Here is a 144,179-nt window from a genome sequence, read left to right on the forward strand (position 1 = left end):
CAATATCTGCCAGTCTTTGTTGTTGGGCTCTACCGTGTTACCTAGGTCTCTGATGTATTTTTGGCTGGCAACTAAGTCTTTTCTAGGGTCAGGGAATTCAGACACTATGGTCCTTAATTCCATTCGGGAAAATGGGCTATACATGGCAATGTTCCTAACAGGAGTGACTCCTGAAGTGTCTGTTTTCCCATTTGGAACTACTATTACCTTAACAGGATTAACTCTAACAACCTCATTCTGTGTAGATTCTACAGGCTGTGGTGAAATAGTTTCAGCATAGTGTATGGTGCCGTACTTACCCGTTGATACGACCTCACCTATCCCTCCGCTAGGGGCCTTTGTTACTAATCTCGGGGGTGGAGCTGTGCCTACTGTGGTCTCTGCTATGGTGGCTGCTAGAGAGAGCGCTGAAATTGTTGCCGATTCGTCCTCTTGATCACACTCCTGAGGAAAGTTCAAAACAGGGTACAACTTGCACGGGTTAATACTTGCATTGGTTAATTGGTTAACATTATCTTTAACATTTACACAGTTGCTAAGTGTTTGTGTGTTACACCTTAGTGCGTCATTCTCCGCAACTAATTTCTCTCCCGATATGTATGGTGGCGGTGGGGCCGTGGCTATCAGTTTCCTGATCGAGCCAGATCCCGCCGCCTGAGCCAATCCTCTCTGTATGTCACCCTCCTGTTGCCACAACTGCAAATAATCATAATGCTTGATTCGTCTCTTTGCTGATTTAATAAGACATATCCTTCTCCTTAAATTCGTTAACACTTCTGTGCTGAAGCTACCTACTCTTGGGAATTTCTCCCCGTCATGTACTGTCATTCTCTCCCATTCATCACATAAAGCTTCTGTGTGACTTCCGTACTTTTCACACATTACGTACCTTGCCGACCCAACTGGACGGTTTATGGAATCAACCCGAACCGAGGTTGATCGCCCCCTTCCTGAACAACTGGCCCCCATAATTTGCAGGTGTTACGGACCCTTACAAAAAAACAAGATATTCACAATAGGTTGACGGTAAGGTTTACCGAGCACCTTACTCACTCTGCCCACGCCGACCAATACGACCTGATCACACCGATATGGTGCTGGCGTACTCGACCCAGGGCACCTATTTAACCTTTGTTTACTGGAACATGCGAGGGATATCCGCAGAACACTTACTCTTTCCAGTAAAGGTGAGGTTGTTGGACAATTCCTGAGTGACCAGCGAACTTCCCTTTGTAAAAATAAAAAATTACACAAATCACGTCAGAATGTACAAAAAGCGTTTATGACCTTCGTACACAAATAGTACCGGTCAGGTTTACTAATGCACACAATTACGTGCGGTACAATCGTTCAGCACATAAGCAACTAATCTTATGTACGGAGCGACCAGTGGAATCGAAAATTGCGGCTGCGAATTCCTTCAGCAAGAGCTTGTATGGCCTATATGGGTGTTGCACCAACCCTTTTAGGTGTTGTGCCTGTGGACTGTATAGCGGACTTCCTTGTCTGCTGTACCTGAACCTGCTGGTCTGCTATGACCTCCTGGTCTGTTACAGTATGACCTCCTGGTCTGCTATACTCTAATGCTCAAATTTTATGTTTAACCAAGGATGCCTCCCTAGCCACCGTGCATGTCACTTACACGTATGTACCTCACGAGAACTCGATGATTTCTTTTGGTTCAACCTCAAAATTGTATGTAAAAACACTCACTCACCACATGTACACTTTTGTTTCTATTTCTATTTCTGCGCAGAAATTTCTCTTTAGACCAGATGTGTTACAAATTAGGAGAAGGATCTATTAATTTAAATTTTGAATGTTAAAATAAATTTTCGCTATTTATCGCCTGATGCGCTATTTATCGCCTGTTGCGCTACTTATCGCCTGTTGCGCTACTTATCGCCTGTTGCGCTACTTAAAAATCAACACTATCGTGTGACTTGAGTTACGTGGGCGTACCCAGACGCTCCGTTGCGTAATTTACGCTGCGTGCGTCGGCCTTTGCGTACGCGAGTCTCTCCCTTTGTTAGAGACACGTGTACACCAGTCTTTGTCTACCGTAACACAACTAACACGTTTTATCAATGTAGATGATCCTCGATCATCTACCAAGCACCACACCAATCTCTCCTTATACCTTTAGGTAGAGTTGCGTGTATTTCTATACCTTAACTGTATTACCTTTACTTTTACACTTTAACTATGAAATAGCGACAAATCTCTCTTAGTACGTTTATCAATTATACAATGGCAAACAGGAGAGTGATATATGAAAATACACGAATGAAAAGAAATGCAGATATGCGTGCGTGTGTACGCAAGACAGAAATAAACAGTTTTAAAAGGACACTATCGTTTTGTTCTTACCTCCGGTCCCGGATTCCTTCAGCACCCTTTACTAAGCGAAGCAGACGCTTATCCAAACAGCACTACGAGGAATATGATCTCCCGCCCTTTGCTGCTGGATAATGTCTGCTGAAATTACCTAGTGCAGATATGTGAAGGACGGGCGAGCCGCCAATTGATAAAGCTGAATATTTATCGTATATAAAACCCTTTATGAGGTCTAAGAACACTGTACGCTATTTACGTATGAAGTACCGTAAGGGTACGCTCGTTGCGTAACAATCGCTTAGCCGTAGTCGAGACGCTCAAGCGTCACGTTCGCTCACGGCCAAGAGATCACAGGCAGGCACGCTATTGGCTGCTGACTAACGTAATGATTCGCTATAGCGTAGCGGACGCTCGGGACCACGAGGAGATCACCAGCGGCGCTGACGCTCACAATGTTAAACCTTTAAATCTAAACCATAAACAATGTAATATGCTGTAAAACCTTAGTGTAGAGATAGGGTGTAGATGCAACACAGTGTAACCTTATTAACCCAAAAGCTGTTTGAGCGTCACCGACGCTCTGAGAGTACTTAACACTATAAGAAATACACAGATACCTGGGCTTAGGGTCCAACGCCTAATATATATATATTATGAATGATATACTTGCAAAAGAATTAATACAAATACAAATCATACACTACAATATAACATAGACTACCTAACCAGATAACTACACAGGAAATATAATACAATTACTATTTAAAGGAAAATAAGAGAGAAAGAGGAGAAGAGAGAGAGAGAGAGAGAGATTGGCCCACAATAACAAGAAGATCAATATAGTTGCGGAGAAACACTTACGCACAAGGGGAAACGATCGCATGCGCCTCTGGACATCCAGCTCCCGATTTTCAGCAATGATAACCGTTGAAGAGTGAGAGCTGGATGTGATCGGCCTGTCTATTTATGCCCCACACACAATGCAATTCAATGGTCCCTACAATCTCATTGTTCATTGGACACAGGAATTCCTCCTCGCATTATAACAAAAGGTCATAGGTTGATTCATACAGGTGGGCCGTGACTATTTCCAACAGCTCAGGTGGGAGGGAAACTGGGTTTCCCACCGCATGGATAAGTAAGTGCAAATACAGTAAATGTTCATAAACTTCTTATGTCCATAACTATTCGCACGAGCGATTAATCCGCTTCAAACCAACACCGGAATATTGCTAATTAAATACTCTTCCGATGGGTACTAAACACCACTGTATTACTCCTGTCTGACCCTTCGTATCAAACAAAGAGGGATTTCTCTGTTCACGAACATTCTATATTAACCAAACTTCCAGAATCTATCAAAGGGACCATGATCTACAAAATACATTATATAGTGAAAATATGTAACGATTGAGTCGCACGCTACGATCACATAGACTCTACTGTAAATACGCATACCGTGCGCCTGCGGGTGCCCGCGACTGTGAGTATGCGCACGTACGGGAGAGCGTACGCATGCGCAGCACGGACCTGTGTGAGGTGCAAATATGGTAGTGTGCATAGAGATATTTTTCTGACTTTGACAATACCTAACTGCATAGCAAATTTACTTGGCGCAGTCGCACTGCGGACATTACGCATGCGCATTAGCGACTAATCGCTCCGTTGCGAGAAAAAAATAACGAGCTAACAACTCGGAATGACCCCCAAAACCCGAAAAATGTCCGGTGCTCATCTCTAATATTTATAGTCCACTACAGAACTCTGTGCATTAGTGCAATATATTCAATCCACAACTCACATCTAAACCAATCGCATGTATAAACACTGCAGGACCTTTATATACCGCTGATCTGATCCTTAATTAATAATCAATATTTAACTGCTATGAACAAATAATTAGAAATTAAAAAAGTATATAGAAAAACTTTTCTTAAAAAATAAATATATCATATATAAATTCACATATACATGATGAGATCACCGCCAGACATATAATATTTAATTTATATTTCATTAATTTCATTTATTTTCTATATTATTTAATTCCACCGTATCATTCAATCCTTGCGGTTGGGCATGCCCCCTTAGTGACAGTAAAAGGGGACGTGACTCACGATTGCGGCTCTGTAACGAGGTAATGCCCCCTTTCACATAGACCACGCCCCTTTCCGGGGGGCATTGTGCTTTGAAGAAGTTGGGAGGTATGCACCTGTAATCCATGTGCTTTACAAGGGAAATCCACGGATGCAAGTGTACGCAGTCTGTCACAGCATAGCGTTGCCATGAAAGGTGTGCCCTTTGGTACTCATCAAGCAACGATGTATATGGACACATCTGTATATATGTTTCCTCAGATAGGAAAATATTGGTGCATCTGGCTGTGTGTATGGGCGGTCCATCACATGGGCTGACATCAAATTCAAATGCCTGCTCAGCTGGATAACAGGACACACCGAGCAGCCGATCGATAAGTGTATATGCTTAACTGAATTGGCCTCACTGTTGGCACAATGGCAGGTCCATCAACATCTCACTCTGGTGTGTAACCAGCCTTAGAGACCCACTAGGTCGGACATATGGAAGTAATTACAAACATTAACATGTGGTGAGGTCAATGGCTGGGGTTGCACTGGTTAGTATTAAGCCAGATTTACACCCATAAATATGTTTACAATAATACAACTATGACTATAAAAATTATTAGAATAATACAAAGATGATATTATAATTTAAAAATATATTTTTTGTATTATTGTAATCATTATTTATAGTCAAAACTCTCCTTCAAACCACACATTCAGCACCTCTCACAAACCTGCCATTTTCATCTAAAAAATATTTCCAGGATCAGACCCTTTCTGACCCAGGATGCTACTAAGACTCTTATCCACTCACTGGTCATCTCCAGACTGGACTACTGTAATCTCCTCCTAACTGGCATTCCTGACAAATACCTCTCTCCACTGCAATCTATCCTCAATGCTGCTGCCCAGTTCATCTTCCTCACCAGATGCACTGCGTCCACCTCTCCTCTCTTACTAGACCTTCACTGGCTCCCCTTCCCTTTCAGAATCCATTTCAAGCTTCTCACACTCGCTTACAAAGCCCTCACCCACTCCTCTCCCATCTACATCTCTGACCTTATCTCCCTTTACACTCCCACCCGTCCTCTTCGCTCTGCTAATGCACGCCGACTCTCCTGCCTACGGATTACTTCCTCCCACTCCTACCTCCAAGATTTTTCACGTGCTGCACCACTTCTTTGGAATTCCCTACCTCTCCTCCTCAGACTCTCCACCTCTACAAAACTTCAAACGGGCTCTCAAGACCCACTTCTTCACCAAACCCAGCCAAATCTCATCCTAACCCTCTGTTCTACGCTCTCTATGTACCCCAACTGTGTCACTCCTGTCTGTCTACCCCTTCCCTTTAGAATGTAAGCTCTCACGAGCAGGGCCCTCTTCCCTCATGTGCTTATCCTTTCTTACTTTAATAATCTTAAACTGCACCAATTCCATCAGTCTTCTGCCACCTGATACTTATTCCAGTGTCATCTGCTGATGTAACTATGTTTATTTACCCTGTACTTGTCCTATACTGTCATCAACTGTAGGTTGCTGTTTTCCTGATTGATTATTTGTTTATGTACTCTGTAATTGGGCGCTGCAGAATCCTTGTGGCGCCATATAAATAAAGGATAATAATAATAATAAAAACTGGAGTATACCACAGTATGACAGGTGAGACTCTGACTCCCCTGCCTACCTTGACCGCACGTCACTGATTACAAGACATTCTTCTTACACATTCAAATCAAAGGAGAATTCTGAACAAATGGATGCTTAAAGATTAACATAAAGTATAACTTGTAAACTCCATGTTTGGCTTTTTGTGAAAACTCTTTGTACTACAAGAAAAGAGCATTAATTTGTGAACTGCTTGTTCAGTTTTCTGTACAGCACCACCCAACCCATGGGACATAAATCATTCACCTGGCTTTTTAATCATTTTGGGCGGTATTCAATTCTTTTCACCCCCTCCACACTCATTCTGTTTCTGCTGACGGGTGTGGTATAATAATTTCAGCTCGCTACCCCTAGGGTAGCGAGGGCACCAAACCCTTTACGCAGCTAAACCTGATTACTACGGGTGTGATATGCGCGACAATCTGGATCACTTTAGAAAGGAGTTTGGGCATGATATATCATTTGAATACCGCCCAGTGAATCATTTCCTGGCTGTATGCTGCTCAGCTCCTCATTGCTCCAGCTAGAATTACTGCACAGGGAATACATAGGATATCCTGGCTTTTGGGGTGTTGGCTGTCAATATACCGACAGTGGCATCTCAGAGTTTAAAATCCCGACACCTCTGTAAAAGCTAACCTAACCCGGATCCCTAACCCGCCCTATCCCTAACCCTCCTTTCTTGCAACCTGACCTTAAACCCTCCACCGCCACCACAACCACAGCCAAGCCCTAACCATCCCCGATGGTACATTGCACTAACCCCCCTTCCTGCAGTCTAGCCCCAACCCCCCCTCACCGCAGTCTGACCCTAACCTCCCCTCCCAGCAGCCTAACCCTCCCCAGACAGCCTAAACATACCCTCCTCCCCTGCGACTTACCACTGTGGGGTCCTAGCGGCGGCTAATTCGGGAAACCAGCATTCGGGTTCCCCACGCCAGCATTGCGATCGATGTTGGGATGCCGAGCAGTGTTGGTATTCCAGCGTCAGCTTTCCAACTGTCGGGATGCTGAACGCCGGTATCTTGACCGCATCCCGTGCACAGCCATGCCCCCAGGAACACTGTGACTGCTGGGATCAATGGCTGTGCTAAGGGGTGTGTGGGCAAACATCTGGTGCACTCTGTGCGTACACGTATGCTCAGCAGTGTATGCATACTTACCGACTTTAGAAGTTTCCTGTCCTGGAGATGGCTGGAGAGGGGAAGCCAGTGGGCAGTGACAGATCTAAAATTATACTTTTACAATAGATTTGCATCACTAGGTCCTGCCCCCTCCTGACAGACTGTGAATCCCTAAATGTATCCCCCTATTCTGTCAACCTAAATATTGTAGATCTTCAATACAACACCCATTATTGGATGTCAGGTGACCTACAGTAAGTGAACAGTTATTTCACTAAATACAATCACATACCCTCCAACTGTACCTTTTTAGCAGGTACAGTACCTTTTCTTATGGTATGTACCGATTTTTGGGTCTCCAAACTTCCATTGAAAGTATAGGAAAAGGGGCATGGCCACGCCTCTTTTCTGATTTGTACCGACTTTTATGTGTAAAATGTTGGAGGGTATGCAATCATCTGCATCTTGCATGAGGACAGAACAGCCAAATCACTGTGGTTATATAATACTGTATGTATACCATTTTTGTTGCATCTGTGGTAGTGTGCTGTAGGCCAGTTACTGTAGCTCTACTCTCATACCACGCCCAAAAGGTCCCAGCATCCCACTCGCATGAGAACACAACACATAGGGGTTCATTCTGACCCGATCGCACGCTGCAGTTTTTCACAGCGTAGCGATCGGGACAGATCTGCGCATGCTCCGGCGCATGGCCGCCTGTCGCTACACTACGAACGCCTCTGCCTGATTGACAGGCAGAGGCGGTCGATGGGCGGGAAGGGGCGAAACGGCAGTGTTTGGCCGCCGTTTCGTTGGCATGGTCCGGCCAACGCAGGCGTTGCCGGACCATGCCGGTAGTGGCCCGCAGCGGCTGCGTGACGACACACACAGCCACGACGGGCTGGGGAGCGAATAGTAGCTCCCGGCTAGCACGCTAAAGCTGCGCTGGCTGAGAACTACTCTTGAAGTGCAAAGGCATCGCCGCTGTGCGATGCCTTTGCACTTCTGCGGGGGGCTGGCACTGACATGCGGGGCGGACTAGCCCTGTGCTGGGCGTCCCCCCGCATGTCTGAGTTCAGGATCGTAGCTGTGCTAAATTTAGCACAGCTAGGATCAACTCGGAATAACCCCCATAGTTTTACCAAATGTGAAATGACATCATAACAGAAATGTCTTGGTCATTAGAGAACTGGATTCACAGATATATAAGAAGGAAGTATAATTTATTATTTATTATGCTGTTTGAAGAGTTTGCTGCTACTTACATGGGGCTATCATACACAATGTCATTATTGGTGTGGCATAGGAAATTATGCTCAGGTTATTGTTAATCCTCGCCTGGAACTGTTTCTACTAACACTGATGAGCGGGAATTTCCCTTTTATTCCCCATACCTAATCTCTCTTTAGTAGTTAGGGTTAATCCAGCTCTATCTAGGAAGCATTTCAAACAAAATAGGAATAATGATCCAAAAATTCAAGTCTCTCTATGGGGATCAGTGAGAGGGAGGAGGAGGCACTGTTGTGAAACACTATTGAGTAAACATTACAGGGACACAAAATGTGTCCAGTCAGCTTCCCTGCGATTGTATAAAAGGCTGCGCTTTATCCTGACTTCTCTCCACAAACTGAGTTCTGACAGTTTGTGAGGAACACTGCAGTGGCAATGACTTCTACTTTCCAATGGACTCTCTGCTTCGGCATCCTGGGTAAGTGACAGGTTCTCCCTTTCATGGGAGTGTGACATAATTATTGCTGTGTGCTTTACACAACTGTAGGCAGATTATAAGCAAAGCCCTAGTGAGAGGCTTATTTAATGATATCGTGTACAATGCACAAATGGGCTGTGTGTGGTCCATACCAACAAGATGCTTCATTTATCTAATACTACATAACAAATGATACACAGATTTATTTGGGTTAAAGCACAGTTGTGCACAAAGCCTCATTTCAATAACGAAGACCATAGGTGATAAATAGATAGATAGATAGATAGATAGATAGATAGATAGATAGATACCCTCCAACACTGCCCAGCTGAAAACCAGTACAAAACTGGAAAACGGGCGTGGTCACTGGTAAAGGGGGCATGGCTAAGCAGCGCTTCCATAGGCTTCTATTGGAATGGGAGACACTGAAAACCGGTACAAGGAACCTTTTGGCCGGTACAGACAGACTATCGAAAAAATTGTACTGTACCGGCCAATAAGGTACAGTTGGTGGGTATGTACATAGAGATAGATAGATAGATAGATAGATAGATAGATAGATAGATAGATAGATAGATAGATAGGAGATAAGGGGCTTACACACTGTGTTATTCTGGCTATGAACGATTTTAGCTCTTAAAGATTTCCCTTAAAACTCCCGAACCAACCATACTGACTATACACACTGAATGATTTTGGCTATGAAAGATTTTGGCTATGAACGATTTTGGCTATACAGGGGGCTGGTATGTCAGGGGGGTAGGTGGGACTTCTGGAGGGATAATCATTATCGTTGGCTTATATCGTTATTACCATACACACACAAACGAAATGCACTCTCTAAGCCAAAATAGACTGTGCATGCACAGCCTATTTTTTCCAGCGATGATGATATGCGGGAGCGTGCATCGTTCAACGTTGCTTCCATACACATGGTATTATATGCACTCTTTTTTCTAACAATATATATATAGTCCATATATAGTCCATATCCTTAGCTAGAATCGTACCGTGTGTATGCGACAATGGATAGATATAAAATCGATAGATAGACAGATAGATATTAGATAGATAGATAGATAGATAGATAGATAGATAGATAGATAGATAGATAGATAGATAGATAGATAGATAGCTGGGATGTGGTCACATGACTGCCGGTCAAGATCCTGGCGGTTAGGATGCAGACACCGGAATTCTGACCGTGGCCAATGCCCACTATCAGAATGCTGACACACAGGGACTGTTACCACTCCTGCGTGTCTACAACACCCATAAAGTGGGAATAGAACCAGTGGTGAGCACAGCGAGTCACCAAGCCCACTGTGTGGTGAGCGCAGAGAGCCCGCAGGGGTTCCATTGCACTCGCCCCCCGCCGGCATTCTAGCAGTTGGTATGCTGACCTCCGGGATCCTGGCCACCGGCAAAACAAACCCAACCCAGTTAGATAGATCGATAGATAGATCGATAGATAGATAGATAGATAGATAGATAGATAGATAGATAGATAGATAGATAGATAGATAGATAGATAGATATAAATTAGTCATATAGTAGTGATGTTAATCAGATACCGGTTATGTTGCAATATACACAATGAGAGTTATTTTCCAGCATTACTCAGAGGGGCAGTAACTCGTAGCAACTCATTAACATTTAGTTTTTTCTGTCTAGTGTAAATTATACTAACAAAGGAGCTCATTTATCAACAAGTGATAAAACTCGTTGTGAATATTAAAACTCCTTGCGTATGATAAATGGTGCTCCAGCCAATCAACTCCTAACTGTCATGTGTTCAGCTAAATGTCATACTGTATGTTTGAAAAATGACAGTTGGGAGCTAATTGGCTGGAGCACCATTTATCATAAGTAGCGAGTTTAATCATTCACCGCGAGTTTTATCACTTGTTGATAAATGAGCCATTGTAACTAATTAGTTGTTATGTTGTTGTCTAATTATTGGGCAAAGTTAGACAATAACTCTTGTCAGATGTACTGTCCAATATTGACCAACTGCACAACAAAATGCCATATTTTCTGCATGTCTGGTGCAATTCTTCCCAGATATATTTACTTTCTAGGTGCTATATATTAATATTTATTAAAATAAGTATTTACCAGATGCAAAAAGTACACCTTTACCAAATTCAGTATACAGTACATGAAATAATGGCTGCTGGAGAGCTCTGCCAAGAGAATGTCAGCTGTAACCTGTGTGTACAGTAAATGGACAGTCCCAACACCAAAATATTTAGTGCCAAAGATAAGTTTTGCAAAGTTTCGATGGTGATAGATGCCACATGAGTTAATTGCAGCACCAATTTATCCTGCCTCCGGCAGAATATCAGACACAGTAAAAGACGGAAATGACTGAAAAAAATATTGTATAACACTCCATACTTTTAGTCCTAAAATAGCAATCAATTATGTGGGTGCACCCTTTTATTAAGGATCCATACTTATTCCCAGTGAGGTTGAATGTCATTTAAATTGCTGTTGTGCTCATTTACAGTCTTTTTTCAAACCATTCAAAACCGTCCCCTCAGCATCGTGGATAGCAATACTAACCACTTTGCCACCATTCTGCAACAATTGGCGAGAGACAGGGTGCCTAAGTATACCACAAACATTAGCATTATTATACCCATAAAGAATGTAGAGTTATAACCATCTCATGGTCTTTCTTTTTTCACTTTGGTTCTACTGTACATAGCTCTCTGCTTTGCTGCGCCGGCAAAGAAAGTCACCTGGTGTGCCATCTCCGAAGCTGAACTAAAGAAATGCAAAGATCTGGCAAAGAATTGTGGAACCCAACAGGTTTCACTCGCCTGCATCAATAAAGGCAGCACTGAAGAATGTTTAAAAGCCATTGCGGTAAGCTTACACTAAGCACTAAGGGGGGCATTTACTAAGCAGTGATAAGAGCGGAGAAGTGAGCCAGTGGAGAAGTTGCCTCATGACAACCAATCAGCACTGAAGTAACATCTATAATTTGCATACTATAAAATTATACAGAGCTGCTGATTGGTTGATGGGGCAACTTCTCCACTGGCTCACTTCTCCGCTCTTATCACTGCTTAGTAAATGTCCCCCTTAGTCCTATTAGGAGAAAAGTACTATATAAATATTATTATTATTATTATTATTATTATTATTATACATTCAATAGAGTTATTTTCTGAAATTATTATAGCTGATTATATACATATGTACATGAATTATTGCATTTGTCTAGACTGGCATGCTGTGTCAGTCTCAGACCGTTTGTATGGGATGCAGTTAATAATATACCGCCTGTTGGGATCCTGACATTCATGATACCGATACCAGAAATGACGGTGGTCACAAATCTGACTGCAGTTCCGGATTCCCACTCGGGTGGTGGGACCTCACCACCACCCGAGTGGATAATTAACCGAGCCCAAAGCGTGGCGAGCACAGTGAGATGGCGAGGGGACTTGCTGCCGGGATTCCAGCTGACAGGATGCCGCTGTTGGTATAATGACAGGCGGCAACCCATCCGCCGGCCACCCATTTGTATTCCGTTTCTATAACAAAGCTTTGGATATAAGCTACTGGAGTCCTATGCTTTCGGTGCTTGCTTCATTTTCCACTAGTTCTTAATATTCAAAAATGCCCTGGAAACACCCATCCTTGCAGCTTACTCCTCATCAACCCAGGGGTGTTTTCAGGATGACTGCATAAATAATAACTTTAGACATGGGAGCCATCTTTCTTACTGCTGCTAGGTGTTTCGGTGTATGGGAATATTAAATGAAAACCATTGTCAGACTCACATATTCTGTATTAGTATATATCAGATGTCAGAGATTAAATATTAAACTAGCTGATGTGCCTGGTTTTCTGGGCGGAACATTTTACCCCTGTTCACCCCCTTAGGAGTCAAATTTTGAAAAATCCCTGCTTAGTGGGTGGCTGCAAATAACTGTCAGTTTCTAGACCACCCATCAGGTCACATGTTCCAAGTGACCCAGCAGGTGCACAAGGAGAGGTCACCTACTGCCACATTTTCCAGAGCACAATGATGATGCACTGTATTTAGCAGACGGGTGTTTTACCACATAACTTTAAAACAATTACAATGCCAATATTTTTCTGCAAATCTACGGACCAAGGGGCCATTTATTAACATTATTTTCACTAAAATAATAACCCTTTTTACATTATTTCAGTATCACCTGAATGTATTAAAGGGCATTTGGAGCAGTTTTCATGAACAACTGCTCCAAACCCTTTAATTGTCATTTTTTTTTAGTAAGCCACATCGCATTCCCATACTTATATTGGGAAATGTGATCTGGCCCGAATTTACAAAAAACAATATATATAAAAAAATACAGCAGTGTGCCCAGAGATAATCTTGCCAGCTCAGGCTGGTGAGATCACAGGGCAGCACTATGATGTGGACCCTTTTGCCCAGCTTTCTCTGGCAGAGAAAGCTGTGCGGGGACCTGGCCAGTGTGACCAGCTATGTGTGTCCGATGGACACAAAAAAAAGTTTTATAAAACCCCCCACATACCTTTCCAGGAGCTGGTTTCTGCTGCTCCGATGTGCGATGCAGGGCGCCGGGTCCTCCATATGCTGCGCTGTGACCTTGGTGCAGTAAAGTGATACTGCTTTGCAGCAGGGCAGTTTACAGCATCGGGGGTCACAGCGCAGAAGAAGGACCCGGCGCCTGGCAGCCTCCTGATGCAGCAGACACTGGCTCCTGGACTGGTAAGTATAATATCCGGGGGTCTTTTGCACGCGGGGGTAGTCACGACGGGGGTGGGGTGGGAGTGGGGGCAGCAGCACATCAGGATATTTTTTATGAAAAATACCCCAATGATTCTGCGGAGAGGCATCGCAGGGACAAATCTTGACCGCAAGCTCTGTCCCTGCATGCGATAATTGATACATCCATGCGATGTACTCAATTATCGCAGTGCGAGTTTGGTCGAGTTTATCACCTGTCATCCAAACCATCATCGTCATACTATGTAACCTGCTCAGACAACAGCATCATAGAAATATGTCGCTAAGTGTCCTTCTGCTATTAATCTATAGATACTGTAGAGTGAAACCAATATCTAAGAAACAGTTTATTAAACACTATATTTACAGAAACCTTTGTTTTCCAGAAAGGAGATGCGGATGCTATTACTCTGGATAGTGGACATATATACAAAGGTGCCATGAATCCTTATAGATTAAAGCCAATCTTGGCAGAAAACTACGGCACTGAGCAAGGTACCATAAAGGCCATATTGCTGCATTGTGTCAGATTACATAAGTATGCTTTTTTCCTGTCCAGCTTCCGACTGTGGGGTTCATTCTGAGTTGATTGCTTGCTAGCTACTTTTTGCAGCCGTGCAAACGCATAGTCGCCGCCCACAGGGGAGTGGATTTTCACTTTGCAAGTGTGCAAACGCGTGTGCAGCCGAGCGGGACGAAAAAGTTTTTTGCAGTTTCTGAGTAGCTCTGGACTTACTCAGCCCTTGCGATCACTTCAGTCTTTTTGGTCCCGGAATTTACGTCAGACACCCGCCCTGCAAACGCTTGGACTCGCCTGCGTTTTTCCAAACACTCCCGGAAAACGGTCAGTTGCCACCCACAAACGCCCTCTTCCTGTCAATCTCCTTGCGATTGGCTGTGCGATTGGATTCTTCATTAAATCCATCGCCCAGCAATGATCCGATTTGTACCCGTACGACGCGCGTGCGCATTGCGGTGCAAACACATACGCAGTAGTAACCTGTTCGCTGTGCTGCAAAAAAAGGCAGCGAGCGATCAACTCAGAATGGCCCCCTGTATTCACAGTAGAATAGGCTCTTATATTATGCATTGTCCCATGCCCACTCACAATGGTTGACTGAAAGTATATTTCCAACCAGAATTGAAAATGCAAGTAAAGGCAGGTTCCAGAGACTACCTGGGTTTTAGGATTCAGATTCTCTGATGCATCTCCCATAATCTTATATGGACAGTCTGTCGTCCTAAAACATGACTAGGATTACTTCAGTAATGAAAGAAACATATATCTGGAAGTCTATCATTTCATGTACATTTTTTTTCATAATCTTTTGAAACAAGGGTAAGCACATTAAGGCCCAAACTTATCATGCCTTGGAGATTGATACAGAGCACAGTGATATAAGGGCAGATGTATTAATCTGGAGAAACGATAAAGAAGTGATAAAGCAGTGATAAGCGCAGGGTGATAATAATACACCAGACAATCATTACGGATTTGAAAAATGAGAGGTGACTGCCTATTGCGTTTATCACTTGCGCTTATCACTGCTTTATCACTTACTTATCCCTTCTCCAGTCTTAATACATCTGCCCCAAAGTACCAAGAAATCAGCTCCCAACTGTCATGTTTCAAACACAGCCTGTAACATGGCAGCTAGAAGCTGGTTGGTTGGTACATCTTTCTATCACCATGCTATTTATCACTCTCCAAGGCTTGATAAATGGGGGCCTAAACCTGTCAGGAGACTCCAGACCCTTAGAGACAAGACAAGTACTAATAAGCAGGCCAAGTCAAGGGTTACATCAACTGCAGTTTTGGACCAATATCACAGTGTGTGTAGCGTAATAAAAAATCATGATGCTGAATACTAATCAGATTGGAATTTAGGGTATTTTATGTTTAAAAATTCAGTCAGAAGACTCAGGTAAACTTTTCCTTCTTTGCCCTGTAATTGGCTTGGTCATTTTACCATGTGGAACCTTCACTATGTCACTGTTGTCATTCAAGATAACAGCAACATCAGTATTTCATCCAAAAGAGGAGTAGCGACTCCTTTAACGACTGAATATCTAACACCCTCAGTCCACAGGTGAATGTTTCATACGGGAAGAGAAGAGACCTGTACTTTTACTCCTTTTATTGGAGGACAGGTATTGCAGAAATTAACATGCAATGTGTCTCCACCGTCACCGCTGCGGGGGTGACTATGGGGGTAATTCAGAGTTGATCTCAGCAGCAAATTTTTTAGCAGTTGGGCAAAACCATGTGCACTGCAGGTGTGGCAGATATAACATGTGCAGAGAGAGTTAGATTTGGGTGGGTTATTTTGTTTCTGTGCAGAGTAAATACTGGCTGCTTTATTGTTACACTGCAATTTAGATTTCAGTTTGAACACACCCCACCCAAATCTAACTCTCTCTGCACATGTTATATCTGTCCCCCCTTTAGTGCACATGGGGGGTCATTCCGACCCAATTGCACACTGCAATTTTTTGTAGCGGTGCGATTAGGTTTTTGATTTTGTAGCGGTGCGATTAGGTTTTTGATTTTGTAGCGGTGCGATTAATTGCGCATACGCCAGTGCCAGACGACCAAAGGCTGTCATTGCCTAGCAATCGCCTCTGCCTGATTGACAGGCTGAGGCGGTCGCTGGGCGGGAGGGGGCGGCATGGCATTTTTGGGGCGTGGTCCGGCCAGCGCAGGCATGGTTGGACCGTGCAGGGGGGGCGGGCCGCAGTGGCTGCGTGATGTCAGACGCCAGCTGCTGCGATCCTGGCAGCTACAATTAACTCCTGACCAGCCGCAGGAGCTGCGCTGGCTGGGAGTTACTCTACAAGTACAAAAGCATCGCCGATGGGTGATGCTTTTGTACTTGTGCGGTGGGGTCAGGCCAGACATACGGGGTGGACTAGCCCTGTGCTGGTTCCGTTCCCCCCTCCCGCATGTCTGTGTCAGTGATCGTAGCTATAGCACAGCCACTAACAGGTCGGAATGACCCCCATTGTTTTGCCCAACTGCTAACAAATTTGCTGCTGCTATCAACTCTGAATTAAGCCCTTAGTGCAGGGCTAGTTTTAGTAAAAATAGCATTAGTAGTCTACATTAACTTTATCGTACCAATAAATGGCGAAACAGGAGTGGCATTTAATTCACGGTTCGGTATATTAGTTTAAGAATTATCATGTTGACTTTCATAATGTCGACCTGAGAGCATGGAAATGGCCAGTACAGTGAACATGCCGACATGCACATTACTTCTACATTGAGCATGCCAACACGGATGAAATGTGGACATGGTCCTAACGTTGCACTAACCCTGAGACCTAAGCCTGACCCTAACCACAATGTTAAGTCAACATTTCTAGGTGTAGACATTCGTGATGTTGACATTTTAACCATTTCAACATCATAAGTTTCAGCATTCTGTTGTCAACATTGACTGTTGACATTGTCACCATCGACAATCTGACAATGAGCGTGCTAATTGTAGGAACATTAAGGCCATAAATCACTTTTACAATAAACCGTCCTGATTTTTGTGACTGGCTCGCTTTACTGGAACTTTGCCGCCATCCCACCTCATGGCTACAGTGTTCTGTGTAAAAAGGGGGAGGTGGGAGAGTAATCTTTGTCACCTGCTGCTCTGCATAGCCAAATGAGGCTGGGGTCGGCTGGGCAGCTCGGGTAGCACTGGCACGCCCCCAGCGAAGAGAACTCCCCCAAAATGATACATGAAAACTCAGCAAAATGACATGAAATGGGTCATAGCATTATGCTTTATAGGTCCATGCCCTTTTCAAAACCTACTTACCACATGTACTGTACTAAGCCTTGGTGAGAGAGAAAGCACCAGCCAATCAACTCCTGTCATGTTACTGGCTGTGTCTCTGTCAGTTTTATCTCTCTCCAAGGCTTAGTACATCTGCCCCATAATCAGTGTCAGCACTGTGGGTGTTTGAGGCCCCCCTCATCCCCAATATCTGTGTTACAGCTATCCATGTTTATGCTTGATATTTGGGAGAGAGGTGACCTGATCTTGTTACATGGAGCAACCAGGTAGCTCTGACAAGCTCGGTACACACTAGGCTGATCCACCATCCTATCTGATGACTGGTAAGTGCATATACACTTACCAATCGCTGGCCCAATGTATTGTGTCTGACGTTACAACTGGTTGGGCATTTACAGGTGCCTGCCAAGTTGTGATGTCAGTCACTGGCAGCCTGTGCAGTAAGTGTACGGGACACAACATGATGTGCCAGTATATCTGCAGATATATCTACCAGTGGCTGTGCTGCAGGGCTGATGTGCTATGTCTGTAAGCAACGTCATTCACAAACATATTGCTGGTACACACCCACCAAAGGTACCTCTATACATAGGCTGTTCAGTTGAACGGCCAATATATCAGCCAGTGTGTACTCATCTTAAGTCCACAATGTCTCATCCTAATGTTCTGTATACAAAAGGGTTAAGGGCAGGGCCGGATTAAGGCTGGTTGAGGCCCAGGGGCAATGAATTTGTGGGGGCCCCTAGTAGTATGAGTGTTGTCAATTCATGAGCGCGCACACACGCCCCATCGCACCGCAGCATCTTACCTGGATGCTGCAGCATGGACAGGGACAGTGCTCCACCAACAGATGCGGCCATCTTACGGGTCACTGTCTTGCGGGATTTCACATCCCTATCCCGCGAGACTAACTCTACACTTATGACATCCTCAGTGGCCGAATAGCTGAGCCGTCAGAGGGGACTCCTTCAGAATGTGCTGCCTGACTGACTTCACACAGCACTGTGTGGGGGGCCCTAATATGTGGGGACCCAGGGACAACCGCCCCTGTCACCCCTCCCTTAATCCAGCCCTGGCTAACAGTCAGTGGTACTCCTGAATCCACAGTATCCTCTTATTCAGTAATCGCTACAATAAATTTTGTAAATGATTTAAGGCATCACCTCATAAAGACAGTCAGAAATAGAATATTATACACTTGCTTTACTATATTTCCACTTCAATATGTAAGTTTTAGGGTGTTTCTTCCCCTTCTTTTCATTATTATGTATTTAAGGAGGGGAAAGGAGTGCCTCCCCCTCCCCCCAGCTCACAAAATACAGTTAATATTAGTACATTTCAATAATAAATAGCTGAAAAATGTCTATAAACACGTTAAATATTTCAGACTGCCAACATATCAACAATTAATGTTATTAGATTTATCATTTATTCTTTGTAGCATAATTGGTTTATAATTAATAACTTTCAATAGATACGTATACTGTAAATAATAAAAATGGATATTTGTTTTGTAATGAAGTCCAAGTTGGCTGGAGGTGCGGGTTCCTGACCAAACTCGGACGATTTTTTTTAAAGAGGCAATTATTTACAAAGCATGGTTTTGCCTTGTACATGATTGCCACTTTAAAAAAAAAGTCAGAGTTCGTCTGGGATCCCCCACCTCCAGTCAACTCGGACTTCATTAAGTGCGGCCCATGATTTGTTTCTACACCGCAATTCAAGTGCAGAAGAGAAAGAATGTTGGCCTATACAAAGGCAAGGCAGGCTGAAGAAATAGAAAAAGAAAAACAACCTAAAAGAAAAGAAACAGAAGAAAGAGAAAGAGAAGAGGTGAATCCCTGGGATGGGTCTACTGACTAGACCTAGAAAAAAAAAATCTATATGTAAACGTAACTTAATTAAACATTTTATTTAAATAGTGTTTGTAAAACATTGCAAAACACTCATTATAACACGAACAGCACATGTCAAACGCAGTGAGCAAACAAAATAACTAATGATGGACATGAACTGCAAAAGCGAACCATAAAATGTGAACACTCAAAATCAAACCAGGGTCGCTTGGTGATTGATCATGTTCGTGGCCATCAAACCAGTGAAATTCAATCAAATTTTGTACTATTTAAAAATTTTCACTCATTCAGTTTCACCTAAGACAGTAGTTCCCAAACTTATATGAGTCACGGCGCCGTAGAGTATCAGATTTTCTTATGGAGAAATTTAGAAAAATAAATATTAAATTGAGTAAATTGTGTTTATATATCATCCTTAGGCTCAGTTATGTGGTGAGGGACAGGGTTCACTTCTGTTTGTCCACATATTTTATGATTGGAAGCCACAAGCACTGACTTTGCCTGTCATATTGACAATAAATAAGTCCTGGACCATCAACACGAGGTGCCCCTGCAAGTACCCCGTGAGGTACCCCAGTGTTCCACGGTACCCAGTTTGGTAAACACTGGCCTAGGAACTAGTGGGATCTTGATATGACGTCTCAGTTATTACACTATTTCCTAGTCAATTGAATAATGGCTGAGCAGAAGCTACTGACTAACACTGTAATGCATTACATCATTAATGCAGTAACTTTTCTTTTGCAGAAGCAGATACGTGCTACTTTGGAGTGGCTCTCGTGAAAAAATCAAGTACATTTATGTTTAACGATCTCAAGGGCAAGAGATCCTGCCACACTGGGGTAGGAAAAGCAGGAGGCTGGGTTACTCCAGTTGGAAACTTACATGCAGCAGGGATGTTAGATTGGAAAGGACCTGAGGAAAAGTCTGCTGAGAAAGGTAAATGTCATTCCTAGGTTACTTATAGAGATTGCATACATTTCAGCTGCATAACAGGCACCACTCACATTCAGATAATTGGAACAATGCCCAGATTCACCAGCTGAAAAAGCTTTACCATACCCCTAAATTATAAGGATATGCCCCCTATGTCATGTAGTTTTAGGACTGTTAACCAGTAGAACAGATGAGGCATGTATTGTACATTCAAATATTGGCCTAGCATGTGTGAAATGTGTACGTAAGCCGATACAGCTCTGGTACATTATGGACCAATCAACAGCATGGCCTGACCATTAGACATAGCTGCTACTTTTGAAGGACATTGTAGTGTCACAGGCATTGCCACAATATGGGTGAAAGATACCAGCAGAAGATATTAAACATCAATCATATTCGGCCAGGAAGTGCAAGTCTATGCAGTTTCACGTTGCAGATGGGATGTGTTTAGCATTACGGCTGCCGGGATGGTCATGTGACTGACACCAGAATCTCAACACCACTCAGCACACTGGTGCCGGATCAACGACAGTCAACATCCTGAAGGTGATTATTTGGGTATGGGTAAGGGCCCGGGGAAGTTTGTGTGTGTGTGTGTGTGTGTGTGGGGGGGGGGGTAAGCTCAGACACTAGGGGGGTAAGAGTTAGGCACAGGGAGGGGGTTTATTTTAGCCCTAGCCACCACATCCCGAGGGTTAGCCATTGCCGATAACCACTGAGGGTTAGCACTAGCTGCCACCCCCAAAGGTTAGTTTAGGGATTGGGGGTGGGGTTTAGAAATACTTACCTCCTCCGATGTTGGGATCTTCAATGTCGAGATGCCGTGGTCGGTCATGTGACTACTGGTATCCTTACCGCCGGGATATAGTATGTATTCATAGCTGTTGGGATGTCAGCAGTCATGTGACAGATGCTGGAATCCCAACACCTCTCAGTGTATTCTGCCGCTAGTGGAAACTGGGTCAATATAGGATATGCATTGGCAATGTTCAGGGGTGGAGTCTAACAGACTCCAGGTCCTCATCTGGAACTTGTGTGTAGATGGAGGGTGACCCCTCAGATGATTATGCACTGGCTCTAAAGGTATATCAAATATATTAATATAGTAAACCAACCAATTTGTGACTTATTGTAACATTAAATTGTGTCTAGTGGCTGGAGGTGCACCAGAAAGCGAAATACAGTGTATTTATCTAGATTGAGTGAGGAATTAAAGAAGCTCATTCAAGAAGGCTTTCTTTTTGGTGCACTCTTTTATTATGAAATTTTGTTAGTTATTGAAACATAACTTTTATTTTTTCATTTAAAAAATAATAATGACACTAGTAAAAAAAACGGTATCGTTGACAATACAAGGATATTTAAACAAATAATAAATACTTAATTAGTCATGCCAATCATGGCAATGGTGGTCATGTAAAGAATAAATGTAACAGTACAAATACTTAAGTAAACTAATGTCCGAAGAGAGGCTATTCTGCGAAAATATTGCGTGTATATATGTGTGTGTGTGTGGTGGGTGTGTGTGTTAAATAGACTAAGTGTTCCACACAGAGAAAAAAAGTATATATAATATATGAATTTACTAATATTGGCGCAAATTGCACAAATTAGTTACATTCTGTGTACCTGGAACACTAATTAGGGCAGCAGTCAGGTTCGGCAGATAGGATATTCATGCTGCAAATGATCAATGTTGTCAATAAAGAATATATAAGTCACAAATGTATAATCTAAGCAGAACATAAATGTTGCCAACTGATCTGACACGTGTGGCAAAAAATGCATAAGAAAAATTTTGTTTTACCAATCTCTAAACATACAGTATCTCTGTAACAGAAATTAATCAATTATATGTACCTTCAAGAGATACGTTTATGTCAGACAAGAAACTATCCAAGAAAAGTAATGTTAACAGAAATACAGCTGATACAGTATGGGCTATAATTAGCAGGTTATAGAGTTCAGAAAATATTCAAAATATGTATCATTCAATCTGATAAAATGTATGTTAAAGATAGCACATGATACAATATTGTTATACCAATCTCTAGAGGAACCTCTATAGCAAGAATAAATCAGTTGTAAGCACCTTCAAAAGATACATTTTTATCAGAAAGAAACAATCCAAGGAAGTGTCGCTCACAGAATAGGTTATGAATAGGTTATGAACTGCAAGGACACAGAGTATACAAATATGTAACCGAATATGAAAAATACACTGATATTCCTAGTATGAAACATTCATAGGATCACTACTGATAATTTAAATTTACACATTAACAAAGTAATATGTACAGTCTGAAACACATTCTGTGTCTCTGATTTATTCTTGCTATAGAGGTTCCTCTAGAGATTGGTATAACAAAATTGTGCCGTGTGCTATCTTTACCATACATTTTATCAGATTGAATGATATATTTTTTTAATATTTTCTGAACTCTATAACCTGCTAATTATAGCCCATACTGTATCAGCTGTATTTCTGTTAACATTACTTTTCTTGGATAGCTTCTTGTCTGACATAAACGTATCTCTTGAAGGTACATATAATTGATTCATTTCTGTTACAGAGATACTGTATGTTTAGAGATTGGTAAAACAAAATTTTACCTTACGCATTTTTTGCCACGTGTCAGATCAGTTGGCAACATTTATGTTCTGCTTAGACTATACATTTGTGACTTATATATTCTTTATTGACAACATTGATAATTTGCCGCATGAATATCCCAGTGCCGTTTCTAGCGGCGGGCGAGCCGTGCAACCGCACGGGGCGCCCGCCGCGGCACTTTGTGACCACTGCTCTCCTCCCTCTCTCTCCCCCCGAGCGCTCCTGCTCGGGGGGCGGGGCTTCGCGGAATGACGCGTTTGCGTCGTGACGTCACGACGCAAACGCGTCATTCCGCGAAGCCCCGCCCCCCGAGCAGGAGCGCTCGGGGGGAGGAGAGGAGGACTGGAGATAACCATCTACAGAGGAGGCGGGACCCGAAGAGCGGCAAGTTGTAAGTATTCTTTTTCTCTCTCTCTCTCTCTCTCTCTCTCTCTCTCTCCCCCTCCCCCCCTCCCCCCCTCCCTCCCCCCACTTGACACCTGCCGCACTGTGTAAAATGGGGATACCTGCTGCACTCTGCAAAATGGGGATACCTGCCGCACTGTGTAAAATGGGGATACCTGCCGCACTGTGTAAAATGGGGATACCTGCCGCACTGTGTAAAATGGGGGCACCTGCCGCACTGTGTAAAATGGGGGCACCTGCCGCACTGTGTAAAATGGGGATACCTGCCGCACTGTGTAAAATGGGGACACCTGCCTGCGTACTGTGTAAAATGGGGACACCTGCCTGCGTACTGTGTAAAATGGGGACACCTGCCTGCGTACTGTGTAAAATGGGGACACCTGCCTGCGTACTGTGTAAAATGGGGACACCTGCCTGCCGCACTTTGTAAAATGGGGACACCTGCCTGCCGCACTTTGTAAAATGGGGACACCTGCCTGCCGCACTTTGTAAAATGGGGACACCTGCCTGCCGCACTTTGTAAAATGGGGACACCTGCCTGCCGCGCTTTGTAAAATGGGGACACCTGCCTGCCGCGCTGTGTAATATGGGGACACTTGCCTGGTGTAATGTGTAAAAAGGGGACTTTTTTATTTTTATTTCTCTATCGTCCTTGTGGATGCTGGGGTTCCTGAAAGGACCATGGGGAATAGCGGCTCCGCAGGAGACAGGGCACAAAAAGTAAAGCTTTCCGATCAGGTGGTGTGCACTGGCTCCTCCCCCTATGACCCTCCTCCAGACTCCAGTTAGATTTTTGTGCCCGGCCGAGAAGGGTGCAATCTAGGTGGCTCTCCTAAAGAGCTGCTTAGAGAAAGTTTAGCTTAGGTTTTTTATTTTACAGTGAGTCCTGCTGGCAACAGGATCACTGCAACGAGGGACTTAGGGGAGAAGGAGTGAACTCACCTGCGTGCAGGATGGATTGGCTTCTTGGCTACTGGACATCAGCTCCAGAGGGACGATCACAGGTACAGCCTGGATGGTCACCGGAGCCGCGCCGCCGGCCCCCTTGCAGATGCTGAAGTAAGAAGAGGTCCAGAATCGGCGGCTGAAGACTCCTGCAGTCTTCTAAAGGTAGCGCACAGCACTGCAGCTGTGCGCCATTTTCCTCTCAGCACACTTCACACGGCAGTCACTGAGGGTGCAGGGCGCTGGGAGGGGGGCGCCCTGGGAGGCAAATGAAAACCTTTTTTGGCGAAAAATACCTCACATATAGCCCCCAGAGGCTATATGGAGATATTTAACCCCTGCCAAGATTCACTAAATAGCGGGAGACGAGCCCGCCGAAAAAGGGGCGGGGCCTATCTCCTCAGCACACAGCGCCATTTTCTCTCACAGAAAGCCTGGAGAGAAGGCTCCCAGGCTCTCCCCTGCACTGCACTACAGAAACAGGGTTAAAACAGAGAGGGGTGGCACTGATTTTGGCGATATTGAGATATATATAAAGATGCTATAAGGGAAAACACTTATATAAGGTTGTCCCTATATAATTATAGCGTTTTGGTGTGTGCTGGCAAACTCTCCCTCTGTCTCCCCAAAGGGCTAGTGTGGGTCCTGTCCTCTGTCAGAGCATTCCCGGTGTGTGTGCTGTGTGTCGGTACGTGTGTGTCGACATGTATGAGGACGATGTTGGTGAGGAGGCGGAGAAATTGCCTGTAATGGTGATGTCACTCTCTAGGGAGTCGACACCGGAATGGATGGCTTATTTAGGGAATTACGTGAGAATGTCAACACGCTGCAAGGTCGGTTGACGACGTGAGACGGCCGACAAACTATTAGTACCGGTCCAGGCGTCTCAGAAACACCGTCAGGGGCGTTAAAAACGCCCATTTACCTCAGTCGGTCGACACAGACACAGACACGGACACTGAATCCAGTGTCGACGTTGAATAAACAAACGTATTTCTCATTAGGGCCACACGTTAAGGGCAATGAAGGAGGTGTTGCATATTTCTGATACTACAAGTACCACAAAAAAGGGTATTATGTGGGAGTGAAAAAACTACCTGTAGTTTTTCCTGAATCAGATAAAATAAAATGAAGTGTGTGATGATGCGTGGGGTTACCCCGATAGCAAATATTGGCGTTATACCCTTTCCCGCCAGAAATTAGGGCGCGTTGGGAAACACCCCTTAGGGTGATAAGGCGCTCACACGCTTATCAAGTGGCGTTACCGTCTCCAGATACGGCCGCCCTCAAGGAGCCAGCTGATAGGAAGCTGGAAAGATATCCTAAAAAGTATATACACACATACGGTGGTTATACTGCGACCAGCGATCGCCATCAGCCTGGAGATGCAGTGCTGGGTTGGCTTGGTCGGATTCCCTGACTGAAAATATTTTATTCATATAGAGCATTTAATAGGATGCATTCTATATATATGTACGTGAGATGCACAGAGGGATATTTGCTCTCTGGCATCAAGATAAGTACGTTGTCCATATCACCCAGAAGATGTCATGGACACGACAGTGGTCAGGTGATACAGATCCCATACGGCACATGGAAGTATTGCCGTATAAAGGGAAGGAGTTAGTTGGGGTCGGTCCATCGGACCTGGGGACCACGGCAACAGCTGGGAAATCCAACCTTTTTACCCCAAGTTACATCTCAGCTGAAAAAGACACCGTCTTTTCAGCCTCAATCCTTCCTTTCCCATGAGGGCATGCAGGCAAAAGGCCAGTCATATCTGCCCAGACATAGAGGTAAGGGAAGTAGACTGCAGCAGGCAGCCCCTTCCCAGGAAAAGAAGCCCTCCACCGCGTCTGCAAGTCCTCAGCATGACGCTGGGGCCGTGCAAGCGGACTCAAGGTGGGGGGGTAGTCTCAAGAGTCTCAGCGCGCAGTGGGATCACTCGCAGGTTGACCCCTAGATAGTACAAGTATTATCCCAGGGGTACAGATTGGAGAGTCGAGACATCTTCTCCTCGCAGGTTTCTGAAGTCTGCTTTACCAACGGCTCCCTCCGACAGGGAGGCAGCATTGGAAACAATTCACAAGCTGTATATCCAGCAGGTGATAATCAAAGTACCCCTCCTACAACAAGGAAAAGGGTATTATTTTTCCACACTATATTGTGGTACTGAAGCCAGACGGCTTGGTGAGACATAGTCTAAACTGAAATCTTTGAACACTTACATAAAAGGTTCAAATCGAGATGGAGTCACTCAGAGCAGTGATAGCGAACCGGAAAAAAGGGGACTATATGGTGTCCCTGGACATCAAGGATTACCTCCATGTCCAAATTTGCCCTTCTCAACAAGGGTACCTCTGGTTCGTGGTACAGAACTGTCAATATCAGTTTCAGACGATGCCGTTTGAATTATCCACGGCACCCCGGGCCTTTTACCAAGGTAATGGCCGAAAAGATGTTTCTTCAAAGAAAAAAGGCATCTAAATTATCCCTTACTTGGACGATATCCTGGAAAGGGCAAGTTCCAGAGAACAGTTGGAGGTCGGAAGAGCACTATCTAAAGTAGTTCTACGACAGCACGACTGGATTCTAAATATTCCAAGAATCGCAGCTGTTTTCCGACGATACGTCTGCTGTTCCTAGGAATGATTCTGGGCATAGTCCAGAAAAAGGTGTTCCTCCGGGAGGAAAAAGCCAAGGAGTTATTCGACCTAGTCAGAAACCTCCTAAAACCAGGCCAAGTATCAGTGCATCAATGCACAGGAGTCCTGGGAAAAATGGTGGCTTCTTACGAAGCGATTCCATTCGGCAGATCTCAGGGGATTTGCTGGACGAATGGTCCGGATCGCATTTTCAGATGCATCAGCGGATAATCCTGTCTCCAAGGACAAGGGTGTCTCTTCTGTGGGGGCTGCAGAGTGCTCATCTTTTAGAGGGCAGCACACTCAGCATTCAGGACTGTGTTCTGGGGACCACGGATACCAGCCTGAGAGGCTGGGGAGTAGTCACACAGGGAAAAAATTTCCAAGGAAGTGTGGTCAAGTCTGGAGACTTCTCTCCACATGAATATACTGGAGCTAAGGGCAATTTACAATGCTCTGAGCCTAGGAAGACTCCTGCTTCAAAGTCAACCGGTGCTGATCCAGTAGGACATCATCATGGCGGTCGCCCACGTTATCAGACGGGGCGACACAAGAAGCAGGAGGGCAATGACAGCAAGGATTCTTCGCTGGGCGGAAAATCATGTGATAACACTGTCAGCAGTGTTCATTCCGGGAGTGGGCAACTGGGAAGATTTCCTCAGCATAAATGAATTCCACCCGGAAAAGTGGAAACTTAATCTGGAAGTTTCCACATGATTGTAAACCGTTGGGAAAGACCAAAGGTGGTTATGATGGCGTCCCACCTGAAGCGCCAGGTCAAGAGACACTCAGGCAATAGCTGGGACGCTCTGGTAACACCGTCGGTGTACCAGTCGGTGTATGTGTTCCATCCTCTGCTTTTCATACCCAATGTATTGAAAATGATAGGAAGGAGAGGAGTAAGAACTATACTCGTGGCTCCGGTTTGGCCAAGAAGGACTTGGTTCCCGGAACTTCAAGAGATACTAAGAAGGGTCTTGATTCGGCAAGAACCGTGTCTGTTCCGGGACTTACCGCAGCTGCGTTGACGCCAAGGCGGGTGAACGCCGGATCCTAAGGGAAAGAGGCATTCCGGAAGAGGTCATCCCTACCCTGGTCAGAGCCAGGAAGGAGGTGACCGCACAACATTATCACCACTTAGGTGAAAATATGTGCCAGGGTGTGAGTCCAGGAAGGCTCCACGGAAGAATTTCAACTAGGTTAATTTCTACATTTCCTGCAAACAGGAGTGTCTATGGGTCTCAAATTGGGTCCATTAAGGTTCAAATTTCGGCCTGTTGATTTTCTTCCAGAAAGAAATTGGCTTCAGTTTCTGAAGTCCAGAAGTTGTTAAGGGAGTACTGCATATACAGCCCCTTTGATGTCTCCAGTGGCACTGGGCGATCTCAACGTAGTTTTGGGATTCCTAAAAAATCACATTGGTTTAAACAACTCAAATCTGTGGATTTGATATATCTCACATGGAAAATGACCATGCTGTTGGTCCTGGCCTCGGCCAGGCGAGTGTCAAAATTGGCGGCTTTATCTCACAAAGCCATATCTGATTGTCCATTCGGACAGAGCAAAGCTGCGGACTCGTCCCCAGTTTCTCCTTAAGGTGGTGTCAGCGTTTCACCTGAACCAGCTTATTGTGGTACCTGCGGCTACTAGGGACTTGGAGGACTCCAAGTTGCTGGATGTTATCAGGGCCCTGAAAATATAGTTTCCAGGTTGGCTGGAGTCAGGAAATCTGACTTGCTGTTTATCCTGTATGCACCCAACAATGCTGGGTGCTTCTGCTTCTAAGCAGTCGATTGCTCGTGGGATTGGTAGCACAATTCAACTTGCACATTCTGTGGCAGGCCTGCCACAGTCTAAATCTGTTAAGGCCCATTCCACAAGGAAGGTGGGCTCATCTTGGGCGGCTGCCCGAGGGGTCTCGGCATTACAACTTTGCCGAGCAGCTACGTGGTCGGGGGAGAACACGTTTGTAAAATTCTACAAATTTGATACCCTGGCAAAAGAGGACCTGGAGTTCTCTCATTCGGTGCTGCAGAGTCATCCGCACTCTCCCGCCCGTTTGGGAGCTTTGGTATAATCCCCATGGTCCTTTCAGGAACCCCAGCATCCACAAGGACGATAGAGAAAATAAGAATTTACTTACCGATAATTCTATTTCTCGGAGTCCGTAGTGGATGCTGGGCGCCCATCCCAAGTGCGGATTATCTGCAATACTTGTACATAGTTATTGCTAACTAAATCGGGTTATTGTTGTTGTGAGCCATCTTTTCAGAGGCTCCGCTGTTATCATACTGTTAACTGGGTTCAGATCACAGGTTGTACAGTGTGATTGGTGTGGCTGGTATGAGTCTTACCCGGGATTCAAAATTCCTCCCTTATTGTGTACGCTCGTCCGGGCACAGTACCTAACTGGAGTCTGGAGGAGGGTCATAGGGGGAGGAGCCAGTGCACACCACCTGATCGGAAAGCTTTACTTTTTGTGCCCTGTCTCCTGCGGAGCCGCTATTCCCCATGGTCCTTTCAGGAACCCCAGCATCCACTACGGACTCCGAGAAATAGAATTATCGGTAAGTAAATTCTTATTTTTTCCCCCCTGTGGTGGGCGTGATATCAGACGAGGCCACGCCCACTGTAATGAGACCACGCCCATTTCAATCAGGCCACACAGCCTTGTCGGGAGCGCGCGCATGCTTTTTTTCTGGCTATATGGGGGGGGGGGGGGGCACGCAATTTTTTTTTTATAGCAATGGGGGGGGGGGGGGCGCATTTTGAAATCTCGCACTGGGAGCCAAATTGTCTAGAAACGGCCCTGGAATATCCTATCTGCCGAACCTGACTGCTGCCCTTATTAGTGTTCCAGGTATACAAAATATAACTAATTTGTGCAATTTGCGCCAATATTAGTAAATCAATATATTATATACTGTATACTTTTTTTCTCTGTGTGGAACACTTAGTGTATGTAACACATACAGTATATATATATATATATATATATATATATATATATATATGTATATATACCAGCAAAATATTTTCACAGAATAGCCTTTCTCTTCGGACATTAGTTTAATTAAGTATTTGTACTTTTACATTTATTCTTTACATGATCACCATTGCCATTAGTGGCACAACTAATTAAGTATTTATTATTTGTTTAAATATCCTTGTATTGTCAACTATACGGGTTTTTTAACAAGTGTCATTATTATTTTTTAAATGAAAAAATAAAAGTTATGGTTTAATAACTAACAAAATTTCATAATAAAAGAGTGCACCAAAAAGAAAGCCTTCTTGAATGAGCTTCTTTAATAGCTCACTGAATCCAGATAAATATTTCATCTAGAACTGCCTCAAGCTAGTATGGGCTTCATTTCATAGCTGAGACCCTGCAGGCTGCAGTCCTTTAGCTGCCCTCTAGACATGTCTGGCTGAGAACTCGGGAAGTACAGACGCGGTACAGAATCAGCAAACAAGAGTAATCAGACATAGACATAGCAAAGACCACAGGCTCAGGCTCAGCACAGGACAAGGCTAAGGTCAGGGTCATAAGCTCAGGTGTGTAAACAGAGTGGCAAGCAAGGGTCAGGGGCACAGGCAAGAATCAAAGTCTCAGACAGGTAGAAATCTAGTACAGTAGACAGGAAATATGGTATACTGTAAGTGAGGATGGCTAAAGCAAGCTCATAAGACCTACACTTTGGCACTGAATAGTCCAGAGTGCTGTTTAAATACATATGTTTCCTTAGTTAGCTTTCCTGAAATTGCTCTAAAGACCCCTCTATCTCACGCCACCGTGATGCATACAGTGGCGCAGTGTTTTATTGGCCATTGTCAAAACTGCAATACATAGCTTAAGCACCAGGTGGCCACAGTGTACTGCTCTACTCAGTCTGTGAGTTCATTTCAGTTAAACACTGACAAAGGTAAGTGTGGAGGCAGAGTTTAATCTTCTGGGGCCTGATTTGCAGGTATACAGCTGGCAGATGAAGACATTTGGTATGTTAAATTAGTATATTTCAAAAAAAGAGGTAGTTTTGCAATTTGATATGCCGATAATTGTGTTCACTTCTAGGTGCTACTCTCAAAATGAATGGCAGTGCTGGGATTGGTCAGGCCTCCCCTGTTTTGACCAATCACAATGCTCTTTTTCATTGTAATGTCAGTGTCAGCAGCTGAACAATCCATTGAGTCCAGCTCCCTATAGTTGACTATTTGTTTCTCCCAATGGATCAGTTTAAAACCACTGGCACTGCTGATCACATGGCCTCCCCCTTAACTATGGAACAGAACAGTGTGCCTGTCTCTGTGGAAAACACTGGCATCAACGAGAGAGGATGCCAAAGCAAGAAAGAATAGGGATGAAACATAGCAGTGTGCCTGCCTCTGTGGAAAGCACTGGCATCAACGAGAGAGGATGCCAAAGCAAGAAAGAATATCAGAAGGGACCATTGAATTGTGGCGATGGCACAATTCGAACAGGGGTGGGCGGTGATCACACAATCAGAGCGGCCAGGCAGCATTCTCTATCTACCTATCAACATGCAGCCAGACAGTGAATGGCTGTCAGCAACCTGATTGGCGGATGGCTGGAGCTATCCACCAATCAGAGTGCTGGCAGCCATTCACTGTATGTATGCATGTGGAAAGATGATGCAGGAGAGGCAAGCTATGATTTCTTTTAATTGGTTTCCGGTGAATGGGTGGGTAGGGGCCCCAGTGCAATGCTTTGCCTGGGGCTTCCAATGCTGTTAAGACAGCCTTAATAGTATGGAGTACTACAAACAAAAGGATGGTGCCTTCTACCAAATAGGCTATTTAGGACCCACTGAACCTGGCCATAACACAATTGTTTTACATTACCAAGCAAAGACTAAGGGGTAAATTTACTAAGATGGGAGTTCTATTTAAGATGGGATGTTGCCCATAGCAACTAATCAGATTTCAGGTATTATCTTCTAGAAGGTGCTAGATAAATGAGAATTAGAATCTGATTGGTTGCTATGGGCAACATACCATCTTAAATAGAACTTCCATCGTAGTAAATTTACCCCTAACTGTAGATTTGTGTTTTGTAGCAAGGCAATATAGCAGGAACGCTGCAGACACGTGTCCTTGCTGAAAGTACAAATTAACATGGCCACCAGGATTACTTCTGGGGCAAGAGAATGATTGGCAGGGAGAACTTCCACCAACCAGATACTGTAGCAGACAGCTGCACTAACGTTCAAAGGCACATATATTATAATTATAATAATAATAATAATAATCATTATATATATATATATATATATATATATATATATATATATATAGAGCACTCTTTCTTTTTCCAAAAGGACTCAAAGCACTTTGCAGACATCAAGAACAATGTACATAATACAGAAGATTTAACAAATACAGCAATAGACAAGCCACACAGACATAAAACAAAAACCTTAAGCACACAGTAAGCATAGTGCAGGATTGGTGTAGACATTTTGGGTAATAACTTCCAAGGGTTGTGTAGTCTACCCTCACAAGGTACCAGATGAGGCAGCCATCTTGGGTGCACTGCATAGGATTACCCTGGGTAGAATAGTCTACCCCTAGAAGAGATGACACAAAATGGGGTGTTTGTAGCGTCCTACTGCTCACAGTAGGGTCCCAACAAAACCACCAGGACATGTATTTTTCATCCCAACCACAAGTAAACCAGATGAGACAGCCGTGTTGGGCGCACTATGAAGGTTACACTGAGGAAAGTGAGCCATACAAGGGTCCAGTGGATGTATGGGAAAACTGACACTTATGTAGTAGTAGCATGATAAATCCTGTATGGAAAGATCCCCATCAAGAACTTCCTGTCCGCAGAGGAACCATCCAAGGCCACCATCTGGGGTGCACTACGTAGGTCACACTGGCAGGGGTGCAATTAGTGGAGGAACACATTACAGGTATAGCACGCATTGGGGTGGAAGAGAGAGAGAAAAAAACACATAGTAAGCAAACATTTGCAGGAAACCAATGGAAGGGGGAAATCTAGGATAACATTATTTTGATAATATTATAAATGTCCTGGTCTCATGGGAGCAGTACGGGTGTGTATGAGAATATGGGGAGTACACTCAACTCTAATGGAAATTACCCTGCTGTGTCTGGTCCTGGTGCTCTTCCCCACAGCTCCCTGCTCATCTTGAGGATTAGGCCTGGGGAGGAAACATTGGGCCAAATGTAATAGAGTGAGAGTTTCAGAAAGTGAGAGCTTTGGTAAGGTTATTCAGTTTTTTTTTAAAAGTGGCAATCATTTACACTGCAAAACCAGGTTGATTTTGCTGTGTAAATGATTGCCACTTTAAAAAAAAAAAAAAACCTGCAAAACCTTCCCAAATCTCTCACTTTTTGAAACTCTCACTCTATTATATTTGGCCTCTGATGTTGTCAACTGGATAGGTGGTAAGCCTGGTCCTGGAGTTCTTATGGCAGGGGTGGGGAGAGACCACATAAATGACTCTTAGTTTTGTAGTTGTAACCTATACTGAATAAATAGGACTACTGAAACATGTGTTCATCCTGAATACAACCCCCACCTACCCCCACCCATCAACCCTCCACCTCCAGCAAAAGGTGTTAATCAAATCTAACAAATGTAAGGTTAGTAAACCATTTTCAATCACTATAAGTTCTTAACATAGTACAGATATAAATCCACTTACAACAGCTTTCTAAAGTTTTAATATAAATATAGTTGCAATATAATCAGTGCTGTGTTATAAGAACACAGATCACTTAAATCCAATGGCAGTACTAGTTGATCAGAGTAACTAGTAATACTTCAGTAAAAGAGTTGAAATAGTCTGCCATAGTGTATTGTATACTATGCATGCCTTTAAAATGAATATTTAATCATTGCTGTCCAACATTCTCCACTTCTAAATTTCTAAATTCCACTGAAATTTTAATTGAAACTACAAGATACGTTTTTATGACATTTTTCGTTTGGAAAAAAAAGTGTACATTGATGTGAATTTCATTATTTGTATTTCAAACAAAAAGGATGTCAGTCCCCTTAAAAAGCGCTTCTTTCAGCTTGCAGCTGTGTTACTTTATATATAGCAGATCAGCCTCAGAACTGCTTAGACAAAACTTTTGAATAACACGAATCAATAAAGTCTTTCACAGCGCTGCTCTTATAATTAGTCTCTAAGGGATACCACAGCTTAAAAATAACTGTAAATCGTCCATATGTCTTATCCACTGTGAATGGACAAATGACTCAGATAAACTTCACAGTATTGTTCTTATACTGCCACTCCAGTATATACCACGATATTTATGCAATGGACAGTCTATTATGTGTTCACTCCAAAAATGAATTTTTCAATGCAGATGTCAGAAAGGTTAAAAAACACACTTTATTTTAAAAAGATCCGCTGTTAAAACAGGATTCGCACTTTGCAAAATCCACTGCATAAACAATATCTTCCTTCTTATATAAAGCAGTATTCAGTGAACATTCGGGCTAGCAGTAGGGTTCTGGGATAGATGGATATTCCCAGGTGGGAGCTCACCAGGTCCGCTGGACGCCGATCTCTTTAGCGGGGGCTCTCTACTCGGGAATTACGTTACCCGTGAAACACTGCCGTTCCCTCCGCTGGCTGTCCTCCGGCTGTGAACCTCCCGGCGCTGCACGCGCTTCTGACCACTCTGCTCTCCTCCCGTCCCTGAATGCTTTCTGCTGTTGTCGGATAGTGACCACGTCCACCTGCTGCCGCCGACGCGTTTCTACCCTAATTGGGTCTTTATCAAGGCACAGGTGGACATGGTCTGGTCACTCTCTTTATACTACCTATAGAGTATATATTATACTCCCTCCTGGGTATATCCATCCATGAACCAGGGTTCTCTTAAAGTTACATATGGTTTTTAGATCTATACATTGTAAATAAATATTCACTCAGAAAACACTTTAAAAAGACATCTTTTCCATAAGGAAATGCATATGGAAACACATAAATGTTCTTACAGATAAGATTTGTTATACTTAATAATTTTAATTCAGGAACCACTTCAGCTCGAAGCTGCCATTCAAACCCCCCGGCTGAAGTGTTTTGAGTTCGTGTATCCACCACATTTCCTTTTTTGCCAATGCTGTGGCTACGTCATTTCTTCTCCAGTTGCCTTTTACCTGATCAATAACTTTAAAACTTTCAATGCTATCTGTAGAACAATTATGTGCTTCCTTACAATGTGCAGATATTATTTGTATTTGTCTAAGAAATTAATTTCAAGCATTTAGACATACAGTAGATCAAAGTTTCCTTAATATTATGAGAAACATGGGGCGGGACATAATGAAGTCTGAATTCGGCGGCTGTGCCAGATGCCGGCCGAACGGTCACGTTTTTTTAAAGGGGTAATAATGTAAAGGCATGGTTTAGCCTTATACATACATGATTGCTCCTTTAAAAAAAGTTTGAGTTCGTTCGGCATCCCACATGGCCGCCAAACTCGGACTTCATAAAATCCTGGCCATAGATTCAGTCAAATGTGTCCTAACTTAACATTAGTAAGATAGATAGATTGATAATTGTTTATCTTAATATTGCATTTCTACTATTCAGCTCTTTCAGGGTTCTTCTCAGGCGGCTGTGCTCCCGGCGCCAGTGAGATCATCTTGTGCAAAAACTGTGCAGGACAGGGAGACAATAAGTGCAAAGCAAATGACAAGGAGCCGTATTATGGCTACAGTGGAGCTCGAAAGTGAGTATGAGGAGACATCTGCCATCCTTAGAATTACCCTACTGTACTAGGGCCAGGGTCGGACTGGCCCACAGGGGTACCAGGGAAACCACCGGTAGGCCCCACTGCCTGAGGGCCCACTCCTTCCTCTAGGGATCAGGTTCCAGACTGTGCACTTGTATTATACATGGTAGATATGTTGCATTACACTGCACTAAACTATTGTGTATTTCAAGCCTCTGTGGAGGCTGGCCACACCCCTAAGTATGGGCCCCTATTACGGCATCCCCCCGGTGGGCCCTTCATGCCCCAGTCCGACACTGACTAGGGCTCACTCTCTGACTCAGATCAAGATTCTTATTTGATTCCTTAATGAGCTTTGGGGCTGCATATTCTGCTCCACAAAGTAGGAGTAGGGCTATTACTTACATCAAAGCAACATCACAAACATGAAAGTAAGTTAGCAGTCAGTGCTACATGTAGGGTCACCTTGGGGGGTATTTAAGACACTGGATGAGCAACAATATGCCATTTAGGGGCTGATGCAGAGTTGAACACAAGTCGGTTGGTGGCCGTATCTTGTTTTTGCACTGTGCATTCTCTGGAGCCAAGCATATTCTACACACACTCAGTCATATCTCCATTAGGCTGAAGGGATGTAACTGGGTGGTAAAGGGAAATCGCACATAGATTAAAGAATAGAGCACTAATCACGGTGGTGCACAGGCGGAATTGTGACAAAATGTTCTTTCACACCAAGGATAGTGCTGGTGCAAGTGCCCACTGACAATGATGAGGACTATGAAAGCAAGCATAATGATGGGGTTGGCCAGCCACAGAGATACATGCAGCTCAGCATATGGCACATTATATACATTTAGTTCTGTGCATGGAATTAACTTTCTACAGTATGTTTTACATCTCATCATGGTAAAAATCCCACTCTCTGATTGTAATAAGGTTTTTTCCATCTTAACTTCCCAGGTCCCTTTGTATCTATGTAGGCTGCAAATATGGCCTTGTTGAACTCATATGAACCTTGGACTATTGGAGTTGCATCTGTGACTCAGATGGTCTGCCCTGCACATTTCATGGTGCACATGTTCTCGCCACTTTTGGAAGACACCCCCACAAATTAAAAGTGTACCTAGGTTTGCAGGGACAGAGAAAAATCTAGGTATAGGCTGTGCAACAGTTTAAGGGGCCAATTTATTATGGATCACATATTGAATGCGATCTTGGTGGAATCTTACCGCCCAGGATCGCATTGAAATATGCAATCCTATTACTAGAATGTATGATGCAGCACTTGCAGGGACAAGGGCTCCGAAAGGAGCCCATCCCTGTGATGTGCTGCAGTGGCTGCTGTGGGTGCTGTGCTAAGACTGCACACACACAGAGGCCACTTCCGGGGAGGGTTCCGGGTGAGCCCTCTGACAACTACAAATGTGGTGATTAGCCCATAGGGGACCAATAGTAGCTGTGGGGACCAATATATCGGAAATGGTTCGCATTCCCAATATTGGTAAATCGGGCAGCATCGCATCCTCCATAGAAACCTATGGGGGATGTGACTGGTGCGGCAATATAGGGATCACAGCAGGAATTGGTACTGTACCTGCTGCAGTCCCTCCTTCTTGCATTCAGGTGTTACCTAATATTTGCTGCTAACTCCTGAAAACGGGTGCATTCGGGGATATAGCCGCAAATATACTATGATAAATGGGCCCCAATGTCTATACTCATATATAGCATATATGCTATCTCATTACTATAGGGTTTTCTGTTTCTTCCTAAAATATTTCCTGGTTGTAGCCTAATTTATTATATAAATTAATTGTGGGAGTGAGAGGATATCAAGACTATTTTATTCTGATAATTTTTGTTTGTTTGGAACTCTCTTAAAGCAAGAAGTACCAAAAATGTACTTCTCAATGAATAGTTGGTGCTAAATTTTGATCTTTTTTGCAATGTTGAAATGACAGTGCACACTTTATCAGAAAAACAAACAGCCCTAAAAATGAACCCTCTCCACCTCACTGCTATGTTGTGACCTATTTATGTCCGCAACACAAACACGGTTAGTCTAAAGGGCCACAGCGATAAGCTCAAGAAGCTTATTTGAACTGTGCTGAACAAACAATAGGTGCATGCCTAAACTTCAGATCACCATAGCCAAGTTAAAAGCATTACATCCACTAACTGAATGAGAAAAATAATGAATGCATATGAAAACTCAGTAACTAATTTTACTTATCTTTCATCAGTGGCCCTTTAGATACTGTATGGTTATGTTTTGTACTGTTCACTTATGTTGGAAAATAATTTATTTGTGCTGCAGGTCTAGCAAACTGTATCTGGGAAATAGAAATTAGTAAAACTGTTGTTCAGTTTGTGAGTTAATTTGTGATTTTGAAATACTTGTTCAAGTATATCAGTTGACAAATCTTTTTAAACAACTTGGACATCAGGGAGATGTGACAATGCCAGGGGCCTAATTCAGATCTGATCGTAGCAGCAAATTTGTTAGAAGTTGGGCAAAACCAGGGGTAAATATCTGTATTTTATAAATATGGATTTCAAAATGCTGGGTGATTTCATGAATCATTTTGATTATGGCAATCCGTATAAATCAAATATATAGATATCAAAACTGCCAACTAGGGATGGACAATTTTTTTAAGTCCTAAATAGTCCTAAAAATGTTTACAAGTTCTCTCATTTTAAAAATAAAATTGCTGTTTCTCTGGTAAACTGTGTTATTCAGTTTTTGTTAGCAAACCAAAAAAAGTTAGCAATTGGGAAAAACCATGTTGTAGAGAGAGTTAGATTTGGGTGGGGTGTGTTCAAACTGAAATCTAAATTTCAGTGTAGATATCAAGCATCCAGTATTTACCCTGCATAGAAACAATATAACCCACCACAATCAAAATCTCTCTGCACATTATAACTGCCCCACCTGCAGTGCAGCATGGTTTTACCCAATTGCTATCTTTTTTTGGGTATGCTAACAAACTTGAATAGCCCCCTTAGTTAGTACCTCAGTCAATGTGATTTAACCATTATGGATATCAAGCATGGATATCCTTAAAACCTGGACTGTAATGGCAGAGTTTGGGCATCTCTGTTGCAGAGTATAAAAATTATTATGAAATTACAGTACATTTCTACAATTTGCTGTTATGTCAATGGATCTTAAATAACTGATATGAGTTTATGTGAACTAATTTCAATGGGCAAGAGTGACTGATATTCATAGAAAGTTGCTCAAAATATAACTGTCTATATAAAGTATGTCCATAATGCTAGTATACTGTGTAACACTCATAAACACAAAATGTAACTAAGAAAAGTTTCATTTTCATAGTGATGAGTCCATTTTTCATCCAAATATTATGTTCTTTATGTAGATGTTTGAAAGATGATAAGGGAGATGTAGCCTTCCTGAAGCACATCATACCAGGTAATTAACATATGTGAATTTTCTCTTTTTATGACATAACACCGTCATGCTCTAAAGGAAAACAAACCCCACATTACTTACATTGTGCAGATACATATGCCTAAATCATATAAACACTCATTCACAAATTTTTCCTTTGGCAGGAGCTTGCATATTCCGTAACAGTCTGTACCCCTCTCCTTATACTTCAGCACTACATTGTTACTACCCCGACCAGGGGAGTATGAACCTTGGGCCTAATTCAGCATGGTTCGCAAAAGCAAAATCTTTCTCTAATAAGCAAAACCATGTGCACTGCAGGTGGGACAGATACAGTATAACATGTGCCTAAAAGAAAGAGTTGTAGATTATATAAAATCCAGCAATTTACAAGATCCCAAACAGCATGGATTTACTGGGGGGAGATCATGTCAAACAAACCTTATTGCCTTTTTTGACTGTGTGACTAAAGTAATAGATACAGGTGGAGCCATAGATATAGCTAATCTAGACTTTAGTAAGGCTTTTGATACTGTACTACATCAGACTGCTAAATAAAATTGAAAGCTTGGGATTGGATACTAAAATAGTTGAATGGATAAGATATTGGTTGCAGGATAGAAAACAGAGAGTTCTAGTAAATGGAGTGCATTCACAAGAGGGAAATGTTACCAGTGGAGAACCCCAGGGATCTGTACTTGTACCAGTGCTTTTTAATATCTTTGTTGCTGACATTGCAAATTGCAATAAATGGAAAGTATGCCTTTTTGCAGATGACACAAAGGTATGCAACAGGGTAGACACACCACGAAGGGTAAAACAAATGATTGAGGATCTAGGTAGACTAGAGGAATGGTCAAGAGCATGGAAATTAAAGTTTAATGCCAAAAAAATGCTAAATCATGCACTTGGATCTCAAAAATCCTACAGCTAAATATAGTATTAATGACACTATACTGGAAATTACTGAGGAGGAAAAGGATCTAGGAGTCACTATTTCTGGTGACTTAAAGGCAGGTAAGCAATGTAACAAAGCAATGAGGAAGGCAAGTCAGATGCTTGATTGCATAGACAGGGACGTGCGCTGAGGTAAATGGAGGCACTGTCTTGTACTAGAGACAGATTAACACACAATATATGAGCCAAAAGGGTTCATGTGGGCATTAAGCAAAGGTGCTGAGGTATAAACTACTGGAAATTTGGTGAGTTTTGATTAGAGAAGTACGGAAATATAGTCAGGTTCAGGCACTGCCTCGCCTGTCATAGACTTCTTACTTCAAAGTTTTGACTATAAAAATGATTAGACTAATACAAAGTAGACATTTGTAACATATTCTTTGTATTTTTCATATACTTTATACAGTCAAAACTCTGGTGCCAACGTTAGTATGACAGGAAAGGCTCTGCCTAACCTACCTAACGCCGCCGCATGTCACTGATAGGGAGAGGAATCAGCAGCAGAAAGAGAGAAGTAATAATGCCACTGTGTAGGTCATTGATACAGCCTCATCTTAAATACTGGGTTCAATTCTGGAGGCCATATCTTCTTCATTAGAGACCGTACAAAGAAGGACAAGTAAAACGGGGGCATGGCCTACATCACAAAACATACCCAGAAAGACTAAAAAATCTCATAATGTATATTTTGGAGCAGAGAAGGGAAAGAGGGAAATAATATAAACATTCAAATATATCAAGGGTTTTAACAAAGTCCTGGAGGGAAACATTCTCCAAATGAAAAGAAGTATTACAACACGAGGACATGCACTCAAATTGGAGGGAGATAGGTTCAGGGGAAATTTGAGGGGAAAAACTTCACAGAAAGAGTAGTAGACGCGTGGACAAGCCTCCCATCAGAGGTGGTAGAGGCTAAGACAGTACAGAAATTTAATCATGCATGGGATAGACATAAGGATTTCCTTACAAAGTAATAAGGCTCAAATAAGGTTTGAGGTAAAAATATGGTAAAAAAAAAAAAAGGGGCAGACTAGATGGGCCAAGTGGTTCTTATCTGCTGTCAAATTCTATGTTTCTATTCGGGATGAGCGGGTTCGGTTCCCTGGGAACCGAACCCCTCCAAACATTGCGATCCGAGCCAGTGTCTGAGTCCGGCTCAAACAGTGCTTAAAGTGATCCCAGAGAGGTGGTGGTACTCACCCCCCCCCCACACACACACACACACACACACCCGTGAAATAAAGGGATGCCACACAGTAGCACAATCTTATTAACATTACGCCACATAGTAGTGTCCCTTATTCTTGTTATGACACACATTAGTGTCCCTTAGACACAAAGCCCACAGTAGTAGCACCCCAAATACACATAATTCCAACAGCAATAGTGCCCCTTATGTAATGCCCTCATTCGTAGTGTCCCAGTGGTAATGCCCCATGCAGTGTTGCCCCCAGTAGTATCCCCCGTAGTTACGCCCCCCAGTAGTTATGCCCCCAGTCAGTAGTTATGCCCACAGTAGTTATGCCCCCAGTCAGTAGATATGGCCCTAGTAATTATGCCCCCTGTAGTTATGCTCCCAGTTAATATGCCCCCAGTCAGACATTATGCCCCCCTGTAGTTGTGCCCCAGTAGTCGTGCCCCAGGACACGTGACCCAGTAGACGTGCCTCCAGTAGACGTGCCCCTAATAGACGTGTCCCCAGTATTTATGCCCCCAGTCAGAAGTTATGCCCCAGTAGTTGTGCCCCCAGCAGATGTGCCCCAGTCAGAAGTTATGCCCCCAGTAGTTGTGCCCCCAGTAGATGTGCCAGCAGCAGATGTGACCCCAGTAGATGTGTCCCCAGCAAAGGTGCCCCCAACCATTGTGCCACCAGCCTTTATGCCCACTGTAGATGTGCCCCCAGTCATTGTGCCCCCAGTAGATTTGTCCCCAGCCATTGTGCCCCCAGTAGATCTGCCCTCAGTCATTGTACCCCCAGTAGATCTGCCCCCAGCCATTGTATCCCCAGTAGATGTGCTCCCAGCCATTGTGCCCCCAATAGATGTGCCCCCAGCCATTGTTCCCCCAGCAGATGTGCCTCCTAGTAGCACCGCTTACACACATACACAAAAAAAAACACAATACTCACCAGCCTCGCTCCTGCTTCCGGACCGCTGCTGCCCTCCGCCTGGCCGCACGTGCACACTGCTTTTGCCAGAAACCGGAGCTCAGGGGTGAGCTCGGGCGTCCGGCAGCCAGTGAGAGGAAGAAGCTGGTGGCCGCTGGTAACAGAAACTTAGTGGGCGCCCGACTTCTCCCTAGGTTAGGTGAGCTGGAGGAGGCGAAACTGCGTTCCGGCTCCAAACGGAACTGACGGAACGCAGTTCCGTCCCGTTCCGGCTCACTTTAACTTCTGGGCTCAAGATTTCCTGCCTTACTCTGATCCCAAAGCGAGGCCAAATGCCAATTTCCTGCTGTCGGATTCTCGCGGGTTTAGGATTCTTTATAAGTTTTTTGTATCAGCGCCATCTTCACTCCGGCTGTGGAGAGTGTACTTGGACGGACATGTCTGTCTCCAGTACTGGGTTGTCTGGCGTGCCGTGGTGCGGGTGATCTGTCTGACTCTGCTGTATATAAAAGGGGTGCTCTCTCTGTCTGCTGTATATAAAAGGGGTGCTCTCTCTGTCTGCTGTATCTGAAAAAAGGGTGCGCTCTCTGCTGTATCTGAAAGGGGTGCTCTGTCTGCTGTATCTGAAAATGGGGTACTCTCTCTGTCTGCTGTATTTGAAAAAAGGGTGTTTGCTCTATCTGCTATATCTGAAAAAGGGGTGCTCTCTGTCTGCTGTATCTGAAAAAGGGGTGCTCTCTGTGTCTGCTGTATCTGAAAGGTGTGCTCTCTCTGCTGTATCTGAAAAATAGGTGCTATCTGTCTGCTGTATCTAAAAGGGGTGCTCTCTCTGTCTGCTGTATCTGAAAAAGGGGTGCTCTCTGCTGTATCTGAAAGGAGTGCTTTCTCTCTGCTGCATCTGAAAAAGGGGTGCTCTCTCTGTCTGCTGTATCTGAAAGGGATGACCTGTCTGCTGTATCTGAAAGGGGTGCCCTCTCTGTCTGCTGTATCTGAAAGGGGTGCTCTCTCTGTCTGCTGTATCTGAAAAGAGGGTGCTCTCTCTGTCTGCTGTATCTGAAAGGAATTCCCTGTCTGCTGTATCTGAAAGGGGTGCTCTCTCTGTCTGCTGTATCTAAAAGGGGTGCTCTCTCTGTCTGCTGTATCTGAAAGGGATGACCTGTCTGCTGTATCTGAAAGGGGTGCCCTCTCTGTCTGCTGTATCTGAAAGGGGTGCTCTCTCTGTCTGCTGTATCTGAAAAGAGGGTGCTCTCTCTGTCTGCTGTATCTGAAAGGAATTCCCTGTCTGCTGTATCTGAAAGGGGTGCTCTCTCTGTCTGCTGTATCTAAAAGGGGTGCTCTCTCTGTTTGCTGTATCTGAAAAAAGGGTGCTCTCTCTGTCTGCTGTATCTGAAAAAAGAGTGCTCTCTGTCTACGGTATTGAAAAAGGGGTGCTCTCTCTGTCTGTTGTATCTGAAAGGGGGGCTTTCTCTGTCTGCTCTCTCTAAAAAGGGGCACTCTCTATGTCTGCTGTATCTGAAAAAGGGGCGCTCTCTGTCTGCTATATCTAAAAGGGGTGCTCTCTCTGCCTGTTGTATCTGATAGGCGTGATCAGTCATCCAGGGGCTCTGTCCTACTGTAAAATGAAAATAATAAAAGCATAAAACAAAATGCCTAAAATGATCATTATAAAAATATATATATATATATATATATATATATATATATATATATATATTTTGTTTGTGCTGTACTGCAGTATACTATAAAATGTTTATTTTATTTTCATAAGTACTGAGACACTGCCAGTCAGACCGCAGTATATTATTTCCTACTTATAAACGTATTGTGCGATGCTGTCAGTGAAGTCAACTGCAGTGTGTAATTATATATATTTCTGACTCATTTGTGCGGCACTGTAACCGCCAGTGTGTGATAAAAATATATTTCTACATATTTCTGACTCATTTGTGCGATGCTGTTGGTGAAGTCAACCGCAGTGTGTTTTTATTATATATATATATATATTTCTGACTCATTTGTGTGATATAAAAAATACTTCTACATATTTCTGACTCATTTGTGCGACGCTGTCGGTGAAGTCAACGACAGTGTGTATTTATTATATATATTTCTGACTCATTTGTGCAATGCTGTCGGTGAAGTCAACCGCAGTGTGTAATTATTATATATATTTCTGACTCATTTGTGCGACGCTGTCAGTGAAGTCAAATGCAGTGTGTAATTATTATATATATTTCTATTTCATGCAATGCTGTCGGTGAAGTCGACCACAGTGTGGAATTATTTTATATATTTCTGACTCATTTGTGCGAAGCGGTCATTGAAGTCATCCACAGTGTGTAATTATTATATATATTTCTGACTATTTTGTGCAACGCTGTTGGTGAAGTCAACTGCAGTGTGTAATTTATATATATTTTTGACTCATTTGTGTGACAATGTCGGTAAAGTCAACTGCAGTGTGTAATTATTATATATATTTCTGACTCATTTGTGCAACACTGTTGCTGTACCCCGCTTCGTGTTGATAGAAATGGAGGACAAACAATTGAAAGATCAAGAACCACTTCCTAATACTAGTGCTGAAGCTGCTGCCACTAGTCATGACATTGACAATGCAAGTTCGTCAACGTCATCTGCTATGGCTGATGCCAAATGGCGTAGAGGGCATGTAAAATCAAGGAGCAATATTTTAAGATGATAAATTACAAAAAAGTAAAGTTAGCTGACGAGTAACGTAAAATTGGCGATATGCCATTCACTACATGAAGTGGCAGAGAAAGGCTAAGACCTTCACCTGTGTTTATGACTGGTGGTTCTGCATCTCATAATGAAGATGTAAGCCCTCCTCCCTGTAGAAAAGTTAAACAAATTAAACTTTTTAAGACACAGGAACCAACTGTGCAATCAGAAATATCACCAATCCGCAAAAAGAGTCCAAGTTTGTCCGTAGTTGTGATGTATAAGCCTGACCTTTCCAATACTGCACGGGAAGAGGGGGCTCCTTCGCCATTTGCTTGCCCTTGCAAGTGTTGAGAGGGGCAGCGCCAGTCAACGTGCTGATTTTGAGGTTGAGGATGTCACTGTATAAGTACACCAGCATGAGGAGAATATAAGTGTAGTTGGCGCTAATGAGAATGTTGACGATGAGGATTTTGATGATGGGGATGTGGTTTGTTTAAATAAGGCACCAGTGGAGACAGTTGTTACCCATGGTATGAAAAAGGCCATTGTCATGCCTGGGCAAAAGACAAAAAAATCCACCTCTTCTGTGTGTATTTATTTCTACCCACTCCCGGACATTAACTGTCTAGTCATAGCCTTTGTAAAGTCGTGAGTAGAAGTAGGGACCGTAACCACCTAAGAACCTCCTCCTTGTTACACCACTTGCAGTGCATACATCACAAGTTGTTGACACATTCAGAAACTTCAGCTTAGAACGTAGCCAGTCAGCGACACCTAGCTCCCTTTTCTCTGTGGGATCCAAGCACCTGCAATCCCCACCACCAACACCCTCATCATCAATTTCCTCCTCAATCAGGATCGCAAGTAGTCCTGTATCCAATTTCATAGGTATGAATTACTCCTCTCCTATCCAGGATTCCTCCGGAGGATCCTTGAGTGCTACACCTACTATTGCTGCTGCTGTTGCTGCTAGGAGTTGATTTTCAACTCAGAAGGGAACCAGGATGACCACTTGTAGTTTAACAAAACAATTGACTGTTCAACAGTCCTTGGCAAGAAAAAAATAAGTATGACAGCAGTCACCCAGTTGCAAAGCGGATTACTGAGGCCATAACAACTATGCAGGTGTTAGGCGTGCATCCAGTATCACCATTAGTGCTATGGGATTTAGACAGTTGATTGACGTACTGTGTCCCCGGTACCAAATCCCATCTAGATTCCACTTCACTAGACAAGCAATTCCCAGCCTGTACAAGGACATTAAAAAAGTGTGATTAGTGTCTTCAGAAATGCCGTTGTACCCACTGTCCACTTATCCACGGAGTGTGGACAAGTGGAACAGGGCAAACTAAAGACTATATAACTTTGACAGCCCACTGGGTAGATATATGGAAAAACCAATACAGATCCAAGAAGGAGATACAGATCCAAAACCAAAACACAAAACCCGAAAAATGGTCTGGTGCACAACCCTAGTTCTATGGGGGTCATTCCGAGTTGATCGCTCGCTAGCTAGTTTTAGCAGCCATGCAGAGGCTACGCCGCCGCCCACTGGGGAGTGTATTTTAGCTTAGCAGAAGTGCGAATGCATGTGCAGCAGAGCTCTGCAAAAACAGTTTGTGCAGTTTCTGAGTAGCTCTGAACCTACTCAGCGCTTGCGATCACTTCAGCCTATTCGTGTCCAGATTTGACGTGATACACCCACCCAGCGAACGCCCAGCCACGCCTACGTTTTTTCAGATACGCCTGCGTTTTTCCAAACACTCCTTGAAAATGGTCAGTTGACACCCAGAAACGCCCCCTTCCTGTCAATCTTCTTGCGTTGTGCCATGCGACTGAAAGCTTCGCAAAACCACAAAGGACTGCATACGCATACACAGAAATGCCAATTTTTATCCTGATCGCTGCGCTGCGAACAACAGCAGCTAGCGATCAACTCGGAATGACCCCCTATGTGCAGAGAGTTAGATTTGGGTGGGTTATTTTGTTTCTGTGCAGGGTAAATACTGGCTGCTTTATTTTTACACTGCAATTTAGATTCCAGTTTGAACACACCCCACCCATATCTCTCTCTGCACATGTTACATCTGCTTCCCCTGCAGTGCACATGGTTTGCCCATTAGAGAAGGATTTTGCTTTTGCGATCAATGCTGAATTAGGCCCCTTATTCAGTAAGGTTTGCAGATTCTGCTTTTTGCCAAAGTCTGCAATCCTTGCAATCACATGCTGGGGGCCACACATAGCAGGACAAGGCAGTCCAGCATGCTACTCACCACCCACCCACTGCAACCACGCTATAATTGCGATCGTGCCGTGATCGCAGAAACTGTGGATACCTCCTGTCGGTTCAGCCTAGCCTAGTCCTGCATGAGGGGAAGGGAAGCATGTCTCTTAAGTATCTCCAAGAAACATAGAACTTGATGGCAGATAAGAACCACTTGACCCATTTGATCTTTTGTAAGGATATCCTTATGTCTATCCCATGCTTGTTTAAATTGCTCTGCTGTGTTAGCCTCTACCACCTCTGATGGGTGACTATTCCACTTGTCCACTACCCTTTCTGTGAAGTAATTTTTCCTCAAATTTCCCATGAACTTACCTTACTCCAGTCTCAGTACATGTCCTTGTGTCCTATTACTTATCTTCATTTGGAGAATGTTTCCCTCCTGGACTTTGTTAAAACCCTTGATATATTTGAAAGTTTATATCATGCCTTTCCATTCTCTGCTCCAAACTATACATATAGAGATTTTTTAGTCTTTCTGGCTATGTTTTGTGATGTAGGTCATCCACCATTTTAGTTGCCCTTCTTTGTACTGTCTCTAATGTATTAATACCCTTTTGAAGATATGGCCTCCAGAATTGAACACAGTATACTAGATGAGGCCGTACCAATGACCTATACAGTGGCATTATTACTTCTTTCTGTCTGCTGCTAATTCCATTCCCAATGCAGCCAAGCATCTGACTAGCTTTCCTCATTGCTTTGTTACATTGCTTACCTGCCTTTAAGTCACCTGGCTGAAACAGTGACTCCTAAATCCCTTTCCTCCTCAGTAGTTTCCAGTATAGTGCCATTAATACTATACAGTATTTAGCCTTTGTATTTTTGAAACCCAAGTGAATGTTTTTGATTTTTTGGGCATTAAACTAATTGCCATGCTCTTGACCATTCCTCTAGTCTACCTAGTTCCTCAGTGATTTGTTTTACCCCTAATGGTGTGTCTACCTTCTTGTGCCAAGGGGGTAATTCAGACCTGATCGCTAGTGTTGCGTTTTTTGTATCCCTGCGATCAGGTAGTCGCTGCCTACAAGGTTAGGGCATTAGCTGCGTGTAGGTCTGCGAACGCTTGTGCTAGAGAGCTGCACAAACAGAAGTTTGTGCAGTCTCTGCATAGCCCAGGACTTACTCACCCGCTGCGATGATCGGGGCCGGAGCTGAAATCAGGAATCCTCCCACAAAACACCGGGTCCCTCCTGCGTTTTTCAGGTCACTCCCTAGAAACGGTCAGTTACCACCCACAAACGCCCTCTTCCTGTCAGTCTCTGTGTGTTCGCCGGTGCGATCAAATTTTTCGCACCATTCCATCGCTGACTGGTGCTCCCTGTCTCTGCGAATCGTCACGCCTGCGCATTGCGGTGCATACGCATGCACAGTCCAGACCTGATCACCCGCTGTGCGAAAACACACAGCAGTGATCAGGTGTGAATTAGCCCCTAGGATGGGGCTGTTGCAATTCCAGATACAGTACTCATGATGACAGTTGCGTCTGCAGACATTACACAGAGACGCACAATAGGCCTGCACTTTCAACTGACAAGATTGTTTCAGCCAATTAGCACGGGAAAGTAAGCGCTATGCCACAGCTGTCAGGAAAAGCGCCTGCAGAAGCATGCAATTTACAATCAGCACTTTTATGTTTAATTGCTAACATTTGTTACATTTGTCTACTTGGTAACTAAACCTGACAAAATCAACAGAGACCAGAGAGAATGTAAGTTTTTTACAGACATGTTGTACAGTCATAATACCTAAAGCTCTAGTGCTCCTTTTATATGGGATGTTATCACTGTATCCATAACACTAGCAATAGAATACAGCTAAACAGAGAGTAAATGTGTGTATTTATAATATTTGTTCACCAATGTCCTACAGCTGAATTTTATAAGGATTATGAGCTGCTGTGCTTAGACGGTAAAAGGCGTCCAATCGAAGACTATAAGAATTGTTACTGGGATAAAATACCAGCTCACGCCGTGGTGTCCAGAGGCTCCAAAGCAGATGAGAAGACTATTGAAGCTATTACTGAATTTCTCCTAGAAGCCCAGGTACAGCGATATTTTACTGCATGGCATACTACCTCTATTCTGAGGAATACGGTTATACAGCTAATGTACTGTGTGCACAGTCACACAGGTCATATCCTCATAAATAGATTTTCATACAACTGGAATGACATACAGTAGATACTGCCCTTGGAACCAGGGTCACCGAGAGGGGGTGGATATTAATTACCCCGGCCCAGATCCATTGGAGCATTTGCCGAATTCCCCTTTGTAGCAAGCTCGTGGGGCCGAGCATAGTATCTTGCTTTTTTGGGGGGACTCATACCCAAGCCCATTGGTCTCAATTGCCCTGCTTGAACCTAAGACGACCAGCAGGTGTTTGCAGAAATAATATGTTCTATAAAATGTGATTAAAATTTTATATAGAAGCTACTTTTGGTCTATTTTTCATCTTCCTCTGGCTGCCTCCTCTTTTCATGCTTATACTAGTTGCTTCTAGCAACTACAGCAGAGCTGGCCAAACCAGTCCTTGAGATCTACCAATAGTACACATGTTCCAGACCACCTAGCAGGTGCACAAGTGTAGTCATTACTAATTAAGATGTGCTGCATTTATTCCTAACTGACAATTCTACAGATCTCCAGGAGGCCTAGAAAACATGAACTGTTTATTAAAAGAAACCAGCAATACACAATCACAAAGATTAACAATGGGCCTGATTCAAAGCTGTACGCTTATGCTGCCACAAATGCGATCTTTGACTGCAAAAATATGCTAATATTACAGCCACAAGGATTTGCATAGAGACACCCACTGGAGCCCTCACAGCTGCCCGCAACTGCGTACGCATTCACAGCATCAACACAGATCTGGTAAACATCAACTTCCTGAGAGAGTCTGTGGTAACCAGAATGGCCGCCGCAACTGAGATGCCGGAGATGTGATTCTTGCGTACAGTATTGCAGTTAGCATCTGTGATCCCCGAAAACAGTCCCGACACACCCACATTTTTGAAGTCACTCCCTGTTACCTCTCACAAAACGCATGCACAGTTTACCGATAATTGTTCAATTGTGAAATCATTGGGAACTATAAATCAGGCCCAATGTCATCAAATATAAACATCCCCCTGCTTCTTCCCCAGTTACTAACCTAATTTATCCTGTCTGAGGTTGCTTCCGTGCACTGAGTTGGTTGAGGCTAGATCCAAGTGGCCTAAGGGACCTTTTCCGTCAGGGGGAGGAGCCACGACACAAGGACGAGGAGCTAGGCCAGCGGGACAGTTGCTCTACTATCCCCGCAACCAACTATTACCGAAGCGTGGCGAGCGAAGCGAGCCCGCGAGGGTACTTTTCGGGTACCCTGTTCGGCCGTAGCTCCTCCCCCTGGTGACGTGTCTCCTCCCCTAAGTACGTCACAAGGTCCCTTCTCCCACTCCGATATAGAACCAACCGCACTGAGTTGGCAAATGGGGGAGATGAGCATGCCTTCTGCATTATCTGCTCCTGCTGCAACTGAGCTGCTCACCTCTTTCACCTACAGTAGCTCTGTTTACACTTACTTCCTCCCTTTAATATCACACAACTTACCTCGCTGCCCCTGAAGGACCTTGCAACTACACTGCCTTACCTGCACACCTGAGCTAGAGATGGTCAGCAGAAGTTTTTTTGCTTTGAGACACTGCAGGTTTTTTATTTTGATTACATGAGAGCGATGGTTGAAACCTACGATCGCTTCCTTTTCCATTGTTTTCAACAATTAGTTTTTCTGGCCCTTAGGAACATTGGGGGTCATTCCGAGTTGATCGCTAGCTGCATTTGTTCGCAGAGCAGTGATCAGGCTAAATAATGGCAGTTCTGTGCATGCATATGCGGCACAATGCGCACGCGCGACGTACGGGCACAATGAATGATGTAGTTTTGCACAGGCTCTAGCGATGCATTTCAGTCGCACTGGATGCCGCAGAGTGATTGACATGAAGTGGGCGTTTCTGGGTGGCAACTGACCGTTTTCAGGGAGTGTTAGGAAAAACGCAGGTGTGCCAGGGAAAACGCAGGCGTGGCTGGCCGAACGCTGGGTTGGTGTGTGACGTCAAATCTGGAACTAAATAGTCTGAAGTGATCACAAGCGCTGAGTAGGTTTTGAGCTACTCTGAAACTACACCAAAAATTTTTGCAGGCGCTCCGCGATACAACCGTTTGCACTTCTGCTAAGCTAAAATGCACTCCCAGTGGCCTGCGGCATAGCGTTTGCATGGCTGATAAAAACTGCTAGTGAGCGATCAACTCGGAATGACCCCATAATAAAGGAACAGTGCTTACAGTATTAGTGCATGCACAGCAGGACCGGTACAAGATCTCTTTGCACCCTAGACAAAGCTTCAGCTTTGCGCCCCCTAACCTGCAATAATTTACCTTACCCCATAGCCTATCCCTAAGCATCCCGGCATATTAGCATTTAAGATGCCGACTGTCAGGATTCTAAAGTCGCCAGCATTCCATCCGCCGGGATACCAACTAAATCCGTTTAATTGTATGAGTATTTTATTATTATTATTATTTATTTATATGGCGCCTTATGGGATCTGCAGCACCCAATTACAGAGTAAACAAATAAGCAAAACATGAAGACAGTGACTTACAGGTCAATACAATATAGGACAAGTACAGGGTATATAAACGTAGCTGCTTCAGTAAACATCACTGAAATAAGTATCAGGGTGGCAGAAAACCGAGAGATTTGGTGCCATCAAAGGGAGTATTAAAAAGAAGATAGGTTATGTAAGAGATGTAAAAGCACATGAGGGAAGAGGACTCTGCTCATGAGAACTGGGGTTTACATACATATATATATTTGTATGCTCCTTATTGTATTCCATCACCCCATCTGTAAATTAATTACTGACCCGCATAAAGAGACATCCTTCAGATTTTTTTCCCTAGATGAATTCATTGGTGCCCCCCCAGTGGCCAGCATCACTAGGCAGCTGCCTAAAGCCGGCACAGACTATCTCACTCCTGTGCAGAGGGCCATTGCTGGTGTGTTCGGTGCCCCCCTGCAAACTATAAATTTGTGACCTTATACAAGTACAGTATGTCCTCTGGACATGTCTCTTCACAATGTTTCATGATTTGAAATGTAATATGGAATGGTGACAGTGGGGTGCTGGCTGGAGAGCGTATAGTCCGTATTATAAATGGAAAAAAAATATATACAAAAAAATTATATAATCTCCATAATCCTAAAAGTTAATGATGGTGACCAGTGAGCACAGATCAGCGGAGGAGACCCAGGGAAATCAATGATGCTATTGCGCTGCCTCAGCCTGCCAGTCATACAGTAACAGGAGTACTAACAGTGTATAGCCAGCTGCCGTCAGAGCTGTGAAGGTACCTTCTCCAGCCTGGCACCTTCCTGCACTGCTTACTCTGCTTATTAAATTGTGTTGGCACTGCCTATGCACATTGTACCCTAGATAGCTTAAACTATAAAATGCTTTACAGGCAATAGTAACGTGCCCTCATAAGGCATGCAATGATGGTGGCAAAACCTGCTGCGGCTGGAGGTGGATATTCATCCCAGAAGCGGAACAGGAAGACTACTGGTAGAGTATTGTAGAGTCCAGCACTCTGCACATATGTCAAACAAAAAATCTTTTTTAGAGAAAGCAAGCATGAAAGCTGCCATCCAGTTTCACAGCGGATCACTGAAGCCATGATGGCTATGCTAGTATTATATCTGCGGCCAATGGGGGTTATTCAGAGTTGGTTGCAGATGCGACCACTAAAATCACATACTGGGGGCTGCCCAGCATGTGTGGCGTCGCCCCGTGATGCAAATGCAATTTAGTTGCGGTTGCATTGAAAAAACCTTGAATAGAGGTTGACACCTTCCAATGCAGCCGCAGGGGCACTGCTGCCATATATTCCGATCACAGGAAACACAGGCAACATCATCAACCAGCCCCAAAAACGGCAATGACTTGCCTGAATTTCCCTAGTTACTTAACGCTGCATCACCACCCCCAGATGCCTGCCTTCTGTCAATGACCATGCAATTGAATCTTTATGGGATGCGATTGCATAGTGAAACTCCGCACCTGTGCATTGCAGCGGCAGTGCATGCACAGTGTTCCAAAAATTGCCCATTTACAATTTTCTGAGCAGTGTAGGCAAGTCTGAATAGCCCCCAATATTCGTCATTAATGCATTTGGTTTTAAGCATTTAAGTGACGTCCTGTGTTCATCTCGGCTCCATTTTACCTAAAAAGCAATTCCTCACCTGCACCAGGATGTTAAGAAATACTAATTATTGGCCTACAAAATGCTATTGTTCCCACTGTTCTCTTAACAATAGTTAAGTGGACAAGCGGTATTGGTCAAACGAAAGATTACATGACAGTGACAGCCCACTGGGTGGGTGTATCACCTTCAGCAGCAGTATGCAACACAAAACACCAGCTCATTCACAGGCAGGCTGCTCTCTGTATCACCAACTTCACCAAGAGGCATACCAGTGGCAACCTGTTAGAAAAGCTAAGGGATGTCATAGCCAAATGGCTTACCCTGCTCGGACTCTCCTCAGGAATTGTCATTTCTGATAACACCTTTTGAAACTGGAAGTTCGGGTGGACTTTGTTCTCAGAGAACCGAGCCCACTTATCTCTATTTATAAGTCAGTAAGAATCTTGTAGAGTCCAGCACACTGCACATTTGCCAAAGAAAAAAATTACTTCTGCGCATGTGCTGGAACTAGTATCTGCAGACACAGGAGATCACTAGTGCATATGGACTGCTCCATCTGTCCATGTACCACACTTTACACAAAATTAATGTTTCTGGGTGGTAACTGGGCAGCGACCATGCATATCATACTGAACTCTTCTGTCTCATACGGGTGTCATGGTCATGTTAGCCGACTTCCTTGCTCGAGCTGGAGCTAGGATATCTTTTTCATCCTGATATTTTGCACTCAGCAAAATGATGACTGCTGCAGCTGTGGGCGTAAGGGAGGTGGGTGGGATAGGCTTCCACATGCAGCTGCACAGATGTATTGTGGTCTATTAATGAAGCAGTGAAAAGGGTGGAGAAGTTGCCCATGGCAACCAATCAACATTAAAGTAACATTTATAATTTGCATACTATACAATTGTATGAAGAAGCTGATTGGTTGCTATGGGCAGCTTCTCCACGGGCTCACTTCTCAACTCTTTTCACAGCTTCATGAATAGACCATTTAGTATCCACAGCCAGATTCTCATTAATATTCGGATTTTGGTAACAATGGACAAATCATTAATTTAAGTCCATTCAAACACATTTTTGCACATTATTGATTTACTATTCATTTCTACATATAATATATAGAGATATGCATGTGTATATTATTCTTGGGCAATATTTGCAGCGTTATTGTTCTGTTGCTTTCAGAAAAAAACAGAGTGTAAACTGTTTAGTTCCTCATATGGAAAAGATTTGCTCTTCAAAGACTCTGCAACATGTTTCCGTGTCCTGCCAAGTAAAATGGATGCCTTCTTGTACTTGGGATTCAAGCTTACAAAAACACTTGATGCACTGACTAAAGGTATAGGCTGCAGCTTTATTTTGAAATACAAATATATCCTTACCTGTACATGCTACAATTCCATTTATTACCTAAGCACGTACAGCTTAGTAGTTGACAGATTTATGAAAACTGATTTAGAGGTGGACGCAGTTGCAGCCGTGGCTGTTTCTTTTATACAGCCGTTACCTCTTCTTTATGCTAATGCTGCAGCTGATGGCCTTCCTTCTCAGATGCACACCGCGGTACATATGAAGATGCACCATCAGTCGTACAATCGAAGATTGCACCAGCCATATGGAGGCGCAGAATGTCCGTCTGAACATGGCTGCCAGGGTGCGACCGTGACATGCCCACAATACGACCACATCTGGCTAGCCACTCCTGTCCCATTTATCACCCAGAAAGGCTCACCGGATTTGCATGGATCTGTGTGCAATTTCTGCATTTCAGTGCGGTAACCATCGGGGCCCATGCTCAGTGCGACTCAGACAGAGGCGCATAACGAAACATCAGCCGCAAGCAGTCCCTGCATCCACCTCTGAACCAGGTCCAGTATGTGCAAGTGTGCAATATGTGTTGTGACTCGCAGCAACTAGTCAGATTGTGACCTATTTCTAGCACAATGTAGAGAATGTGCTATGGGTTACAACAACTGAGCAAACACAACAGTCCTTACACTCAGTTACCCAGGTACAATTATAGGGTTTGACTTTGTGCTTGGTGATAATCATTCTAAACATCTACATATAAAGCCCCACATGTTTCTCAGTGCTGGACAGACAAGCGAACGTATAAGACAAAAGAGGCATAAATGTAAAAGTCATTGCACGTCAAGACAAGATGTATGTATGGTAAAAGATCTTCTTACTGCCAAATCCAAGGGTCATTTCTCTTTACTCATTCTCCTTGATTTGTCTGCTGTCTTCAACACTTAGGATCACTCCTTCAAACCCACAACTCTTTTCGTCACTGTGACTCTGTGTCCTCTCAAGGTTGCCCTCTTACAGTACCTCACTAACAGCTCCTTCTGTCTATCTCCATCTGATTCAACTGCCACCCCTCACCCCCATCCCCCTCCCATAACCATTAATGTATACTAAGGGTCTGTTCTTCTACCTCATCTCTTCTCAAATTACATCTCCCTGACAGAAGATCTCATCAAATCCTTCTCCTTCCACTTCCACCTCTAGCCAGATAACATTCAAATTTACTTCTTATCCCCTAACCTCTTTCCCTCTAGTCTCTCTTGTGTAACTAACGTCTCTCTGCCACATCCTCTTGGATGTCCCAACACGTTCACAAACTCAATATGTCCAAAACCCATTGTTTTCTCCAATCTATGACACCCTACCCTATCTGTTGACTACCATTTCCTCATCTGCCTCTCAAGTCCACTGCCTGAGCATCATCCATTTCTCTTCCATCTTTTTCACATCATCCAGCGTATCTCATGCTGCTTCCTCCTTCACAATATCTCTACAATCAGACCCTTATTCACCATGGATGCCAATAAAGCAATCATCCATGCATTTGTCATTTTCTGTCTGAACTATTGAAACCTCTTCTGCTTTGGCCTTCCTCTCCCAACTACAAACCATCTTTACTATTGCCAGCCCACATTTACCTCTACCACACTTTGCATTTGTGATTTAATTAATTAAGCAAAGAAAACAGTGGAGAAGAGGACCAGTGGAGACATTGCCATAGTAACCAATCATTGGCTACCTATCATTGTATAGAATGTACTTGGTAAATGCTTCCTCAAATCTGATTGGTTGTTATGGGTAACTTATCCACTGGTCCACTTCCCCACTCTTTTCTCTGCTTGATACATCAGCCCCTGTTTCACTAGCTCCCCATCAACATGAAAATGTGTATGTCAAATTACATGTAACCAGTAACATCACAGTCCCGGAAAAGCTGGGCTGCCTCCGGAGGCTCGTCTGGCTGCACTGCCGGCTCCTACACTGTGAAGGGAGCCGAGTGCTGCACATAATGCCAGAGTACAACACCCGACTCCTGTCACTGAGGAGTAGCCAGCACTGTGGTGTCACCCCTCAGAGGGCGACACCCGGATAATGTTCACTCCTTCCGCACCCTCCTAGTGACGCCACAGCTGGAGTATGAGGAAAACAGTATACAAAAGCCTCATGCCACAATTATACCATTAGTCAGTACAGAATTCCCAGGTTCATTCCCATGAAAATCCGTGAGAGTATGGTGCAGTCTTCATTTTGAACTCCAGTCAATATATTTTAAAATATGAAATTCTTCTGTAAAAATACTTCTTCCAGGTCAGGTAAGACGAGGGAGAATGTACAGTATTGTCTGAGTACAGGTTTTAAATGCATTTTCCCCTTTGTGATAAAGCGATTGAACCTCAGTCGGATAAAGAGATACGCTGGTGCACACAAAGCAACGAGGAGAAAAGGAAGTGCGATGACTGGAGTATCTTTAGTAATGGAGCCATTGAATGCGTTGAAGCATCGCTTGCGGAAGAATGTATCACAAAGATTATGGTAAGTTAGGCATTCTTAGTTTTATAAGGGAATAAAATTAAATGTATGATTCTCCTTATCTACTTACGTACACTACAGTAAGTGACATTTTGGCCTCTAGCTCCCCTGGCACTGGTCTATAAGCAGGAACTGCATGTGCCAAAGTAATGCTTGTCTGTATACAGGGCCGCCATCATGGGGGTGCTGGGGGCACAGCTGTCCCGGGCTCAGCCTCTCTGATAGAGAGAGGAGGGCCCGGATGCTCATGCAGCCACCTGCCCGCCCGCAGCCGTCCCCACCATTCCATGGTGGTCCCCGCTGTTCTGCCGCGGTCTCCGACCCTCCAGCAGCTCTGTATTGAAAACTTACCTCCCAAAATGGCCACCGCCACAGAGGAGAAAGTTATTCAAGATACTAGAGGAGCCTTCTAGTATCTTGAATAACTGTCTCAGCTGTGGCGGCGGCCATTTTGGGAGGGACGTTTTCAATACAGCTGCAGGAGGACGGGGGAGAGCAGCAGAACAGCGGGGATGGAGACAGGCAGGCAGCAGCATCAGCATCCCGGGCCCTCCCGACAGCGGCACATGTATATATGTATACATGCATGTGTGTGTATATAATACACACGCGTTAACTGGTGCAATTCTAAAGCTGACTCCTCCACAGTGGGAGGCCCTGCCTATTTTGTCAGTCCGGGCCCCCGCAATTTCTGATGGCAGCCCTGTCTGTATAAGTTAGTATGAATGGAGGAACAGAGAGCATCATGACCTGATACTTTAGACATCACTTAAAGCTCCTCATTAAATGTATATTGCTATAAAATTGTTGCAGTGCAAATATTTAACGTTTGACATACTTTGTATCAACATGTGGGTGCAGTACAGTGAGGACATGCAGATACATGATAAATATGCCTTCTTAACATGCTTTTTATTTTGAGTTACAAGTATCTAGATGTGAGACATGGGGGGAAGTCAGATCTGATCGCTGCAGAAAATTTGTTAGCAGTTGGGCAAAACCATGTGCACTGCAGGGGGGGGGCAGATATAACATTTGCAGAGAGAGTTAGATTTGGGTGGGTTATTTAGTTTCTGTGCAGGGTAAATACTGGCTGCTTTATTTTTACACTGCAATTTAGATTTCAGTTTGAACACGTCCCACCCAAATCTAACTCTCTCTGCACATGTTATATCTGCCCCCCCCCCCCCTTGCAGTGCACATGGTTTTGCCCAACTGCTAACAAATTTGCTGCTGCGATCAACTCTGAATTAGGCCCATAGTTTGTACCTCGATGCACGTTTTGGAGATGATGATGTTTATAGTCCGATCTTTGCTTTGGAACCCTCTATACACTAGATCAGAGGTTCTCAAACTCGGTCCTCGGGGGCCCACACAGTGCATGTTTTGCAGGTCTCACAGAATCGCAAGTGAAATAATTAGCTCCACCTGTGGACCTTTTAAAATGTGTCAGTGAGTAATTAATACACCTGTGCACCTGCTGGGTTATCTGCAAAACATGCACTGTGTGGGCCCCCGAGGACCGAGTTTGAAAACCTCTGCACTAGATTATCTTATGGTTCATGCAACTGAAAATACAGGTGTGGTAATGTACTGTAAGTGAGAATAAATCTGGCTCATGGGGATGATGCTCAAAACTGAAACTCTAAAGCGCTGCACATACAATAGTGTAGCTACTCTAAATCTATATGGAGAAGGCATTGCAAGATGCATCTAGGTCTCCACCAGTAGTCTTTCCTGTCATACTAACATTTGTGCCAGAGTTTTGACTATATAAAGTATATAAAAAAATACAAAAAATATTTTAGAAATATCTTATTTGTATTATTCTAATTATTTTTATAGTCAAATCTATGAGGTAAAAAGTATATGGCAGCACCTACAGTATCTTTTCCACACATCTCTGATCAACTGTCACCAAATTTCCAGGAGTTGATACTGCTGCACCTGTGTATAATGTCCAGATGTACCATTTAGATCATATATTTTGTGTAAATCTGGCTCTGGTGCTAGCCAGTGCCTCCTGATCCATTTAGCTCACAGCACGTCCCTGCCAGTAGCATATGCGCCAGGTTTATGTCAGACATCCATACACCTAGCAACGCTTACACCCTGACCAGGCGAGCTGCACAAGCAGACTTTGTTAACTTTATTATGATATACCAAAAAAAAAAACATTTTTAGGTTTGATCTAGATAAAAAAAAATATATTTTTTTTTCAAATATACCCACAAAATCATGTACTGTAATATAGGCATGATCAATGAAGAAAGTACTTATTATTGGTGTATCCTACAATGGTGGTAGGTGGCAGCAATGTGGAGGGCAGTCCATATGGCAGATAAACCTTACCAGGGATTGGTTTATTAACTGGTAGAAGCAGGTGCAGGATAACACAGGGTTAACAATGTGCAACAGCAGGTAACCAGGGTCAATTATTTCTCCAGTTGCAGCCAGAAGTGTTTAAGGGTATGCTGGGCATTGTGGTGCACCAGCCCTCACTCACTGTACTGTATATACACATGGGCACATACATACAATGGGACGTATTAGGTGGAAAAGTACAGTATGGACGTCATGAAAACTATTGAAGTCAAATCATTTAAAAAAATCCTCTTCAGAATGCACGTCTTGCTAGAACTAATTCTAATTACTCATTGTATTTCAAATTTGGAGACTTGACTGTGGCCTTTTGTATCTGCAGAAAGGTGAAGCTGATGCAGTCGCACTGGATGGAGGATACCTGTATACAGCAGGAGAGTGCGGACTGGTCCCAGCAATGGGGGAGATTTATGATGGTAAGACATGGAGAGTAATTCAGAGTTGATCGCAGCAGCAAATTTGTTAGCAGTTGGGCAAAACCATGTGCACTGCAGGTGTGGCAGATATAACATTTGCAGAGAGAGTTAGATTTGGGTGGGTTGTATTGTTTCTGTGCAGGGTAAATACTGGCTGCTTTATTTTTACACTGCAATTTAGATTTCAGATTGAACACACCACACCCAAATCTAACTCTCTCTGAACATGTTATATCTCCCCCCCCCCCCCCTGCAGTGCAGATGGTTTTGGCCAACAGCTAACAAATTTGCTGCTGCGATTAACTCTGAATTATTTATTTATTAAGTTTCTTATATAGCACAGCAAATTCCATTGCGCTTTACAATTGGACACAATGATACAACAAAACTGGGTAATAAACAAACAGTCAGAGGTAGGAAGGCCCTGCTCGCAAGCTTACAATCTATAGGGCCCATTGTTTCCTTGGGAGCAGCATACTTACCGACTTTTTGGCTACTCTCTCCAGTCGGTTCGGCAGGGGGGCGGGCTGCGATGTGCGTGCAGAGGGGGGCGGGCCGGAGGCGGACCAGGGGCGTGGCAGAAGTAGGGCGGGGGCGTGACTACGGGGATCGTGACATGTAAGCCCCGCCCCCGCTGTGTAATGCCGCTATTATGGCATTATACAGCAGGGGGCGTGGCTATGATGACGCAAATTCAACAAAAATCGCGTCATCGCCTGCCCAGACCGCCCACTTTACTCGCTAAGTGGGCGGCCGGGCTGGGGGGGAGCCCTGTAATCGGGAGACTTGCCTGCTCTTCCGGGGGGCCGGGAGGGTCACACGATTTTCGGGAGCCTCCCGGCCATTCCGGGAGAGTAGGCAAGTCTGGGGAGCAGACATCAGTAAGTTAGTGCAGATTGATTACACATGCATTTTTAATGCTCTGTGAATGATCAAAAAAATCTGGGGGGAAAAATTGAACCACAAAAGGCAAAAACTTTAGCAAGCAGTGTCTTGTGACCTTTCCACAACAAAGTAGATTAGGAGACTAATAACAAGTCCACTCCTTTTTATCTCTTTTTATTTGTCCTCAACCTCATTTTTATTTGTCCTCAAAAAAAGGGGCAGACTAGATGGGCCAAGTGGTTCTTATCTGCCGACAAATTCTATGTTTCTATGTTTCTATGCCTCTCTTTTACAGTGTATAGAAATGCACATTCTCCTAAGTGTTCTATTATCAACACAAAACTAGCATTGAAAAAAAACTTATGATCTATGTGTTCTCTTATCAACACACAACATTCTCATGTAGGAAAGTTCAGTAAGGGTGTGTGTACGCAAACGCAGCAATGCAGACCTGCAGTCATTTGCCAATGTCTCTGGTTGGAGATCTATCTTTTGCATCATCTAGGTACAAATACACGCTGATGATGATTTGTCGCAAAATATCTGCATACAGTATGTGTCCTATACAAAGGAATGTGCATCTTGTGAGTATCTACAGTAACTATGCACTAGTTTCTGTTGTGCAATTTACTCCACTTTTTTTTTTACGACTCTGCATCAGCTCTATATGTGCAACTGAACTCTCCTATAGACACAGAACCTTGGTGGTCATTCCAAGTTGATCGCAGTCAGCAACTTTTTGCTGCTGCTGCGATCAACTAGTCCACGCCTATGGGGGAGTGTATTTTAGCTTGGTAGGGCTGCGATCGCTTGTGCAGCCCTGCTAAGCTAAAAAAATTTCATGCAGAACAAGAGTAGCCCTGGACATACTTACCCTGTGCGACGATCTCAGCGATGCTGGGGCCGGCTTTGACGTCAGACATCCGCCCTCTGTTCTCCTGGACACGCCTGCATTTTCACCACTCCCCGAAAATGGCAGGCAACGGTCTGGTGACGCCAGGATTGCCATCTTTCTGTCAATCTACTTTCGGTCATCTCTGCGACTGCTTTCTTCATCGTCCGCTACGTAACCCTGCGACCCCTGTCACCAGGCAACGAAGCCCCTGCGCAGTCTGGCTGCCGCGCATGCGCATTCCGGACCCAGTTGCTCCGCAGCGACAAACCGCTGATTGTGAACGGGTCGGAATTACCCCCCTTATTCAGCTTTCAGTTGCAATTTAGCAAAATTGCAAATCAGGCAATTATCGGACGCCGGCACATGTGCTGCGACCACATTGCGCATTCGCAAAGGCCAAAATGCATTCACAATGTGAATGCAGGCCCAGCAAGCTGTGATAGCATAGCGATTGCCAGGAAGTGATCGTCAGAGAGAGGTAACATGACGTTTGTGGGGAGTGGTTGGGAAAAAGCAGGCGTGTCATGGCCATTTTTGGGGCGTACATCTGATGTCAGCTGCGATTGAAAACAGCGCTGATGCGACTGCAGCCGCATGTATCCTGAGTAGGCATGGGTCAACCAGTACTGTCTATGGTGCCCGATGGTTCTCGTTTTCTACATATGCATCGCACTTATGCACATGCCTGGCATCAGTGGGCATATTTTTCCTTTCTGGGCGGCTCTTCACAAGCGTTTTTTAGTAGAAGCAGGATTGAGAAAATCACAGTTTCAGTCTCAGTAGTGATCTAAGGTTCATGTTTTGAAATACAGTATGTTGCTCTTTTCTATTATACTTTTTTTTTGTTATATAGATACATTTATCTATATCGTATGTATTTTTTATTATTTTTTTGTTTAATATAACCATATTTTACCAATCCTTTAGGTAAATGTATTCTGCCATATTAACTACTACTCATTTATAGACGGGTGTGGTTTGTTTTATCGACAGTATCTAGGTCGACAATGTTTAGGTCGACCACTATAGGTCGACAGTCACTAGGTCGACATGGATGGAAGGTCGACAAGGTTTCTAGGTCGACATGTGCTAGGTCGACAGGTCTAAAGGTCGACATGAGGATTTATTTTTTTGTGTGTGTCGTTTTCTTCGTAAAGTGACCGGGATCCCAAATTAGTGCACCGCGTCCCCTCGCATGGCTCGCTTCGCTCGCCATGCTTCGGGCATGGTGCCTTCGCTCCGCTACCGCTTCGCTCGGCACACTTTACCGTTCCAATAGTAGTCCACGTGGATCGTTAAGTATGAAAAAAAAAAAAGTGAAAAACTCATGTCGACCTTTTGACCTGTCGACCTAGCACATGTCGACCTAGAAACCCTGTCGACCTTCCATCCATGTCGACCTAGTGACTGTCAACCTATAGTGGTCGACCTAAACATTGTCGACCTAGACACTGTCGATCTTCAGACCGGATCCCTTATAGACGGCCCATATTAAAAAAATAGCGTTGTTCATGCTATATATTTTCTCTTTGTGTTTTAATGGGGAAACCAGCCAACACCCCTATTGTGAACAGCTGCTCTTTATCTATTAATGTTTTATATTTTCTTTAAACTTCTGCTTTACTTAGCACCTGGCCATTGTTTTCTTTATTCTTGCTAATGCTGGGTACACATTTGCCAATATATCGCTCGTACAGCTGACAAACAACATAAATCACCAACATATCCCGTCAACTGTGCAACATGGCAAATAGCAAATATACTGTAGTTTGCAGATATATCTGCCTGTATGTATGGGTGACCCGCCGACTGACCCATATGCTGGCCAAAGGAACCGGCTACAACAAAGGTACTACTGCTTCCTGTAGCCAAGCATGTCAGGCGTGGTATTGGCACTATAATTGTGTATGCACAAGATCATTACCTTACCAATCGTTAGATGGGATGGCGGGACGGTCAGAATGGCTGATCTGCTGGCCATGTGTGTACCTAGCTTAAGTGTCTAGTCCATAGTCAGGATTCTAGTGGCTGTGTGATAACCATGTCAGTGACTCAAATGGACAATTTTTAAGACACCATCACCAAAACCCCTACATTACATAATGATCATCATTTGCTGTATTGTACACTGTATACTGTTTTCATCCATTAGGTTTCAGCATGTGGTTCTAAACGGTTGCATTGAACATGCTATAACAGTGGTGAAGTTTATTTAAAGAGATTTCATTCTGTGGTGTAACTTTATCATTAAGCCTCATAATTTTTCTTTTTCTATTTTTGACAGCTGAAGAGTGCAAAAAAGATAGATCAGAAACACCAGGTAAGATAAGATGTGTTCTATATACTCACCTGTTATGTATGATTATTGCATGGAATCAAATACTGGCATATCATTATCATCCAAGTCTTGTCTAGACAGTCAGTGGATTTTATTGGAAAGTCAACAAACTTATTCTCACCAATAAATACTGTGCAACTTTGAGTACCATATAACAATTACTGATGACAGAATAATAATAATAATAATAATAATAATAATAATAATAATACAGGTTGAGTATCCCTTATCCAAAATGCTTGGGACCAGAGGTATTTTGGATATCGGTTTTTCCGTATTTTGGAATAATTGCATACCATAATGAGATATCATGGTGATGGTACCTAAGTCTAAGCACAGAATGCATTTATGTTACATATACACCTTATACACACAGCCTGAAGGTAATTTTAGCCAATATTATTAATAACTTTGTGCATTAAACAAAGTGTGTGTACATTCACACAATTCATTTATGTTTTATATACACCTTATACACACAGCCTGAAGGTCATTTAATACAATATTTTTAATAACTTTGTGTATTAAACAAAGTTTGTGTACATTGAGCCATCAAAAAACAAAGATTTCACTATCTCACTCTCACTCAAAATAGTCCGTATTTCGGAATATTCCGTATTTCGGAATATTTGGATATGGGATACTCAACCTGTAATAACAATAATATAACTTATGTTTGGATGTACTGCAGCAACCCTTAATCCTGATTTTTAATAGAAAACCAGGTCAGCACAATGTAGTCACAAAATTTCTACCATGCTTTGTTTGTAAATGTTATAAGGCAGGAACTAGATGGCAGCTTTTCTCCTGAGAGATAACCACATACTCAGTGCTGGCACACAAGCAGTGACTGTTAGAAGATGGCTGTATGTATGATATTCAGGCTACAGCATGAATGGGGAAAGAAACCAAGTGTTGTCATTAAAAAAGAAAAGTGATTGCTCTTACTCATAATTTTCTATGTGTAAGGAGCAGGACGGTCCGATGGGCGAGGAAACACATGCCTCCACAACTGGACATACTGTATATTGGATGATTTGTGCCAACATCCACCTGGCTTGCATTATTTGTACTTTATAAGAGTAGGGCCACCTATGCATGGGATGTAGTCAAAAGGTTGACAATAACATTGCAGTCATTCGTAATGCCGACACCACAATGTCAACAGTTATAATGTCAACATTGTTAAAATGTTGACAGGCAAACTGTCAATATTGTCAGAACTCTCAGTATTAACATAGAGGAAAAAAGGAGGTATTGGACTGCACACCCTATTTTAAACATAATGAAAAGTGCCACCATGCTGGGGCTTCTAGTACTATAAAATATAAAGAAAAATGCTGATGCACGCTCTATGCACTAAGAATACTTATAGTCAAAATAATTCTTACAAATAACATGGAGTATAAGTGAAGTTCTTAGCACGTTTGGCCAAATATGTGGGCCCATCTACCACATCAAGGTGAACTCTCAACATTGTCAGAATGTCCACATTAGGGATAAGCTGCGAGCAGGAGGGTTAGTGTTAGGTCTTGGTGTGAGGTGGTGGGGGGGGGGGGGTGTTAGAGTTAGGTACTAGAGGGAGGGGTAGTGGTAGGGAGTAGCGATAGGGGAACTTTACTTACCAGAACTCTGGAGTACTGCATGTCTCACCTGGATGTGACGGTCGCAATACCGCTGGAACATGGAAGATTCTGCTGAAGCCACCAGGAGAAGTCACAGCTGGGCCACTAGGATGAAATATCAACATTCTAACATGTCGACATTTCATCACTGTCTACATTATGAATGTTAACATGGTCAATGTCAACATTATGACCATGTCTACATTCTCATGTTGAAATTTTAATCCAAACCCTATGCATGGTACATATTGCTGATCACTAATACCTCTTTCAGACCGCTATACCTGGGTTGGTGATGTCACCGCCATCGCGTCCCGAGGCAGTGCTTGGTGATCAGATGATCTTCCTATGCAGTGACCGGGTGCCGCGTCACATTGACCCAGCTTACTCGTAACACTGCACCATGAGCTGGGTTGAACCTGTGTTCAACCATACTTGCTACCTGGGTTGAAATACAGAGTAGACCCAGGCAGAGGCATCAGAACATTTTTTGGTTGGGGGGCCAAGATAAAATCTCAGTTTTGGCGCCCCTAGCTCCTGGCCACCTTAGACACCTTAAGTCTCTTGCTTCTGTATGGAACGCTATGGAGCAGCTGGGAGTTGCCCCTTGTACACATTACACCTGGTAGAGCCCCTTATACACATTATGCCAGGTAGAACCTACTACACATATTACGCCTGGTAGAGCCCATTATACACATTACGCCTGGTAGAGCCACTTGTACACATTATGCCTTGTAGAGACCCTATATACATTATGCCTGGTAGAGCCCATTATGCACATCTGCTAGGTAGAGCGCCTCCTCCTTAGTGCTACTCTCCCTACTCCTTCCCCACAGCCAGCAGCTGTGCTGCTGTTACCTCTGCTGTTACGCGCAGCACGTCTCCGCAGAGCGCAGACACTGTAGGCTTACGAGGTGGGGGGTGGAGCACATGGGGAAGCAGTGCCAGATTAAGGCCATGGGGTCCCGGGGCACTTCAGACAGTAGGGCCCCTAATAAAGCAGGCAGATTAAATATACATATATATATATATATATATATATATATATATGTACATTCACATACATACATACAGTGGTGGTCATTCCGAGTTGATCGCTAGCTGCATTTGTTTGCAGCGCAGCGATCAGGCTAAAAAATGGCAGTTCTGCGCATGCGTGTGTGCATTCGTTGTGACCGTCACGTACGGGCACAATGAACGATGTAGTTTTGCACAGGGTCTAGCGATGCTTTTCAGTCGCACTGCTGGCCGCAGAGTGATTGACATGAAATGGGCATTTCTGGGTGGCAACTGATCGTTTTCAGGGAGTGTGTGGAAAAATGCAGGCGTGCCAGGAAAAACGCAGGTGTGGCTGGGCGGGTTTGTGACATAAAATCCGGAACTGAATAGTCTGAAGTGATCACAAGCGCGGAGTAGGTTTTGAGCTACGCTGAAACGACACAATTTTTTTTTGTAGCCGCTCTGCGATACAACCATTCGCACTTCTGCTAAGCTAAAATACACTACCAGAGGGCGGCGGCATAGCGTTTGCACGGCTGCTAAAACTGCTAGCGAATCAGAATGACCCCCAGTATGCCTTCAGGGTCCCGGCAGCCGTAATATCGACACCGGAGTCCCGCCAGCCGCAAGAATACCGACACTGGATTCCCAAAGAGATCAGGATCCAGACGAAGGTACAGTATCCCGACAGCCAGGATTCCGAAGGTAAATATGAACTTCTGGGTTAGGCTTAGCGTGCGGGAGCGGGTATTAAGTTTAGGCACATTCCAGAGGGGTTAGGGTTAGGCTGCAGGGTAGGGAAGGTTAGGGCTAGCCTGCAGAGAAGGGTTAGGCACTATGGGGGGAGGGTTGGGTTTAGGCTGCGGGAAGGGGGGGGGGGGGGTTAGGTTTAGGCACCATCGGGGAGAGGTTAGGGTTAGCCACCAATAGGGGAGGTTAGGGTTAGGCTGCAGACAGCAAGGGTTGGGGGGTATGGGAGGGTGTTTAGGGTGCCTTGTGCACCCGTCTGCATTACCGCGATCGGGATGCCGGCATCGGTATACTGATCGCCGGCATCCCGACCGCCGGCTTTTCATACTGAACCCATATTATATGTATTTATCTCTCTCTCTCTCTCTCTCTATATATATATATATATATATATATATATATATATATATATACACTCACACATTTATATATATATATATTTACACATATATAGCTTCATATGTATGTATATATATATATATATATATATATGTAAATAATACTGTCAGCCTTACTTTTACTTTTTATTGTTCTGGCTCTCCAAGCAGCACACGCACCCAAACGCCGCTGGATCCTGGCTCCAGAATCCACATGCTGCCTTCCCTGCAGTCTGCGCGCTCAGCCAATAGCTGAGCGGCAGGCTGCTTCATTGATACATTATTGGACAGCTGAGCCGTCGCTCAGCTGTCCCGTCTGTGGCTGTGCTCTCTGCTGCCTGCGGCTAGCTAGCCGCTTTTGCAGTGGGGACGTGAGCGCTAACCCCCCCCCCCCCCACCCGCTCCTTAATCTGGCACTTTGGGGAAGGCAGCTTCAGCGCTGCCCGCCGTGTAAAGTAATAGTACAGCAGCGCGGATAGCGCTGAAGCTGGCCACTGTGTTGGCGCCTCTCTGGTGTTTTGGGGGGAGCGAGCTGCCCCCTTGCCCCCCCCCCCCCCATTCCGATGCCCCTGGACCCAGGTTATTTTCAACTTGCCCCTCTCAGACTGCGCCACAACCTGAGTTGCTGCGCATTCACGTACAATAACCCAGGGTCATTGCTTTCAGTCCGGAAAGGGTATTAGTAATACAGCATTACATTTATAGAACTCCCATAGTCTACAGGAACCCTGTTGGACCAATATTGTGATTTTGACTGATTCAACCACCTCCAGTACTACCTGACTCAGTCTGCCACATCAGTCATAAAAGTATTCTTGACACTACATAGACTTCAGGACCAGTAGCGGATCTTGCCACGGGCAAGCAGGACTTTTGCCCGGAGCGCCGCCTTCCGGAGGGCGTTGGCGCCATCCGGAGGGCACCGCACCATGGCAAGATCCGCCACTGCTGTGCCCTCCGCTGCCCGCTGTGTCACCCGGCTCTGCGGCTGTGGTCCCCTGTGAAGGGAACTAGACGCGTAGCGTCTAGTTTCCCTTCGCGGAGAGGACCTTTGCTTAGCGATGCGCGATGACGTCATCGCGCACCGCACAGCAAAGGTCCTCTCCGCGAAGGGAACTAGACGCTACGCATCTAGTTTCCCTTCGTGGAGAGGACCTTTTGCTGTACGGTGCGCGATGATGTCATTGCGTACCGCTTAGCGTTTAAGCGGCGCTTTTGCTTGCTTAATACAGGGGCGTGGCCAGTTACGCCCCCTGTATTTAGCCACGCCCCCATTCCCTGCCCGGGGCGCCGAGGGCCCTCGAACCGGCCCTGTTCAGGACCTCTGTAGGACTAATTCAGTACTACATTGTTAGTGGTCATGTGTGTTACCACAGGTGTGTCAGATGAGTATATATAAGTGTTCCTTCTCTTGACCTCAATATGTTGGGCTGCAGTGTCTGTTATTTTCTTCTTTATTTCTTCACCTTATAATGAGTTTGGCACTAACTAAGCCTTGGAGAGAGATAAAGTGGGCATATATAAAGTACCAGCTAATCAGTTCCTAACTGACATTTTTCAAACACATAGGTAGATTGACTTAAGGTCCATATACACGGAGCGATATAGCTGAGCGATTTTGACTATATAGTCAAAATCGCTCAGAAAGATTGGGGGTCATTCCGAGTTGTTCGCTCTGTAAAAATCTTCGCATCGCAGCGATTTTCCGCTTAATGCGCATGCGCAATGTCCGCACTGCGACTGCGCCAAGTAAATTTGCTATGCAGTTAGGATTTTTACTCACGGCTTTTTCATCGTTCTGGCGATCGTAATGTGATTGACAGGAAATGGGTGTTACTGGGCGGAAACAGGCCGTTTTATGGGCGTGTGGGAAAAAACGCTACCGTTTCCGGAAAAAACGCAGGAGTGGCCGGAGAAACGGGGGAGTGTCTGGGCGAACGCTGGGTGTGTTTGTGACGTCAAACCAGGAACGACAAGCAGTGAAATGATCGCAGATGCCGAGTAAGTCTGGAGCTACTCAGAAACTGCTACGAGGTGTGTAATCGCAATATTGCGAATACTTCGTTCGCAATTTTAAGATGCTAAGATTCACTCCCAGTAGGCGGCGGCTTAGCATGAGCAAATCTGCTAAAATCCGCTTGCGAGCGAACAACTCGGAATGACCCCCATAGTGCATATCGGGGGTCATTCCGAGTTGTTCGCTCGCAAGCGGATTTTAGCAGATTTGCTCATGCTAAGCCGCCGCCTACTGGGAGTGAATCTTAGCATCTTAAAATTGCGAACGAAGTATTCGCAATATTGCGATTACACACCTCGTAGCAGTTTCTGAGTAGCTTCAGACTTACTCGGCATCTGCGATCATTTCACTGCTTGTCGTTCCTGGTTTGACGTCACAAACACACCCAGCGTTCGCCCAGACACTCCCCCGTTTCTCCGGCCACTCCTGCGTTTTTTCCGGAAACGGTAGCGTTTTTTCCCACACGCCCATAAAACGGCCTGTTTCCGCCCAGTAACACCCATTTCCTGTCAATCACATTACGATCGCCAGAACGATGAAAAAGCCGTGAGTAAAAATCCTAACTGCATAGCAAATTTACTTGGCGCAGTCGCAGTGCGGACATTGCGCATGCGCATTAAGCGGAAAATCGCTGCGATGCGAAGATTTTTACCGAGCGAACAACTCGGAATGACCCCCATCGCTCTGTGTGTACACAGCCAGCGATAGCGATGCGCGTCCCCGCCAGGTCGCTATCGCTGCTAAAAATAGACTGTGCAGGCAAGACAATTTCAACTAGGTCGCTGGAAAAGTGAAAACATCCCCGTTTAAATGAGTTAGCCAAAATCACTCATAGCCAAAATCGCTGGTAAAGTTAGTCAAAATCTCCTACTGCTCAGTCAAAATCTCTCATAGTTAAAATCTCTCCGTGTGTATGCACCTTAAGCCATGGAGTGAGATAAAGGGGACATCAATAAAATACCAGTCATCAGCTCCTAACGGCCATATTACAGACTATCGGGCAGATCAACTAAGCCTTGGAAAGAGATAAAGTGGACAGAGATAAAGTAACAGCCAATCATCTCCTAGATGTCATTTTTCAATCCCGGCGCTAACATGGCAGTTAGGAGCTGATTGGCTGGTGCTGTATCTCTGTCCAGTTTATCACTTTCCAAGGTTTAGTACATCTGACCGTGTCACAGTCTGTATCATGACAGTTAGGAGCTGGTTAGCCGGTACTTTATTGCTGTCTTGTTTAACTCTCTCCAAGACATAGGTGGTCATTCCGAGTTGTTCTCTAGCTGCTTTCGGTTGCTGCGCAGCAATCAGGCCAAAAAACGGCAATTCTGCGCATGCGTATGGTGCGCACTGCGCACTGCGTACGCGCGATGTACTTTCACAACAGCCGATGCAGTTTTACACAAGGTCTAGCGACGATTCTCAATCGTACTGCTGGCCGCAGAGTGCTTGACAGGAAGTGGGTGTTTATGGCAGGTAACTGCCAGTTTTCAGGGAGTGTGTGTAAAAACGCAGTCGTGTCACATACAAACGCAGGCGTGCCTGGGAAAACGCAGGCGTGGCTGGCCGAACGCAGGGCGTGTTTGTGACGTCAAAACAGGAACTAAATAGTCTGAAATGATCGCAAGGTAAGAGTAGGTCTGGAGCTACTCTGAAACTATACAATCTTTTTTTGTAGTCGCGCTGCGATCCTTTCGTTCGCACTTCTGCTAAGCTAAGATACACTCCCAGAGGGCGTCAGCTTAGCGTTTGCACAGCTGCTAAAAGCAGCTAGTGAGCGATCAACTCGGAATGAGGGCGATAGTACATTGGGCCTTAGTTAGGTTTGTTAGGAAACCAAAAAAGTTAGCAATTGGGCAAAACCATGGCCCTCATTCCGAGTTGATCGGTCGCAAGGCGAATTTAGCAGAGTTACACACGCTAAGCCTACGCCTACTGGGAGTGAATCTTAGCTTCTTAAAATTGCGACCGATGTATTCGCAATATTGCGATTACTAACTACTTAGCAGTTTCAGAGTAGCTCCAGACTTACTCTGCCTGTGCGATCATTTCAGTGCTTGTCGTTCCTGGTTGACGTCACAAACACACCCAGCGTTCGCCCAGGCACTCCCACCGTTTCTCCGGCCACTCCTGCGTTTTTTCCGGAAACGGTAGCGTTTTCAGCCACACGCCCCTGAAACGCCGTGTTTCCGCCCAGTAACACCCATTTCCTGTCAATCACATTACGATCGCCGGAGCGAAGAAAAAGCCGTGAGTAAAAATACTTTCTTCATAGTAAAGTTACTTGGCGCAGTCGCAGTGCGAACATTGCGCATGCGTACTAAGCGGATTTTCACTGCGATGCGATGAAAAATACCGAGCGAACAACTCGGAATGAGGGCCCATGTGCACTGCAGGGGGCAGATGTCACATGTGCAGAGAGAGTTAGATTTGGGTGGGGTGTGTTCAAACTGAAATCTAAATTGCAATGTAGAAATTAAGCAACCAGTATTTACCCTGCACAGAAACAATATAAAACACCAAAATCTAATCTCTCTGCTCATGTTACATCTGCCCTACCTGCAGTGCAACATGGTTTTGCCCACTTGCTAACTTTTTTGGTTTGCTAACAAACCTGAATAACCCCCATAGACCCTTAATGTGATCCTTACATCTCTTTACCCTCTTTCTATCCATGTCCCAAAATCCTCCCAACAAAAGTGAAAATAAAAATAAATAATTGAAAACAGTTATTAATTAGAGTTATTCATTTATTATTAATGCCTAAAGCAGAGATGGGGAACCTTCGGTCCTCCAGCTGCTGTTGAACTACACATCCCAGCATGCCTTGCAACAGTTTTACCATGGGCAAATAGCAAAACCGTAGCAAGGCATGCTGGTATGTGTAGTTCAACAACAGCTGGAGGGCCGAAGGTTCCCCATCCCTGGCCTAAAGGATAAGGAACCCCAAATTTTAGTCTTGTCCCCGGCAGCATACGTCTTTATTACACCACTAGCCATATTCAGTTCTTGCTCTTTCCACAGCTTTAGTGTGTAGGAAAAATTCTGTTGTCTTACCTGTGTGTGCAAATACTGGTGGAAACTATGGTGTTGATAGGTGTCAATGATGTGTGATGGAGGTCAATCTGCATGATGAATAGCTTAACCAGGGATTGGTATATTAACCGTGTACAAACAAGGTGTGAGTTCACACAGGGTTAATGCAGCAGGTACTGTATACAATGCAGGAACATGTAGTAACACAGATCCAGCCAATAGTGGGTTAACGCTGGTGGCTTGCTGCAATATACTCAGTGGGGGCAGTGGAATGTATATAGCATCCAGAGGTTGTGACACATTTGTATATAGGCTCTGTTGTACTTATGGCATAGTCTCCATCAGGAGACACTCATGGTCACGTGGTATCACTTTGGAGGACAGAGAGGAAGAACGCAGTATATGGCCGCGGATGCACAGTAGCGCTTTGGGTCAGAGGTTTTGACTCCATTACTATAGAGATCCTGCAGTGAAGAAGACAGCACTCTCTTCAACAGCAAACTCTGATGGTCATGGGCAAGAGAGTAACTACCATAGTCCATGTGAATATGTGGGTTTTTTACTACTGGGTAGTGCCGGCTTTGGACCCACACGTCTACTTACACCTCTGGTCATGGGTCTAGTTAGTTATAAACACATTCTCTATAACAAAACAATGACATGATAGAAGATTATAACTGTCAGTTTACCGTATGGCCCCACAGAATATGTCTTCAGTGTTTTAAATATACAGTGATGTGATATTTAACTTGACAAATTATTTTTATGTCTAGAAGCTCATGATATTGCTGAAATACATACTAAAAAAGAGAATGTAGAACATTTATTCTGCCTCTTGTCATTTTAACAAAGGCTCATATTATGCTGTTGCTGTGGTGAAGGAAAGCTACAAAAACATATCATGGAACAACCTTAAAGACAAGAAGACATGTCATACGGCCATTGGGCGCACCGCTGGATGGATTATTCCTGTTGGTTTAATTAATAAAAAAACTGGCAATTGTGATATGGGTGAGTCTTCTGTAAAAAACATTACTTGTCTGCTCAATTACTCCTCCCTGTATCACCAAAAATGTCTTGTTCTTTAGAGTATACAGTAGCTATACAAAATATGTGTATTGTGCTCAGACGCACCCAGCAGGGAGGGGTTGGTTGGGGTTGGGGTGCAGTGAGAAAGAACCAAGGCCATTTCAGAATGCCCAGGCCAGTCTAGGAACATCACTGCAACATCAAAATATTGAGGTAGCATAGAATCTTCATGGACGTGTGATATGCGCAACAGGGTACAGTCCTGCCCCCTCGTGCAAAAAAGAAGAAAAAAAGATGCTTGACGTAAGCTGTGTGGCACAGGAGCTGGCTCACCGAGAAAGGGCTGTTTGGTGCGACTTAAGCAATAGTGTATTAGGACACATTAATAGTTGCAAATGTAAAATGCAACAAAGTATGGATAAGGATGTTTCATGGTCACATGTAGTACCAGTTTACACTAAACAAAGTGAAGTATGCCCAAATCAACATCGGCCTCAAAGAGTAGATGTGTTTGTAGAAGGTTATATAGGTGATACAGTATGAGTATATGATAGAAAATACAGTATACCAACAATAGATATATATTTTTTGGACAGACATGAATCCCTAATGAAATATATTTGTATTTAGTCATCTTTATCTACTTTGGCAGCAACATTCTTCAAAGAGAGCTGTGCCCCGGGATCTGACGTTAATTCTAACCTCTGCAAACTGTGTGTCGGTGACCCAAAGGATAAACTGGGCAACACGAAATGCTCTGCAAATAGTAAAGAGTTATATTATGGTTACGCAGGAGCTTTAAGGTAATGGAATATGGACTCGGAGGTTTTGACATTGCTGGTTGAATGTCATGGAGTTGAGCTGTCCTCTACAAATACTACCTGTTCTCTATGGTCAGAGAACCTGCCCTTTGCAGTGACCATAATAGTGCCTAAGCATTTAGTACTGTACATTATATTTTGAGGGCTCAGAAAATTGTACATTGCATAGGTTTCAGTAGGATGTTACTACAGCTTATTCTTTATGGATGGATGGATGGATGGATGGATGGATGGATGGATGGATGGATTGATCTATTAATTGATTGATTAAATATGCTTTTGATCATTCTAATTTCAATCCTTCTTATTAAAAAAAAGTTTGCAGAAGTGTTTTACCAGGCCAAGACTTTTTTCCAAAAAGTTCAAATGATACAAATTAGTACAAAACATTAGAGGGGGGGATTTATTGGAAAGAGATAAAGGGCCTAGTTCAGATCTGATCGCAGCAGCAAATTTGTTAGCTAATGGGCAAAACCATGTGCACTGCAGGGGGGGCAGACATAACTTGTAGAGAGAGTAAGATTTGGGTGGGGTGTGTTCAAACTGAAATCTAAATTACAGTGTAAAAATAAAGCAGCCAGTATTTACACTGCACAGAAACAAAATAACCCGCCCAAATCTAACTCTCTCTGCACATATTATATCTGCCCCACCTGCACTGCACATGGTTGTGCCCATTAGCTAACAAATTTGCTGCTGCAATCAGATCTGAATTGGCCCAAAGTATCAGCCAATCAGCTTCTAACTGTTCTTTTACAGGCTGCATTTGAAACTTGACAATTAGGAGCTGATTGGATAACACTTTATCGACGTCCACTTTATCTTTCTCTAAGCCTAGATAAATCCACCCCAAACCTCCTCATAAAAGAGATGGCATAAAATATACATTATGGTAAGAACTTACCGTTGATAACGGTATTTCTCCTAAGTCCACAGGATCCACATGATAATAGTGGGATACGATGAAGCGACAGCGGATTTGCACCAATCGGTCAAAGCTTTTCCGGTCTCCCAGCATGCAACGGGCCCATCTGTATATCCCCGCCTCCTTGCTCAGGCAAATCAGTTGTATTCCAAAGCTCAAGGCAGAAGCATCATAGATAGCCCTAATCAGGAGATAAGAACACACATGCACACCCTTCCGTATAAGAAGGAAGAGGTTAGTGAGTAAAAGGATCCTCAAATCAGGTGCGTCAGGGTGGGATCCCTGTAGATCCTGTGGACTTAGGAGAAATACCGTTATCAACGGTAAGTCCTTACCATAATGTATATTTCTCCGGCAGGGTCCACAGGTTATCCACAGGATAACTATTGGATTTTCCAAAGCAATTTAGTGGTAGGGACGCTCCTGATTGGACAGGAGAATCCTTCACCCAAATTCAGCGTCATGAGTGGCAAAGCTATCCAAGGCACAATGTCTAATGAATGTGTTAATGGAATACCACGTGGCTGCCTTATATATATGTTCTGCAGAAGCACCATGTTGTGCTGCCCATGATGGCCCTACCTTACAAGTAAAGTGAGCAGAGACATTAACCAGAAAAGGCAGATCAGCCTGAGAATATGCTTATGAAATCGTCATTCGAAGCCATCTTGCCAGTGTCTGCTTATCAGCAGGCCATCCTCTCTTGTGAAATCCATAGAGAATAAAGAGAGAATCTGCATTTCTGATTGCACTGGTACGATCGACTTAGATCCTTAATGCACGGACCACGTCCAGCGATGCATCTCCCGCAGAAAGGCCTGGTACCTGAAGAGCCGGGACTACAATTTCCTCATTAAGGTGGAATGTAGACACCACCTTCAGAAGATACCCAGATCTAGTTCTGAGAACTGCTTTATCTGGATAAAAAAATCAGAAATGGGGAATGACATGACAATGCCCCTAAATCTGATACTCTTCTAGCTGATGCCATAGCAGGTAGAAAGAGAACTTTAGCTGTCAACCATTTAAGATTCACTTTATTAAGTGGTTCAAACGGGGCAACTTGAAGGGCTTTCAGGACTAGACGCACTGTAGAAGGAACAAAAGGAGATTGAATGCACAGCATGCTGACACTTGCACTCTCAAGGAAGCCACCTTCAAACCTTTATCCATTACTGTGTGAAGGAATGCTAAGACCCTGGAAACTCTGAAAGACTTAGGATCCATTTTCCGTTCACTGCACCAATGAATATAGGTTTGCCATATTTGGTGATAAATGCGAGCTGAGGAAGGTTTCCTTGGTCTTAGCGTAGTTTGAATTACCTGTTGTGAGAATCCTCTTGACTTCAGGATAGAGGTTACAAGAGCCATGCCATCAAAGTCAGTCGATCCAGATGTCTGCGATAACAAGGACCCTGCATCAGTAGATCTGGATGTTGAGGGAGCAGAAGTGGAACATCCATCGACATCCTCTGCACATTTGTGTACCAATGTCTTCTGGGGCCAAGCCAGAGCTATTAGTATCATGGCACCTTTTTCCTTGCTTTATATTTCTCCCCACCCTTGGTAATAGTGTGATTGGAGAAAACACATAAGCCAGATAAAAATCCCATCTCACCAACAGGGCATCCACAAAGATCGCTCTGGTATCCTTTGTCCTTGACCCATATGTGAGCACTTTGTTCTTCAGACGGGACACCATGAGATCTATCTCTGGCAACCCCCACTTGTCTACTAGAGTCTGGAAGACCTCCGACTGTAGAGCCCATTCTCTTGCATGAATGGCGTGTCGACTGAGAAAGTTTGCTTCCCAGTTTAGGACTCCCGGAACGAAAAACTGCGGACAAGGCTGGATGATGAAGTTCTGCCCACTTTAGTATGTGACTTACCTCCTTCATCACTTTTCAGCTGAAAGTTCCTCCCTGATGGTTGAGGTACGCTAATGCCGTCGCATTGTCCGAACGGATCTGGACTTGTTTTCCCCGAAGAATGTCTTTTGTCTGAATCAGTGCCATGTATATGGTCCGAAGTTCCAATATATTTATTAGCAGGCAACTTTCTTCCTTGGTCCATTGTCCCTGAAAACACAACCTACCTTACACTGCTCCCCAGCCCTGGAGACTGGCATCTGTTGTCAGAATTTCCCAATCTGATATCCCCTTGACCAGATGGGGTGTCTGTAGCCACCAGGCTAATGACCGTCTTACTTCTATCGTAGTCTGTGTTTTATTGTCTGATGTAACCCATTCCATTTGGCAAGAATCAGACGCTGCAGAGGCCTCGAATGGAATTGTGCAAATTCCACCATGTCGAAAGTTGACACCATCAAACCCATCACGCGCATTGCTGCGTGAATGGATACCTTTTGACTGTGTAACAAGTTCTGAATCCTTGACTGAACCTTGGATATCTTGTACAGAGGTAAAATTACTCTCTGAAGACTTTAATCCAGTACAGCCCCAAGTGAGTCATCCGTTGTGACGGAACCAGAGATGATTTTGCCCAATTTATGAGCCACCCATGGTTCTGCAGACACGTTATTGTCTGTTGCAGATGACATAAGAGCAATTCCTGCATCTGTGGCAGAATTAAAAGATCATCGAGGTATGGAAATATTCTTATCCCCTGCTGGCGGAGATAAGCTGCCATTATCACCATAATCTTGGTAAATACTCTGGGAGATGTGGCTAACCCAAAAGGTAAGGCCTGGAACTGCAAATGCTGTTGGAGGATAGTGAACCTGAGATAGCACTGATGGGACAGTGCTATAAGAACATGTAGGTAAGCATCCTATATATCCAGGGATACCATACAATCCCCTGGCTCCATGGCCAAAATGATGGAACGTAACGTCTCCATGTAAAACCAAGGTACCCAAATGTATTTATTCAGTACTTTGAGATTGAGAATGGGCCGAAATGACCCATTTGGCTTCTGAACTAAAAACAGGTTGGAGTAAAAACCCTGTCCTCGTGCAGGAGGAACTGGAATGACTACTCCTGACTGAAGCAATTTCTGAACTGCCTCTAACAAAGCCCTGGCCTTCGTCTCTACCCGAGATGGGCTGGTACAAAAAAACCTTCAAGGAGGGTGCTTCTTGAAGGCAAAAGCATAACCTAGAGATACCGCTTCCTGCACCCAGGCATCTGTTGTAGACTGCTACCAGATCTGTGCAAACTGTAGAAGTTGGCCTCCCACCCTCATAGGCAAACGCAAGGGGGGTTTCTGGTTGCCTAAAAAGAAGCAGCCCTCTGACCATGGTCCGGCTCCTGCCGCACCCAAAAAAAACTGATTTGCCTGAGCAAGGAGGCGGGGATATATGGAAGCCGGAAAAGCTGGGAAGCCGGAAAAGCTTTGACCGATTGGTGCAAATCTGCTGTCGCTTCATCATATCCCATTGTTATCCTGTGGATAACTGGTGGACCCTGCCGAAGAAATAATCAGTAGAAATTCTCTTTTTATATAAAAGTGAAATGGAATGGTACAATACACAGAGATAATAGTAAGAATATAATGTTTATAGACGTTATTTTGGAATGTGTTTGGTGATATTTATAATCAATGCACCCATCCAGTAAGCAGCCTTCCTGACATATCATAAAAACTATTATTTTCACCAGCTCCATAACAGGGCTGCAGTTTACTCTGTGATGGCCCTGCCCTCTAAACCTGTGACATCAGGATGTCATGCCTAGGGTGCAGGGTCATTAGCTCTGGGAAGTAGAGCTCTGCCCAGAGTGTCCTAAGGACACTAGGGATGGCCATTGACACCTCATTCATTGATGGTTGCCATCGATGGGATTGTTAACTGGAACCATTGATGGTAACAAACTACCTGGTAATATACCATCGATAGTTTCCTTCTCGCATGCATGACGCCCAGGTAGCTTTGTTTTAAGTTCTTAGTACTTCTGCTTTGGGGGCACGGGGAGGAGTCTAGCTCTGCGTTCTGGCACTGTGTGTGAGAGCCGGGGGTGGTGCAGGGCTGCTGACTGACAGCTTATACAGTGAAGTCAGCTATAGAGTAAGGCAGGACATTGGCATCCCAGCACTCTGTATGAATGGGTTCATTACTTTAGACACGCATAAACAAGCGCTTCCGCATGTGTAACGAGTCATGACTTGAGCTGCCTAGCCTCATTATTGGCTGGTCCGGAAGTCTTGCACACATGGGTGTATTTATAATGGGCGCAGGGTATGCAGTGCACTTCCAGAGCCCCCCCCCCCCGCCCACCACCACACACCCAGCACCTACAGTATATACTTACCTCTTAGTCATATGCCCTGTAATCATTGAGAAAATGGGATGGTAGCCCTTTTTCTTGAAGATCTGCGCATTTGCAGCACTGGTAAGATGGCAATATCGCTATTTTACTGGAGATCTGCGTGTGTGCAGGAGCCACTGGAACAGTGCAATGATCTACTAGGCAAAAGCACTGGCAAGAGGGGAGGGGTCCTGCATGGGGACAGCACATACAGTAGCAACCCTCCTCTCGTCCACTACCTCTGCTCGCACATCTATCACTATAACACAAGAACAGTCCAGGCTCGCTCTTCCTCACTGTCAGCAGTTCACCATTGGCTTTCAAATACAAAATAATGTGTTCTATGCCATTACATCTGTGTAAATTTGAATGTATGTTACCAACATTGTATTCCTTGTACAGTACCATTACATCTATATACAGTATGTATGTTTATTCCTTGTACAGTACCATTACATCTATATACAGTATGTATGTTTATTCCTTGTACAGTACCATTACATCTATATACAGTATGTATGTTTATTCCTTGTACAGTACCATTCCATCTATATACAGTATGTATGTTTATTCCTTGTACAGTACCATTACATCTATATTCAGTATGTATGCTTATTCCTTGTACAGTACCATTACATCTATATACAGTATGTATGCTTATTCCTTGTACAGTACCATTACATCTATATACAGTATGTATGTTTATTCCTTGTACCGTACCATTACATCTATATACAGTATGTTTATGCATTGTACAGTACCATTACATCTATATAAAGTGTGTATACCTTGTACAGTACCATTACATCTATATACAGTATGTATGTTTATTCCTTGTACATTACCAGTACATCTATATACAGTATGTATGTTTATTCCTTGTACAGTACCATTACATATATATACGTGTGTATACCTTGTACAGTACCATTACATCTATATACAGTATGTATGTTTGGTTTTCACACCATTCCTAGATTAGGACTTTTCCTTTCATTCTATTCCATCTAGTCAATGTTTTATAGTTAGGATACTATATATGGGGTGTAGTATGGTATGCCGGTGGCCGGGCTCCCGGCGACCAGCATACCGGCACCGGGAGCCCGACCGCCGGCATACCGACAGCGTGGAGAGCGCAAATGAGCCCCTTGTGGGCTCGCTACGCGCGCCACGCTATTTTATTCTCCCTCCAGGGGGGTCGTGGACCCCCATGAGGGAGAAAAAGTGTCGGTATGCTGGCTGTCGGGATTCCGGTGCCGGTATACTGTGCGACGGGATCCCGACAGTCGGCATACTGAAGACCACCCCTATATATGCAATGTGATAATTGGGTTACAGGCTTTCTTTTACAGTGCACAGCGTGAAAAGCAGGGTACAGTACTGCGTATTTATACAGTTATAAACATAGTGCAGTCATTAGTAGTACAAAATACATTGGGATATGATGAATGTAGAGATGAATATATACTAAAACAGATTTTGCACTTATCACAATTTGCGCAATTAAGCAGCAAAGAATGGAAGGGTGTCCCAACAAAGGGTGTTCCCTCACCCTCAAATGAGTTTAGGAAAACTTTTTGGTATGGGGCACCTTTCCCTTTGTGCTTATAATCAACAATTAAAAAAGAAGAGGAAAAGATCAACTTAACTTAAAAGTATGAATCCTCTATTTCTGTGTGTGTATCTTCACAACGGAATACCTTGCAGGTATTATACATGGAAAACGTCCAGAGTAAATATATATAAAAAAAGGAAGAAAAATAATCTAATGCAGTATGTTCATCACATACTGTATATCTAATATGCATAAGAATTGTTCATCACCAAAATAAAATCCAATATATATATTTAAAAACAAATTGCATTTAATAACAAAGATTAAAAATAGGAAAGATCCATTAATTTCATAAATGGATATTTGACATTCAATGATGTTACAATCCAGGTTTCTATGAAGGTGGCTTTCTACCAGAAATCGGACAAGAGAAGTGCTCTTAAAAAAGCTGTATAGATGTTCAAAGTCCCCGGGGAAGAATCAGCTCCTATAATGGGCACCCCGTCTTTGTCCACGTCTGGTCAGTCTGCCGTTGTTATCTCCTTCCTTTAGCTAAATATTGGATTTTATTTTAGAGAGATGAATATAGTCTATAGTATGATGGATTGATAAATGACATCTCGTGTACTGTTTCAGGTGTCTATTAGAAAAAGGAGACGTCGCTTTTGTAAAGGAAAAAACAGTTTTTGACAGCTTCACAGGTGAGTAAGAAGGTTTTTAAAAAGTGTTCTCTAAAAGGTACAGATAATTAGTACATGCAAACATGCTGGTGAATGATGTTGATAATTACATTTTTAGTATTAACCACTTCATGATGGGAGACTGTTTGCAGATTAATGAGTAGAACAATTTTTGTGTCCTTCTGCTTTGTTGGCTTTGCCAAAAATAACTTTTCTTTATTTTCAAATTATAAGAACGCTAATGTTATTCTATCTTTTTTTTTTAATTAGATACGGTTTAAATAGTAAGGCGGTAAATCATAAAATCATACAACTGTTCCAATTGTACTTTTTTTTCAAACAGCTTTATTGGGAACAAAGGGAATGGATGTGGTATGGAGAGAAACACGAAGAAGGGTAGTTGTGTTGGAAACATTGACTTAACATAGGCAACATTTGATGAGATACTCGTACATTAGGGTAGCAGAATAATTGAGGGATAGGGAATTAAAATGCTCAATAGACTAAGGCGTCTATTAATTTATTGTGATTGTACCTTAACAACACTTTAAGCTATTTTATCAACTAAGAATAACAACACTATTCGTAAAGGGATGGCAATGAAGGGGTGTGGTATGTTAGCAGGGCCGCCATCAAGGGGGTGCCCTGTGTACAGTTGTCCCGGGAAAAGCCGGCCCTAATCAATATGATGCCCTAGGCAAGATTTCGGCTGGTGCCCCCTAGCACCACTGCTAGTTCAGCCTCTGACCCTGCACCCCTTTCCCAGCACCATCACCTCTCACCTATAGCAGTCCTTATTTTGGTGTTCCTACCCCCTATATTTTATATAGGAACAGTGCGCACATTCGGTGCATAGCCCAAAAATGGGTATGTTCTTGCTGGAAAGGGGCATGACCATACAATAGTACCCCCAATTCAAATCCGCCATACAGTACTACAACTTTATTCACATTTTATCATGCAATAGTGTCCCTTATTCACGTTACATCACACTGAATTGCTACTTATTCACATTACACCACACCATAGACCACACAATAGTACCCTTTCTATACATTACATCATACAGTAGTGCCCCTTATTCACAATACATAACACTGAATTGCTCCTTATTCACATTACATCACACCATATTGCTCTATATTCACATTAGACCACACAGTAGTGCTCTTTCTATACATAACAGCACACAGAAGAGCACCTTATACACATAATGCCACACATTAGTAATGTATTTATACACATAATACCACACAATAATTCCCCTTACACGTGACACACATTATTAATGTCCTTATAAACATAATGCGCCTTCACATTATTACAACTTTTATTAATGCCCTTATACACATAATGTCCCTTACACATTTGCTGCGCATTATTAATGCCCTTATACACATAATGACACACATAATGCCCGTTACACATTTGCTGCACATTATTAATGCATTTATACATGACACGCCCCTTACACATATGCCAAACACTTTTGCACAAATAACCCACCCACACATAGCAATCACACGGCCGTAAACACTGTGACCCCTGCCTGCTTGGATACAGATGTGTCCTCATAAATCTTGCCTCAATGCGCCATGAAGCAAAAGATGCCTGGCATGAATCAGCTGGCAGCTCCTGGCCAGCTCTGATAACACCGGGCACCTTTTTTTAAATGAAAAATCATCTTATTTGCATTGCTGTGTGCACAAGCAGCTTCTGCTGATTAAAATGATATGCAGCATGCCTATATACTGTGTGCAACTGTGGCTGTATCTGCATACAAAATGCTACACACAGAATATAGGCATGCTGCATATCATTTTAATCAGCAGAAGCTGTTGGTGTCCCTAGGCATATCAAAAGCCCCAGGCATTTGCCTAGTTTGCCTATGCTTAGGGTCGGCTCTGGTCCCGGGCCCGGCCCAGCTGCCAGAGTGGAGGGCCCAGGCTACACAAACAGCCAGCGGTGGCTATTCCCGGCGGCCGCCGCCGCTGGTGGGACTGACACAGCTGCCCTTCATATCCCGCCGGCCGCCGCCGCTCCCCTTCTGTTGAGCGCGGGCCGGGCCGGCTATCACTGCGGGCTGCCCGACCAACCCACCCGCTGTCGCCGCCTGCAGCCGATCATAATCAGCAAGCAGCAGCTTGCTGTTTAATAAAGTTTTTTTTTTATCCGGTCATGACATCACGCTGCGTCAGGTGAAGAGGAGCCGCGGTGCTGAAGAACTAGGGGAGAGGAGGCTAGCAGCAGATAGTGTGGGAGAGAGAGAGCAGAGAGGACACTCAGGATGGATCTGTGTTTGTGTGTTTGTTAGAAGGGGGCCCGGGGCTGGCAATATAATATAAAAGGTATTATTCTCTGAAGGGGGGGGGGGGGTCACTGTGAGGACATGTGTACCTGGCACTGGGGGCATATCTGGCACTGGGAGCATTTCAGTATGTGGCACTGGGGGCATATCTGGCAGGCACTGTGGGGGCATTTCTGTATCTGGCACTGGGGGCATATATGTATCTGGCACAGGGGGCATATCTGGCACTGGGGGCATATCTGGCACTGGGGGCATATCTGACAGGCACTGTGGGGGCATATCTGTATCTGGCACTGGGGGCATATATGGCAGGCATTGTGGGGGCATTTCTGTATCTGGCACTGTGGGGGCATTTCTGTTTCTGGCACTGGGGGCATATCTGGCACTGTGGGGGCATACTGTGTCTGGCACTGGGGGCATATCTGGCACTGGGGGCATTTCTGTATCTGGCACTGGGGGTATATCTGGCACTGGGGGCATATCTGGCAGGCACTGTGGGGGCATATCTGTATCTGGCACTGGGGGCATATCTGGCAGGCAATGTGGAAGCATTTCTGTATCTGGCACTGAGGGCATATCTGGCACTGTGGGGGCATACTGTGTCTGGCACTGGGGGCATATCTGGCACTGGGGGCATTTCTGTATCTGGCACTGGGGGTATATATGGCACTGGGGGCATATCTGGCAGGCACTGTGGGGGCATATCTGTATCTGGCACTGGGGGCATATCTGGCACTGGGGGCATATCTGGCAGGCAATGTGGAAGCATTTCTGTATCTGGCACTGGGGGCATATCTGGCAATGGGGGCATATCTGGGAGGCACTGTGGGGGCATATCTGTATCTGGCACTGGGGGCATATCTGGCACTGGGGGCATATCTGGCAGGCACTGTGGGGGCATTTCTGTGTCTGGCACTGTGGGGGCATTTCTGTATCTGGCACTGGGAGCATATCTGGCAATGTGGGGGCATTTCTGTATCTGACACTGGGGGCATATCTGGCACTGGGGGCATATATGTATCTGGCACTGGGGGCATATCTGTATCTGGCACTGTGGGAGCATATCTGGCACTGGGGGGCATTTCTGTATCTGGCACTGGGGGTATATCTGGCACTGGGGGCATATCTGGCACTGTAGGGGAATTTCTGCATCTGGCACTGGGGGCATAGCTGGCACTGTGGGGGCATATCTATATCTGGCACTGGGAGCATTTCTGTATCTGGCACTGGGGGCATATCTGGCACTGGGGGCATACTGTATCTGGCACTGGTGGCATTTCTGTATCTAGCACTGGGGGTATATCTGGCATTGGGGGCATATCTGGCACTGTGGGGGCATTTCTGTGTCTGGCACTGGGGACATATCTGGCACTGTGGGGGCATATCTGTATCTGGCACTGGGGACATATCTGGCACTGGGAGCATTTATGTATCTGGCACTGGGGGTATATCTGGCACTGGGGGCATACTGTATTTGGCACTGTGGGGCATTTCTGTATCTGGCACTGGGGGCATATCTGGCACTGCGGGGATATTTCTGTATCTGGCACTTGGGGCATATCTGGCACTGGGGGCATTTCTGTATCTGGCACTGGAGGCATATCTGGCACTGGGGCATATCTGGCAGGCACTTTGGGGGCTTTTCTGTATCTGGCACTGGGGGCATATCTGGCACTGGGGGCATTTCTGTATCTTAGATAAAATTATTTTCAAATTGCGCTTGCAAAAAAACAGTGGCAGCCCGTGCGAACACAAGAATAGAGCATTCACCAACCTCTAAGTGCAAGAATAAAATTAATAAGAAATGACCACACGTGGCGCTACCGTTTAAAAATACAATGAATTGCTTACACAATGATAAATAGCAATAAATATCGTTATCAGATCAAATTTCAGAAATCCATCATAGTGTAGATCATCACTCCTAGAATTTAAAGGAGAATCCAATAGTGCAGATAAAAGATAGCACCATGAAGAGAAAGACTTGTTTATTGGTCCCACTCACATAAATACAGATGAATCAGCGCTTATCACCCTCATAGGGTTAACACGAGGAAAATCTTCATATAGACAAATGCAGATCAATCAATGTTTATTATCCTCATATGGTCGACAGAAGATGAGATGCTTCTGAGGAAGGATTGTTTAATCCGAAAACGCGTTCAAGCAGGACAAAAGGGACTCTGGGACACTTGGTCCTTGCAGCCACAACAGAACCAGGAGTCTCTTCACTGATCCTCCCCGCTTTGGGTGTGACATCTGGGGGGTCATTCCGAGTTGTTCGCTCAGTATTTTTTTCTCGCAACGGAGCGATTAGTAGCTAATGCGCATGCGCAATGTCCGCAGTGCGACTGCGCCAAGTAAATTTGCTATGCAGTTAGGTATTTTACTCACGGCATTACAAGGTTTTTTCTTCGTTCTGGTGATCGTAATGTGATTGACAGGAAGTGGGTGTTTCTGGGCGGAAACTGGCCGTTTTATGGGAGTGTGTGAAAAAACGCTACCGTTTCTGGGAAAAACGCGGGAGTGGCTGGAGAAACGGAGGAGTGTCTGGGCGAACGCTGGGTGTGTTTGTGACGTCAAACCAGGAACGACAAGCACTGAACTGATCGCAGATGCCGAGTAAGTGTGGAGCTACTCAGAAACTGCTAAGAAGTGTCTATTCGCAATTCTGCTAATCTTTCGTTCGCAATTTTGATAAGCTAAGATTCACTCCCAGAAGGCGGTGGCTTAGCGTGTGCAAAGCTGCTAAAAGCAGCTTGCGAGCGAACAACTCAGAATGACCCCCCTGATTCCTTGAAGGGCTCCAAAATACATCTGGACTGACGTGACTGTTGGGGACTTTGACCAGGGAACTGGTGATATATGCTTTTATGAAATTCTTTTCATGTGAGTGTAATGTTATATTAAATAATTATTCCTTATAAAAATGGTATTGCACTATATTGCTTTTTTTAAGTTTTAGTTATATAAGGAATCATCTTCTGTCGACCATATGAGGATAATAAACATTGATTGATCTGCATTTGTCTATATGAAGATTTTCCTCGTGTTAACCCTATGAGGGTGATAAGCGCTGATTCATCTGTATTTATGTGAGTGGGACCAATAAACAAGTCTTTCTCTTCATGGTGCTATCTTTTATCTGCACTATTGGATTCTCCTTTAAATTCTAGGAGTGATGATCTACATAACGATATTTATTGCTATTTATCATTGTGTAAGCAATTCATTGTATTTTTAACCGGTAGCGCCACATGTGGTCATTTCTTATTAATTTTATTTCTGTATCTGGCACTGGGGGCATATCTGGCACTGGGGCATATCTGGCAGGCACTGTGGGGGCTTTTCTGTATCTGGCACTTGGGGCATATCCTGTGTGGAATATAGGGGGTAATTCTGAGTTGATCGCAGCAGCAAGAAAGTTAGCAATTGGGCAAAACCATGTGCACTGCAGGTGTGGCAGATAATAAGAATTTACTTACCGATAATTCTATTTCTCGGAGTCCGTAGTGGATGCTGGGGTTCCTGAAAGGACCATGGGGAATAGCGGCTCCGCAGGAGACAGGGCACAAAAAAGTAAAGCTTTACTAGGTCAGGTGGTGTGCACTGGCTCCTCCCCCTATGACCCTCCTCCAGACTCCAGTTAGGTACTGTGCCCGGACGAGCATACACAATAAGGGAGGCATTTTGAATCCCGGGTAAGACTCATACCAGCCACACCAATCACACCGTACAACTTGTGATCTAAACCCAGTTAACAGTATGACAACAGAAAGGGCCTCTTAAAGATGGCTCCTTAACAATAACCCGAATTAGTTAACAATAACTATGTACAAGTATTGCAGATAATCCGCACTTGGGATGGGCGCCCAGCATCCACTACGGACTCCGAGAAATAGAATTATCGGTAAGTAAATTCTTATTTTCTCTATCGTCCTAAGTGGATGCTGGGGTTCCTGAAAGGACCATGGGGATTATACCAAAGCTCCCAAACGGGCGGGAGAGTGCGGATGACTCTGCAGCACCGAATGAGAGAACTCCAGGTCCTCCTTTGCCAGGGTATCAAATTTGTAAAATTTTACAAACGTGTTCTCCCCCGACCACGTAGCTGCTCGGCAGAGTTGTAATGCCGAGACCCCTCGGGCAGCCGCCCAAGATGAGCCCACCTTCCTTGTGGAGTGGGCTTTTACAGTTTTAGGCTGTGGCAGGCCTGCCACAGAATGTGCAAGTTGAATTGTGTTACAAATCCAACGAGCAATCGACTGCTTAGAAGCAGGTGCGCCCAACTTGTTGGGTGCATACAATATAAACAGCGAGTCAGATTTTCTGACTCCAGCCGTCCTTGCAATGTATATTTTTAAGGCTCTGACAACGTCCAACAACTTGGAGTCCTCCAAGTCGCTAGTGGCCGCAGGCACCACAATAGGTTGGTTCAGATGAAATGCTGATACCACTTTAGGGAGAAAATGCGGACGAGTCCGCAGTTCTGCCCTATCCGAATGGAAGATTAGATAAGGACTTTTATAAGATAAAGCCGCCAATTCAGATACTCTCCTGGCAGAGGCCAGGGCTAGTAACATAGTCACTTTCAATGTGAGATATTTCAAATCCACCTTTTTCAATGGTTCAAACCAATGGGATTTGAGGAAATCTAAAACTACATTTAGATCCCACGGTGCCACCGGAGGCACCACAGGAGGCTGTATATGCAGTACTCCCTTGACAAAAGTCTGGACCTCAGGGACAGAGGCCAATTCTTTTTGGAAGAATATTGACAGGGCCGAAATTTGAACCTTAATGGATCCCAATTTGAGACCCATAGATAATCCTGATTGCAGGAAATGTAGGAAACGACCCAGTTGGAATTCCTCCGTCGGAACCCTCCGATCCTCGCACCACGCTACATATTTTCGCCAAATGCGGTGATAATGTTTCACGGTGACTTCCTTCCGTGCCTTAATCAAGGTAGGAATGACTTCTTCTGGAATGCCTTTCCCTTTTAGGATCTGGCGTTCAACCGCCATGCCGTCAAACGCAGCCGCGGTAAGTCTTGAAAAAGACAGGGACCCTGCTGTAGCAGGTCCCTTCTCAGAGGTAGAGGCCACGGTTCGTCCGTGAGCATCTCTTGAAGTTCCGGATACCAAGTCCTTCTCGGCCAATCCGGAACCACTAGTATTGTTCTTACTCTTCTTTGCCGTATGATCTTCAATACCTTTGGTATGAGCGGCAGAGGAGGAAACACATACACTGACTGGTACACCCAAGGAGTTACCAGTGCGTCCACAGCTATTGCCTGTGGATCTCTTGACCTGGCGCAATATTTGTCCAGTTTCTTGTTGAGGCGAGACGCCATCATGTCTACAATTGGTCTTTCCCAACGGTCTATTAACATGTTGAAGACTTCTGGATGTAGACCCCACTCTCCCGGATGAAGATCGTGTCTGCTGAGGAAGTCTGCTTCCCAGTTGTCCACGCCCGGGATGAACACTGCTGACAGTGCTATCACGTGATTCTCCGCCCAGCGAAGAATCTTGGCAGCTTCTGCCATTGCACTCCTGCTTCTTGTGCCGCCCTGCCTGTTTACATGGGCGACCGCCGTGATGTTGTCCGACTGAATCAACACCGGCTTTCCTTGCAGGAGAAGTTCCGCCTGGCTTAGAGCATTGTAGATTGCTCTTAGTTCCAGAATGTTTATGTGAAGAGACTTTTCCAGACTCGTCCATACTCCCTGGAAGTTTCTTCCTTGTGTGACTGCTCCCCAGCCTCTCAGGCTGGCGTCCGTGGTCACCAGGATCCAATCCTGAATGCCGAATCTGCGGCCTTCTAATAGGTGAGCCTTCTGCAACCACCACAGAAGTGACACCCTTGTCTTTGGTGACAGGGTTATTCGCAGGTGCATCTGCAGATGCGACCCTGACCATTTGTCCAACAGATCCCTTTGGAATATTCTTGCATGGAATCTGCCGAATGGAATTGCTTCGTAAGAAGCCACCATTTTTCCCAGGACTCTTGTGCATTGATGTACTGACACTTTTCCTGGTTTTAGGAGGTTCCTGACCAGATCGGATAACTCCTTGGCTTTTTCCTCTGGAAGGAAAACCTTTTTCTGAACCGTGTCCAGAATCATTCCTAGGAACAGCAGACGAGTTGTCGGGATTAAATGGGATTTTGGAATATTCAGAATCCACCCGTGTTGTCTTAGCACCTCTTGAGATAGTGCTAAAGCTGTCTCCAGCTGTTCTCTGGACCTTGCCCTTATTAGGAGATCGTCCAAGTATGGGATAACTAATACGCCTTTTCTTCGAAGAAGAATCATCATCTCGGCCATTACCTTGGTAAAGACCCGAGGCGCCGTGGACAATCCGAACGGCAGCGTCTGAAACTGATAGTGACAGTTTTGAACAATGAACCTGAGGTACCCCTGGTGTGCGGGGTAAATCGGAACGTGTAGATACGCATCCTTGATGTCCAAGGATACCATAAAGTCCCCTTCTTCCAGGTTCGCTATCACTGCTCTGAGTGACTCCATCTTGAACTTGAACTTTTTTATGTAGAGGTTCAAGGACTTCAGATTTAGAATAGGCCTTACCGAGCCATCCGGCTTCGGTACCACAAATAGAGTGGAATAATACCCCTTTCCTTGTTGTAATAGGGGTACTTTGACTATCACCTGCTGAGCGTACAGCTTGTGAATGGCTTCCAACACCCTCTCCCTTTCGGAAGAGACGGTTGGTAAGGCAGACTTCAGGAAACGATGAGGAGGATCCGTCTCTAATTCCAACCTGTACCCCTGAGATATTATCTGCAGGATCCAGGGGTCTACCTGCGAGTGAGCCCACTGCGCGCTGTAATTTTTGAGACGGCCCCCCACTGTCCCCGAGTCCGCTTGAGAGGCCCCAGCGTCATGCTGAGGTTTTTGCAGGAGCCGGGGAGGGCTTCTGTTCCTGGGAAGGAGCTGCCTGTTGGTGTCTCTTCCCTCTTCCTCTGCCTCGTGGCAGGTACGACAAGCCCTTTGCTCTCTTATTTTTGTAGGAGCGAAAAGGCTGCGGTTGAAAGGTCGGTGCCTTTCTCTGTTGGGGAGTGACTTGAGGTAAAAAAGTGGATTTCCCGGCAGTAGCCGTGGCCACCAAGTCTGATAGACCAACTCCAAATAACTCCTCCCCTTTATACGGCAAAACCTCCATGTGACGTTTTGAATCCGCATCGCCTGTCCACTGTCGTGTCCATAAGGCTCTTCTGGCTGAAATGGACATAGCACTCACCCGAGATGCCAGTGTGCAAATATCCCTCTGTGCATCACGCATATAGATAAATGCATCCTTTATTTGTTCTAACGACAGTAAAACATTGTCCCTATCTAGGGTATCAATATTTTCAATCAGGGATTCTGACCAAACTACTCCAGCACTGCACATCCAGGCAGTTGCTATAGCTGGTCGTAGTATAACACCTGCATGTGTGTATATATTCTTTTGAATAACTTCCATCTTTCTATCTGATGGATCCTTAAGTGCGGCCGTCTCAGGAGAGGGTAACGCCACTTGTTTGGATAAGCGTGTGAGCGCCTTGTCCACCTTAGGGGGTGTTTCCCAGCGCGCCCTAACCTCTGGCGGGAAAGGGTATAATGCCAATAACTTTTTTGAAATTATCAACTTTTTATCAGGAGCAACCCACGCTTCATCACACACGTCATTTAATTCTTCTGATTCAGGAAAAACTGTTTGTAGTTTTTTCACACCATACATAATACCCTGTTTTACGGTATCTGTAGTATCAGCTAAATGTAACGTCTCCTTCATTGCCAAAATCATATAACGTGTGGCCCTACTGGAAAATACGTTTGAATTTCTACCGTCGTCACTGGAATCAGTGCCCGTGTCTGGGTCTGTGTCGACCGACTGAGGCAAAGGGCGTTTTACAGCCCCTGACGGTGTTTGAGGCGCCTGGACAGGCATTAATTGATTGTCCGGCCGCCTCATGTCCTCAACTGACTGTTTAAGGGAAGATAAACCATCACGTAATTCCACAAATAAAGGCATCCATTCTGGTGTCGACCCCCTGGGGGGTGACATCTGCATATTTGGCAATTGCTCCGCCTCCACACCAATATCGTCCTCATACATGTCGACACCACGTACCGACACACACCGCAAACTCACAGGGAATGCTCTAATGAAGACAGGACCCACTAGCCCTTTTGGGGAGACAGAGGGAGAGTCTGCCAGCACACACCACAAAGCGCTATATATACAAGGGATATCCTTATATTAAGTGCTCCCTTATAGCTGCTTTAATATATATATATATATAGCCATTAATGTGCCCCCCCTCTCTGTTTTACCCTGTTTCTGTAGTGCAGTGCAGGGGAGAGACCTGGGAGCCGTTCTGACCAGCGGAGCTGTGACAGAAAATGGCGCCGTGTGCTGAGGAGATAGGCCCCGCCCCTTTTTCGGCGGGTTCTTCTCCCGCTATTTTTCCAGTCAGGCAGGGGTTAAATATCTCCATATAGCCCCTATGGGCTATATGTGAGGTATTTTTAGCCTTGTATAAGGTTTATATTTGCCTCTCAGAGCGCCCCCCCCCAGCGCTCTGCACCCTCAGTGACTGCCCAGTGAAGTGTGCTGAGAGGAAAATGGCGCACAGCTGCAGTGCTGTGCGCTACCTTATGAAGACTGAGGAGTCTTCAGCCGCCGGTTTCCGGACCTCTTCACGCTTCAGCATCTGCAAGGGGGTCGGCGGCGCGGCTCCGGGACCGGACTCCACGGCTGGGCCTGTGTTCGATCCCTCTGGAGCTAATGGTGTCCAGTAGCCAAGCAGCAAATCCACTCTGCATGCAGGTGAGTTTACTACTTTCCCCCTAAGTCCCACGTTGCAGTGATCCTGTTGCCAGCAGGACTCACTGTAAAGAAAAAAACCTAAACTAAACTTTCTCTAAGCAGCTCTTTAGGAGAGCCACCTAGATTGCACCCTTCTCGTTCGGGCACAAAATCTAACTGGAGTCTGGAGGAGGGTCATAGGGGGAGGAGCCAGTGCACACCACCTGACCTAGTAAAGCTTTACTTTTTTGTGCCCTGTCTCCTGCGGAGCCGCTATTCCCCATGGTCCTTTCAGGAACCCCAGCATCCACTTAGGACGATAGAGAAATAACATTTGCAGAGAGATTTAGATTTGGGAGGGTTATTTTATTTCTGTGCAGGGTCAATACTGGCTGCTTTATTTTTACACTGCAACTTAGATTGCAGATTGAACTCACCACACCCAAATCTATCTCTCTGCAAATGTTATATCTGCCCCCCCCCTGCAGTGCACATGGTTTTGCCCAATTGCTAAAAAATTTCCTGCTGCGATCAACTTGGAATTACCCCCATAGTGCAGGGCACCAAAATTTCTAGATACAGCACTGATATCTATCTATCTATCTATCTATCTATCTATCTATCTATCTATCTATCTATCTATCTATCTATCTATCGTGTGAGTATGTGAGGGGGGCAATGCATATTGTTGCACCCGGGCCCACCACTTGCTAGTTCTGCTGTAAGCGATACGTCTAGGAAATCCCCATTGCAAGCTCCCATTTGGCCTCATGTGGGTCCTTGCCATGAGGCAGTAGCTGCCGATAGACAGTAAACATCACCGTCTTTACTGGTTCCCGGCTAATACATTATAATTCCAATGTAGAGCTCACATTTATACTTTTACTCAATTACCTCAACCTAGCTCATAACACAAAATATAATCACGTAGTTTCCCCAAATATTGGGATTCTAAATGTGAATGAATTTAGTGCCTGGAACATTCATATGATTATTAAGGGTTTATTTTTTTCATTTATGGGACTTTGAGGAGTCACATACTTAAAAAAGTTTCCCCTATTTTCAGCACTAATAGTTCCAATGGTGGAGTATATAACAATGGCATGAACCTTTATGAGTAGAATAAGTGTTCTAAAGAGAAGGCATAGATGATATACTGTATTGTGAAGTTGCCCAGGGGCACCAAGAGAGGGGGGCAGGGTATTAATTGCCTGGGCCCAGGTGTCCCCCCCCCCCCCCTTACCTGCAGCAACAGCTTTTCTCCACAGTCCAGCGCACACTGCTGTGTGCTGGACTGCAGTGTGGCCAGGTATGCGCTTAAAAATAAAAAAAACATTCTATATTTTTCTCTACGGGTGCAGGCCACACCTACTGTGATCAGGCCACACCCCCTGAAAAGTACTTGGGTACAGCCAGGCTCTCTACTACCCTGAAGTTGCCTACATAATTTAGGGAACTAAAAACAATGAACTCCGGGAAATTGATACGGCATGATTAAAACTTTGATAGATGTTAATTGAATAGGATGGGATAGTGCATTCATGAGTATAGGTGCAGCACAGGAGAAATTCTGCATACATGAATGTGTGGAGGCATTAAGATGTAAAGTAATCATTTGCAGTAAGGCATAGATCCTTCGTAGATCACAGTAAACAGATGTGTCCTTTTACATCTTGCCTCAATACGCCATGCAGCAGGAGATGCCAGGTAGGAGTCAGCAGACAGCTCTTGGGCACCTCTGCTAACATCAGGCGTCTTTTTTTGCCAAAAATGTTTCTTTTCTCTGACGTCCTTGTGGATGCTGGGACTCCGTCAGGACCATGGGGGGATAGCGGCTCCGCAGGAGACTGGGCACAAAAGTAAAAGCTTTAGGACTACCTGGTGTGCACTGGCTCCTCCCCCTATGACCCTCCTCCAAGCCTCAGTTAGATTTTTGTGCCCGAACGAGAAGGGTGCACACTAGGTGGCTCTCCTGAGCTGCTTAGTGAAAAAGTTTAAGTATAGGTTTTTTATTTTCAGTGAGTCCTGCTGGCAATAGGTTCACTGCACCGAGGGACTAAGGGGAGAAGAAGCGAACTCACCTGCGTGCAGAGTGGATTGGGCTTCTTAGGCTACTGGACATTAGCTCCAGAGGGACCGATCACAGGCCCAGCCATGGATGGGTCCCAGAGCCGCGCCGCCGGCCCCCTTACAGAGCCAGAAGACAGAAGAGGTCCGGGAAATCGGCGTCAGAAGACGTCCTGTCTTCAATAAGGTAGCGCACAGCACCGCAGCTGTGCGCCATTGCTCTCAGCACACTTCACACTCCGGTCACTGAGGGTGCAGGGCGCTGGGGGGGGGCGCCCTGAGACGCAATAAAAACACCTTAGATGGCGAAAAATACATCACATATAGCTCCTGGGCTATATGGATGCATTTAACCCCTGCCAGTTTTCCTTAAAAAAGCGGGAGAAAGGCCGCCGAGAAGGGGGTGGAGCTTATCTCCTCAGCACACAAGCGCCATTTTCCCTCACAGCTCCGCTGGAAGGACGTCTCCCTGACTCTCCCCTGCAGTCCTGCACTACAGAAACAGGGTAAAACAAGAGAGGGGGGGGCACTAATTTGGCAGATTAATCAATACAGCAGCTATATAAGGGAAAAACACTTATATAAGGTTATCCCTGTATATATATAGCGCTCTGGTGTGTGCTGGCAAACTCTCCCTCTGTCTCCCCAAAGGGCTAGTGGGGTCCTGTCCTCTATCAGAGCATTCCCTGTGTGTGAGCTGTGTGTCGGTACGTTTGTGTCGACATGTATGAGGAGGAAAATGGTATGGAGGCGGAGCAATTGCCTGTAATAGTGATGTCACCCCCTAGGGAGTCGACACCTGACTGGATGGTCTTATGGAAGGAATTACGTGATAGCGTCAGCACTTTACAAAAGACTGTTGACGACATGAGACAGCCGGCAAATCAGTTAGTACCTGTCCAGGCGTCTCAAACACCGTCAGGGGCTCTAAAGCGCCCGTTACCTCAGATGGTCGACACAGACCCAGACACGGACACTGACTCCAGTGTCGACGGTGAGGAAACAAACGTGATTTCCAGTAGGGCCACACGTTACATGATCACGGCAATGAAGGAGGTTTTGAACATTTCTGATACTACAAGTACCACAAAAAAGGGTATTATGTGGGGTGTGAAAAAACTACCCGTAGTTTTTCCTGAATCAGATGAATTAAATGAGGTGTGTGATGAAGCGTGGGTTTCCCCCGATAAAAAACTGCTAATTTCTAAAAAATTATTGGCATTATACCCTTTCCCGCCAGAGGTTAGGGCGCGTTGGGAAACACCCCCTAGGGTAGATAAGGCGCTCACACGCTTATCAAAACAAGTGGCGTTACCGTCTCCTGATACGGCCGCCCTCAAGGAGCCAGCTGATAGGAAGCTGGAAAATATCCTAAAAAGTATATACACACATACTGGTGTTATACTGCGACCAGCAATCGCCTCAGCCTGGATGTGCAGTGCGGGGGTGGCTTGGTCGGATTCCCTGACTGAAAATATTGATACCCTGGACAGGGACAGTATATTATTGACTATAGAGCATTTAAAGGATCCATTTCTAAATATGCCAGATGCACAGAGGGATATTTGCACTCTGGCATCAAGAGTAAGTGAGCTGTCCATTTCTGCCAGAAGAGGGTTATGGACGCAACAGTGGTCAGGTGATGCGGATTCCAAACGGCATATGGAAGTATTGCCGTATAAAGGGGAGGAGTTATTTGGGGTCGGTCTATCGGACCTGGTGGCCACGGCAACGGCTGGGAAATCCACCTTTTTACCCCAGGTCACCTCTCAGCAGAAAAAGACACCGTCTTTTCAGGCTCAGTCCTTTCGTCCCCATAAGGGCAAGCGGGCAAAAGGCCACTCATTTCTGCCCCGGGGCAGAAGAAGGGGAAAAAGACTGCAGCAGGCAGCCTCTTCCAAGGAACAGAAGCCCTCCCCTGCTTCTGCCAAGTCCTCAGCATGACGCTGGGGCCTTACAAGCGGACTCAGGTACAGTGGGGGGCCGTCTCAAGAATTTCAGCGCGCAGTGGGCTCACTCGCAAGTGGACCCCTGGATCCTGCAGGTAGTATCTCAGGGGTACAAATTGGAATTCGAGACGTCTCCCCCTCGCCGGTTCCTGAAGTCTGCTTTACCAACGTCTCCCTCCGACAGGGAGGCGGTATTGGAAGCCATTCACAAGCTGTATTCCCAGCAGGTGATAATCAAGGTACCCCTCCTACAACAGGGAAAGGGGTATTATTCCACGCTGTTTGTGGTACCGAAGCCGGACGGCTCGGTGAGACCTATTTTAAATCTGAAATCCTTGAACACTTACATACAAGGGTTCAAATTCAAGATGGAGTCACTCAGAGCAGTGATAGCAAACCTGGAAGAAGGGGACTATATGGTGTCTCTGGACATCAAGGATGCTTACCTCCATGTCCCAATTTGCCCTTCTCACCAAGGGTACCTCAGGTTTGTGGTATAGAACTGTCACTATCAGTTTCAGACGCTGCCGTTTGGATTGTCCACGGCACCCCGGGTCTTTACCAAGGTAATGGCCGAAATGATGATTCTTCTTCGAAGAAAAGGCGTCTTAATTATCCCTTACTTGGACGATCTCCTGATAAGGGCAAGGTCCAGGGAACAGTTAGAGGTCGGAGTAGCACTATCTCAAGTAGTACTACAACAGCACGGGTGGATTCTAAATATTCCAAAATCGCAGCTGATTCCGACGACACGTCTGCTGTTCCTAGGGATGATTCTGGACACAGTCCAGAAAAAGGTGTTTCTCCCGGAGGAGAAAGCCAGGGAGTTATCCGAGCTAGTCAGGAACCTCCTAAAACCAGGCCAAGTGTCAGTGCATCAATGCACAAGGGTCCTGGGAAAAATGGTGGCTTCTTACGAAGCGATTCCATTCGGCAGATTCCACGCATGAACTTTTCAGTGGGATCTGCTGGACAAATGGTCCGGATCGCATCTTCAGATGCATCAGCGGATAACCCTGTCTCCAAGGACAAGGGTGTCTCTCCTGTGGTGGTTGCAGAGTGCTCATCTTCTAGAGGGCCGCAGATTCGGCATTCAGGACTGGGTCCTGGTGACCACGGATGCCAGCCTGAGAGGCTGGGGAGCAGTCACACAGGGAAGAAATTTCCAGGGCTTGTGGTCAAGCATGGAAACGTCATTTCACATAAATATCCTGGAACTAAGGGCCATTTACAATGCCCTAAGTCAAGCAAGGCCTCTGCTTCAGGGTCAGCCGGTGTTGATCCAGTCGGACAACATCACGGCAGTCGCCCACGTAAACAGACAGGGCGGCACAAGAAGCAGGAGAGCGATGGCAGAAGCTGCAAGGATTCTTCGCTGGGCAGAAAATCATGTGATAGCACTGTCAGCAGTGTTCATTCCCGGAGTGGACAACTGGGAAGCAGATTTTCTCAGCAGACACGATCTCCACCCGGGAGAGTGGGGACTTCATCCAGAAGTCTTCCAAGTGATTGTAAACCGTTGGGAAAAACCAAAGGTGGACATGATGGCGTCCCGCCTCAACAAAAAACTAGACAGGTATTGCGCCAGGTCAAGGGACCCTCAGGCAATAGCGGTGGACGCTCTGGTAACACCGTGGGTGTACCAGTCAGTGTATGTGTTCCCTCCTCTGCCTCTCATACCAAAGGTACTGAGGATTATAAGACGGAGAGGAGTAAGAACTATACTCGTGGCTCCGGATTGGCCAAGAAGGACTTGGTACCCGGAACTTCAGGAGATGCTCACGGAGGATCCGTGGCCTCTACCTCTAAGAAGGGACCTGCTTCAGCAAGGACCCTGTCTGTTCCAAGACTTACCGCGGCTGCGTTTGACGGCATGGCAGTTGAACGCCGGATCCTGAAGGAAAAAGGCATTCCAGATGAAGTCATCCCTACCCTGATCAAAGCCAGGAAGGATGTAACTGCACAACATTATCACCGTATTTGGAGGAAATATGTTGCGTGGTGCGAGGCCAGGAAGGCCCCGACAGAGGAATTTCAACTAGGTCGTTTCCTGCATTTCCTGCAAACAGGATTGTCCATGGGCCTAAAATTAGGATCCATTAAGGTTCAAATTTCGGCCTTGTCGATTTTCTTCCAGAAAGAATTGGCTTCAGTTCCTGAAGTCCAGACTTTTGTAAAGGGGGTACTGCATATACAGCCTCCCTTTGTGCCTCCAGTGGCACCCTGGGATCTCAATGTGGTTTTGGGATTCCTAAAATCACATTGGTTCGAACCACTTGCCACAGTGGATTTAAAATATCTCACATGGAAAGTGGTAATGCTGTTGGCCCTGGCTTCAGCCAGGCGCGTATCAGAATTGGCGGCTTTATCCTATAAAAGCCCTTACCTGATTTTTCATTCGGATAGGGCGGAATTGAGGACTCGCCCTCAATTTCTCCCTAAGGTGGTTTCAGCTTTTCACCTAAACCAACCTATTGTGGTGCCTGCGGCTACTGGGGACTTGGAGGATTCCAAGTTACTGGATGTAGTCAGGGCCCTGAAAATATATGTTTCCAGGACGGCTGGAGTCAGGAAATCTGACTCGCTGTTTATATTGTATGCACCCAACAAGCTGGGTGCTCCTGCTTCTAAGCAGACTATTGCTCGTTGGATTTGTAGTACAATTCAGCTTGCACATTCTGTGGCAGGCCTGCCACACTCAAAATCTGTCAATGCCCATTCCACAAGGAAGGTGGGCTCATCTTGGGCGGCTGCCCGAGGGGTCTCGGCTTTACAACTTTGCCGAGCAGCTACGTGGTCAGGGGAAAACACGTTTGTAAAATTCTACAAATTTGATACCCTGGCTAAGGAGGACCTGGAGTTCTCTCATTCGGTGCTGCAGAGTCATCCGCACTCTCCCGCCCGTTTGGGAGCTTTGGTATAATCCCCATGGTCCTGACGGAGTCCCAGCATCCACAAGGACGTCAGAGAAAATAAGAATTTACTTACCGATAATTCTATTTCTCGTAGTCCGTAGTGGATGCTGGGCGCCCATCCCAAGTGCGGATTGTCTGCAATACTTGTACATAGTTATTGTTGCCAAAAATTCGGGTTTTGTTGTAGTGAGCCATCTGTTCTGGAGGCTCCTCATGTTATCATACTGTTAACTGGGTTTAGATCACAAGTTATATGGTGTGATTGGTGTGGCTGGTATGAGTCTTACCCGGGATTCAAAATCCTTCCTTATTGTGTACGCTCGTCCGGGCACAGTATCCTAACTGAGGCTTGGAGGAGGGTCATAGGGGGAGGAGCCAGTGCACACCAGGTAGTCCTAAAGCTTTTACTTTTGTGCCCAGTCTCCTGCGAAGCCGCTATCCCCCCATGGTCCTGACGGAGTCCCAGCATCCACTACGGTCTACGAGAAATAGAATTATCGGTAAGTAAATTCTTATTATTTGCATCACAATGTGAATAGGATACACAAGCCATGTGCAATTTCTCCACTGGCCTACTTCTCCACTCTTTTCACTGCTCCACTAAGTGGTATAGCAATGCGACTTAGATGCATTTAAATGTAAAAAGTCGCACATACAGACGCTTGGCGCTACCAAGTCATGTTACTGCATGGCATGACTAGAAGAGCTATTTAACATGACTGCAGTAAGTATGCAGAACACATCTGTAAATCTGTGTTGGTATATAGAGACTAGTAGAGCTATAGCAAGGTACAAAACTGTTGAGGGCGTTGGGGTCTATTCGTGGAGCAGTGAAAAAGAGTAAAGAAGTGAGCAGTGGAGAAATTGCCCAATCAGATTTGAGTTAACATCTATCAAGTGTATTCTATAAAATTAGACATAGCAACTAATTGAGTGCCATGGGCAACTTCTCCACTGGCTCACTTTTCCACTCTTTTCACTGCTCCATGAATAGACCCATTTGTAAGTTAAAAACCAAAATGCAAATACTACGCAGAGCTTAATAATATGATTACACGTTCACATTCATCTTATATTAGGTGTTTATTGCACATTGAAAGGTCCATGATATATAACCACTAAAAACATAGTTACAGTATATGGATTAAAGTTGTACTCTAAAAAATAGTATAGTAAAGCATCACATTTTACATGATCAGAATACATAAGTGGCTCTCAAATCGCAACCCTCAAGTTTTCGCTATAGGCCATATATTGAAAATTTCTGTCTGTGAAAGCAGTTGTGATAATTACTGATCCAGCAACACAGATTAACTCACCTGCGTATGATTAAAGAAACCATTTAGCTGATATTGATAAGCAAAATTCTTTGTATTAAGGCTCCTAGAAGTCTTAGATATATTAGGGCAATCACCCAATCCCCGACTGCCAGGTTGGGGAATCTGGAATATTAAACTTGTTTTCCCAATTGCAACAAGAAAGAATTCCTCTTTGAGGCGCAGCAAAGGAGCAGCAAATGGATAATACCTGATAGATCATCAACCTACACAAACAATACGTAAAAAGAAAAGGTACAATCTCACTATTTGCGCTCCAAATGTCACTTTGATAATCCTCACATCGATAATGAATACATGAAACAGAAAATAAAACACAATATAGTGTAATACTGTTTGTAAATAAAGTTCTTTTCCCCTGTGCAGCGGAGACTATAAGTGATGGAAAAAAAGTCCCAGTAGAGATCAGACGTCCACCTTCTTATAGGATCACCCGAAATGATGTGATGATAACTTGACAATGGGTTCTTACATGTATGCTTACTTGTAAAAATGTGGTAGAACACACGTAAAGGTTTCTTTAGAGGAGATATTACTTCCTTTCTCTTTAAACCATATAATGTGGATGGATATCACTCATGGAACACTGGTGTACAGCATCTCATGTCTGGTCAGCTGAATGAAGGGACATTTGGAGCGCAAATAGTGAGATTGTACCTTTTCTTTTTACGTATTGTTTTCCCAATTCCCCAATCCTGTCCAGAAATGGTCGGAATTGGCAAAGGATTTGCGGATCCCTTCAGCGTATCAGCATTTCCGGCAGGGTCAGGAGATTGGGGAGTCACCTCATAAATGTATGGGGGACTTAAGACAATATTACCATAACATTGTGTTCTTTTAACTCACATGTGAACCCAGTTAAAAGTGTCACAGAATCTAACAGACTTATTTTATGGCTATTCCCTCTAGGTTCAAACATTCCTGATTGGGCAAAAGATGTGGCTTTAAACCAGCTACAGTTATTGTGTCTAGATGGCACTCGCAAACCTGTCACGGAGTACAAAACCTGTCACCTTGCTAAGGTCCCCGCTCACGCTGTGGTCACTACTAAAGAAAAGAAGGCGGCAGTGGTAAAAATTCTTAAAGACCAGGAGGTAAGATCAATGCTAAGTAAATTAATGGGAGTCAGTGTCGGACTGCGGCGTGTAGGGCCCACTGGGGAAATGCAGTGGTAGGGGCCCATATTAAGGGTGTGGCCAGTCTGCACCTCATTGGTTTGACTAACCATTAGAGAGTGCAATGTCTGGGCCCCTTCATAAATATACACAGTAAATTCAGCTGCTGCATGCATGATAATGTACCAGATTACTAACAGATTAATAACAGGAATGCACTGTAGAAAATGCACCATAGTCCAGTATAAGGTAACATATGTATAATGTATAATTAAAGTGCACAGTCTAGAACCTGATCCTTAGAGCAGGAGGTGGGCCCCCAGGCAGTGGGGCCCACCGGTGGTTTCCCCTGTACCCCTGTGGGCCAGTCCAAGTCTGATGGGAGTCTATCATTCTTGACCACTATACATGAAGTGCAGAGCTCCACCTTTGTGCTGTCATCTTGAAAAAGAATCTTAATCTGAGATGAAAAAAAAGTGACATAAAATGTAAAATATGTCGTAATGCAGAACTGCTAAGGGGTCGTGGGGATTATTTATGAATATGCAGCAACAGAAAATATTTCTATCGATAGCCATGGAAAACGGTAGTCTTTAATACAGTACATAGGCACAAACTGGGTGAACAGCTTAATAAAAATGCCCCTTAACCTTGCAGAATGACGCTGTATTGGGACTAATGTGTGATAGATCACTATGGTGAGTTTGGTAAAAACAAAATTATGCCACGGGGTATGTAGTGATTATGTTGATATTCACAATGTTGACATAGTCATAATGCCGACACTGTGATTGTCAACAGTCGCAATATCAACAGTGTTAGGTGTAGGGTTAGTGCTCTAACACTGTAAAAACTCTATGCGCAACGTCATCTCATTAAAGGGCCCATTTTTTAATTATTGGATTTTTGACCACATAATTATTTTATAAAATATTATCATTTCTTATTGCTGCTATTCGCAGCAACAAGGAATTAAGTACCACCCTGATGTATAATTGATCCAATAGGAGCCTGCCCCTGCAAAGTGTAAATGTCAAGTGATTGCATTAGTGCATACTTACCTACCCTCCAAGAAGCTGCAGGAGCCTCCCAATTTTTGGGGTAGTACAAAGGAGCCCCAGTAGGGTAGGTGACTCTCGCGCTTACCACCCGCTTCCTGCTGCAATATCGGCAGCTGTGTGAAGGAGGAGGGGCTAAAGACATGAATTGTGCCATTTAGCCACACCTGCTACACGGGGACCCGCGAATCACAAGCATTTCCTCATCTTAGGGATGGGGCCTAATGACATCACAGTCCTGTCCCCCCCCCCCCCCCCCAAACTTCTCCCAGAGAAGAGGTAGGTAAGTATGCATTAGTGATAATTTTATTTTTAGTTTCCTGGGACCGCCTCCCTACTGTCTGCTGACAACACATATGCAAGTGGTGAGTGCTGGGGAGGGATCCTATGGCTCTCTTTCCAAAGTACTTTCTACGGATTGTAGCCTACAGTCTAATGCTATCTTCAGAATTTAGTACATAGGGGTCAGACTTCTGCCTTTTGCAGGAGATTTATTTGAAAGTTCCTACATAGAAGTGATATATAAGGTTATGCAGATAAATTTATGAAACACCTGCTTGGTAAATAGGCCCCTAAAAAAGAAAATTAACTACTGCATGAAAAAGAAATATGTGCATTTACTATAATGATTATAAGGGTATCAGCAAAGGTATTGGTAAACCACAACTGAGAACAGAAATAAATAAAAATAAAATAACAGAAATATTAATAGGGTATTACAGGTTGAGTATCCCTTATCCAAAATGCTTGGGACCAGAGGTATTTTGGATATGGGATTTTTCCGTATTTTGGAATAATTGCATACCATAATGAGATATCATGGTGATGGGACCTAAATCTAAGCACAGAATGCATTTATGTTACATATACAGTACACCTTATATACACTGCCTGAAGGTCATTTTAGCCAATATTTTTTCTAACTTTGTACATTAAACAAAGTGTGTATACATTCACACAATTCATTTATGTTTCATATACACCTTATACACACACAGCCTGAAGGTCATTTCAATATTTTTAATAACTTTGTGTATTAAACAAAGTTTGTGTACATTGAGCCATCAGAAAACAAAGGTTTCACTATCTCACTCTCACTCAAAAAAAGTCCGTATTTCGGAATATTTGGATATGGGATACTCAACTTGTAATATGATTAGAGCAAAAAGTCTGTGAAACCATCCAATTTGCACGGTGCTCTAGGTGACAACATCAGCTTCCTTATGTGTTTATATACTATATACAGTGGTGCAAATACGCCGGTACGGGGTGGTACGGCGTACCATTAAGAAATTAGCAGCCGGTACGCCGTACCCCCATACCGCCTTACCGCTGGCAGGACTCTTTGTTCTGTTTTCACGTCTGACATAAAAATGGAACAAACTGCATGAGAGAGGAGGAAGTGCTGGACAGCCGCACACTGGGGGTCATTCCGAGTTGATCGCTCGTTATATTTTTTTCGCAACGGAGCGATTAGTCGCTAATGCGCATGCGCAATGTTCGCACTGCGCCAAGTAAATTTGCTATGCAGTTAGGTATTTTACTCACGGCATTACGAGGTATTTTCTTCGTTCTGGTGATCGTAATGTGATTAACAGGAAGTGGGTGTTTCTGGGCGGAAACTGGCCGTTTTATGGGATGGTGTGAAAAAACACTGCCGTTTCTGGGAAAAACGCGGGAGTGGCTGGAGAAACGGGGGAGTGTCTGGGCGAACGCTGGGTGTGTTTGTGACGTCAAACCAGGAACAAAACTGACTGAACTGATCGCAGATGCCGAGTAAGTGTGGAGCTACTCAGAAACTGCTAAGAAGTGTCTATTCACAATTCTGCTAATCTTTCGTTCGCAATTTTGATAAGCTAAGATACACTCCCAGAGGGCGGCGGCTTAGCGTGTGCAAAGCTGCTAAAAGCAGCTTGCGAGCGAACAACTCGGAATCACCCCCACTAGACGCAACATGATTGACGTCATGACGTTGCGCCTTGCTGGATACACTGTGGAAGAGCTGACCAAGCCACCTGGGAAGAGTGTCTGAATCTGCTGGGGGAAGCAGCACAGGAGCTAACGGTAGGGAAGCTTTTCTCCTGCATTTCCGAGCTGGGCTGGTCAGGTGAGGCAGTGGTTGCCTCGTGAGTCACTCACTCTGCAGGTGTCGCATGTCGGGGGGCTGGCGGTGGAGAAGGAGTGGGGAGGCTTTAACAAATGATGCTTGCCAGGTGAGCCCTCTCTAACCCGGTATCCTGGGGAAGGGGGGTGGGGAAGCAGCATCTATGATAAGCTGTAGAAGCACAACGGAATTTGCTGCGCTATATATGAAACTGTTAATAAATAAGCTATCGTGGCTTATCTACTTTAATTACCAGTAATTATAGTGACTGTTTCACATATTTTGTGTAAAAGAGGTGTGTGTATACAGGGGTGTATCTAGGGGTCCGAGCGCCCCTGGCAAAGTAAGGGGCTGCCCCCCCCCCCATGCACATTTGAAATAAGGTGTGAGTATTGGAAATGGGGCATGGTCGTGTGGGGGAAGGGCGTGGACACAATAGTACTTCCAATTCAAATGATGCCACACAGTAGTGTCCCTTATTCGCATTACACCACACAGTAGTGTCCCTTATTCGCATTACACCGCACAGTAGTGTCTCATATTCACGTTACACCATCCCTACCCCCTAAACCTAACCCACCGTTCCCACAGCCTGACCTTAACCCACCCCCTGAAAAGCCTCTTCAGTGGTGCCTAACCTTAACCCACCCTTCCTAATCTCCCTCCCTGTAGCCTAACCCTCCCACCCTCGCAGCCTAACCCTAACCCTCCCACGCGGCTTGCACCAACATGATCCGGATTTTGGCATTCTGCATCGCTATCTATGTTGGGATGCCAGCATCAGCATTCCAAGCAGTTTCGGTATACTGGAGTCAGCTTTCCAACCACCTGGATGCCAAACGCCGGCATCTTAACTGCATCCCAAATGAGATGCTAATGAGCTGCTGTGAGATGAGCCTCAAATGGACCCAGCCATTAACCAAACACCATTAGTTGGATGGTAGAAGTACTTCTTGTTAGAAAAAACATCAGGGTGCCATCACTTCCAAGATAAAATGATCAATTATACAATTAACTGATATACGTTTCTTTGAACCTGGCTTTGAAATAGGTAAGATTTGTATTTTCTTTATTACACTCAACAAGTTAAAGTTTTCGCTTACTTACTACTTACTTATATCTAACATGCATGAAAATTGTGTAGTTTTCCAGGTACTACAGTCCCTTCTCCCAAACACTGACACTTTTTTTATTATCTTCAACAGCATCTATAGCACTGTGCTATATAACAATTGCTGTGTACCTGGTGAGAGTCTGTTACTGCTGGCGCGACGCCGGTGTCCGTCAGCACCGCATACCGCACTGCACTAGTGATCTGATTAGTGTCCGGCAGCACCTCACTTGTAATCAGACTCAAAATAAACTACAGGAGCTCCCAGCAACAAGGGCTGCTGGGAGCTGTAGTTTATTTTGAGTCTGATTACAAGTGCTGTGCTGCCGGACACTAATCAGATCACTAGTGCAGAGTGGTATGCGGTGCTGACGGACACCGACGCCGCTCCAGCAGTAACAGACTCTCACCAGGCACAGTCTGACAGTACTTTTCAACCCTTTGGCCACGGGTGGCACAGCTAGGCGGCGCCCCTCCTTGCCTGCCGCCCCTGGCGAGTGCCATCCTGGCCAATGGGTAGATACACCCCTGTGTGTATATATATATATATATATATATATATATATAATGTGTGTGTGTTTGTGGATGTGTCGGCAGTGTACATTTATACTGTGTGTGACGGCTGTGTGTATAAATGCTGCATGTTTGTGTAAGTATGTTGTGTGTGTGTATATATGCATGTATACTACTGTACATATGTGTGTCTGCTGTGTGTATGTATGTATGCTGTGTGTGTGCAAAATTGCTTCGTGCTATTCATGGGGCAGGACTAGCACGAAGGTTACCCAGCGGCACCCCAACTCCGTGCCTGAATTGCATCACCATACTTTAGGATGGTGAATGCGATTCATGAAGGAGTGAAAAGCTCAGCTTTCCGCTTCTATATGGTGTTCAGGTTCGCCATGTCAGGATGGCGCAAAATTAACCGTGGTGCTGTAACTGCAGAGAAACTCAATGCTTTCCTGCTCTCTGTCCATACCCAGCACTGCCTCTGCCCCCCTGACCTCCCAGCAGCCTCTGCGGCCTTCTGGGAGGTCAGCAGGTGGCACATGCACAGAAGGACCCGCCAGCTGACTCCAAGCACCGCAGAGGGGGACCGCCGGAGAAGAGAACGTTGCTGGAGCCTGGGACACTGCTTCGCTTTGTAGGAAGGGTGAGTATACATGAATTGTTATTTATAACAGCTATACAACGCATCGAACCGATGCGATGTTTAGTGATAAGTGGCAATGCATTTTTAGTTTTTTTTATGAATAGACCCCTCAATCCGCCCCTGTCTGTGTGTGTGTGTGTGTGTGTGTGTGTGTATATATATATATGTATATATACATTTTAATTTGTAATTTAATTTGTAATTGCTTTTTAATTTGTAGGCAAATTTTGGCAGGAATAAGCCAAGAAGTTCCCAGTGGCAAATGTTCTCTTCAGAAGGACATACAGACCAGCTCTTCAAGGATTCCACACAGTGCTTGCGTGAAATTAAAGGGGATAGCATGAAAGACTACTTAGGAACAGAATACATCGATGCTATGAGTGGTCTTAATCTGTGTTCAAATACAAGATCAGGTAATAGAGTCTAACTCCTGCATCTTTATATTCTTCATATGTGTGGGTGCATCTTTTCCCCCTCGCTAACTGTGTTTCCAACTCAGCTCCAGTATAATGTGAATTCCTGTCTTGTCGTTCTTTTTGTCAATACAATGCAATTTGTGGAATTGGAACAACCACAGACTCCTCTGGTTCAACGCCAATTAGATAGCTATAGTCATACTTGCCTACTCTCCCGGAAGTTGTGGGAGGCTCCCGATTTTTGGGGTAGCCCCTTGCATCCCCGGAAGAGCAGGCAGGTCTCCAGCATCCTGCTTGTACCCTAGTGAAGCGGGTAGGACAGAGAGATAATCTACGTCATTCGAGTGTCCGTGGGGAAGGGCTAAAATGACCTGAATCGCGTAATTTTAGCCCCGCCCCCTCCACGTGAACCCACAAATTGTGGTGTTTTTCCCGTGGTGGGAATGGGGCTTGATGATGATAAAGCCCAACCCAGCTCCCCGAAATTCGCTGCGGCATCTCCTTTCCAGTTTTCTCCCGGAGAGATTTCAAAAGTAGGTAAGTATGCTATAGTCATAGATCACCAAATTCTGTTTAGAGACTGAGAAATGGAACATCTGCAAGTGAACCCTTTAGAGTTTACGTCTGACCATATAATGCAGCATGCTAACACTGGCTTTAACTTTTTTGCCATTGAGGCTTTTCTCATCCTAGTGCTGAACGTATTTTTGCACTTTTCGGGCTAGACACATTCAAACTTCATCTTCAATATCTGTCATTTTTTTATGCATTACTTACATCAGTTGTACCTTTTTCCAGCAGACTGAATTTTCAGAAAATATCAGAAGGTTGCTCAGAACTTCATCATTAAACTTGCAAAAAGTGCACCAAATTCTGTACATTTCTTTTCTACCCCCCCCCCCCCCCCCCCCCCCCCACGAAGATATACTTTCTTCGGTATTAAGCCACCTTTACACAACAGCAAAGAGCATGATTTTAAACATAGGTTTTCAGAAGAAAATCTGCACTTGAAACATTTTTATTTTTTTTGCCAGTTTTAATGAAACCCATAAAATATGTATAATAATTTAACCCAACAATGCATACCATTTAAAAAAAAATAGCCAACCTACTGCATCAATAAGGGCACTTTAATTAGTATTTTTTTTTTAAGTTAGAAGAGAGATGAAATTGTGAGAGATAAAGTATTAGTCAATCAGTTTCTGTCATACATTTTACAGGCTGTGTTTGGAAAATGATAGTTGATTGGTTGGCACTTTATCACAATTTTATCTCTCTCCAAGCTTTGCTATATATACTCCCCTGAAGTTTACTGAAGCCAGGATGAGGGGTGTTACTAGTATTTTTGGAATGCAGCCAGGATGGGAAAGCGTTATTGGGCCTTGTAAGTAATTGCCCCTTTAAATAAACGTCGGAGTTTGGCCAGCATCCCGCGCGGCCACCAAACTCGGGCATCATTACATCCAACTCCTAGTCTCTAGGGGGTATATTTATAGAAAAAACAAACAAATGTGTGTCAGAGATGCCTGCCAGTGACTGCTGAGAAGTAACACAAAGGTGTGAATGGGCATATTTAATAAACAAATTATGTGGGAAATCCTCCTAAATCTACAATTTTTCAGGGAATAACTGCAAAAAGTACATATCTGCTGCGGCTCCACTGTTTCCGATTACAATAGCAGCAGGGCCGGTTCTAGACCTTGTGGCGCCCAGGACGAAAGTTTTCTTTGGGGAAGGGGTGTGGTCACAGTTATGCCCTCAGTAGTTGTGCCCCCTGTAGCTGTGCCCTCAGTAGTTGTGCCCCCAATACGGTGCCCCCGGTAGCTGTGCCGCTAGTAGCGCCGCTTACCAATAAATAAATAAATATATAAATACTCACCATCCCTGCTTCTGCTTCCCGACCGCTGATGTCCTCCATCTCCGGCCGCCGGCGGCGCTCCTCGGATGTATGGGATAGCACCGCACAGACACTAGAGGTCAATTATGACTTCTAGCGTCTATGGCCGCCACAATGCCGTGTGGAGTGCGATGATGTCATCGCACACCGCACGGCACCAGTAGCTAATCTTGCCACGGCGGCGGCGCCCTCGGGACAGCGGTGCCCCAGGCAAAATTCCTGCTTGCCCATGGCAAGATCCGCTACTGAACAGCAGCCCCCATAGGTTATTATAGTGTGAGATTTACCAAGCTCCGGGGTGTTAAGCATTCCAGAGCTGTGTCCTGTAAGCTCCACTGTAGCCTATAGGCTACATATCACATATCACAGAGGTAATAGCCATTAGCACATGTGACTGATGGTCACACATGTGCAATAGGCCACCTGAGGTCAAACACACAAAGTAAATTGAATGCTAATGTGATCACTTTTCTATACACAGCGCAGGGACAGGCTCCTATCAGAGCCCCTGTCCTTGAATATGATTTTTGATACATCAGCGCAGTATTAGCGGCATAATTTGTGTTACCCCTTTAAATGATACCTGTACCTAACAACCAAATACGGACAACAGTGCTGCCATTTAAAATTTTGGTCAAATTTATTATTGACAAATAATGCTTTTAATTAATTTTTTTTAAATGATAGCCGCACTATGGAACGACATGACAACCAAACACACCCACGCAGAAACCAATCATTGGTGTTCAACTCTCCATTCCACGACCCACCCATTCAGGTGGTGTAATCATTTTCCATCCAGGACTATTGGTTTACTTCATACCCTACTGCAAGGAGAGCGCACCCACTAAGCCTAAAACTTCACTTAACCAATAAACTACCATTCTTTACCACCACACACGCACACATACTGTACACACAAATAAACCATACACAAAAAGGGGTGGGCGGTGGGAAAACTGGAGTGAAGAGGCAGATCCTCAGAGTTGCACCACTGTTAAAGACAAAAACTGTATATAGAATCACCCAGGGGAATGTGTCCCTTCCTTAGTAGTGTAAACACTAATCATTAAACGTAATGTACCAGTAAGGTTGAATGCAAAGTAATGTTAAATGCTGTTGAAAAAAACAATTACTAAACTGTCATTCATTTTATGCTGACAGAGAACACATGACCTGATTCATCCATTGCTGTCCTGTTTTTTTATCTATACACAGATCTGCTCGCGGCCTGCACCTTCCATACCTGCAAGCTCTAACAATGGAGTCACCTTCATGCACTGGCTGCTGTATTTTGCCATTTATCTGCTTGTTTCTTCCCAAAAAACAGCTTTGTTCTACGTCCAGTTACATCTTATCTTTCATCTTTCAATAAATCAGTTCATTATTGCTATTACACTATTGTGGATTTTGTTCTTATTATTAATATACTGTACATATAAATATTCCTTACCTCATTAAACTATAAAGATACTGTATATAAAGCAGCTCTCATAAAAAGGATACAGATAAAATGATGTTTAAGAGCGCTAAAAAGATAGTGGCACCTGTAAGGAAAAATAAGTCATTCATTTTTTAAACATGTTTACTGCTCCTTTTGGAGTAATTTTTGTGGGGGAAAAGAGTGCAGCAGTTCGTATCCTGTTTTAGGAAAACTGTCTATCGCGAACCCTGACTGTCCGGACTGATGCTGATTGTCCACAATTCCTGAGGAGTACTGGTGGCACAGTGTGTTTATGTCCACCTTGTGCAGTGTGCACTCTCTCTTTTTCATGGTCCTGTTGTATATTGGCGCGTCCGGCGGCAGCAGGGCCACGATGGATGATGTCACTGAATTGCTGGACCTGCGAGAAACTGTTCACTATTGGGATAGAATTTGTCTGCTGTTTTGCCATGTATTGCTCTTATACTAGACTCCACTGGCGTTTCTATAATGGGTGCAGTGTGTGCGGTGCACACGGGCCCCTGAGTCCAGAGGGGGCCCCCATCGCACACGCTGCACCCATTTTCTAAATAAGCCTCCGGAGTCCCGCGGCAACATCCACGGCGGTATTAAAATTCTGTGAAAATGGCCCAGCAGCCATTTTCACAGAGTTCTGCGAATGCGCAGTAGAGAAAGCTCAGGGAAAATGTCCTCCGCACCATTTTCCACGAGATCTGCGCATGCGTAGTAGAGTCTGAGCGCTCTAGTGCTCAGACTCTTAGTGCTGCCGGCAAAGAGGAGGGGGCCCGAACGGAGGAGGCTGCACCCACGCCTCCTCCTCTCTTAAAGCGCCCCTACTAGACTCTCTTCATATTACACAGAATGCCACTGGCAGTCAATGTACTGTACTGTATATATATATACGGTATTGCATCCTTTATTCTAAGGGCTGCTGCTCAATCTTAAACATATATTTAATTTAGTTGATTATTGTACTATCCCGAAATACTTGTGATTTTATTCCTATCTATCTGCACTTTTTATATCCTCCTGTCCACCTCATGCCTTTCACCACCTAGTGACTTCACTGTCATTAAACTTTCCAATCACATGTGGTCATTCCCCAACACACACCTTGCTAAGATGTAGCTCTGCTTCTTGCCTTTGGAGCTTTGTGATGGCTGACCTTCCTGCATGTGAGCTACAGCCGATCATGTGACTACCGATCTCTTATTTGCATACCCATAGGCAAACATAGGAGGGGTTTCCGGTTGCTCAACAAAATCCCTCCTCTTGGCCAGCAGCTCAAATTATAACCACAATAGCTATAGTATATAGGGTCTTATTCAGGTTTGTTAGCAAACCAACAAAGTTCTGCAGGTGAGGCAGATGTAACATGTGCAGAGAGAGTTAGATTTGGGTAAGGCGTGTTCAAACTGAAATCTAAATTGCAGTATGAAAATAAAGCAGCCAGTATTTACCCTGCACAGAAACAATATAACCCACCCAAATCTTCCGCCACATCATGCAGTTTAAGTGACAAAGCAGAGCTGCTATACATGTCCAGAGGCAGCAGCTTCTTCTACCAAGTTTGTTGTGTATATCTGAGCACTCAATCAGCGCATCGGACCAGAGAGTAGCTGCCAGGAAGAAGAGGCAGGTTCCATACCACAAGGTGTGATAATATGTGCTTATAACAAGGTGTGATAATGTGTGCTTATAACAAGGTGTGATAATGTGTGCTTATAACAAGGTGTGATAATGTGTGCTTATAACAAGGTGTGATAATGTATGCTTATAACAAGGTGTGATAATGTGTGCTTATAACAAGGTGTGATAATGTGTGTTTATAACAAGGTGTGATAATGTGTGCTTATAACAAGGTGTGATAATGTGTGCTTATAACAAGGTGTGATAATGTGTGCTTGTAACAAGGTGTGATAATGTGTGCTTATAACAAGGTGTGATAATGTCCGCTTATAAAGCTCCGTTCTATCTCCTACTGGTTCTATTATGTTTGTGTATTTAATTGTGGTATTTGTAACCTTTTCCTTACCACCTATGTTATTTAAATATGTTTGATACAATCTATGCTATAGACCAAAGATTTTCAACCTTTTACAACTCGCAGCACACTGAACAAGATTTAAATATTGCCAAGGCACACCATTTTTTTCAACTTAAATATAATGGTGATGCACGGTGCAGTTGCGTGTCCTAGGATGTCATGTCTCAGCTTCTCTATAGGTAACACCTGAGCCACATCTGAGAAAGCCAGAAGAGCCCAACACTGCCCAGGCCCAAAATTAGAACTAGCTCTGCAACCACTAAACCCACCAGTATTGATCGTTCTAGGGCCTCAGTAGCAGCAAAACACTGACGGGCCTGGCTCTGCTTCTATGGCGGCACGCCTGGAGACTGCTCAGGGCACACTAGTGTGCCACGGCACAGTGGTTGAAAAACACTGCTATAGACCATCTATAGTGTTAATTATTAATACTGTATTCCATACACTATCCAGTGTATAAAAAGACCAATATGTACATATGTCCAGGGTTAGTACTAGATTCTTCTTCTGCTCACCCAGAAACCCACCAGTGTTAAGTTGAGCCGGAGATTGTGGATTGCATTTGAAACCCCCCCTTCTAGAAATACTTTGATTGCCCCTCATACCCTTTGCTCATCTTCACTAGGTAATGAGGTGCCAAAAAAGTACTTTGGGAAATCAAGAGTCCCCTCCCCACAGCATGATCTGTGACATTTTTTTTTTTTTTTTTGCAATCTCAGACCCTGCCTCTGTCAGTGTCATAGAAACATAGAATTTGACGGCAGAAAATAATATCTTGGCCGATCTAGTCTGTCTCTCTGCCACTGGCGATACCTACATCATGTTGAGCCCCTTCCTCTTGTCAGTCTTGAGGTGAAAACACAGTTTCAATGCAATTCTTCACTATCTGGACTCCTTAACCTTAAAATATATATATATATATATATATATATATATATATATACTGTGTGTATGTATATATATATATATATATATATATAACCTGCACAATGACCCGGCACTCCTGCGGTCCCCTCCGCCTGCAAACAGCTGCTCCTGGTGCCCTCCTCGGGGAGAGAATCCTCCTTCATACAGGCAATACAATGAGGCGGCACTCCGGAGACTTTTCAAAAAGCTTTAATGCGGTGATCTACGTTTCGGGGACACAGCCCCTTCGTCAGGATAATTAAATGTGACAATAAACAGTGTTTAAATACCTGTGTAGGAATACTCACGCCCGCCGCCTCCAGCCGCGTCGCCCGGTTTCCGGCCGCGTCCTCCCGGTCCCACCGGAAATGACATCATGCCGGCCCGTCCAGCTGACGCGTTGTGGCTGGGAAGAGAGAAACCATAGCAACACATAAACAAAACATGATCAAAATAATTAATCTGCCTCTTAACAGCCATTGCATTATACTTCAAACAAAACAAAACAGTGAATAAATAAGACGATCTGTTCCACATTAAAAACTATACATATATACATCTTGTGGTAATCAGAGCGATATCAGTGTAAAATATTATATTGATGCAACAGGCCGTGGGCTATATATTATATTTAAAAATAAAATATTCTGTTAGTGAACAAAAAGTGACATAGTAAAAATAACTATAAGAATAAAAATCAATCCACCTAGCTGCCACAATATTTTTAAAAAGAATTTGTTATTACCAGTGCATGTATTTATTGCATCACCCTTATCTGCCTGGCACACTGCTCATAGAAAACATCTTAAATTAAGGGCTTCATTGAGCCCTTTAGGAGCAAGTGTGCCAAGTGTGTGGATCCAACGGGACTCTAATTGTAGGAGTTTTCTAGATCTGTCTCCACCCCTTAAAGATTTAGGAACCTGGTCGATGATTTTATAACGAAGAGTGGCCATATTGTGTTGTTTTTTAGCAAAATGACGAGCTACTGGTTGTTCGCTATCACCTGCTTTTATGGCTTCTCGGATGGCATATCTATGTTGTGCCATCCTGATCTTAAAAGCACAATCCGTCTTGCCCACATATGACAAACCACATGGGCATGTGAGTAGGTAGACCACAAACTTCGATTCGCACGACAAACACTGTTTAATGTTATATGGTTTACCGGTGTGCGGATGCAAAAATTTCGTACCCGGTGTCATATAACTACACGTTGTGCATCCACTGCACCGATAACATCCCGCTTTTTTGCTAAGGAAGTGTTCTTTAACCAAATGAAATTGGGAGATGTCAATTTTCATGACTATATCTTTTATACTGCGATTTCTAGAATAACTAGGTAATAATTTTGATTGAAATACCTCACCTAGCCCTTTGTCAGTAGCCACAATGGGCCAGATTTGTTTGGTCTTTTTCGTCAAATAGTGGCTGCTGGAATTAAAACGGGTAACCCAAGGAAATCTACCCTGTAGCAGTTTAGGGGGTTTTTGTTCCAATAATTGTTCTCTTGTGAGACTCAACGCCCTCTTTCGTGCTGTCATCAGCAGTTTAATTGGATAACCTCTATCTAGAAATTTTAGAGTCATGTTATGTAAGGCTTGCTCCTTCTCATATGGCTTAGTCGTAATGCGACATATTCTCAAATATTGTGAGAATGGTAAACTACGAATCGTAGATTTAGGGTGGGAACTATCATAGCGCAACACATTATTCCTGTCTGTGGGTTTCACAAACAGTGATGTGTTGATCGTCCCTTCATCAAGCGTAATGCAGACATCCAAAAAATTGATGGTTTTGTCATCAATTTTTAACGTTAATTTAATAGGACTATCTGTGGCATTATGTGTGTAAACTAGTGATTTAAGATCATCCTGATTACCCATCCAGAATATAAGGACATCATCTATATACCGAAAATATAGACTTATCCTGTCAAAAATTGCACTGTTGTGTAAAAATAAATCACATTCAACCTCCCACATATATGAGTTGGCGAAGGATGGTGCCACCGCCGATCCCATTGCGCAACCTGTGCGCTGCAGGAAAAAGATCTTATCATAAAGAAAATAATTGTGGGTTAGGGAGAATTCTAACAGTGCTATAAAAAAATTAATGTCAGGACCTTTATACAGTGGGTTATTGGTGATTAATCTCCTGACAGCTTGTAGCCCCGCCCCATGCGGTATACATGTATACAAACTTGTAACGTCTATGGTGGCGAGGCTAGTCTGCTCAGATAGTTTACCCATTTCTAAAAATTTTCTGAGTAACATCGAAGTATCCTTAAGATGTGTGCAAGTATTCTGGATACATGGCTGTAAGAAAGCATCACAATACACCGATAGTGGTTCACATAACGACCCCCTGGCCGAAATAATCGGTCGTCCTGGAGGGTCCAGGGGATTTTTATGTACCTTAGGAATTATATAAAACACAGGTACAACTGGGAATTCACTAGATAAAGCTTTACATACTGCCTGTGTAATAATGCCTTGATCAACTGCGTCTTTAAGCATACTGTCTAATTCTCTCTTAAATTGCCCAGTAGGGTCTTGGCACAATTTGCCATAAGTATCAGTATCAGACAGCAATCTTACACATTCATGCTTATATTTGTCAGTATCAAGAACCACAAGAGCACCCCCCTTGTCCGCATTCCTAATAATGATGTCTTGTCTCTTACCGAGATTTCTCAGGGCTGCGGATTCTTCTCGGGACATATTAGAGCATGTTTTCTCACATGGTTCTTCCCCAAAACCGTCCATCATTCTGCTGAAAGTTCTAATAGACGAATTTTGTGACATGGGTTCAAACATGGATTTCTTTAGTTTCTTTAGCTGTACCGGGATGGTGGATTCTGTCGCAATACTAGATTATTGATACACTCAGTATAGTTATGGTTCAGAACTAGGATGTACATGAGCTGCTTCTGTTATTTGTATGAGGAGGCATTATGTCTCCGTGGTATTCACACTGTCCAGTTGAATATAATTTGGAATGACACTGTTTTTAAATGTTTTTAGCAGATGTTAGCACTTTTTACAGAGATTTGCACTATGATGAAACCAGTTTCTGATTTACACTGTATTTCTGTCAAACGAGGTTTGTAGATGTTGTTTTTTGTTTTTATTGTGTATTGCCAGCGTCTCCATGGTAACGCGGCACACTCCCGCGACGTCACTTCCGGCGGAAGTAGACGCGGCCAGCGGCGCCGGGCGGCGAGATCGGCGGCGAGACCAGGGGAGACGCCAGGTGATTGGGTGTGATGTGGGGGGTAAGTACTTCTCTTAAGTATTTAAATGTTTGCAGTGCTGTGCTCACACATATCCTGAAGAAGGGGAACTGGTCCCCGAAACGTTGATTTCTTTTTGCACTAATATAAGAATTTCTGATAGCCTCTGAGTGCCGCCTATTTTGTGATCGCTATATATATATATATATATATATATATATATATATATTTATTGTGTGTGTGTGTGTGTGTGTGTGTGTGTGTATATATATATATATATATATTTACTGTGTATGTGTGTGTGTATATATATATATATATATATATATATATATACTGTGTGTATGTGTGTGTATGTGTATATATATATATATTTATATATATATATATATATATATATATATATATTGTGTATATATATATATATATATATTTACTGTGTATGTGTGTGTGTATATATATATTCTGGACCTGTATTTACAGCTCCATGCCTGGGTTAACACTAAAATCTCTGCAGTACAATCAGGCATTGATCATGCCACCCACTGAATTGTAACTGTCAGAAATGAAGTGTGTGTGGGTGTTGATATTGAAGAGTTATATAGGCACACACCAGCGGATGTCTCAAACTATTAACAGTCCAGTGGCTTAACCAGTGGTGTTGGTTTACTGATAGATAGCAGGTGCAGCCGTACTCACTGTTACATGTACACTGGTGATGGAGAGGAGCTTGAGTGAGTGGATTGTCATACAGCTCACTAGTCAGTGAGTGTATTTAGGTACCAGGTAGCAGTGCAGGGATGCTGGAACAGCTTTATAGCACGTACTGACTTGCTCTCATAGGAGTTGAACAGGGGACCTCTGTTTCTCACCATGTCACTCTACACAGTAAAGAAAAGATGGCCCTTCTACATGCTCAATAGAGTTCTCAGTGGCCATCTTGGGATAAGACATGAAGCCTCCCTGATAAACAGGAAGACTGAAGTCTGCTCAGTAGCACACTCCTCTTTCAACAGTAACACTAGAGGAATCTACAGACCATATGGAGACCTATTATTCTGGCTCCAAGAGCAACTTTCCCAAAATAAAACCCCAAGAGATTAGGAGGCTGTATTAAAGAATGGATTGCCTTGAAAACTGTGGCCAGAGAAATCATTTACATATATGAGGATTGAACTCAAAAAGAGAAAAAAGAAGAATCAGTTCAAACTGAGCGTACTCATTGAATCAAATAAAAAAGTATCATTGTCCATATGTACTATAGATTGCTGCTATTGCTTTTCATACAGTATATTATTTGCCATACTGTATAATAGGACTAGAAAAAGCGAAATATAAGAGAAAAAAAAAAGAATAGAATAATGTGACGACAAAAAAACAGAAAAATGAAATAATTACTGTGAATAAAGATAAATTAAAAACATGCTGTGTGCCATTTTATAAAAAATTAAATATTGGTATTATATCCTTGTTTATTGTTCTTCATTGTGGGACGGGTGTGTGTCGCATACTGACGCCAGGATCACGACATTGAGATGCCCGGCGGGGGGACGGGGACAAAGCCCCTTGGGAATAGTCCCTGTTAGTCGTGTGCTGACCGTCGGGATTGTGAGGGGGCGGGATGTAGGTGCCGGTATTGTGACCGCTGGTCACATAACTACATCCTCTGTGGGATATGTACTTTCTTGATTTTTCACTTTGCCAGAATGCAATATTATTTAGAATAATTGTTACAATATTCAATACTGATAGGAACTAGGAATGGAGTGGCGGATGTGTGTAGTATGGTATGCCGGAGGCCGGGCTCCCGGCGACCAGCATTCCGGCGCCGGGAGCCTGGCCGTCGGCATACCGACAGTGTGGCGAGCGCAAATGAGCCCCTTGTGGGCACGGTGGCGCGCTACACGCACCACGCTATTTATTCTCCCTCCAGGGGGGTCGTGGACCCCCACGAGGGAGAACATCTGTCGGTATGCCGGGTGTCGGGATTCCCGCGCCGGTATACTGTGCGCCGGGATCCCGACATTCGGCAACCTGAAGACCACCCAGAGTGGATATACACTGAACATGACTTAGCTTTCAGAAAATATCAATGTAGAGATTGCACTGATCACTCTCATGGTGACACAAACAGCGGAAAAATTTTACAGAAAATCATCAGTGATTTCAGAAGTCTAGCCCTGTGACAAGCTGTATGTATATAATTACAAATATAGAATACTAACACATTAGGAGCTTCATGTGTGAAATTTAAATTTATATATGGACCTGAGAATACCCTGTGAGCAGTGCCAGATTCATGTCCTGATGGGCCTGGAGCGGAAATTTATAAAGGGCATATTGTGCGCCACCACAGGGGGTGTGACTACTGATATGGGGGTGTGGTTTATGCCGTGGGGCATGACTAGCACCATGGTTGGCAAAGCTACCCACCTTCCTTCACCCACTTCAGTCTCCCTCGCCTCTTTGCTTATATGAAGCATACACCAACTGTCTAAAAAAAGAAAAAAAACACAAAAAAAAATCTATGGTTTATTAATAAATTAAAACTAATGTTATTGAGGTTAGTAATACTCTAGGAACAAAATATGGCCCAAAATCAGTGGGTTTTTTTGTTGTCAATTTAAAAAAAAAATACAACAAAACCATAACCAGTCATAGCATTTTCGCAAAACCAAAAGCGGATGATGAATTAGAACCAAAACTAGCAAAAATGGTCTCTAATCCATACATATATGCAGTACATCCACATTTATACATATATATGTAATAGACAAATGCAGTCTGGAACTCCTCAATATTTGACCAACATGCTCTGGTGCCTGTCCAATGAATCAAATAACATATAGAAGTGGTGGCATTACTCAGAGCCTTTCAATCAGGCAGAGTAAAAACGGACACAGGACCTGATTCAGATTTCCAAGCAAAGTCAAAAAACATAACTGGGCAAAACCATGTTGCACTGTAGGTGGGGCAGATGTAGCATGTGCGGAGAGAGTAATGGGGCATACGCACGTAGCGATGTGTGCTTAAATTCTAAGCAATCTGACTAGATTGTTTAGAAATGAAGCACACATCTCTCCGTGTGTATGCCCCATAGCGAAAGCGATGCGCGGACCCACGAATCGCTATCGCCGGTTCTAGATTCAGGCCAAATCTAGTTAGGTCACTCACTTCACCGCTGGGTGAAGTGAGCATCCCCCCCATCGCTCAGCACACATCGCGCTGTGTGCTGAGACAGGGGGAGAGATGCTGTGTGCTGAGACAGGGGGAGAGATGTGTGCTGTGCGGTCTGTACTAGATTGCTCAGCACACATCTCTGTACATATTGCTACGTGTGTACCCCTTTAGATTTGGGTGGGTTATATTGTTTCTGTGCAGGGGAAATACTGGCTGCTTTTGCATGTATTCCACAAATACTGGACAGCTTTATTTTTCCACTGCAATTCAGATTTCAGTTTGAACACACCCCACCCAGCTGTGTGGATTTTGGCTTTGCTTGCAACTCCTAATCAGGCCAAGTCATGTCTTGATAAAAGGGACTAGGTTGCTGAAACGTTGGTAATAGAAAAGACTATCTGTTTTTACTTGTTCCTGATTGAGAGATGGTGATGCCACCAGAGGCGTAACTAGGGTTTTCAGAGCCCAGGGCAAGATGGAAAATGGCGCCCCCCCCCCAAAAAAAAAAAAACACACACCAAAAGAAGCACGTGCGCGCACCGGAAAAATGGTCGTGACCACACACCAGAAGGTGTGTGGCCAATGAAAATGGCCCACAGTGCCAGTTACATTGCCCCACAGTGCCAGTTACATGCCCCACAGTGCCGGTTACAATGCCCCACAGTGCCAGATACATGCCCCACAGTGCCAGATACATGCCCCACAGTGCCAGATACATGCCCCACAGTGCCAGTTACATTGCCCCACAGTGCCAGTTACATTGCCCCACAGTGCCAGATACATACCCCACAGTGCCAGATACATGCCCCACAGTGCCAGTTACATTGCCCTACAATGCCAGATACATGCCCCACAGTGCCAGATACATGCCCCCCCGTGCCAGTTACATTACCCCACAGTGCCAGATACATGCCCCACAGTGCCAGTTACATGCCCCACAGTGCCAGATACATGCCCCACAGTGCCAGATACATTGCCCCACAGTGCCAGTTACATGCCCCACAGTGCCAGATACATGCCCCACAGTGCCAGTTACATGCCCCACAGTGCCAGATACATGCCCCACAGTGCCAGTTACATGCCCCACAGTGACAGTTACAATACCCCACAGTGCCGGATACATGCCCCACAGTGCCAGTTACATTGCCCCACAGTGTCAGTTACATTGCCCCACAGTGCCAGATACATGCCCCACAGTGCCAGATACATTGCCCCACAGTGCCAGATACATGCCCCACAGTGCCAGATACATGCCCCACAGTGCCAGATACATGCCCCACAGTGCCAATTACATGCCCCACAGTGCCAGATACATGCCCCACAGTGCCAGTTACATTGCTCCACAGTGCCAGTTACATTGTCCCACAGTGCCAGATACACAAGACTCTCCTCCTCCCCCCCCTTCAGTCACTCACCGCTGCGGCGCAATCACTCTGCTATGTGAGGGGAGGAGAGCGCAGCGCCTCTCCTGTCCCTCACCACTCCAGGTCTCCGGCGGCGGCTGTGTGGCGCCAGTTCGCTAGCCAATCAGAGCTCGCGGATCGGCAGCCAATCAGGAGCTGGTCCGCAAGCTCTGATTGGCTACTGCCACCGGAGACCGGACACACGCAGCGCTGCTGGCAACGCTGCTGGCAGCGCTGCTAGTGCTGGCAGCGCGCAGTGAGGGGAGGGAGAGATGCTGCACTCTCCTCCCCTCACATTTTGGCGTGACGGGGGCGAGTGGGGCATGATGCCCTAGCCGCCAGCGGCGCCCCCCTCTCCTGGGCCTGCCCTACCTTAGTTACGCCTCTGGATGCCACTATCTCCATATTATAGATCTATGAATTACGGTGCATAAGTCTGCCCTGCTGCACAGCATACCTCAATACTGTATTATTTTGAGACTAGAGCAGCAGCAGTCAGACAACCAGCAGATGACAGGTCTAAGGGGGTGATTCAGACCTGACCGCTGGGCTGCTAAATTTGTTGTCCTGCGATCAGTTAGCCTCCGCTCAAGGAGAGTGTATATTCACCAAGCAAGTGTGCGATTGAATGTGCACGCTAAGCTGCAAAAAATCCCTCAGTCAGCGGACAGCTGCAAAATGCAAATCCGTTCGCACCTCACTCACCATTGAATGATTTTACTTCTCCGTGCAGTCTGTGCGCAGCCCAGGACTTACTCCTACAGTGTGATGAGAACAGGCTGATCGGGCCGGAGCTGACATCAATCACTTTCCCTGAAACCGCTTGGGAGAGCCTGCGTTTTTCTGGACACTCCCAGAAAACGGTCATCTACAACCCACAAACGGCTTCTTCCTGTCAATCACCTTGCAAACGCCTGTGCGATCAAAATTTTTGCTCCAGCCTGTTGTTGTTTGCCGACGTGTGTTGTGGTGCATACGCATTTTCAGTCTATCCATGATCGCCCGCTGTGCGAAAGCGCACAGCAACGATCAGATCTGAATCATCCCCTAATACCTTAGAAACATAGAATTTGATGGCAGATAAGAACTTGGCCTGTCTAGTCTGCCCATGTACATGCTCACACACCCTAGCGGTAATATTTTTTTGGGGGAGCCAGTTAAACTACTAGTATATTGTTGGATTGTGGAAGAAAACTAGAGTACTCAGAGGAAACCCACACAAGCACGGGGAGAATATACAAACTCCACACAGTTATGACCATGGTGGGAATCAAACCTATGACCTCAGTGCTGTGAGGCAACCCTTAACCACCTAACTGACGATTTTTCCCTTCAAAACTGTTCATAACCTTGTTTTTTCAATTTATTTTCAATTTAATATAGTTTAAAAAATAGAATTTTAATACCTACCGGTAAATCCTTTTCTCTTAGTCCGTGAAGAATGCTGGGGACTCCGTAAGGACCATGGGGTATAGACGGGATCCGCAGGAGACATTGCCACACTATAAGACTTTGAATGGGTGTAAACTGGCTCCTCCCTCTATGCCCCTCCTCCAGACCTCAGTTAGAAAACTGTGCCCAGGGAGACGGACATTTCGAGGAAAGAATTTATTGTTTAAACACGGTGAGTGTCATACCAGCTCACACCGTGAACATACCGCAGAACGTGGTATTCAATAGAACACCAGCCAAGGGCATGAAAAATTACACAGCGACATGCTGAGAGAATATGTAACACAACCTGTGTGTCAAACCAACCAATAAGAAGATACCGCATGCCATGGCATGAACAACGTCAGCAACATCCTGACAGAAAAGAAACACCACAAGAGTGTAACCATAACCAAAAACTGCAGACACAGTACGCACTGGGACGGGCGCCCAGCATCCTCTACGGACTAAGAGAAAAGGATTTACCGGTAGGTATTAAAATCCTTTTTCTCATACGTCCTAGAGGATGCTGGGGACTCCGTAAGGACCATGGGGTTTATACCGAAGCTCCAGACCGGGCGGGAGAGTGCGGACGACTCTGCAACACCGATTGAGCAAACAAAAGGTCCCCATCAGCCAGGGTATCAAACTTGTAGAGCATAGCAAAAGTGTTTGAACCCAACCAAGTAGCCGCTCTGCAAAGTTGAACCGCCGAGACTCCTCGGGCCTCCGCCCAAAAACATCCCATCTTTCTAGTAGAATGGGTCTCCACCGACTTCAGTAACAGCAATCCAGCCGTAGAATGAGCACGCCGAATCGTATCACAGATCTAGCGTGTAACAGACTGCAGAGACGCAGGCGCCCCAATCACGCTGGAAGCATACCAGACAAACAGAGCCTCTGTTTCCCCAATCTGAGCCAAATTGGTAACAAAAATTCAAAGCCCTGACTACATCGAGAGACATTGAACCAGCCAATGCTTAAGTAACCACAGTCATCAAATAGGCTGGTTTCTGCAAAACACAGAAACCACTTTTGGCAGAACTATTATCCGAGTTCTCAATTCCGCTCTATCCACATGGAACATCATACATCACATCAAACAGGGGCTCTTGTGAGACAAAGTCGCTACTTCCGACATCCGCCTTGCGGACGCCAAAGCCAAAAGCATGACCACTCTCCAAGAGAGAAATTTTAACACAACCTTTCGTAAAGGTTTCAATCAGTGTGACACAGGAAAACGCAACACTACGTCAAGGTCCCACGGTGCCAATGGGGGCACAAATGGAGGTTGGATGTGCAGTACTCCTTTCACGAAGGTCCAAACTTCCGGAAAGGTGGCCAATTCTTTACTTGATAGAAAATTTATAAGGCCAAAACCGCACTTAAATGGAGCCTAACTTAAGGCCTGCATCCACTGGCGTGAGCAGCACATTTTATTAGGGGGTGCAACGTCGGAGGGGTGTGTCTAGCACCGCCTTTTGGGCGTGTGTCTAGCACCATCTATTGATGGTCAACGCATATAAAATATCCACCTATGTACCAATCCTAATAAAGCAGATACATTGTCAGATGTTGTGGTGTGCACCAAACACCCCTGATGGCACTCACTGCAATTACACTGCTCCTCCTCAGCCTGGTCTGGCTCCCCCTCTCTTTCCCCTGAAAGCTGCAGCAGCTTACTTATAAGTCAGTAACTAAACTGACACTGACAGTCGCAGACTAGTACTGCTGCTGCTGGAAAAACGAGTGACGTGTCAATGCTGCTGCCGGCCGCCTGCCAGTATTGAATTTGTCTTCCTAAGAGGAACGCTGGCTGCATGCTGCTCCTCATCAGTGGCTGGCGTTGGCATAGCATAGAAGGAGAGAGGTGTGTATGTGGCGGGTGTGACGGGTGGGCATGTGAGCAGCATGACATAATCACGTCACATCACACTGTTTTTGTACATGGAGCTGGAGCTGGGAATTTGAAAGCCGGTGGTAGTGGCACCCTTGATTAACCCAGGCGTCCGGTCAGTAATGCAGTCCTGCAGGGTGCAGCGCAGAGGGGACATTAATCAGCCTGCTCGGCGATCCCTGCATCAGGCATGTGAGATTGGGGTGCAAGACATTAGGGGGTGCCTGTGCGCACCAGGCACCACCCCCTGCGCACACCTATGCCTGCATCCACACCTGCTTGCAAAGAATGGAGAAGAACGACCCAGCTGAATGTCTTCCGTAGTAGCCTTTTTGGATTCACACCAAGACACATATTTTCTCCAAACACGGTGGCAAGGCTTTGCCGTTACTTCCTTTCTAGCCTGAAGAAGTGTGGAAATGACTTCACTGGGAATACCCTTTTGGGCTAGGATATGGCGTTCAACCGCCACGCCGTCAAACGCAGCCTCGGTAAGTCTTGATACACGCCCAGATCTTGCTGTCGCAGTTCCTCACGTAGAGGAAGAGGCCAGGGATCTTCTATGAGTAAATATTGAGTAACTGTATACCAAGCTCTCCTTGGTTAGACCGGAACAATGAGGATCGCCTGAACCTATGTTCTTCTTATGTTTATCACCTTCAGAAGAGTGAAAGGGGAGGGGACACACAGACCGACTGAAAACACCCACGGTGTCCCGAGGACGTCCACTGCTATAGCTTGAGTGTCCCCTGACCTGGAACAATATTCCTGAGGTCTCTCGTTGAGGCGAGACGCCAACATGTCCAATTGAGGCACTCCTCAAAGACTTGTCACTTCTGTGACACGACGACGAGTGTATATCTCCCCGATGGAGATTGCGACTTCAGAGGAAATCTATTTCTCCGTCGTCTACATCTTGAACGAAGACCGCTAATATCATTTACCTGTCTTTCCGCCCAGCGGAAAACTTTTGCGGCTTCTCCTTGTTCCGCCCTAGCGGCTTACTTATGCCACTGCTGTCAAGTTGTCCGACAGACATAACACGGGCCGATCACGAAGAATATGTTCGTTGAAAATAGCTCTTAATTCAAGAAAACGTATTGCAGACAAGCTTTCCAGCTTGACCTTTTCCTTTGGAAATACTTCCCTTGGAAAGACTGCTCCTCAGCCTAGGAGATCTTCATGCATGGACACCAGGCTCTAATCCTGGATCCCAAACCTTCGTCCCTCTAGGAGGTGAAACTGTGCAGACACGACAGGAGCGAAATCCTGGCCATTAGGATTATATTCCGGTGCATGTGCAGGTGAGACCCGGACCACATTTCCAACTGGTCCCGTGAAAACCACTCTGGCATTTTGAGCTGCTCACTGAAAAAGGCCTCTTAGGCTGCACCCGTTTTCTTCATCAACGGAACATAATGATGGATTGTCACTGCAAATCTGATCCGACCCTGGAACCTCAGACCTCCTTCCACAGGAAAACACATAACCTCAACCGTTCAGTAACTACACTGATACCCACTTCCGACATCCGCGTCGTTGGGAACAACAGCCATTCCCTGTGTCAAAGAACAGTCAGAGAGAAAAAACTATTTGGAACGCTTGTTTCTTGACCTCACCGTAATCAGGGGAGCGCCTCAGTACAGGATAACAATGGCTCTTACTATTGAAAGAAAACCATCATACTGCCAACACTCCGGAGAGATGGCAAAGACAAACCTGGATATCAACCCAGGTAGGCTGAATGCTGAGAAAAACGCATTTAAACCTTTTTTCTACTTTTACGTGCTGGAGTTCCCTGGCCTGAGAGATTCCATCTTGTAGTTCAACTTCGTAAGTAGAAGTCTTTGTTTCTGGTGGATGGGGATCTGAACCCCAGACCCCAGCTGTTGTAGTGCAAAGCACTGCCCCACTAGGCTACTCGAGTGGCTATATTTTTATTTATTTTTAACAGAGACAGCAGAACAAAGTCCCAACCTGACGCAACTCTGGTATGGCGTCGCGTACTACCTCCCCTTCCAGAGGGGAATCAGTAAGATCTATTTGAAAAATCAGTGAGGGGCATCATCTGTAAACTCCAGTATGTCCCCCTTTGGATTCTATTATTAACCCCCAGGTCCAAGTCCATTCCCGGACTGACGGAATAGTATTAGACGAGTTCCCACCGGTGTGGGCTCCAGCCAGATAGACCCAGCGACATGCGGTGGATGTGGTAGAAACAGAAGACAATATCCGCTTCTGCGAACCTAACAAGGCTGCAGAGCTCTTACCTTTTCACCTTCCACTATCTGCACAGAAAGGGAAAAAAGAACTGTATCGAAACAGTTAAAATGACTGCATCCCACAAAAAAATGCGTCACTAACCGTTGTGAGGGAATCTAACTCACGAAGGTAGACTTACTAGAGATGAGCGGGTTCGGTTTCTCTGAATCCGAACCCGCCAGAACTTCATGTTTTTTTTCACGGGTCCGAGCGACTCGGATCTTCCCGCCTTGCTCGGTTAACCCGAGCGCGCCCGAACGTCATCATGACGCTGTCGGATTCTCGCGAGGCTCGGATTCTATCGCGAGACTCGGATTCTATATAAGGAGCCGCGCGTCGCCGCCATTTTCACACGTGCATTGAGATTGATAGGGAGAGGACGTGGCTGGCGTCCTCTCCGTTTAGAATTAGAATAGTTTAGAGAGACACTTGATTTACTAATTTTGGGGAGCATTAGGAGTACTCAGTAGTGTACAGTGCAGAGTTTTGCTGATAGTGACCAGTGACCACCACTTTTATTTATAATCCGTTCTCTGCCTGAAAAAAGCGATACACAGCACACAGTGACTCAGTCACATACCATATCTGTGTGCACTGCTCAGGCTCAGGCCAGTGTGCTGCATCATCTATTATCTATATATAATATTATATATATCTGTCTGACTGCTCAGCTCACACAGCTTATAATTGTGGGGGAGACTGGGGAGCACTACTGCAGTGCCAGTTATAGGTTATAGCAGGAGCCAGGAGTACATAATATATTATATAGTGAGTGACCACCAGACACACAGTGCAGTTTATTTAATATATCCGTTCTCTGCCTGAAAAAAGCGATACACACAGTGACTCAGTCAGTCACATACCATATCTGTGTGCACTGCTCAGGCTCAGGCCAGTGTGCTGCATCATCTATATATATATTATATATCTGTCTGACTGCTCAGCTCACACAGCTTATAATTGTGGGGGAGACTGGGGAGCACTACTGCAGTGCCAGTTATAGGTTATAGCAGGAGCCAGGAGTACATAATATTATATTAAAATTAAACAGTGCACACTTTTGCTGCAGGAGTGCCACTGCCAGTGTGACTAGTGACCAGTGACCTGACCACCAGTATATAATATTAGTAGTATACTATCTCTTTATCAACCAGTCTATATTAGCAGCAGACACAGTACAGTGCGGTAGTTCACGGCTGTGGCTACCTCTGTGTCGGCACTCGGCAGCCCGTCCATAATTGTATATACCACCTAACCGTGGTTTTTTTTTCTTTCTTTATACATACATACTAGTTACGAGTATACTATCTCTTTATCAACCAGTCTATATATTAGCAGCAGACACAGTACAGTGCGGTAGTTCACGGCTGTGGCTACCTCTGTGTCGGCACTCGGCAGCCCGTCCATAATTGTATATACCACCTAACCGTGGTTTTTTTTTCTTTCTTTATACATACATACTAGTTACGAGTATACTATCTCTTTATCAACCAGTCTATATATTAGCAGCAGACACAGTACAGTGCGGAAGTTCACGGCTGTGGCTACCTCTGTGTCGGCACTCGGCAGCCCGTCCATAATTGTATATACCACCTAACCGTGGTTTTTTTTTCTTTCTTTATACATACATACTAGTTACGAGTATACTATCTCTTTATCAACCAGTCTATATATTAGCAGCAGACACAGTACAGTGCGGTAGTTCACAGCTGTGGCTACCTCTGTGTCGGCACTCGGCAGCCCGTCCATAATTGTATATACCACCTAACCGTGGTTTTTTTTCTTTCTTTATACATACATACTAGTTACGAGTATACTATCTCTTTATCAACCAGTCTATATATTAGCAGCAGACACAGTACAGTGCGGTAGTTCACGGCTGTGGCTACCTCTGTGTCGGCACTCGGCAGCCCGTCCATAATTGTATATACCACCTAACCGTGGTTTTTTTTTCTTTCTTCATACATACATACTAGTTACGAGTATACTATCTCTTTATCAACCAGTCTATATATTAGCAGCAGACACAGTACAGTGCGGTAGTTCACGGCTGTGGCTACCTCTGTGTCGGCACTCGGCAGCCCGTCCATAATTGTATATACCACCTAACCGTGGTTTTTTTTTCTTTCTTTATACATACATACTAGTTACGAGTATACTATCTCTTTTTCTTTGCGTCATGTGCTGTTTGGGGAGGGTTTTTTGGAAGGGACATCCTACGTGACACTGCAGTGCCACTCCTAAATGGGCCCGGTGTTTGTGTCGGCCACTAGGGTCGCTAATCTTACTCACACAGCTACCTCATTGCGCCTCTTTTTTTCTTTGCGTCATGTGCTGTTTGGGGAGGGTTTTTTGGAAGGGCCATCCTGCGTGACACTGCAGTGCCACTCCTAGATGGGCCCGGTGTTTGTGTCGGCCACTAGGGTCGCTAATCTTACTCACACAGCTACCTCATTGCGCCTCTTTTTTTCTTTGCGTCATGTGCTGTTTGGGGAGGGTTTTTTGGAAGGGACATCCTGCGTGACACTGCAGTGCCACTCCTAGATGGGCCCGGTGTTTGTGTCGGCCACTAGGGTCGCTAATCTTACTCACACAGCTACCTCATTGCGCCTCTTTTTTTCTTTGCGTCATGTGCTGTTTGGGGAGGGTTTTTTGGAAGGGACATCCTGCGTGACACTGCAGTGCCACTCCTAGATGGGCCCGGTGTTTGTGTCGGCCACTAGGGTCGCTAATCTTACTCACACAGCTACCTCATTGCGCCTCTTTTTTTCTTTGCGTCATGTGCTGTTTGGGGAGGGTTTTTTGGAAGGGACATCCTGCGTGACACTGCAGTGCCACTCCTAGATGGGCCCGGTGTTTGTGTCGGCCACTAGGGTCGCTAATCTTACTCACACAGCTACCTCATTGCGCCTCTTTTTTTCTTTGCGTCATGTGCTGTTTGGGGAGGGTTTTTTGGAAGGGACATCCTGCGTGACACTGCAGTGCCACTCCTAGATGGGCCCGGTGTTTGTGTCGGCCACTAGGGTCGCTAATCTTACTCACACAGCTACCTCATTGCGCCTCTTTTTTTCTTTGCGTCATGTGCTGTTTGGGGAGGGTTTTTTGGAAGGGACATCCTGCGTGACACTGCAGTGCCACTCCTAGATGGGCCCGGTGTTTGTGTCGGCCACTAGGGTCGCTAATCTTACTCACACAGCTACCTCATTGCGCCTCTTTTTTTCTTTGCGTCATGTGCTGTTTGGGGAGGGTTTTTTGGAAGGGACATCCTGCGTGACACTGCAGTGCCACTCCTAGATGGGCCCGGTGTTTGTGTCGGCCACTAGGGTCGCTTATCTTACTCACACAGCGACCTCGGTGCAAATTTTAGGACTAAAAATAATATTGTGAGGTGTGAGGTATTCAGAATAGACTGAAAATGAGTGTAAATTATGGTTTTTGAGGTTAATAATACTTTGGGATCAAAATGACCCCCAAATTCTATGATTTAAGCTGTTTTTTAGTGTTTTTTGAAAAAAACACCCGAATCCAAAACACACCCGAATCCGACAAAAAAAATTCGGTGAGGTTTTGCCAAAACGCGTTCGAACCCAAAACACGGCCGCGGAACCGAACCCAAAACCAAAACACAAAACCCGAAAAATTTCAGGCGCTCATCTCTAAGACTTACCAGTGGTATTTGCCGAGAGTGACTGAACTGAGGCATCCCCAAACAGCGGTACACCGTCCCAGGGAAAAACTCTAGTATCTCTCGGAGTCAACCTCAGCATTCCTCCGGCCACACCTACTGCAGACGCACAGCAGCCTGCCGCAATGTTATAGAGAAGACCCAACATAAGAAACATCCCCTACTCTCGTTAGGGTAATTCTATCGGATGCCTTTTCCGAATACAAACACTCCCCCATGTGCATGTAATGCAAATAACTCCAAAGCATATAAATAAAATATCACTTAGCTTCCTGTGTACGATCCTTTGTGACAGGGCCCCGTGTCGACTAGGAGTTGACTTTCACAGTATTCTATTCGCGGCGGGAAAAGAATAAACCTTCGGACTCCTTGTGAGGATCTGAGACCAACTCGTCAGGCCGACCTAGAGCATCACCAACAGCAGTGGCGGAACTAGTGAGTGGTGGGCCCAGGTGCAACAATATGCTTTGGGCCCCCAACACCGAATTATAGATCCTTGCACGTGACTAAGGGGGTGGTCTTCTGTTTGCCGGCGGTCGGGCTCCCGGCGCTCAGTATACCGGCGCCGGGAGCCCGACCGCCGGCTTACCGACACTTATTTTCCCTCGTGGGGGTCCACGACCCCCATAGAGGGAGAATAAAATAGTGTGGCGCGCGTAGCGTGGCGAGCGCAGTGAGCCCGCAAGGGGCTCATTTGCGCTCGCCAAGCTGTCGGTAAGCCGGCGGTCGGGCTCCCGGCGCCGGGATGCTGGTCGCCGGGAGCCCGACCGCCGGCCACCCGTAGTGAACCCGACTAAGGCACATTGCCAAAAAAGGGATATGGCCTTGTGGGGAAGGAGGCATTGCCTCGCAGGACACAGGGTATTAGTATTATTTATGTTCAATGCAAAATAGTCTTTAATAAAATCAGAATAATACTAATACCCTGTGTGGAGTGTGTGTTGTGTATGCAGGGATTGGATCAGATGGCATAGCAGAAGTGTGAGAGGTGTGGGCAGAGATTCCAAAGAGCCTTTACTTACCTGGTCCCACACCAGAACTGCAGCACATTATGGGGGTCTGGGACTGAGGGTCGACAGCACAAAGGTCGACACCTTAGGTCGACGCCAATTGGTCGACACACCTTAGATCGACATGGACAAAAGGTCGACGTGGACAAAAGGTCGACAGGAACAAGGTCGACATGGAAAAAGGTCGACATGAGTTTTTTATGTTTTTTTGGTGTTGTTTTCTTCGTAGAGTGACCGGGAACCCCAATTAGTGCACCGCGTCCCCTCACATGGCTCGCTTCGCTCGCCATGCTTCGGGCATGGTGCCATCGCTTCGCTCGGCACACTTTACCGTTCCAATCGTAGTCCACGTGGATCATTAAGTATGAAAAGGTTCAAAAAAAGAAAAAAATTGTGAAAAACTCATGTCGACCTTTTTCCATGTCGACCTTGTTCCTGTCGACCTTTTGTCCATGTCGACCTTTTGTCCATGTCGACCTAAGGTGTGTCGACCAATTGGCGTCGGCCTAAGGTGTGTCGACCTTTGTGCTGTCGACCTGGAGTCCGGGTACCCATTTAGGGCAGCTCCTCTTCCTCTCCCTGGGTGTTTGTGCTGTTGACGATCACGAGATTGCGATGTCAGATCCCCAATGCTGGTGGTAAGAGGAAGGCAAAGAAGAAAAGTCGGGAACTCTGAGATATGATGGGTGGAGAGTGGAAGGGGCCTCACCTCCTCCTCCCCAGGGGTGAAGCTGGCCTTTCTGTCACCTGGTGCCCCCTTATACCAGTAGATGGTAATTACCCTTTAGCTATATGCAACCATATAATAGAGACAATATAAGTGTCCGCAATGTACACAACATTATTGACCTACATATACTACATACAGCATTGGTGATCCCCCATATACTACACACAGCATTAGTGAGCACAATATACTACAGACAGAATTAGCACCGCCACATACTATAGACAGCATGCGCATATATTACAGACAGCATTCGTAAGGACCATATACTACAAGACAGCATTAGCGACCGCACTATACTACAAACACAGCATTAGTTAGCTACATATACTACACACAGCATTAGTTACCTACATATACTACACACAGCATTAGTTACCTACATATACTACACACAGCTTAGTTACCTAAATATGCTACACACAGCATTAGTGAGCATCATATAGTACAGACAGCATTAGCACCACCGTATACTACACACAGCATTAGTGAGCATCATATACTACAGACAGTATTAGCACCGCCTAGACAGTATTAGTGAGCTTCATGTAGGTCAGACAGCATTAGCACCAGCATATAGTACAGACAGTATTAGTGAGCATCATGTAGGTCAGACAGCATTAGCACCAGCATATAGTACAGACAGTATTAGTGAGCATCATATAGTACAGACAGCATTAGCACCAGCATATACTACACACAGCTTAGTTACCTAAATATGCTACACACAGCATTAGTGAGCATCATATAGTACAGACAGCATTAGCACCACCGTATACTACACACAGTATTAGTGAGCATCATATAGTACAGACAGCATTAGCACCAGCATATAGTACAGACCGTATTAGCAAAGGCGGAACTACCGCCAGTGCAACCAGTGCGTTGCACTGGGGCCCGCTTCTGTCCAGGGGACCAAAGCATGTAATAAGTCAAACTGACTCATTACATGCCGCTGTGTGCTGCGGGCAACCGTTGCCCGCAGCACACAGCCGCACGAATAGAGAGGAGAGGAGCGCAGCGGTACGGGCTGGAAGGAGGAGAAGGGAGGTGGAGGAGGGAGCAGCAGCAGCGCTTTGTTACTGGTGGAGGCGCTGCTGCTGCTGTCCCTCTGCTTCACTATAGGCTGTCATCCGTCGCTGTGAAGTGCATCCCAGCCATTCACAGCGACGGAGAACAGCCTATAGTGAAGCAGAGGGCCAGCAGCAGCAGCGCCTCCACCAGTAACACAGCGCTGCTGCGGCTCCCTCCTCCACCTCCCTCCTTCTCCTCTCCAGCCCGGGAATCGTGATCTGCCAGAAGCTGCACGAGGAGCCTGAGCCAGCGAAGAGAGTAAGTATAATTATTTTCTTTCTTTCTTTCTTTCTTTCTTTCTTTCTTTCTTTCTTTCTTTCTTTCTTTCTTTCTTTCTTTCTTTCTTTCTTTCTTTCCCAATGTGCAAAAAGGGGGACTGTCTGCCGTAATGTGTAAAAAAGGGGGAATCTGCCTGACGGAATGTGTAAAAAGGGGGAATCTGCCTGCCGTGATGTGTAAAAAGGGGACGCTGTCTGCCGCAATGTGTAAAAAGGGCACGCTGTCTGCCGTAATGTGTAACAAGGGCACAATGTCTGCCGTTATGTGTAAAAAGTGTACGCTGTCTGCCGCTATGTGTAAAAAGGGCACGCTGTCTGCCGTAATGTGTAAAAAATGGGACGCTGTCTGCCGTAATATGCAAAAAATGGGATGCTGTCTGCCGTAATGTGTAATAAATGGGACGCTGTCTGCCGTAATGTGCAAAAAATGGGACGCTGTCTGCCGTAATGTGTAAAAAGGGGATGCTGGCTGCCGTAATGTGTAATAAATGGAACGCTGTCTGCCGTAATATGCAAAAAATGGGACGCAGTCTGCCGTAATGTGTAATATATGGGGCGCTGTCTGCCGTAATATGCAAAAAACGGGACGCTGTCTGCCGTAATGTGTAATAAATGGGACGCTGTCTATCGTAATGTGTAAAAAGGGCACACTGTCTGTCGTAATGTGTAAAAAGGGGATACTGTCTGCCGTAATGTGTAAAAAGGGGGACGCTGTCTGCCGTAATGTGTAAAAAAAGGGGAAGCTGTCCGCCATAATGTGTTAAAGGGTCTCTACATGGTGTAGTGGTACTACCGTGCGGCGTAATTTGAATAATGGAGACTACTGTGCACCGTTATATGAATTGGTATTATTTTGAGGCCACACCCCTTCCCCACGAAGCCATGCCCCTATTTTTTTTGCGCGCGCCTGCGGCGCGCAATGCCCCTGTTTTGCATAGAGGGACAGGGCTCCGATGCCGTTTCTTGCACACAGCACTAAAATGACTTATTACGGCACTGTTGCTAGGTATCCATTTCCCTGGCCCTGAGCAGGTCCCCCTCACCAGATCCTCTCCAGGGGTGAGGCGGTGGACTTAGATGGGGGGGCCCAAAGCATTTTGTCGCACATGGGCCCACCGCTCGCTAGTTCCGCCACTGAGTATTAGTGAGAATCATATAGTACAGACAGTATTAGTGAGAATCATATAGTACAGACAGCATTAGCACCAGCATATAGTACAGACAGTATTAGTGAGCATCACATAGTACAGACAGCACCAGCATATAGTACAGACAGTATTAGTGAGAATCATATAGTACAGACAGCATTAGCGCCGCCATATACTACAGACAGCATTAGTGAACATCATATAGTACAGACATCATTAGCACCACCATATACTACAGACAGTATTAGTGAGCATCATATAGGTCAGACAGCATTAGCACCAGCATATAGTACAGACAGTATTAGTGAGAAACATATAGGTCAGACAGCATTAGCACCACCATATAGTACAGACAGTATTAGTGAGCATCATATAGGTCAGACAGCATTAGCACCAGCATATAGTAGAGATGAGCGCCTGAAATTTTTCGGGTTTTGTGTTTTGGTTTTGGGTTCGGTTCCGCGGCCGTGTTTTGGGTTCGAACGCGTTTTGGCAAAACCTCACCGAATTTTTTTTGTCGGATTCGGGTGTGTTTTGGATTCGGGTGTTTTTTTCAAAAAACACTAAAAAACAGCTTAAATCATAGAATTTGGGGGTCATTTTGATCCCAAAGTATTATTAACCTCAAAAACCATAATTTACACTCATTTTCAGTCTATTCTGAATACCTCACACCTCACAATATTATTTTTAGTCCTAAAATTTGCACCGAGGTCGCTGTGTGAGTAAGATAAGCGACCCTAGTGGCCGACACAAACACCGGGCCCATCTAGGAGTGGCACTGCAGTGTCACGCAGGATGTCCCTTCCAAAAAACCCTCCCCAAACAGCACATGACGCAAAGAAAAAAAGAGGCGCAATGAGGTAGCTGTGTGAGTAAGATTAGCGACCCTAGTGGCCGACACAAACACCGGGCCCATCTAGGAGTGGCACTGCAGTGTCACGCAGGATGTCCCTTCCAAAAAACCCTCCCCAAACAGCACATGACGCAAAGAAAAAAAGAGGCGCAATGAGGTAGCTGTGTGAGTAAGATTAGCGACCCTAGTGGCCGACACAAACACCGGGCCCATCTAGGAGTGGCACTGCAGTGTCACGCAGGATGTCCCTTCCAAAAAACCCTCCCCAAACAGCACATGACGCAAAGAAAAAAAGAGGCGCAATGAGGTAGCTGTGTGAGTAAGATTAGCGACCCTAGTGGCCGACACAAACACCGGGCCCATCTAGGAGTGGCACTGCAGTGTCACGCAGGATGTCCCTTCCAAAAAACCCTCCCCAAACAGCACATGACGCAAAGAAAAAAAGAGGCGCAATGAGGTAGCTGTGTGAGTAAGATTAGCGACCCTAGTGGCCGACACAAACACCGGGCCCATCTAGGAGTGGCACTGCAGTGTCACGCAGGATGTCCCTTCCAAAAAACCCTCCCCAAACAGCACATGACGCAAAGAAAAAAAGAGGCGCAATGAGGTAGCTGTGTGAGTAAGATTAGCGACCCTAGTGGCCGACACAAACACCGGGCCCATCTAGGAGTGGCACTGCAGTGTCACGCAGGATGTCCCTTCCAAAAAACCCTCCCCAAACAGCACATGACGCAAAGAAAAAAAGAGGCGCAATGAGGTAGCTGACTGTGTGAGTAAGATTAGCGACCCTAGTGGCCGACACAAACACCGGGCCCATCTAGGAGTGGCACTGCAGTGTCACGCAGGATGTCCCTTCCAAAAAACCCTCCCCAATCAGCACATGATGCAAAGAAAAAGAAAAGAAAAAAGAGGTGCAAGATGGAATTGTCCTTGGGCCCTCCCACCCACCCTTATGTTGTATAAACAAAACAGGACATGCACACTTTAACCAACCCATCATTTCAGTGACAGGGTCTGCCACACGACTGTGACTGATATGACGGGTTGGTTTGGACCCCCCCCAAAAAAGAAGCAATTAATCTCTCCTTGCACAAACTGGCTCTACAGAGGCAAGATGTCCACCTCATCTTCACCCTCCGATATATCACCGTGTACATCCCCCTCCTCACAGATTATCAATTCGTCCCCACTGGAATCCACCATCTCAGCTCCCTGTGTACTTTGTGGAGGCAATTGCTGCTGGTCAATGTCTCCGCGGAGGAATTGATTATAATTCATTTTAATGAACATCATCTTCTCCACATTTTCTGGATGTAACCTCGTACGCCGATTGCTGACAAGGTGAGCGGCGGCACTAAACACTCTTTCGGAGTACACACTTGTGGGAGGGCAACTTAGGTAGAATAAAGCCAGTTTGTGCAAGGGCCTCCAAATTGCCTCTTTTTCCTGCCAGTATAAGTACGGACTGTGTGACGTGCCTACTTGGATGCGGTCACTCATATAATCCTCCACCATTCTATCAATGTTGAGAGAATCATATGCAGTGACAGTAGACGACATGTCCGTAATCGTTGTCAGGTCCTTCAGTCCGGACCAGATGTCAGCATCAGCAGTCGCTCCAGACTGCCCTGCATCACCGCCAGCGGGTGGGCTCGGAATTCTGAGCCTTTTCCTCGCACCCCCAGTTGCGGGAGAATGTGAAGGAGGAGATGTTGACAGGTCGCGTTCCGCTTGACTTGACAATTTTGTCACCAGCAGGTCTTTCAACCCCAGCAGACCTGTGTCTGCCGGAAAGAGAGATCCAAGGTAGGCTTTAAATCTAGGATCGAGCACGGTGGCCAAAATGTAGTGCTCTGATTTCAACAGATTGACCACCCGTGAATCCTTGTTAAGCGAATTAAGGGCTGCATCCACAAGTCCCACATGCCTAGCGGAATCGCTCCCTTTTAGCTCCTTCTTCAATGCCTCCAGCTTCTTCTGCAAAAGCCTGATGAGGGGAATGACCTGACTCAGGCTGGCAGTGTCTGAACTGACTTCACGTGTGGCAAGTTCAAAGGGCATCAGAACCTTGCACAACGTTGAAATCATTCTCCACTGCACTTGAGACAGGTGCATTCCACCTACTATATCGTGCTCAATTGTATAGGCTTGAATGGCCTTTTGCTGCTCCTCCAACCTCTGAAGCATATAGAGGGTTGAATTCCACCTCGTTACCACTTCTTGCTTCAGATGATGGCAGGGCAGGTTCAGTAGTTTTTGGTGGTGCTCCAGTCTTCTGTACGTGGTGCCTGTACGCCGAAAGTGTCCCGCAATTTTTCTGGCCACCGACAGCATCTCTTGCACGCCCCTGTCGTTTTTTTAAAAATTCTGCACCACCAAATTCAAGGTATGTGCAAAACATGGGACGTGCTGGAATTTGCCCATATTTAATGCACACACAATATTGCTGGCGTTGTCCGATGCCACAAATCCACAGGAGAGTCCAATTGGGGTAAGCCATTCCGCGATGATCTTCCTCAGTTGCCGTAAGAGGTTTTCAGCTGTGTGCGTATTCTGGAAAGCGGTGATACAAAGCGTAGCCTGCCTAGGAAAGAGTTGGCGTTTGCGAGATGCTGCTACTGGTGCCGCCGCTGCTGTTCTTGCGGCGGGAGTCCATACATCTACCCAGTGGGCTGTCACAGTCATATAGTCCTGACCCTGCCCTGCTCCACTTGTCCACATGTCCGTGGTTAAGTGGACATTGGGTACAACTGCATTTTTTAGGACACTGGTGAGTCTTTTTCTGACGTCCGTGTACATTCTCGGTATCGCCTGCCTAGAGAAGTGGAACCTAGATGGTATTTGGTAACGGGGGCACACTGCCTCAATAAATTGTCTAGTTCCCTGTGAACTAACGGCGGATACCGGACGCACGTCTAACACCAACATAGTTGTCAAGGACTCAGTTATCCGCTTTGCAGTAGGATGACTGCTGTGATATTTCATCTTCCTCGCAAAGGACTGTTGAACAGTCAATTGCTTACTGGAAGTAGTACAAGTGGGCTTACGACTTCCCCTCTGGGATGACCATCGACTCCCAGCGGCAACAACAGCAGCGCCAGCAGCAGTAGGCGTTACACGCAAGGATGCATCGGAGGAATCCCAGGCAGGAGAGGACTCGTCAGAATTGCCAGTGACATGGCCTGCAGGACTATTGGCATTCCTGGGGAAGGAGGAAATTGACACTGAGGGAGTTGGTGGGGTGGTTTGCGTGAGCTTGGTTACAAGAGGAAGGGATTTACTGGTCAGTGGACTGCTTCCGCTGTCACCCAAAGTTTTTGAACTTGTCACTGACTTATTATGAATGCGCTGCAGGTGACGTATAAGGGAGGATGTTCCGAGGTGGTTAACGTCCTTACCCCTACTTATTACAGCTTGACAAAGGGAACACACGGCTTGACACCTGTTGTCCGCATTTCTGGTGAAATACCTCCACACCGAAGAGCTGATTTTTTTGGTATTTTCACCTGGCATGTCAACGGCCATATTCCTCCCACGGACAACAGGTGTCTCCCCGGGTGCCTGACTTAAACAAACCACCTCACCATCAGAATCCTCCTGGTCAATTTCCTCCCCAGCGCCAGCAACACCCATATCCTCCTCATCCTGGTGTACTTCAACACTGACATCTTCAATCTGACTATCAGGAACTGGACTGCGGGTGCTCCTTCCAGCACTTGCAGGGGGCGTGCAAATGGTGGAAGGCGCATGCTCTTCACGTCCAGTGTTGGGAAGGTCAGGCATCGCAACCGACACAATTGGACTCTCCTTGTGGATTTGGGATTTCAAAGAACGCACAGTTCTTTGCGGTGCTTTTGCCAGCTTGAGTCTTTTCAGTTTTCTAGCGAGAGGCTGAGTGCTTCCATCCTCATGTGAAGCTGAACCACTAGCCATGAACATAGGCCAGGGCCTCAGCCGTTCCTTGCCACTCCGTGTGGTAAATGGCATATTGGCAAGTTTACGCTTCTCCTCCGACAATTTTATTTTAGGTTTTGGAGTCCTTTTTTTACTGATATTTGGTGTTTTGGTTTTGACATGCTCTGTACTATGCCATTGGGCATCGGCCTTGGCAGACGACGTTGCTGGCATTTCATCGTCTCGGCCATGACTAGTGGCAGCAGCTTCAGCACGAGGTGGAAGTGGATCTTGATCTTTCCCTAATTTTGGAACCTCAACATTTTTGTTCTCCATATTTTAATAGGCACAACTAAAAGGCACCTCAGGTAAACAATGGAGATGGATGGATTGGATACTAGTATACAATTATGGACGGGCTGCCAAGTGCCGACACAGAGGTAGCCACAGCCGTGAACTACCGCACTGTACTGTGTCTGCTGCTAATATATAGACTGGTTGATAAAGAGATAGTATACTCGTAACTAGTATGTATGTATAAAGAAAGAAAAAAAAACCACGGTTAGGTGGTATATACAATTATGGACGGGCTGCCGAGTGCCGACACAGAGGTAGCCACAGCCGTGAACTACCGCACTGTACTGTGTCTGCTGCTAATATATAGACTGGTTGATAAAGAGATAGTATACTCGTAACTAGTATGTATGTATAAAGAAAGAAAAAAAAACCACGGTTAGGTGTTATATACAATTATGGACGGGCTGCCGAGTGCCGACACAGAGGTAGCCACAGCCGTGAACTACCGCACTGTACTGTGTCTGCTGCTAATATATAGACTGGTTGATAAAGAGATAGTATACTCGTAACTAGTATGTATGTATAAAGAAAGAAAAAAAAAACCACGGTTAGGTGGTATATACAATTATGGACGGGCTGCCGAGTGCCGACACAGAGGTAGCCACAGCCGTGAACTACCGCACTGTACTGTGTCTGCTGCTAATATATAGACTGGTTGATAAAGAGATAGTATACTCGTAACTAGTATGTATGTATAAAGAAAGAAAAAAAAACCACGGTTAGGTGGTATATACAATTATGGACGGGCTGCCGAGTGCCGACACAGAGGTAGCCACAGCCGTGAACTACCGCACTGTACTGTGTCTGCTGCTAATATATAGACTGGTTGATAAAGAGATAGTATACTCGTAACTAGTATGTATGTATAAAGAAAGAAAAAAAAACCACGGTTAGGTGGTATATACAATTATGGACGGGCTGCCGAGTGCCGACACAGAGGTAGCCACAGCCGTGAACTACCGCACTGTACTGTGTCTGCTGCTAATATATAGACTGGTTGATAAAGAGATAGTATACTCGTAACTAGTATGTATGTATAAAGAAAGAAAAAAAAACCACGGTTTGGTGGTATATACAATTATGGACGGGCTGCCGAGTGCCGACACAGAGGTAGCCACAGCCGTGAACTACCGCACTGTACTGTGTCTGCTGCTAATATATAGACTGGTTGATAAAGAGATAGTATACTCGTAACTAGTATGTATGTATAAAGAAAGAAAAAAAAACCACGGTTAGGTGGTATATACAATTATGGACGGGCTGCCGAGTGCCGACACAGAGGTAGCCACAGCCGTGAACTACCGCACTGTACTGTGTCTGCTGCTAATATATAGACTGGTTGATAAAGAGATAGTATACTCGTAACTAGTATGTATGTATAAAGAAAGAAAAAAAAACCACGGTTAGGTGGTATATACAATTATGGACGGGCTGCCGAGTGCCGACACAGAGGTAGCCACAGCCGTGAACTACCGCACTGTACTGTGTCTGCTGCTAATATATAGACTGGTTGATAAAGAGATAGTATACTCGTAACTAGTATGTATGTATAAAGAAAGAAAAAAAAACCACGGTTAGGTGGTATATACAATTATGGACGGGCTGCCGAGTGCCGACACAGAGGTAGCCACAGCCGTGAACTACCGCACTGTACTGTGTCTGCTGCTAATATAGACTGGTTGATAAAGAGATAGTATACTACTAATATTATATATACTGGTGGTCAGGTCACTGGTCACTAGTCACACTGGCAGTGGCACTCCTGCAGCAAAAGTGTGCACTGTTTTAATATAATATTATGTACTCCTGGCTCCTGCTATAACCTATAACTGGCACTGCAGTAGTGCTCCCCAGTCTCCCCCACAATTATAAGCTGTGTGAGCTGAGCAGTCAGACAGATATATAATATATATAGATGATGCAGCACACTGGCCTGAGCCTGAGCAGTGCACACAGATATGGTATGTGACTGACTGAGTCACTGTGTGTATCGCTTTTTTCAGGCAGAGAACGGATATATTAAATAAACTGCACTGTGTGTCTGGTGGTCACTCACTATATAATATATTATGTACTCCTGGCTCCTGCTATAACCTATAACTGGCACTGCAGTAGTGCTCCCCAGTCTCCCCCACAATTATAAGCTGTGTGAGCTGAGCAGTCAGACAGATAATCAGATATATATAATATTATATATAGATAATAGATGATGCAGCACACTGGCCTGAGCCTGAGCAGTGCACACAGATATGGTATGTGATAGAGATGAGCGGGTTCGGTTTCTTTGAATCCGAACCCGCACGAACTTCACTTTTTTTTTCACGGGTCCGAGCGACTCGGATCTTCCCGCCTTGCTCGGTTAACCCGAGCGCGCCCGAACGTCATCATGACGCTGTCGGATTCTCGCGAGACTCGGATTCTATATAAGGAGCCGCGCGTCGCCGCCATTTTCACACGTGCATTGAGATTGATAGGGAGAGGACGTGGCTGGCGTCCTCTCCATTAGAATAGATTAGAAGAGAGAGAGAGAGAGAGAGATTGTGCAGACAGAGTTTACCACAGTGACCAGTGCAGTTGTTGTTAAGTTAACTTTTATTTAATATATCCGTTCTCTGCTATATCCGTTCTCTGCCTGAAAAAAACGATACACAGCAGTCACACAGTGTGACTCAGTCTGTGTGCACTCAGCTCAGCCCAGTGTGCTGCACATCAATGTATAAAAGCTTATAATAATTGTGGGGGAGACTGGGGAGCACTGCAGGTTGTTATAGCAGGAGCCAGGAGTACATAATATTATATTAATTTAAAATTAAACTGCACACTTTTGCTGCAGGAGTGCCACTGCCAGTGTGACTAGTGGTGACCAGTGCCTGACCACCAGTATAGTAGTATATTGTTGTATACTATCTCTTTATCAACCAGTCTATATTAGCAGCAGACACAGTACAGTG

At 44.9% G+C, this 144,179-nt stretch overlaps 1 protein-coding gene across 1 annotated transcript; it reads left to right on the forward strand.

Annotated features, from left to right (window-relative positions):
- The first annotated feature begins 8,810 nt into the window (after positions 1–8,810).
- LOC134909105 (serotransferrin-B-like) lies at positions 8,811–111,790 on the forward strand. Its single transcript, XM_063915543.1, has 17 exons — positions 8,811–8,918; positions 11,632–11,792; positions 14,061–14,169; positions 20,069–20,260; positions 35,473–35,611; positions 39,001–39,053; positions 48,938–49,110; positions 54,499–54,652; positions 57,005–57,153; positions 59,855–59,948; positions 64,013–64,048; positions 73,723–73,881; positions 74,552–74,702; positions 82,102–82,166; positions 102,450–102,634; positions 108,302–108,494; positions 111,613–111,790. The coding sequence occupies exons 1-17, from the start codon at positions 8,876–8,878 to the stop codon at positions 111,651–111,653; spliced, it is 2,097 nt and encodes a 698-aa protein (XP_063771613.1). The 5' UTR covers positions 8,811–8,875; the 3' UTR covers positions 111,654–111,790.
- The last annotated feature ends 32,389 nt before the right edge of the window (positions 111,791–144,179 follow it).

The sequence above is a fragment of the Pseudophryne corroboree genome, chromosome 4 (genome assembly GCF_028390025.1).
Source record: "Pseudophryne corroboree isolate aPseCor3 chromosome 4, aPseCor3.hap2, whole genome shotgun sequence".
Taxonomy (NCBI): domain Eukaryota; kingdom Metazoa; phylum Chordata; class Amphibia; order Anura; family Myobatrachidae; genus Pseudophryne; species Pseudophryne corroboree.

Coding starts and splice junctions, on each gene's coding strand:
- LOC134909105 (XM_063915543.1), top strand. CDS start 8,876: ATGACTTCTACTTTCCAATGGACTCTCTGCTTCGGCATCCTGG. Junction 20,261..35,472: donor GGAAAAGTCTGCTGAGAAAG/GTAAATGTCATT, acceptor TCTACTATTCAG/CTCTTTCAGGGTTCTTCTCA. Junction 57,154..59,854: donor AATGTATCACAAAGATTATG/GTAAGTTAGGCA, acceptor TTGTATCTGCAG/AAAGGTGAAGCTGATGCAGT.